The following is a 125706-nucleotide window of genomic DNA, read 5'->3' as shown; positions in this document are numbered from 1 at the left end:
ACTCTGGCAATAACCTCCATCATATCTAGGAGAAATGTATGCACTATGATTCATATGCACATTCCTAATCTCAAAACTACACATAGAAGAAACTGTAATATAGGAAAGCACTTAAGCACATGCTTTGCTTTAAGATCACACTTAAATCCCATTGATTTAAGCCTGTGCTTTTCTGAATAGAGAGATGTTTTCCCAAATCAGAGCTTAGATGCTAAAGTCCATGTTATCTCATCAGTTTTTGGTCTGTGAACCTGATTTGAACTTTCAGAAACTGATTTTGTGCACAGCTAATTTGCTCTTGGGATTGTTGTGGCTGTATATGGCAACTAAGTAACTGCAAATGGGGCTAGTTACTGTACCTATTTTTGCCTACAGTTACCTGCTTTGTGTGTGAAATCACAGTAAATTCATGCATAAGATAGCTGGGCATTTTGTGTGCATAAGTGCAGACCTAACTAGTTTGAAAATCTCACCTTAACGCTATCTTATTCTCAGAAGCCAGCACCTTATTTTCAGTTAGCATTACGTGCAGTTCCACCCACTGATGGGGAGCAGTCAGTCTTTCTGCCTTGTCCTCCCATTGGAGAGCAATGGGACTCTTGAGGAAACTGACAAGAAACTGCAATATTTACATTAGTCAGCCATGCATACTCTCACCTTTGGCTTTCTGACCATGCTAGCTTCAGCAAAGTTACCAGGTATGGCGATTTCCAGGAAACAAACTGGCTTTTAAAAACTAAATTCTCATGCCCTGCAATGTAAGTTACCTGGGAAAAGCCTGCAGAAGGGTGTAAGTAGAACTGGTTGAAGGGTAACTTCCCCTCCATGTACTTGAAGTATGAATATGCTTTGCTGCCCTCTGCTGGTATGAACAGTACCTGGATAACAGTTCTTTAGCTTTCTGGGTAGAATTCTGTGCTTCTGGCACCTCAGCTGGAATCTTCAGTGTACAGAGCTGCCCAGGATGTCTGTATTGATGTGGACAGAGGATTGGATCTCCAGGTATGCCAGAGCAGTGCTCAGTAGATCTGAAGGGGGAGGCCAGGCCAGGTGACTTTCTACCACTGTGGCCCATTGCAAGTTAGAGCTTGAAGGCTGCTCTAACTTGCACCAATGGATAATAGGCCCCCTAGACACAGATCCATCAACCGGAATCCCCATAGTGTATTGCACTCTGAACCTACGGGGTGAATTCCTGACCCCATTGTAATCAACAGCTTTGCCACTGACTTCAATGGAGCCCCCACCCACCTTCTCCTGGTCCTGAATCAGCCTAGCCTATGCCAGTATTTTTTTCTATTACAGACACTGTAACTAAGAGCTCTGAATTTCATGTCTACTGCTTGAGTATACACACAGCATTGAGTAAGCTTCCACAATACTGTCCCAGAATGCACTGGGCTCAATGCAAAATTTGGAAAGACTTCATTGGGGACTGTCTCTTTTGTTGTTCTAAAGTTCTGGATGGGATAGGCCCAGGGCATTACATTGCTGCCATGTAAATGGACATAATATTTACCTACTAGATCATGTGTGCAAAGCTCTACGCTATCCTGTGATGGATGGTGCTAGAGAAGGATAGCCTGTTATGTTGTTAAAGGTAGTCTTTAGACTTAAAATTAAAAGCTGCTAAAAATAGTACACTGAAATATTCTGCCTGGATCAGGCCCCAGGATCTGTTGTTAAGCATTTTTCAAGCCTTTGCAGTCCTTTTTGCAGCTTGGGGTTCGGTCTCTCACCACCCCAGTAACTGGCCTCTCTTCTGCGTCACTTGTTAATAATACACGTTTGTCCACACAGTGGTTTTAACTAAAAGAAACAAAGTGAACTGCAGGAGAAGTGCAAAGAAAAATAAATGTGTATTTCATCTCACAAAGGTTAAGTCTCTGGCATATTTACTGGATGCAAGTTGTCCATTCTGATACTTTGAGACCATTTTTTTTAAACTTTCCTACATTTCCCTTAAGATTGCAACGATTTTTTTTTTAATTTCACACATATACATTTTCTTAGCTGTCACTCATTCATTTGAATTCTTAATTATTTTTCCCAATTTAAGCCAGTATTTACCAGCACTCTTTGTAAACTAGTTTTTCCCCCAGGAAACTGCCAACCCTGCATCTCATCCTGTAAGGTAGTCAGTCAGGCCCAGATACACATTGTTTCATGCTCAATGTTTCCATGTAAAAGTCTGTGCTACTTAGCTTGTCAGTGGTAATCGTGTAAAACCATCTGTGATTGTATAATTTAATATCGTAGCTATTCTAATAGAAAACTGTAGGTCATTCCCTTGGAATCTATCCCTATAAAATGTACAGTGCACAAAATCCATGATTGAAATGTACAGAGAAAATTACACATTCACACAAAAAGTCAATTTGCTATATTACAAGAGAAGTGTTTACCATTCAATACATACAAAATGTTTAAAATTGTACATATGTACGAAAGGCATTATGAAATATTCTTTGGAGCTGGAACAAAAGTGCAAAAAAGCCAAGGCAACAGAGCAAATTAAAGGAAGCAAAGTAGCTGTCTTTGCTTTCTAAAGGACAACCAAACTTTAATGCTTAGTTGAGTGTCTGTGGAATTTTATAAACATGCTTGAGAGGGAATACACTGACTATCACCCAGTCAAAACTCTGGGGTAAGGTGAAATTCATCTCATTGCAGAGAACCAGCACAAAGTATATGTGCTATCTATCTTCCAATTAAACCCTACTCGGACAGATCCTCTGCTGGTGTAAACTGTCATAGCTTTACAATGGAACTATGGCAATCTACATGAGCAAAGTCATCTGCCCCTAGGTTGAGGACGTATGTGGGACTTCAGTAGTACCTAAGTCTGCTGCAAACCCTCTGCTGAGACAGATTTCATGCCAAAGAAGAAATCCAATCACAATTCATTCGGATATGTCTTATGTTGGAAATCTTAATTATTCTTCTTCAGGTATTTTATTTTTTACTTTAAGTCTTTGAAAGAAAGACAAATACTACATGGGCCAAGAGTGTTGGCAACACTTTAAAAGATTAATAAAACCACAGGGGCTGATTATCATATGTACTGAGACATGACAGCTTCTATGGATTCAGACTGGAGGCCAGGGTGCCGAGCCACCTGGAAAATCAGGTCCTTAATTGCTCAATATTCATTGTTGTATTCATCTCAGCCTTCAGAGACTGAGTGGTGTTTGTGCAGTTACTAGACCAAGGTTTTAAAAAATGGGTGCTTAAATCTAGGCACTGAAGTTCATATGTAGAAACCAAAATTAAGGTCAAGATTCATGGCCCATTGAAGTCAATGGGAGTCAAGATTCATGGCCCATTGAAGTCAATGGGAGTCAACTGCTGAGATCCATGGGGACATACGACATTTTTCTCATGAATCTGAGAAACTGACACTTTGTTTTAGTAAAGATTGAGCCCATATCAAGTTTTGCCCATGTAGACAGATACGTCTGAAATTGGCACTCTCTAAGGGATGTTCTAGTCCCACTGGAGTCAATGGAAGGTTGGCTATTGACCTTGGTTGTGGCAAGTTTTGGATGCAGAATTGGTACTGGCCCATCTAATAGATTTGCTTTTAAAAAAAGAAAACCAAATCAATTAAAAGATCATGTTTTTTAAATTTCTAAATGGACTGTAATTCCTTTCGAATTGGACTTCCTAGCTGGGATATGAATCTGTGTCAGTCCTGTTACAAATCAGAATGGTTTTCCATTTTGATATAAATGTTATCAAAATAGTCTTTCCATTTGGTTTGACTTATTTACTCAGATGAGAAAATAACGTACTTTCTTTTCATCTTATATGCATTTTTCTGCTTCAAAGCATGCAGTGTGTATGTCTATGCACACACATAAATATATGTACATGTGTGTCCAAACACACACACACCACCTTTTGCAGCCAAAGCTATGTTGTCCTTTTATCTTGCAGTTCATGACTGAGATACTTTATACATCATTCTATCTGTACAGTATTTACAGCTCAGATGAATAACAATGAAGAATATATAGAAATACAGTATTTTAAGTATTTCAAAAAATTAACACTCCAGAAACAGTTTCACTTATTTTTGCTTTCTGGTAAAATATGTTTAGAAGCATTCAAATGCAGGGTATCCCTTAACAAATGAGGATTCCCCCCACCCCCTCGCCCCGGTACTTTGAGTGACATCACAAAATAAGCAGGTAACACTTTATATCTGGTGTCTATGGAACGCATACAGGCTAAATTACATGTAACAATATCTATCAGCAATTGGCATGTAATGTGCAGTTCTTGTGTGCTTCAGGAAGTTACTCTGCCAAAGTGACACTAACAAGAGATCTCATAAATACAATGCCTTTACTGATGACACAGGAGTATAGTTTTCGTATATGGGGCATTCCTGTTAAAGTACAGTGAAGTCTGCATATTTGAATTACTGGTAAAAGAATGAAACATTTATAAGAATAATTTATTTCATCTCCCAAACAATTTTGTACATGCCTTAGTCATGGCAACTATTTAAAAACCTGCTGTTAGATCAAAACAAGGAACATAATAACCCCCCCTGTAAATGATCAGTTTTACTTTTTTTTCTGAAAACTTCAGATTCTCCACCCAGTGCTTGACTTTGGAAGCTGTGTAACCAGCACAAAATGTTCTGCTTAAATCTCGGGAAGAGGGTAAGGTAGTCGTTAGCGTAACCACCATGGAATATTCCACATTCTGGTCCTAGAACAGAGGATCTCAATCTCCAGAACAGATGCTAAGCCAGCGAAAGGGACAGTGCTTGCTCATTGGCTGGCACAGAAGAGCCCAAACACCAGGAGGAGTTGTAATGACCATCATCACCAGGGACTGAACTGGAGCATCCAGAGCTACAGCTTGAAATAAAGGACAAAGCCTTCCAGCTGGCAGCTATAGCAGATTGGTATTCTGCATGGATCAGGCATAGACGGAGATAGGTTACGCACACCAAATGGTGGGTTAGTCAGTGTATTTGTCAATTTTAAAATACTACAGTAAAACAACTACTTACACTGAAATAGAAAGTGTACACTGCATGCTAGAGTGGGAAGAAATTAGCCAGGCTGGGTTCAGACGGTGTGCCCACCTCTCCTTGTTCGGTGGGCGGAAGGAGAGATTGTCCCCCAAGTTTCAACTTAATTTCAAATGTACCTGAATTTCCAAGTGAAACTCAGCTGCTACCACCATGTTTTCACCTGGTTTCAGATCAGAACCATCCAAACTGTAGAGATCAGCTTGGTTTCTACCCGAAACCATCAGCCCTGCCCCAGCACCTGAAAAACAGGCCCAGTTTGGCATGAAACTCTGCCTGAGCTTTGCATTGAATCATATCGCAGCTAGCTCTGGTTTCACTGGGAATGAGGGGAGACGTCACAACTGCAAGGAGACCAGTTCTCACATTGTTTTATCATGATCTGCTATTGACGTGATACCAGCAGCATGTTGGGTGCGGAAGAGATGGGCAAAATGGCTCAATCTAAACAAACGAGGGACATTTTGGACCCACAGATGGCTCCATGAGGTGAAAAAGCAATAGCGGATGAAAAGCAAACACCGATCCATGAACTGATATATACGAGATTGTAGGGGTGACTGTGGGGTGTAGTCATGTGAAAAAACTCAAGAATAGGGTTGCAGCCCTGCCAAGGCAGTAGCTTCCCCTGTATATGGTCTGAACTAGAAACACGGACGACAAGGGACCTGGTGGGCACAAACAGGTACTAGATTATTAGAATCTAGCAAAAAAATAATGCAGCAGGGACTGAGAATTAAGGAGCATGGTAAAATTTTAAGGACAGTCTCTGGAAGGGGTACTGTGATGCTCTGTGGGAAATAGCATCAAGACGTTTAGTGGGCGTTGAGGGTGTTCAGCACCTCACAAGACCAGGTAGAAAAATGATCAACTACACGGTAGAAACAGTTGGGTAACTTTTCAAAGGGTGGCCTCTCTTCCCATGGGTCCAATTTTCATTCAAAAAGTTTGTACTCTCATTTTTGCACCCACAATTGAACTGCAGGCACAAGGGTATAAATACCTGTGGTCCCCGTTACCCAGTTGGAGGTGTCAATGAGATCACGGTGAAATTAGAGTGCTCTCATCTCCTCCCGCAGTGAACTGGACAGGCAAGAAGTGTGCAGGTGCCAGTTCAGTGGTTTCAAGTTGCATCCACTAAAGTGGAGCCCTTCAACATATGTACCCCAGTATCCCTCCTCCTCAACGCTTTCCACAGCCCTCCAGATAGGGTATTCCCCTACTCCCCCTCTAGCATGCTCCTGTTATCACTGCCTGCACGAAATGCACAAGATTTCATGCACAGCCAACCACCATTCTTTCTACAAACCTCTTCACCAGTGGGTGCACATGACACATGTATGCACCCCTCAGAGTCACATGTAGTAAAACCAGAATTGATGCATGTCAGACCAGACATAAATAAATTAATCACAGTATCAAAGACACATGGTATATTAGTGTTACCTAAAAAACCCATTGGGTTGTTAATGAACTTTGACACCCTATACAATGTATAACTGACAGCATGTATGGTTTTTAAAAGAAATGTTTTGCAATTACTTTTTAAATTCTATTTCAGATACAGATATAAGGGTATCAATGTCTACTCATCTCAGATAGCATGCACTAGCAGGCAAAATCGAGAGCACAGTATGTGACCGTCTGGAAAGCTCATTCATATGTTGAAAATGAACTCTCTGCCCCTCCTTGGTTCATCTGATAGGAGGGGGGCCGCAAGTGACTCTGGCTGATATCTAAAATCTGAGCTTGGTTACTATTGTATCAAAATATTGTATACGGCCTTTCCCTCTAAACATAATGTAAGGCAAGCAGTATAGTGCCAGTGGAGAATCAAACACTAGATACACTAAAGATTCCTATGTATTTATATTAATTCTTTTTTTTAAAAAAACCAATCACTAGCCCACACCCTGACATTTTAAATAATGTGCAGGTTGTGATATGAAGTGGAGAAGTCAGGGACTGTAAAGGGAAAAGTTCTCCTTTCTCAAAATTGAGTAATAAAATTACCCCCACAAGAACAGGACCAAGAGGTAGAGGAGTTGGTTTCCATTTGAACGTCCATCACATTATCATTATGTCTCTGCCTCCCTTCCAACCCTGATATTCTATGATTCTAAGAGGTTTTGTATCTGATTTCCTTGTTTCATTTTTGTTAAATGAAGTGTATAAAATGAAAGCTATTGACCCGAGAGAGAACGCAAAGGGAGAGTAATATGGCTCCGGCTTTAACTGGCAGCCACTACAACCCAGGTACAGTGGAAAGTCAATTTGGGGACGATTGCTGAGGTTATGCTCAAAAGTGGGAGGTGCTGGATGGAGAAGGTGGTGTGGCCAGCACACTCTGAAGACATGTGCTCGCTCAGTGCATTCCTTGGGCAACTCTGCAGGCAAGGCTGATGGGAACACTATGCAGAAGTCCTATAGGGTTTAATAGAACAAGCTAGCCTAGCTATAGGGTTTTAGACCTTTGTCAGAACGTAGTGGAGAATTTACATCCTTGCTATGGAACTTTATAGGATGGTTAAAAAACAAAACAAAGAAACCTATAGGAAGGACAGAATTCTTTGTTACATTCTATAGGACTTTGTCCAAAGGAAAGTACCAGCTGAAAGCTAAAGCTGCCCTTCTTTGCAAAGAGCACCCGCTTTTTCCTAAGAATGAATGTCCCATTTGGGGTACAACAACTCCAACTGCCGCAAGGCCCACAGTTTACACGCCTTGCTCCAAGAGCACTGAATTGAGGTGTTCCGATATAACGCATGCTTCAGCCTGTAAGGGAAAGGGGAGAGGGAAAATCCAAATCTTTCAAAACTGCATGAGACTGCAGAAGCTTGAATAAATCAGCAGCTTGCAGAGCACAGAAGCCTGGCACTGTTTTTGCAAACCCTTAGGTAGTTTTTTTTTAAGAACATTTATTTTATAGCTGACAAATGAGAATTATATGTATGGATCTGGGGTTTTGCACTTACTGAGCATAATGTGCTGTAAGGGTCCATTCCAGGCCTTTGTTAAGAACAGAATTGAACAGTAGTTGTATTAGCATGTAGGCTCTGTATATGGTACCTGTCAAACCATGATCTCACTAGAATAAGATGATGCCAATGTACTAACTCTCGCTATAATTACATATATATATATATAAGGGCTTGATTTTACATTGTACAGTTAATTGCTATTATTTATTTTAAATATGCAGTAGGAGAATTCCTAGTCTGCCAGGCACCTTATACAGTCCCACACATGCCGTTTCCGTGCTCAATTGGAGCAGTCTCTGGGCTGCCTCATGCTTCATAAGTACAACCACCCCGATGGCCAGTGTTTGAATGGAGTGGTTGACAGAGAATGAGTTGGAACCTTTGTGGGGGGGAATGTGCACATTCTACCCCAATAACTTTTTTTGGATGTGCCTGATGTTTGGCAAATTCCAAAGAAAAACTATTCCTCCCCCCCGCCCCGGAAATACCTTGACGAACCCAGAACGAAAGTCACTGCTGGTAGGATTGGGTATAATGGTATCTAGAGAGGGACAAAACCAATGACAGCAGGATTCCAAGGGAGGAAACGGTCAGAAATGGACCACTCTCATTACCACTTCAAAAGTTATTTTTCCTCCCTTGGTATCCTGCTGTCAATTGAATTATCTCCTTAGACTGACCTCACACTTGATAAGGCAAATCACAACTTTTCATGTATTTATACCTGCTCCTGTATTTTCCACTCCATGCATCTGATGAAGTGAGTTCTAGCCCATGAAAGTTTATGCCCAAATAAATTTGTTAGTCTCTCAGGTGCCACAAGGACTCCGTGTTGTTTTTGCTGATACAGACTAACACGGCTACAACTCTGAAACCTGGCATCACAGAGAGGGACAAACTCTCTGAGATAGGGATCCCCACCTCACCACTTGCACTTTCATAGAATAGATCTCTGGAGCTCCAATTGACGACCTGCTTTGACTCCTAGATCTTGTCTGTGATCACCAGGAAGTAGTGGGGGCAAGAAGCCTAACTGGTTCTAAGCTGGAGCTTGATATGTTTATGAAAGCGATTATATTATGTGGTTGTCTGCAGTGATGGGGACTGGACTTCATTACCCTGGAGATCCCTTCCAGTCCTTTATGATGGTCTTATCTGGGACAGCAGAGATTGGGTAGTATCTCTGCAGGGTAGGGCACTCAACTTCTTTGTGGGGTGTTGGGAACAGCTGACATTCTGAACAGCACCATCTCTGCTTGGTTCAGGAAGATCACTAATGTTGGTTGGACAGCTGAAAATACAGGGATCAGGGAGTGTAAACACCACAAATAATTCAAAAATCTTCATTCAGGGATGTAAGAAAGATGTGGAGCAACTTTCTTCTCTCTTGGATAAATATTATACTTCTTACATTTCAATTAGCATATTTAAATAATTTAAGTATTATGACTCTTAAGAAATTTTGTTGATCTTTTCCCAACAAAATTCTAACTAAACAAAACAACATGCTGAAGTTAAAAGCTTTGTTTAAATGACATTAGGTTTCTGATCAAACTGAAAGCCAAGTCATTCAAAATCGTAGGGCCAAATTCTATCTTCGAAGCGTGTGTTTATTTGTCACTGCCTTTTCTTGGTATACATCTCAGGGCAGACTATGGCTCACCGGTCTTGACTGCATTGGGAATTTACCCTGATCCCAGCCACTGAACCTGAAGTGTAGACATGAAGAGCCATGACTTGCACTGGCACGGCTTCCCATTGTTTGAAGCATGGCTAAAATCAGGGCAAATTCTTGCTGTAGACAAGACCAAAGCTGCTACCGAGTCATTCCAGCAGGGTGTAAAACTGATGTTTCAGCCCTGACTTTAGATTTCCCCATTTGTTCCAATTATGCCTGATTACCCTGCAAATAGAAATGACTCTACTGAAGATACCTGAATCCCTGAAGCTGCTTTAAAAATATTTTTTTACATACCTGATTCATTACGTGGTTTGCCTAAGGACATGCAATGGCTCTCTGGGTCAAACAATATGTTTTTCATTAATTTCTTTTATATTTTTTGTTTGCTTAGAAATTAATGTTAAGAAAATGAGTCAGCAAGGAAATTCACATACAAAATCTACATTTAAATAACATTAAAGTTCTTTCCCAAACGTTGGGAAATTCAAGCTGGGGCTGGTGCTCTGCTCTTATGACTCAGGGCCATAGTCTCCAAAGGCCTTCTCTGGACCGAGCTTGTTTTGTCTGCAACCTCAGTTCTTTGTGAGATGTGCACAAACTGCGAAATTTGCATTCTAACTTGGACTTTGAACATCCCCAAATTCAGTACGGTTTCATACCCAGTTTTTGAGCTGGCACATTACAAAGATGGGGGGCCATTTGCAACATTCAAAGCAAGATCTGGGACCAGATTTTGAAACCTTTCAAAGTTTCCTGGGGTTTAGATCCTGGGTTTTGTTTTAAGGACACTTCTTCTTCTGCACACATGTGGACACAAACACAGCTTCTGTATGTCCAAACAGACACAGTTACAAATACCAAAGGTGCAGGTAAGAAGGCCCACTGAAAATTTGGCTCACAGCTTGTCTGGAACAGTGTCATTCACTTTGAATTTCCTAGCTTTTCTTGGGCTTGTGTCACAACTTAGCAGCTCCTAAAACTAGTTTATGTGTTTGAGTGTACAGATTATATAGCTAGAAACACAGAGGTGCAACAGATGCTACAGACAGGCTAAGCAGCAGTGAGGCAGAGGGGAGAAAGTTTCCTTTGCATTTCTCATTAACCATCCTTACTGGAGGAAATTTATGAGCCAAAAATCAAACCTTCTCTCCAGAAAATTAATGTTTCTCAACCATCAAACTGAGAAACTCAGAAAACGTTGCATTACTGGCTCTCCAGCAACTGCATATGCAATGGGAGTGGGGGAAGGAATGGAGACAGAAAGATCGCGTGAGGAGTCATGGGGAGGATTAGACTGGAATTTGCAATGAGAAAAACTATGTAGGTGGATGAGCAACAAAACCATCCATTAGGTCCAAATTCTGTTCTGAGTTACACCAGTGCAAATCTAGAGGAAACCCACTGAAACCCAGCCGTGAGTTTTTCTTTGCTGTGTAGACGTACCCTAGGTTTACTTGCATGTGCAAAAGCACACGTGTTCCTCGAATTGGGTAATTGTTTACAGCTGAGCAGTCAGCTATGCAAATGCAGATTTTTGCATAAGTAAATGGAATTACCTGCAAATATCATGGGTGCATTTTTAGTGGCCCATTAGAAGATGCATCTTTGTGGGCCCCATTGGAGTTTGCCAGCATTTTTGTGCCCACCTATATACCCTTTTTTTGTACATGCTTAAATACAGCTGCATGGGCAAAAGTCAGACTTACACATTCATGTGCAGCAATTTTCCATGTAAATGTAGCCTGTGGGCCACATCTTATGAAAGTCAGGCCAGGTGAGTTTAGAGAGAGTGTGGGAATAAGCTGCCCTTTATAAATATGGACTTTAATGTATGATAGTTCCAAATTCAAAGCAAACACTCTTATTGAGGTTAGGTGTATCATACACTAATTACTTTTAGTTAGATACATCACAGGAGCTACTCCAGATTAGGAATTCTAGAGCCAAAAGAAGGCTCCAGGCAGCTTGAGTGGGGAAGAAAGAATTGCAGAATATGGCAGGAATGGGGAGGAAGCTCTGGACGTGCAAAGGTCTCTCCTCTCTATCCTTGGAGACACAGATGCACAGGACCCCCCTAAAAAGAGTAGGTTATCTCCCTTTCACTCATATATTGAGGCTAACTGGATTTGAAGATTATATATCATTTCCCCCCACCACTCCCAGGCAAGTGCTGCATGTTGGCCCTGACTAGATGTATAAAAGAATTGTTTTATTTTCCCTCCAGAAACCAAAAAGACCCACCTGTTCAGCAGCGGATTTCCTGCCCTGGTGGGTGAATCTCACAGACTCATAGACTTTAAGGCCAGAAAAGACCATCGTGATCATCTTGTCTGACCTCCTTCTCCCTGCAGGCCATAAAACCTCCCCCACCCACTCCTGCAATAGGTAACCTCTCACTGAGTTACTGAAGTCCTCAAATCTCGTTTTGAAGACTTCATGTTCTAGAGAATCTCATGGAATCACATTGAGTTCCGGGACCAGAGCTGTACGTGTCCCTCTAGGTGGTGTTTTATGGCTGCCAGATTGTGTGCACCCCCCGATACCACTGAATTGCAGTGTGTTATGCCTAAATTTGTCTTTTTCCTCCTTAGCTTCCCAGGCTGCTTCTCCTAATGACCAGAAGGAACGAATACACCAGGTTTCTCCTCTCACCACCAGCAGGTCAACCTTTCAAAATGGAGGGATCACACCTGTATTAGGTGCAGCAAGGCCTAAGGGACATGGGGGCATGTCGTATATTTGAAATATCATGAAAACTGGCCACTGACATTGGCGAGGGGGCGGGGGAGGAGAGACGGACACAAATAGCTGACACAGTCCTGACACAACTGCAGTTTATCCCTTTCAGAAAACACACAAGGTGTGTAGGGCTCCAGTTAAATGGGTGGATTCAGTGGGCATGGCGATGGCTCCTGTGTAGCAGCCCTGACTGTTGATCCAGATTCCTATGACCCATCCCCTTGAGTGACCCCTGCCGCTCTGGGACAGTAAAGGATCACTTTGTGACTTTGTTTTGGTCCTGAAAGAAACCTCCTGCATCATCAGTTTTCCCCCAGCTTCATGCGCCAATAACAGTGACATGATCTTTACCTGGCTTTTCAAGAGGGAGCAAAAGAGAAAAAATAGAAAGACTTCCACTGCCAGCCCTTGTGGATAAATACAGGTCACAGGTGTATAAAAGAAATCAGGAGGAAACAAGGAAGCACCTCGTGACTCAGCATGAAGGATCTAAACAAAACAATGGAGAAGTCCGAAGGACAGCTTTGTGATCCAGGATCGGGTAGTGGAGGAAAGGAGGAAGGAACTTTGCCGCAAAAGCATCCAGGCATAATGCGAACGGTGTACGAAATGGGCAATATTTTGAGTTACAGGGCTCAGGCGCTGCTGGTGCTCTCGTTCCTTGCCTTGCAACATCAGAGGGGTCACAGTATCTTGAGGAACGTCCCTCTCCCCGTAGCTGTGTCTCTTGTGGCTGTAAGTTCACCACAGTGCTGCTAGCAATATCAAAAATTACGACAGCAACTTCAAGTTACTACAACCCCGCAGGTGGAATTATGGCTTCCCGTTCTGTAAATTTTGGCGGGTACGCTATTAAATATAATACATGGTTTAAATGTAAAATGCCTTGTCCCATGTCCTTTGTGGTGTTCCTCTTTGCCTTCAAAGACAGATTTTGTGTCTTTGAACTTCCTCCTCCACCTAAGCCACGTAGCAAATTTAATTTGAAAATCATTCTGGTTCCAAATGATGCCTGCTAACATTCTACCTCGACTCATCCTGACAGCATACGTCTTTCTTAGGGCAATACTGTAACGTGAAAGTAAACATCCCAATTTGTCAAGAGCCAACTGGGCTTCCATGAATTATACGGTAATCACACTACGTTCCCGAATGGTTAATGGAGGATCACGTTCCGTAAATTCAAAAGTAATCATCGTGTAACCTGGAATGTTTTACAAGACAGAAATAATCATGTAATCGCGTTGCACTTCTAAAGTATTTGACTGTGTAATCACCCAGTATCATGGTATGGTAATTACCATGTAAAAGATATGTTCAATCACCAGTTAACCCCCTTCCCCCCCAAAAAAAAAACCCTTGCAGGTGATATTTGTTCCCTTTACCCTAAAGGATTACCAATAAATGTGGTTGCCTACCCTGTACTGTGATATCGTTTCACCTAATTATCTTAGAAAGATAGTATGAAAGAAATCGAGACACTTCAAGGCTCCGAATTATTCACCACAGTGGCCTCTTTCTACTGAATGCTGGCTCAGCGTCTGTCCCCAGAGTAAGCTGTAAGAAAATATCCACAAGCTAAGTATGTTCTGGATTCATAAAACCTTAGCTGTAGATCTCCTCAAGAAGTTCTACATGGGGATGGCATGAATGGGTGGCTGGCCAGTGCTCTGACTTGGCTCAATAGATGTCAAGATGCTTCACTGTCTAGGGGCTGACCAGCCCATGTCACTGAAAGGTCCTTCACCTGTGGCTGACCTGGGAGGTGGGCCACAAGGTGTGCAGAGGTCAGAATCAGTGTCTGACTCTCCTTCTGCAATGTAGGGTCTGATTTTGGCACAGGGAGCCACTGCTGCATAGCAACCGTTGTTAAGGATGTCCAAATTGTCTTTGGACTGGGAAATGCTAAATCCACTAAAGGAGCGTTCCAGTTCCTCGTGATCGACTGACGGAATGGAAATGGACGTGTCACTGTCTCTCAAGGCGCTGTCATGGTGTTTAGCTGTAATGTCTTCGTTCCTCAGGCACTCAGCACTGGCCCTCTTCCCGCTACTGTAAGCGGACAAGGAGCGCTCATGTGAAGGTGGGGGCGGGATTCTTACCAAAGAGCCAGGATCTCCAACTGGGGAGGATCCATGGCTATGCCGCTGGTATGGCTGGTGCTGCCAGGACGTTGAAGGGGGACATGTGTTGGTTGGCATTGTTGGGGCTGGTGGTGCAGAGAAATTCTTTTGTCCCATTGAACTGGTAGACCTGACGATCTTGATGATGCAGCCATTTTTGTCCATGTGCTCCCGGCTGTCTTCTGGACTGTGGTAGGGTGGAGCCGGGTCTGGTTCTTTGGACCCAAAATAGGCTTCTGCTTCCGTTGATGGGATACCCATCCTCTGCATGTAAATGTTCACCAGAAAGTCCAGCTTCTTCTCCATGGACAGAACCTGCAAAATGCCACACAGTTCCCCGTGCTGGGTGATATCTATGGACCAATACCCTGTATCCAAAGAGCTCTACTCCAGTCCATGCTCAAATGGGGATCTGAATTTCATAGATAACCCCTTCCTACACTGGCACAAACTGGACTTCCTTGAACTTTTGAGAGAGAGCTGGGATCCAAATCCAGTCTGAACTTTGGCAAGGACCTCTCTCCTTTTATGGAAGATGGATTTTTAAAAATATTTTTAAGTTATTGTACCCAAAACCGCCATTTAGTGCATTCATTTGTTTCTGCAATGGCCTTTGTGTTTTCTTTAAGCAAGCATAAATGCTTGTGAAATGTGACAGATTTCAATAGGACTGGAAAACACTCAGCACCAGGCCAGAGGTGCTCAGCACTTCATTGGGTCAGGCCCTTACAGTGTGTGTATGGGGACTTTGAGTGGGCCTTGTGCTCTGGAGTGAATTTCACCTTGAACGAGGCATGGATCCTGTGGCAATAAAAATCACACCAACGGCTTTACTTGAAGTTGTTTAGGTTAGAAAGGGAACATTTCAAAGGCACCTAGGTCACTTTGGAACCAACGTTCTGTTTTCAAAAGGGACTCTGAGACTTAGGCTCCTAAGGACCTATGACTTTCAGTGTGTCTTAGGCACTTAAGGCTTAGATCCTCAAAGGTATTTTGGTGCCTAACTCCCATACCTTTGAGTCGCTGGGCTTTAAGTACCTAAGTCACTTTTATAAATAGGGTTTAAGCTGCCAAGTTATTTAGGCACATTTGAAAATTTTATCCAAATCTTTCCTCTATTCTTAATCTTAACTACTTTTAAAATCTCAACACACAACATGAACTTTTTCCTTATAAGAAACATCTGCCCCCATACCTGCTTTTCAACTTTTCCAAGCCTGCCCATCATGCTTGGGTCTTCTGGAAGCTCCCCCTCTGCTGGCCCTTTGGTTCGATCCTTGTCTGTCATTGATGTCCCTCGTCCAACAATCTGGTCAACTCTACCAGGAACAGAAACAACCCCCCAACCCAGAAAAGGCCGTTGAGTTAGTCAGATACATCAAGGAAACAGGACTCTGCTAGCTGCTGGTTCTTTGTGGACAAAGCAACAACCTCTCTCCCAACTACCCCTCAAAATTACTTACACAAACAGGGAGAGGCAGCTGAGTGTTATCTTCGATGTAAATAAGTCGCTATATTTTCACAGTAGTATTAGCAGAGTTTGAAATCTATCAATACTGTTTCTATAGATATAATCTGGCACGTTATGCTCAGTAAATTTGCCCACTGGGAGGAATTTCACTCTAAGCAAGGTTTCTACCACATTCATTAGCATTGTATTTGTTACCGGTGATAATTTTGCTGTGGATAAAGTTGTGTGCCTACTTGGTCTAGATGAAATTCATGTTTTTCCACATCTTTACAGCCGAATCTTCTGCCTCTCTCCTACATACTCATGTCCATCGAGATAAGAGTCTTTAGTTCAGCACTGGAATGGTTACATCCCTTATTTGTAATCCCTTTTCCCCTAAGAATTTAAGGCTCCACATGGAAGTCAGAGGAGTCCACACAGAACAGGGGTGGCCAACCTGGGGCTCCGGAGCCACATGTGGCTCTCAGATGTTAACATGCGGCTCCTTGTATAAGCACCGACTCCGGGGCTGAAGCTACAGGCGCCAACTTTCCCATGGGCCGGGGGGGTGCTCACTGCTCAACCCCTGGCTCTGCCATGGGCCCTGCCCCCACTCCACCCCTTCCCACCCCCACCCCTGAGCCTGCTGTGCCCTCGCTCCTCTCCCCCCCCACCCAGAGGCTGCTGCACACCACAAAACAGCTGATCGGGAGATGCGGGGAGGGAGGGGGAAGTGCTGATTGGCAGGGCTGCTGGTGGGCAGGAGGCGCTGGGAGGGAGGGGCGGGGGGAGTTGATGGGGGGCTGCTGACGTATTACTGTGGCTCTTTGGCAATGTACATTGGTAAATTCTGGCTCCTTCTCAGGCTCAGGTTGGCCACCTCTGATATAGGAAGTCACAAGCTAATTATGTTTAATGCATCAAACCTAAATTTGCTCTATAGGTAATTAAACACGGGCATCTTCTGATCTAATAAAAACCAATAAGACATCTCTGAGCTGGGACATATTCTTAATCTTAACCCGATTTATAGCTATCTCCCTAAGCATAATCCTCACAAACTTTACTCATGCATAATGTGCCAGAAGTGTAGGTGACAAAAACCAGATTAATTAATCTGGTTGAAACCAAGTTAGTTGTCTTGAGCGGAAATAAAAAATGCTTCTTATGCAATTCTGCAGTGTGGGTAATGGATCCATGCACCAGTATGAGACAAAGAATGGGCTGAACACAGACAGACAAAGGAAGATTAACAAACAAAACACAAGGAAAGGGATGAGACACAAGGCCATTTCCAACAACAGCGCCATCTAGCTGGCTTTGCTTTTGTGTGTGGAGGGGGGCCTAGTTTCTTATACTTTCTTTTTTTTAAACAGAGGGTGAGATCATCCGTTGATATGCCGTAGCACAGCTCCCTGGACTATATTAGAGCGACAGCAGTTTACACACGCTGAGGATCTGGCTCAGGGAGATAGGGCAGATGAGCACATCATAGCTAAGGTAGCAAATATATAATAAGCAAAAATTATTTAATCCAGGTGAACTGACTTAGGTAATACTTTATTTGGGCAGAAATTTTCGGTACTACTACTTCACCTACAAAGTAATGTCTGACCATTTACTTACATGGTGAGTACCATGTGCTATAATTACAAGGGTAAATAACATACATGCCTTATTTCTGCGTCGTATGCAAAGTGCACATTATTTACATTCATGAAGACTACCAAGTGGTCAGCAGAAGCATGTAATTATCTACATGGTAAAATCCTACAAAAATGTTGTAACCTTGTAAGCAAAGAGACGTTTAACAGGAAAACTGGGGCTATCTTGATTTGGAATCAGAGGCCATGGTGTAGTGAAGTCATACTCTGATCTCCTTTCCTGCATATATAAACATGTAGACCCAGTAAAACAATGGTCGGGGCATGTGTTTAACGAAGCCAAAAGTCTAATCAATCCTGATTATTTGAAGAGGCCAAGGAAAGAGGTTGCTTTCTTGTCCTAGTGTAACATCCTGCTGTAGTCATTGTACTGGAAGAGCTTTAGTATTCTATTTGAAACCAAAACCAAAATGTCCTTCAGTAATAATTGCCAACTAAGGAAACAAGAGAGAACAATTTGTAGCATGGAGGAAATTAAGGCAGCCCCACTGGGGTGCCTCAGAGCATGCGCCGACCCTAGAAATACTCTTTTGCTTTTATAACCTTGCTCCAGAATTCACAGATGACAATGTAAGACTCCTATTGACTTGGAGGCAAGTGACTTAGTGATGCAACTATTCAAAGGAGGGAGGGAGCGGAAAGCCTGAGCAATGGGTGCCTTCCTGCAACTTTCTCCAAAACCAGCATTTGCCTACACCAGCTTACAAAAACTGGCTTAACACACAAGCAAATGAATGCACCACTTCCCAGCTGGTGGGCACAACTATTTGTCCTCCCCAGTGGTATTTTTGTATGTGATTGTTTGTGCATACAAGTGAGCCTCAACTTTTTTTTTTTTTTTTTTAAAGTGGCCCTTACAGCTGAACATTGCTGACGAAAGGGAAAAGAGAGAATTATTTTATAGCCCTTGTGTTTCGTTTCCATTTTAGAAACATTGTTTGGCTGCATTTGGTGAATTTGGTTACTAATGGCCGTTAGGGACTTTCAGCGTTGGTTATCAACAGGTATTTTGCAGGCTGGCTGCTGTGCAAATTTCCCAAATACACCTTTGCCTACATGTACATCCTTGGCCTACAGCACCCTTTACTTGTCTAGTCTTAGGCTCTTGTAGGGCACAGATTGTTAACTCTCTCATTGCATGGTGTTTTCACTGGAATGTAACTGAGACTAACCATAGTAATTTCTGTGTAATGCTTTCTCACTCAGATTTCTAGCAATGAAAGTTAGTGTTAGGATAGGATTTCTAAAGGGGCATATAAGGAAATTAGGCAGCCAATTCCCACTGACTTTCAGTGGGAGTTAGTCCCCAGTGCTTAAGGCATTGTTGAAAATCCCTTCACTTGCAGGACCACTAAGCCCCTTTTTCATCATTTTGTACTGTTTTTTTTTTCCAGTTCAACCCCATAGTGTCCATAAAGTTTCAATGATAAACCAGCACACTTGGTCTTCTTTTAAGCATGTGGCCATAAAATGAAATCAAAGGCATCAATTCTTAAAGCCAGCGCTTCAAAGGCAGGTGCCAGAGTTGTGTCCCAAAGCCTTGTGTGCCAAGCTTTTGTGTGCCCCACTTCCAGCAAATGAGCATTTCAGCACCTAAGTCAGGTAAAGATGTACCTAGCAATCCAGCTGTCTGGGCAAATGCTGGGTTTGCAAGCAAAAGGCCTTGTGTGTGTGTGTGTGTGTGTGGGTGTGTGCGTGAACTTAAGGGGGCCCCTTTCCCCCTCTTACATCCCTATGCAGGAATCAGGCACAACTGCATCCCTGTGTTCATGTGAGTGAAGAAAAGGCTCCCTTGCCAGCATCCCTGGGGCACTAGCCACTCCACACAGGGCAAAAAGAGGAGCAAAGCAGGTCAAGAACATGTTACACTTTCCTAAAGGGTGGTGCAGGGTAAGCACTGTCACTGATGCTGGGGGAGAATTGAGGAGGCCTCAGGCCTTCCCTAAGTTGCACATTGTCTGCTGGGAGTCCCCCTGGAGCAGTGTGCCTTTACAATAGCCCCAGGAAAACAGCTTGTGCCATAAAGACACTATCTGGTCCCAAGTGGGTGCACTCACAAATTCCTGGGGATTCGTCTTAGGCATCAGCCTTTGAAAAATCTGTCCCTTGCTTTAGATTTGTGATGAAAGAGGATCAAAAGATAGCTGATGGTATGTGACCTACTATATCACCTACGACGTTTGCCTGGTTCTGCTGCACCTTTAGTTTGAAAAAGCTTTATTGATTATTATTGTATTATTTATTATTAAATTTTAAATAATATCTTTCCTTCTTTTGAATGATACAGAAAAATGTAAAATTCTTGCATCAGCCATGGTGCAGTTTTTCTCATGCTTCATGCTTACAGTTCATGCAAAGAGGTGTGTTGAATGCCACCCTCCGGCCAGAAGCAGACATCAAAGGTCAAACGGCTCAAATGAGGAAAAAATGAAAAGTCTGGAAATATTTATTCAGTTTTTTTTTTTTTTTTTTTTTTACGTAATCCAGGCACAGACACCAAACCCCCTTCATCCATGTCACATGACTGGCTACTTCTCTTCTGATTGGTTAATAGTATTTGTACGAGACATATTTAATCTGATAATACCAACTACTCATGTCTATGCTGCTCAAAAACATAGCTGGGGCTACCTGGATTTTAAAGTGATTGTATCTTGAATCAGCTGAGCATTCGAAATTCATGAGCATACAATATGTGCTATACACTCTAGGCTACATTCTGCCATCAGCTACACATTAGCAGTCCGTGGTCTTCACTGTAAGCTATGTACATGTATCTGAAGGCAGCATGTGACCTTACACACCCTTGGGCTGCCAAATACAATCCAATTGGTTGAGAGGGTTCATGTGACTTCCAGTTGTTTGGCACCAGTGTTCTTCTAGCTCACCAACAGGTGGTTTTTATTTTATTTCATGTTTTTTTTTAATTGTCTGGCCATCGATTGGCTGAAATGAGGACATGTGATGTAAAACAGAAGAAGCTCAATGCAGGGTCGCTCTGCTGTAGTAGCACATTTAGGGCAAAACCACCTCAGAGCTGGGATGATTATCTTATCACCCATTTAGGGCCAAATCTGGGAGCTCTTACTCAGCTATAATGTTGCTGTAGGTTTGCCTGAATAAGAATGTCTGGATTTGGGGCTTGAATCCTGCAGGGTGCTGAAAGCTCTGGCCCCGATCCATCAAAGCACTCAAGCCGGCGCTTAACTTTAAGCATCTGAGCAGTCTCCAGCCACATAAATGGGGCTATTCATGTCAAAGTTAAGCATGTGCTTAAGAGTTATGCTGGATTGGGGGCAGAGTGCTCAGTACCCTTCAGGATTGAACTCTTGGTCCTAGGGTCCATTTTGGGGCTCCTCTGCTGCCTGCACCCTAGTAAACAAAAACAATGGGGAAAATTAAATGAAAATGGGGCAATAAATACAAAATACCCCTAGGAGCCCCAGAGGTTAAAGCCCAATAATACTGCAGGTAAGAATGGGATTATTTTCTGGTGCTAAGGGTCAGGAATTGTTTATATAGCAGGGAAAAAAGTCACCCCAAACAGTGACTTAATTTTAGCTCTGCAGTCAACTGAGGGAGGGTCAAAGTTCCCTGAAAGCTAAAAATGGAAGCAAGTTATAAAAAAAAAATATTTCCCAAGGGGTTATAATAGTGTTATGCATACAAACATGCTGTTTTCGATTGTGGGAGTTATATGCTTCTGAAGGAGCAGTATTAGGCTAATACAAAATAGAATTTTTAACATATGGGAGATAATATTATGCCTTGGGTTGAATGAGTGACCTGGAAAGGATAATATAAATACCCTCAGTTTGGCATTTTGGGCATCCTCTCCCATTGCTGGTCATTTTTTCAATCCGCAAGGTAGTAATTTTAGTGTATAAATCTCCACTCTAGCCAAGATGTTTTGTACATTGTACATAATATGTAGCTACAACAATCTGCCCATTTTTTAAAGTGCATTTCAAACTATTGTTATGGCTGAGGAAACAATTTCATGTTTAAAACCTGTTTTCAGGTCCTGAACTTTCAGAAACAACTGTTACCTTTTGGGTTGAAATTTCTCAAGCTAGACCTAAGTTCAAAGTGGGAGGTTTCTACAAGGTGCAATCCAACTGGGTTTTTTTCCATCTTCGAGTTAACAGGGTGTGAATAAATAGGTTTGAAAAAAATTCACACATGTTTCTCAGGCACAGATAACTCAAAACAGCTTATATAGAAAACTACAGATCTGTCATGAATCCATGTACTTAGTTCTAAGTGAGGGCAAGCATATTTGGAAAAATATTTTGAAGGAATAACATAGTTATGTTTGAAATCAATTTCTACCTGTGCACCTAATATGACTTTCTACCAAATATATACATATTCATTCAGGCGTGATGCTCTAGATAAATGGGGAATATTTTGGTCAAAATGCTTGTCCCCATTTTTGAACCCACTGTTCATCTGTGAGTGTAAAACTGAGTAGTTACTTTGAACGATCTCGTTGGGTTAACTACTCGTGTTTGCACCTGAAACACAGTTGGGCAGTGAAAGCTCACAGACACATAGGCGAGACCTCCCTCCAGCTGATGTGCATATAACTGAGAACACACTGTTGTTTATTTCACTGATAAGACATGCAGGAGTAAAATTTTCAGAATAACTTGGTGCTTCTGAATATTTTACCCAGAGTGAATCCACAGCAATGTCAATGGTAAAATTCCCATTGATTTAAATGAGGCAAGGATTTGACAGAGAATTTATTTCTGCACACAAAATTAAGGATTCTTTTGAACACTCGGCCCAGCGTATGTGACATTTTTAGTGATGCTATACATTTACTCTGGTCAATAGAGTTGGACCATCGGTGAAAATGGTTCTGTGCATTTATTCATTTCCTTCCCTATAAATATGAAACACATTTGATTCGAATGTTGCCCACTGGAAAAAAAACAAGGAATATGTTCATTTCAATGAATATAGGTGGGTAGATGCAAGCATATATTTGCACCTGCTTGTCTACACACACAGAGTGAGAAGTGTAGTTCCATTCTTTAGTTAATCTTACCTCTTCTTCTAGATGAAAATAACAAATCTTGTTGCTCTTGAAGATATTTTTGTAGTCTTTTATATTGGCTGCAATATCATAACAAATGATGATTTTGCCATCCCAAACAACTAGTTGAGGATGACTGAAATATGCTCACAGGAGAAATCAATGCTTGTATAATTTTTTTGCCTTAGACTTGCCTTAGTGTGAAAAGCCATCGCCAAAAGTAAATCCAAGCGATTTTGAGGTATATGTGTTAGCGAGCTGCCTTATTAAGTGATGCATGCCGTCATATACCTGGCATGAAAGGGGTTTGACATTAAGCAAATGAAAAATCCAGAGAAAGCGGCATTTTGGTGAATCCTAACCTAGGAGAGTATTGGGGTGACTCTTTGGAAGAGAGCATGGGTCCTTTGGTTGAATACTTCTTATGCCGGGGAGTTGAAGGGGGCGGGGGACCCACAATCATATCTATCCTGGCAAAGTAAATAAGAAAAAAGACACCAGCAAAATGCATAATGAAGCAACACGTAGAAAGAACTTGATCGGAAAGTTGCAGAAACATAAAGAACAACTAAAAAAATTAAAATTAAAAGACAGAGAGAGAGAGAGAAAATTGGAAAATATATTCCGCTCGAAACAGAATGCAGCATTATATTGCCTGATCGTTCATGGTTAATGCCAAATCTTATCTGGCCAAACATAAGATTCACGGAACTGGGCATCAAAAGAACGTCACTGCTGCTTAAAATGGGAGTCACTCTGCATATAATAGGCAACATACTGTACACACTGGAATATATTTGCATATATGTGGCAATGTCCCATTGGAAATGTCAGATATAAGACAATATATATTCTCATTTCTATTACAATGATAGATAAAACATCCTCAGCAAGGTGTAAATGAGGTACACTGTGGAATTGTACACTCAGTGAATGAAATGCATCCATGGTTGCAAAGATGTTGGAAAGGGATGTGAGCCAGGGACAGAATACCAAAAAGAACCAATTACAGACATGTCACAAGAGCAGTGACAGAGAGTTATGAATGATTAAAGAGAAAAGTGCATGTAAACACCCCCACAAGTTTGCCTGAATAAAGCTTTAACCCAACAAAACACTGGCCACAGAGAGCTAACATTAAAGATTATCACAAATGCTGATCATCACAAACTCTCTCTCTCTCTCTCAGAGAAAGAACGTATTGCCTTGGTCCTTCATTGCTGCAGGGGGTATTACTCTATCATTGCTCTACACCAGCAGCAAATTGCATTGCCCCACTTCCCTCCCCTCTGTACCAGCTCCACTGTGCTGATCAGCATGTTGTGGGGTGCACCCAAGTCTTGTCCTCTTCCCCACCATACCCTGCTCATTCTCCACCAACCTGTTCTGGGGACGGGGGAGTAAGTGAGAGAACAATGTCCTGCGTGCATGAGATGAAGGTCTAGGTAGCCTACCTGGGGCTCTAGGAGATAGTTTTACTCCTTCCTTCCTTCCCAGGATAGAAGGAAGTATAGTCTACGTCACAACCTACCCCAATGATTACTGCATCCCACTGCATTCCACTGCACGGATGGATCCGAGAGGAGCATTTGGCCTTCTCTTTCAGAACAGCCACTCCCGGTTCCACCCAAAAATCAACTAGCCAAATAACTTTCTCTTTGGAACACATAATCTCAGAACAAGAAAAATGCAGGCAGGACTGGAGAACCTTACCGGGGACAAGGTTCAGCTGAAGACCCCAAAAAGTACGGGTACCCATCTAGATCTTCCCTAACCTAGACAGACTACTTTACTGTGCACAGCTCAGCTGGAAATCTCTAAAGGAGAGATTTTACTCAAGTGATTTCATAATCTTACAGCTAAACCTGGGCTTAAGTGCTTTGCTTGACACAGTGGGTTTGTGATAGAAAGCTCAGTCCTGCTCTTTGAACGACTCTCACAATGACATGACAAATCCAGAATTAACTGGGAATATAGGTAACACACAGTATTCTGGAAACACAAGTACTTTTATGGGGAATATGAGGTAACAGACATTGATTTATCTCCAATCGTGGCTCCATCATTTAGATTTTGAAATTAAAGAGCCAAAGACAATGTTCACTGTTTCCTGTCATATGCCTTATCCGTGCAAAGGACCCAATCTAACTCCTTGTGAAGTCAATGGAAAAATTTCCATTGGCTTCAATGGGGCTTGGAGAAAGACCCTTTTAGGCTGGAGAGTCGTGTCCACTTGAGCACCCATTTTGCATCTACAAGTTTGCAGAGGCAAATATTTATATGACATTACTTGGTTGCCTCTGCCTGACACACAGGCACAAGCAGTGAGTTAGGCATATAAGTGACATTCACTTTGACTGAAAGTAATTTAAGGTGCAAAGACATGCCTTGAGTTACATGTATCTACATGTTGTAGGCCGCAAAGGGCAGATTTTCTTAATTGACACGATTGAGGGTTATTTGTCAGGAGAGAGGGTACTGTTCTTACCATCAATGGCTTTTCTCTCATCCACGGCTCATAGGTTTGAATTCAAACTTTTTCTGATGTAAAATAATTTGGGCATTGGAAAGGAGGGGTGGAGTTTAAAGTATCTCTCTCTCTCTCTCTCCCTCCTTTTATACTCTTCCTAATGCTTCCTGTTCCATACTGTTTAAACACAAGGAGCTCGATCCTGTCCTGTGTTAAATCCTCTTTATGCACTCCCTCGCCTATAAAACCAACTCACTACCCACGGACAGTTATACAGCCGATGTAGTTTAGTTCCTGTTCCACTGAGGCTACCCAGCCGGGCTGATAGGTGAAACTCCCATATTTTTAAGATATTCTTCCCCCATTCCCACCCAATCCAAACAGAGGTCAGACTCCTCCCACTTCCTAGGGCAAAAGATGTCAAATATTTACAAAAGTCTCTCATACTGGGGCCATTTTTCTAATAGCTCCTTTATTCTTAACAAGAGGGCCAAAAATGGTACTTTCAAAGTAGCTCCTTTATTTTATTTCGCTGCTGGTAAGGACACCTGATATGCCACCCAGCCCCCGAATGGCGATATCAAATCGTAAGTATCCAACAGCAAAGCACTGAGACATATGTCCCAAAATGTTTCTGAAAGATTTACATACACCCTGCTCTGCTCTTTGATCACATGCTGTGCACCAGGGAGGGAGGCTCTTAACATACTCTCTGTGGGAGGGTGAAATGTGAACAACCAACCTGTGTGTGTGGAGTGGGATGGGGTGGAGGGAAGAGAAGGATCCTTCAGTAAGGATTCTCTGGTGGTGCCATGGCATGGGAGGTAACACGGCTTTATGGGCACAAAGAGATGGAACCGGCTTTGCTTCTGTTTCATAACAGAGCCTGAGGCTGTTTCCGGAGCCTGTCTAGCACCCTTACCCAGAATGCCCAGCTCCCTCCCCTAGACTGGACACTTACTTGCCATTATTCCCAATGGAAATAATGGGCACTGTAAAACGAATCTGCCCTCCAGCCACTCTGTGCCAAAAATTCACCCCTTGTGGCCAACTCACAACCAGGAGTTATTCAGAGATCCATTGTTTTCCATTAGGCTTTTTCTTAGAAAGAAAAATAAGATGTGGGTGTTTAAAAAAAAAGGGACTTTATCTTGACCCTCTCACTCCTACCACCCACCCCTGGGGTGCAATCACAACCAACAGTGGAGTCTCTTGCCTGGACTGGAGATTTTTAATCCGGGAGAGCATATCCAAGTGACCGGCTGAATACTGCTCGATGACATCCATCACATCGTAAGGCCGAAGGCTCTCCTTGAACTTCCGTTTGGAAACAAGAAATTTCATGATGCTAGGGGAGAGAGAAAGGAAAAAATGCGATTCCTCATGCTGGAGCCATGTACTGTAGAGTGATAGGCATGCCCATGCTGCAGAGAGCGACCTGGGAACCAGAGTGGAACAAGACATTTGAAAAGCTAACACCATCTGAGGCTACTTTAGATAAAGCAGAGAGAACCAAGGCTCAAAATGTAGGGCTCCATAAGCTTTCGGGGCTGCTGGTCTCACTAGCCAGCTTGGTGGAAAGTCTTCCAGGTAGGGGAGGAGCCTCAGTAATGCACAGCATCCACAACCCCCAGCTTGCCCCACTGGAGATCTTGGGGGTAGACTGGACCAACCCAGCTGACCAGGGGGTAGGGTTTGAAGGTGCTGATTCAGTGCCTCTCCTAGGTGGCCTTCTGTGGAGTCCCACAGCAATTCAAAGCTGCTCCCCTTGGCAGAAGCCCTGGGGAGGGTAGTGGCAGTCAACAACCCCCCATCCCCCGGCCCAGAGGTGTGCAAACGGCAATCCCCAATGCCTCAAAGCTGTAATTGCTACCTGTGCGTTAAGGCATCTAGGATGGGGAAAGGGCAGCATTTTCTTAGGCCCTTTAACATCCTCCTTGTGCATTTCACACTGATGCCAGCAGGAAGCATAGATCCAGCCAAAAAAAAAGTTAATCATTGGAAAATATTCTCTGGTGGGTGAGTATTTTTTCCTGCTTTGATCCGCATGCTGGGCAGCAACGCATTTACTGAGGGGGCGGAAACGGCATCTATAAATCCCTGCCTCCCCGAGGATTGAAGCACAACTCCCCAACAAAGCAATGGGACCACCCATAATCCAAGCAGTATAGAAGGGCAAAGCCCTTGGTATTTGGATGGTGCATGTTAGGTGGGGGTTCCCATTATCTGAATACTGTCTGGATCTCAGCTAGGAGCCGAATAAAAATAACAGGCCACCCCTTAGCCACAGGACATTCCTCTCCTAACAACGAGCCCTGTGCTTCTCTTTCTCTGCTTCCGTTTAGCCATTTTCTGAGGAAAGACTGATTTTTCAGACCCTCCCAGAAAATTCTTAGGGAAAATGGCTCCTCCTTTAAGACAATGGAGAGGAGTGGGACAGACAGCTACTAGGTTTCTATCAATAAATGGCTGAAAATAATGGAGCAACCTGGGCCTGGGTGGGGTGGGAGTGGCAGGGGCCTCTGGGAAAGGAAGGGAATGGCTATCCCCTGCTGACCAGGATTGCTTTCCTCAGCCTCTGATGGAAGCCTCCCATAATGACATGATACAGTGACATGATACAGTGACAAAGGGTGCCAGGACATGAGCTCCAGTGGTTCCCCGTGGCTCAGAAAAAACTTCCTGAGCTGGAGGGCATGTATTATACTGGGTGATCTTGTCTGAGTGTGCATGCACACCCCACTGATCTCTAGGTGCCAGAAGACTAGAGGCTATACATCTTAATATTGTTAATACTACAGCTAATAGAGATGATCATTTAGGGCGAGTCAGAGGAGTCCATGGTTTTGACGCCCAGGGGCCTGCATCCCCTCCCCAGATCGGCATGTGTGTGTTGTAGATGATGACGTATGTCTATATCTGTGCACCTATGGATTTGTTACAGTGGCCCATTTGCAATATGGTGGGTGAATTCCAATGTTTTCACTTCTTTAGCCTTGCCACTCTTGAGATGCCCCCAAGGCGCTTGTCTAAAGCTACTCCCACAGGCCTTCCAACAGGAGGAGGCTGGGTCTAAGAATAAGACCTGGATCCTCTAGGTGGCAATTCTATTTGCTAGGGCTTAGGTCACTGGACAGGCATCTTGACTGAACAACACAGGAGAGGAGTGGAGATGAACACCGGTTCTAGCACCCATGCCCCAAACACTAAGTTTGGCTCTGGATCCAGAGCTGCATCTGAATCCTCCAGCTCTGAACAGAGCAGGAATACCAGTGCTAGACACTGCCAGATTTTTGGGGCGTTCAGTCTTGGATCCAAATCCAAAGTGTGTGGCTTGTAGAGAAGGGCAGGCCAGCTGGACCCACCAATGTGAGTGGGGAAGAAGTGGGGATTTAGGTAGGGATTTTGTGTCAATACTTCTGGCAGCAAAAAAAAGGACATCCTAGCCCCAGTATCCTTCGGGTCCGTCAACCTTGTGTGTCTTCTCTCCATCTGGTTTTGTAAATGTCAGCATTTAACCACGAAGTGAGTGATATGGTTTGGATGTATGCATCCGATGAAGTGAGCTGTAGCTCACGAAAGCTTATGCTCAAATAAATTGGTTAGTCTCTAAGGTGCCACAAGTACTCCTTTACTTTTAGAGCGTTTTCCCATTTCTCCCTTTACTCCTCCTCCAAGCAAAAACTGTTTTTCCCCGCTTAGCTTTATACAAAGAAAAACAGAGCACCTGGGGGGGATCCAGCCAGCAGCGATGGGATATGTGCGTTATTCAATGCTGCTTAGTTTACAAATACCCTTATTATTTATTTTCCTTTAACGTTTCACCATGTAAGGAGGTCTCTCCATCTTCCTTCATCCCCCTCCTCCTTTTCCTTTCTTACCACACTGCCCTGATGCTGACTTTAAGTCCTGGCGTTAAATCTTCCGTCACAAACTCGCAGTTGCAGCTTTTGTTATCATCCGGAATGTCTTCTCCAGGGAGACTTGCTTCTGGGTTTAAAAAAAAGAAAGAAAAAGAGAATTCACAGCTAATTAGAGAGTCATTGCAGCAGGAGGAATGGGAGCGTCAGACTCCCAGAAGAGAGCACATGGAAGACATAAATGGCATGTTACCTTTGCATCTTAACAAAAGCTTTCTCTCCCTCTGAGCTAGGCTAAGATGACATCTGATACCACTAGTTTTAGTCCCTATCTGTCTTTAAGGGCATCATATAACTGAATGAAGCTCTCATCTTTCTGCTCCCACCCCAGCATCCTCATGTAAATAAAACCACACCTGATGTGCTAATAAGGGAGAGAATGAAACAGTTCAATAAGTTAGACGGTTCAAATCCCCTTCACCTCCTCCAAACCAGCTGGGCCAGGAAGGATCCTGTTTAAATGAACTGCCTATTATTAAAATCTTTAAGGCATAGAATGAGTAAGAATCACTGGGTATAGATTCTCCAACTTCCCCTGCTACTGGGTAATCGATATCTGATCCCCTTTGTGGTGGCACATAGATGGTTGGAGACAAAGAGATATGCACAGAATATCCAAAGACAATTCTTGATCAAATTAGTCTGAGAAGCCTAAATATGTAAATCAGAAGGTAAATAATTTAAGGATCAAACCCCCAATATTTCCTATGTGAAGCTGATTGCCTTATACTGTACCAAGCAATGGAGATGTCCTTACTGACTATCTGCAGGATTCACTCCTGCAAGCAAAATTCCTGTTGTGATAGCACCATGCAGCTCTTCCATCCAAGCGCTGACCTGGCCTGACCCCACTTAGCTTGGGAGGAAACCAACAGGATGGCAGTCCATGGTGACAAGGCAAAATGGCTGCCCTCAGAAGCTCTCACCTTCAGAGTTCTGTCGAGACGCAGCTCCCTTGATCCGGAATGCCTGCCGGGCTCGGCTCCGGTCTCCAAAGCTCCAGCTTTTGGGCACCTTGCTCGGGCTATCTTCAATGCTCTGATCAGCGCTGGGGGATCTCCGGAGGCTCTGAGCCTGTGGAGAGCTTTTCCCTTTAGTTCCAGAACCTCGGGGACTGGAGAAGACACGGTCTTTCAAGCTGACCTTCTGACTATTCATGGAAACAAATTGAAACAAAGACAAAAAGGAGACAGCAGGGGGAGTCACTCTGGAAACCGAACGTCCCTTCCCCTTCAGTCCTTAGAAAGCCACGGCATTACAAAGCAGCAGTGAGATGTGTCCAGTTTTCATTTTTTTAGAGCATTTCAGAATGGTTTCCATCATCATGAATGAAATGTGAGGGGTCGTTAATTGGGAAAAAATAATGGAAGTTTAAACAGAAACCCCTCCTATTATTAGAGGGCTTGCTGAACAGAATGGCATGAAACAATGATGCTGATGATTCCTTAAATAATTTATTGGTTCCTATCAAGAGTTATGATGCTTTTTTTCCACAGTTTCCCTCAAAAATCCTTTTTCAATAAGAAAATATTAACAAAAGTTTACCAAAAATATTTCAAAGTAAAATTAAAAAGCTATTTACGTCTTTTCAGGCCAGTCACTTGTCCCTTTTCCCCTACCGCTCCCACCATCTTTCTACCGACTGAAAAAGTTCTCAACCCATTTTCTATCTTCAGGTTAAAATAAAAATCTTTTTTCTATATGTGTAATGAATGTTAACTACACAGTTGTGAATTAAAATCCTAATAAGGATTTGAGGTTAAAAAGCGCTTGCATATTTACTAGAGCTGCTCAAATATTTGCAGCAAAATTGGAACACTTCAAAATCTGAGACGTTTGCATTTAATTGCAATTTCTTTTAAATGATCCAATTTTATTGCAAAATATTCTGTTTTTTGCTTGAAAACCATCCTGTTTTTGAAGTAAAGATGATTCCCATTGATAAACAGTCTTATTGTGGAGCCAAACCTCTCTACTTTCAAATTTCTGAATTCTGAAATTTCAAATGAAGATGATGAATTTTCACATGAAACTTGCAAAAAATGATTTTGTGAAACTTTATGAAAGGGGCAAAAATTGATAATTGCAACATTCCCAAGAACAAAATTGAAAATATTTTTAGTTTTGCATAGACCTAATATTTACCAAATATGAACTGATTATTAACAGAAGATATTTATTGAGAATAGATAACTACTACAAGCACTTCCTCGTTTATCCAATATTTTATATGAATGTAAATAAGTAAAGCTCAGATGTAATTTTGAAGTGGTTTCTACCACAATAACAGTTAACATTCTGCATTGGAACAGCTTACAAATTCAGCAACATGCACATGAACTGACTGAATCAAGTAGCTGATTATGCTTAGGAAAGTGAATCAGAGAGAAGGGTATTGTGGGAACCTATCCTATCTGAATGACTTCTAGGTCAAACTTGCTTAGTTAAAGTAGCAAAGATTTATTTTTTTTAGCTGTCAGTGCCGCCACCTCAGATCTAAAAATTAAGCTGCCTCTTATTTCATCATTCATAATAAAGATTCTGCAGTTACAATATAGCTATGGATATGCGAGACAGCTTTATCGGCTGCGCTGCGCTACGCTGCCAGGAGTGAGCATTTGGTTTTGTCATTAAAGGAACCAGACACGCGGGGGGCTGATCCCTTGTGCTATTTTTATACAGTCGCTTTATATTGTGAAACCTCATTGTACAGACGGATCCAAATGCTTAACTACAACTCTAATTCTAAGAGCAAAACACAAGTGCCATAAATTAGAAGCACAGATAAGGCTACTTTTTAAAGCTGGTCCTAAATGAAGGGTGTTCTTGGAGCCTATTCATTTGGAAGGCTCATTTGTGTTGCATGTACAGTTCGAATTTCTTTATTCTACAAGGTCTGTTGAAATGTTTTATCTGACGAAGTCTGCCGAAAGCTAAAATCCAGACTTCAACCCTATCTCTTAGCGCTTCATCCTGAGAGGTGCTGCTGCATGCCCGAATTAGTTTGCTTGAGAATTGTGCATGCTCAGCATGTAAAGATTGTTTATCCATAAGAACAGCAATACTGGGTCAGATCAAAGGCCCATCCAGCCCAGTATCCTGTCTTCCAACAGTGGCCAATGCCAGGTGCCCCAAAGGGAATGAACAGAACAGGGAATCATCAAGTGATCCGTCCTCTGTCGCCCGTTCCCAGCTTCTGGCAAACAGAGGCTAGGGACCCCATCCCTGACCATCCTGGCTAATAGCCATTGATGGACCTATCCTCCATGAACTTATCCAGTTCTTTTTTGAACCCTGTTATAGCCTTGGCCAGGGGTCGGCAACCTTTGGCACCTGGCCCATCAGGGTAAAGCTGCTGGCAGGCCGGGCCAGTTTGTTTATCTGGAGCGTCCGCAGGCACGGAGCCCCGCAGCTCCCACTGGCCGCGGATCGCCGTTCCCGGCCAATGGGAGCTGCAGGAAGCAATGTGGGCCAAGGGACGTGCTAGCCACTGCTTCCCACAGCTCCCATTGGCCGGGAACGGCGAACCACAGCCAGTGTGAGCTGCGGGGCTCCGTGCCTGCGGACGCTCCAGATAAACAAACTGGCCTGGCCTGCCAGAGGCTTTACCCTGATGGGCCGAGTGCCAAAGGTTGCCGACCCCTGGTCTTGGCCTTCACAACATCCTCTGGTAAGGAGTTCCACAGGTTGACTGCACTTTGTGTGAAAAAATACTTCCTTTTGTTTGTTTTAAACCTGCTGCCTATTAATTTCATTTGGTGACCCCTAGTTCTGGTGTTATGAGAAGGAGTAAATAACACTTCCTTATTTACTTTCTCCACACCATGGAAAATCACCAGTCATGATTTGATAGACCTCAATCATATCGCCCCTTAGTTGCCTCTTTTCCAAGCTGAAAAGTCCCAGTCTTATTAATCTCTCCTCATATGGAAGCTCTTCCATACCCCTATAATTTTTGTTGCCCTTTTCTGAACCTTTTCCAATTCCAAGATATCTTTTTTGAGATGGGGCAACCACATCTGCATACAGTATTCAAGATGTGGGCATACCATAGATTTATAGAGAGGCAACAGAATATTTTCTGTCTTATTATCTATCCCTTTCTTAATGATTCCCAACATTCTGTTTGATTTTTTGATTGCCACTGCAAATTGAGTGGATGTTTTCAGAGAACTATCCACAATGACTCCAAGATCTCTTTTTTGAATGGTAACAGCTAATTTAGACCCCATCATTTGACATGTTTCCCAATGTGCATTACTTTGCATTTATCAACACTGAATTTCATCTGCCATTTTATTGCCCAGTTGCCCTGTTTTGAGAGAGTCTTTTGTAGCTCTTCGCAGCCTGCCTGGGACTTAATTATCCATCACTGAATAAAACTGGGCCCTTATTCTGGTGGCTCCAATCCCATTTCCCAAGTAAATATGTTGCAAAAGTTTCCATGAACTAAGGATGGCAAATCAAAAAGCACTGAATTTCCTACAGATCATGAGAGAGAGGAATTTCATATTAGGACATCACAAGGTGAAATATTTTACTCATTAAAAATATCACTCATGAATCTGAGGAACATTTAAAATCCATTCAGGTCTGATCCCTGAGTACTCAAACTCTCGACATTTGGAATGCCTCCAACATTCCTTTGTATTAAACAAACAAACATTAACAATAAAGACAACATTGGTAATCCATTAGGGTTTTCCTTCTGCCATGCAATTTTTTCAGTGTAAAAGCTGACTACAATCCGCATGCAGACACAGGCCCTGCAGTGGAAAATGCAGGTGAGAGGCGGCCGGAGCTGGGGAGGGAAGAATGCAAAAGAAAAGCAAATGCTTTCAGCAAATCTAAGATCATGTCCTCATCCAACCAGAACATCATGCAAGGAGAAGTGCAGTGTGTCAGAGAAGTGATACTTAGATGCCAACCACACAGACGGTAGATGGACATTATTTGGTTGTACAGTATGTGCGCTGAGTGGAAGGGGGAAGGGAATGGTTATCCTGACACACACAACTGCAAGAAAGGAGGCTTGTAACTGTGACTCTTGCATGAACTGAGGGAGAATGGGACATTCATTCTGCCTGTTCTAAGGGCAAGGGAGGAGAAAGCGAATCACAAGGTTTTGTAACCTGTACCAAAATCTATGGGAAATAATAATAGAATCAGATGGTCTGGCTGGTTCCTGTATCAAAATGAGGTAGCTACTCTTGGTTAATATTTGTTTCAAACCCATTTTTTTATTATTATTAAAAAAAGAACCCTACGGCATTACTGCACAGACTTAAATGAGAATTTGCTCAGCGTTTAACCTGAACCCAGTGAAGGGTGGAAACGTATAATTTACCTTTTCTCTGTTACTGAAATGTGCTTTTACTTTCTAACGCAGGTCCCTAGCAAATATCTACGCCGATAAATGAAAGTCCATACTTGACTAGCGCACTTAGGGGCCCAATCCAAATTCCAGTGAAGTTAATGGAAAGACTCCCACCGACTTCGTTGGGCTTTGGATCGGGACCATCTGGCATGTGATGATTACAGCAGTCACCAGAAAAGTGGTTAAGAACTAACCCTCTGTGTACATACACAACACAGACACACAATGTGTTTACGGATATTGATGGTTTAACTTCTTGTTGGAAATCTCCTGGGTTTTGTGGGTTCGTTTCATAGCCTGAGCAATTTCCTGATGTTCTGTTTTTGCATTCCCTTACTCTTTGAGGATTTCCTGCATTCACAGTAATTCTGGATTAATAAAAATGACTACCTACAGTTTTTGTCATGTATTTGAAATTACACTCTTCCAGCTGCTTCACTTTCTCCTTTTGCCTGCATATAGCAAAATACTAGCCAGACTGATCAATACCATCCAGTATGCAGTGTTGTTGTAGCCATGTTGGTCCCAGGATATTAGGGAGACAGGATGGGTGAGGTGGTATCTTTGACCAACTTCTGTTTGGTGAGAGAGACACAGAAGTTGGTCCAATAAAAAATCGCTCGCCCGTCTTCTCTCTCCAGTACCATCCTGGACTAAATAGTCATTTATACGTGAACTCAGCTGGCAATAATATATGTTTTACTGAACAGTATATCCAGGAGAGGGAGAGAGAGAGAGAGAGGAAGATTATGTTCTGTTGGAAATGGGGCCGTTGTTCAAACCACAGTGTGTGCCGAGTTCATGGCCTGTCAGAACACTTCGTTAAAGACAGGCAGAACTGCTGAGACTGAAATAATAGCCATTGTTGACCACTAGGTTTCTGGTGTGAATAACGGGTAGAAGCCAACTGCTGACAAGATCAAGGAAAGAAAATGTGGGTACACAATGCTTGCCGTGGCTGACTTAGAATTCAAAAGAGGACAAAAATTCATGCCTGGTGTATCTCCACTGGCTTCCACAGAGTTAGAGCAGGGGTGAATATAGCCCATGGAACAGAGGAGAAAGCAGGGCTCACCGGGTAAAAATTCCAAGTAGAATGTGGTGGGAAACCATCATTTCCCCTGCTATAACCTGAGTGCGCCGGAGTGCTCGTACTGGGGTGACTATCTTCCTACCTTCTGCGCTGAGTTTGAAATAATGGAAAATGCTCAAGCTGCATTGGTGCCCGAGGCCCAAATATTGGAAGGTATTTGGGCATTGCTGCGCTCAGTGCCAGAAGGCCTCACTGATTTAGGAGCCTAGATCTAATTTCCAAAAGGGATTTAGGCACTTAGGAGCTAAAATCCCACTGAGAGTTACTACAATGCTACCTAAGCCCTTGAGACCGGACTGAGCAGGGAAGCCAGGAAAGAAACACCTCAGAAATGCATCTGGCTCCTGTAGTGAAGCAGGAAACCTATTTCACCCTGTGCTTAGGTATTTTTAAATTACTGCTGACTTTTTGCGCTGTTCTCCACCTCGGCTGTTTCTAGCACAAAGCTTTTGTCCCCTGTGTTTTTTCAGCGGATAGAACTAGTATTATGGGAGAACATTCTAGAACGCACTATGGCATGACTGAGAATCTTCTAGAAAGTCCTGACACCATCTGCTCTTTGCCAATTAAGCCAGCTTTGTGCCTGTTTTGCATTGCTGGAACAGTGCTAAGCCTGCAGAGCACATCAGCAAATCTCACCTATTCTTTACTCAACCAGAATCACCTAAACTACTGTATAGAAACATCCTACATTCCACTTCAGGCATCCCACCATCCCCATTCCTGACCCCATGCTACCCCACTGTTCTGCAAACACCCCTTGTCCACACATCATTTCCTCCTATGATTGGTAAGAACATCTTTCTTGCTCCTCTCTGTCTGGGTAGACTCCAAATACGTCTTCTCCTTCTACAAAACAAAATATGGCATCAATGATTGATGCAAATAATAAAAGAGATCTAGCTATACCAAAGACCAAGATTCCTTTATGGCTCTAAGTCCCCAGTGCTTAGAGACTCCCTCTTGAGATCTTGTATAGATTTGGAAGGATCCTTAGTTAATGAATTGGTTTCTTTCCTCCTCCAGCAGAAGTCAAGAAGGGGGAAATAAAAGAAAAAGCCGAGTGGGAAGGAAGGAGTTAGATTTCTTCTAAAGAAAGCAAGGGTGAACAGTGATTTATACTGCCTTTGCATATAAGAAAGTATCCATCCCTAGGAAGTAATACAAATTCACTTGGCCACTGACACCAATGTCAGAAGACAAACAAGTGAAGATCAGAGCTTCCAGTTTTCCAGGAGGTCTACTGTGTAATGACAAGCAAGAAATAAGTGTTATTAATGTCATCCATAAGTGCCAAAAAGAGCCGTAAAATTAAAGAGCTGGCACCATCAATGTGCAGGAGGGAGGAGCCTTCACCAGCTAGAAGCATACATCTCCAAGGATAGAAAAGTCTGCACTGGTAGATGGGAACATGGAAGGCAAGATAAGATAAAATTTAAATGTTCTGAATGAAAAAATATAGTAATGACAGCTCTAATTTGAAGCAGACTTTTTGTGAGCTATGTAAGTAATCTCTATGTAACTAACCATGCGCCAATGATATTGAAGTCAGATGTTCCTAATATAAACTCCAAGGGGGCCATAGCACAGTCAGAACATACAACGGGAGACCATATGAAGATTCTGGCTATTAGTTAAGCTACAGAAGAATCTCACTATGGAGAATTGGTTACTGTGAACCTTCCTCTTTGTCACCCATTAAGACATGGGATTTACCTCTGATTCTGAACTTCTGGTATATAAAAATATTCCAAGATAAACTAGAAGCTATCCATTCATGGCAGGTATATATATTTATATATATTAAAAAAAAACAATAGCAATCAAGGAAAAAAATACACAGGGTGGAATAATTCATTGAGAAAACCAGAGAGATTTCTTTAAAACTCTACTTTAGCTGCTTTCTAACAAAGAGACAAAGACTCGTGATCTTGAGGATTAAAATGGATTCCAAAAAGAGCATGCATAAATCCCATGTCACAATCATGCTGCATCACTCAGCTCCCTGCTGCCCCTGTGCTTGTGATCCTGCACTCAATGCAAGAAATAAATGGGAATTCACTGTCACCATTCCAAGCATGCAAATGCTGGGGATTAATTATTCAACCACAAGGCGCTTGTTGGCTGCCTGTAAATTCAGTGCTGGGGAGGGGAGCAGTTGAATCTAATGTGAGCAGGAGAATAACGGACATATTTATATGTCAAGAAAAGAAAAAGGACACTGGAGATTCCTTATGATCCTCAGACAAGTGTGTCAAGGAACACAAGTTTGGGAGAAGTCTTTGAAGATGGTTAGCGGTCATGTTGTCAACTTGATAAAAGACACTGTATCAGACTCTAAAGTCTATCTATTTATTCCCCACTCGACCTATATGCAGGATCACTTTTAATGCAAATAGGAGATATGCCCACAATAGGAGAGACAATATATCCCCTATGTCGATTACAGTAGGTTGAAGATTAGTCCTTGTCTAGCTGCGTAGTAGAGGTGCTAGATAGGCAAGCCATTCTTCCAAATGCCACAAGATTAGGAAAGGCCCATTCATAGGTATTCAGAGAGCCAAAGGAACAATGTTTAGCGGAGGTGGAGAGCTGGTGATTTTTCTGTTACTAAATTTGTATTGCTTTATAATATACAATTAACTGTGCAAGGGTTCCCTGTAGCGTAGGGTGGGGTAGAGAGATGATGAATGGTTTTTTTTTCAATGTTCTATTTTCCATCATTGTTTAAGCTCAGTTCTTGGCCTCCTTCATTGCTACCAGTCTCTGGCTTGCTAGCCCATATCCAGTGTCAGCATTACACATTTCCCCAGCTTCTTTTGATTCTTGTGTGCTGCATTATTGGAAAACGAGAGAGCCTCTGATTTCAGAGAAGGACATGGGGAGGCTCTTAAATTTGTTTTACTCATCTAGTACCTCTATTAAGCAGGGAAGTGATCAGAACGGGTGGTAGCAGGGTAGAGAGAGAATGAGCCGTGCAGCTTTAGATTAGTTCCGTGCGACGCATTTCCCGTGGTACCTAGAGTTTCCTGAGCAGCATCCACATAGTGACTCTCTGCATGGTTTGCTTTTACTGGAAATGAGGGGAGAGTAAAGATTAGACCCGGAAGCAAATGCCAAACAGGAAACTTTGATGATCGTTTCTAGGTTTAAAAGACAGGCTTTTTTGATGGCTGCGTTTGTGATGGGATATTAACATTTGACCATTTAAGAAAAAAACAGGGTTTTATTTGTTGCAGTGAGATTCATGAACGGAATTGCTCTGTAGTAACTTAGGAATGACCCGCTATTAGGAATGACCCCTTCTGCACTCAGTTGGTTGCATTACTTCACCAACTGTTGACTTTACTAACAAAATGAGTCCACCAGGTAGATCCTACCACCTGCTTGGAAAAAAAGTAGTCCCTCCTTAATTTCTTGTAAATAAATTTAATCGCTGATTTTTCAGTTCCCCGAGCATGTGGAGCCCACGTTAATGTCCTAGGATAAAAACAGTTTCCTCCAAAGCCATTCAAAGGGTTTATTTCTCTTCTTTCGAGTATTTTGTTATTAATGATTTGTTCCTTCTCTGCTTGCCACAGTGCTATGTGAAATTAGGTGTTAAAAACCCAAATCAATGGAACGTGGCAAATCCCCCCGTGCTAAGAACTTGGCATTTCAAAATTCACAAAATCCATTTTTTGTAACGCTTGCAAATCAGGATCTAAAAAAGTGTGCATGGGGGGGAGGCAGTTATGGACTTGTTAATGAATCTATAAAGTTCCCATGAATCTGACCCGAGTCACCCTCTTTTCTGTGCTCAGGGACTCGCATACTATTAGCCATTCACCAAGACAGGGTTCCCCTGACACAAAGCTGCCTTCTCTTCGCAAAAAGGTTATGGGATAGCCCACTGACATAACCTGAAAATGCTTCAGACAGCTGTGCTCAAGTATTACTAGACGACTTTGCAATTATATTTAAATTTCAGAAGCGGGGGAACCCTATTTGGCTTTCCCCACGTTTTCTTAAATTTGAACTTGGCAACCTGAAGGGCTCGTGTTTAGTAACAGAAGGAATATGTAAAATTCTTTCTGCTCTGTAGCAGCCAGTGCAAGTTCAAATGGAATCCACCCTCTCTTTCTTTAGGACTCCGAAGGCCTCTGCAACAAGTTTAGTGCAGACAGAGCCTGCACCCACATAGAGCCCAAGTGACAGGTTAGCGGCCTGGATAGCAATACTGCTGGGCTCTATAGATAACATCGTAGACAGAGAATATTCAGCATGCACAGATTTGGAGAGACACATTGGTTACTTGGTTTCTTAATCTCCTTTTCAGTCTCTAAAGAAAGTAGCAGTCCCTTCTTTTCAAATAATCAGTCCCCATTATGGCAACTGATTATTCCCAGATTACACACAGTCACAGCATGAATATCTGACACCATTTTAATAACAGTATCATTTTAATAATAATATAATATAGAGAGATATATACACACATATATTTTTTAAAATAAATATATTCCAGTGGGACCCAATCCTGCACCCATTTAAGTTAATGGTAAAACTCCCTCTGATTTCAATGGAAGTGGGATGGGGAACCACAATCTACAACTTGAAGATGACCTTTTAAACTGGTTGCTAGGCTTATTTACACAATCTCAGGTGACCCTAACTCATGCTGGAGCATGTAATCTGCTTCTTCTAACTCTACAGTTCCCTAGAATTCTCCTGTTTCTTTGCACTCTGATTTTTTTTTTCATTTTGCCTGATCCTGTCCTGAAAAATACAAAAGGAAGGGCACAAATCTCATCACAGATGCCTACAGATGTTCAACAAACCATTTTTAAAGAACATCGGACATATATTTCACATAGAAATCTCCGCAGACCTAGCTAAGCCATACATGTGCCCCTTAATACTTTGGTCAGAAGACAAAATAAGCAGAGACAACCTGCCACACTGAATTTTCAGTCTGATTAGTACGTGAATAATCACATCCCATTACCCTATCTGAATAGTAAGCCTTGCTTAGTAGGAGTAGTGAGAAAAGTCACACCCCCTCCCTTCTGCTTCCCCTGAGGCTAACAGACAGGGCAGCCAGCCGGCCATACTTTCATCTCCACCTTGAGAGAGACACAAGAGAAGTGTGTTCTTTTATTAGAGGGAGTGATCATAGCTAGCTGCACTGTATAGGTCAGCCATCAGGACGTGAAGAGTTCTGCTCCCCCACCCCTGTCATAAGCCGATTGCGATGCAGATGGACAGACAGCACCCAAAGCACTTTGCAACAGAGCAGACTTTATGAGGAGTTAAAAAAAATGTAGCCAAATACCAACATGGTTTGTGTCCATCACAACCTGCACTGCGGGTCACAGAGAAATGAGCTTATGGTTCTTAACAGCTGATCAGCGTACAACTTCACAGTGCTTGGTAACGGGATGAATGCAGACAAGTTTGAGCGTAAAACATAACAGAAAAATGGCAAAGACGAAACCCATCTCCAAGCTGCGATGCCTAATTCAAATCCAAGGCAAAATAAACTACCTCCCTTGGTAATTAAAAAAAAATACTAAAGTGTTATACGGTAATAGGGTAACCCCAAATTGGGTAACTGCATTATGTGTAAAGGGGCATTGACTGTCAGTTCTGTACAGCCCCGAGCATACTGGGCTCTGATGCATGATTGGAGCCCCTATACCAAAATACAAATAATAAATAAATTAATAGTTGAATCCCTGTGGGTTTAAGGGCACTGCATGTGAAATTAGGGACATGGTCTTCCAGAGTATACTCTGGCTTCTATGAGACCTTCCAGTGCTACTCAATGTAAGCGTATTGGGGTCTGTTCCTAAAGGGTCCAGACATCTATTTGAGTAGAAAGAATTTCTTTATGGGCACTGAGAATGTTGGCAATCTCAACCCTCACACGGGAAGATGTGCTGATCTTTGTAAAATGCCTTCATCAGTTCTGCAGCAGTGTCAGAATAATGGGGTGGAAGGAAGGATTATTGCGCTAGCAAAATATTGGGGGAAAATTGGTTTGGCTGCGCTAAGGAGGCTATTGAGAACAATATGGAAAATATTTTAATGCCATTATAAAAGTAAACAGCACACCCTCAGCTTTGAGTACTCCTGTGTAACCACTTTCCTAGAAGAGCAACAAAAATGATTTGAAGCATGAGGGGAATATTATAAGGACTAAGAAAACTTAGTTTGAAAAGGAGACAAGTGAGGAAGTTATAGAAAATAATGAATAGGAAAGAAAAGGCCAATCATGCCACTTCCATTTACCCTCTCCCCCAACGTAAGAACAAAAGGGCGCTGGATACAATTAAAAGGGAAAAAATTAAAACCACTAAAAAAATATTATTTTAACATGTGTATTAACCTGTGGCGCTTACTCCTGCAGGATGTTAGTGAGATGAAAAGAAAAATGCTTCTACGATTGAGGACAGCATCCGCAGTTACAGTTACACAGGCTAATATAAAGTCACAAAGGGCTATCAATCCTCAGACTTCGGGGTCTAAACAGAACCTTGGCCGAGACCAAGCAGAGATTCTTCCGCATGGCACAAGTAGGTGCAGTCTGGGGAGTTTAATTTTTCCTCTGAAGCGTAAAACATACGCCACTGGCAGAGACAGGATACCAGATCAGCCAGATTCTTGGGATGACATCCCGGCTCCACTGGCCTCAATGGTACTGGGGCCAATATTTCACGCTTGGTCTCTTCCAGGAAGGCCACTCGCTGTGTTGTTTTCCTTGCTGATGATATCTGAAGTGGAATGGAGGACGGGAGGCTACATTCCTTCTCACTGCACAAGGTTAGGCCTCAGAGCAGGAGGAAATACGGTCTGACTTGTGAAAACGTGATGTTGGTGATTAGATTTATTTGGCAGCTTGTGGATGGAGCACTCTGGAGATCCTACATGCACAGAAAAGCTCAGATGAGTGACAAGAAGGAGATAAAGTGGAAATAACAGTAAAGCTGGGCACTTAATCCTCTTAGCCGGAACCTTATCTACTTAAATATCCTTTACTGGATTTTGTGCCAGGGAAAAGTTAACTTGTTTCTAGCCCCTGAGATTGAAAGGTGCAGCAGCCCTTTACATCCAATACAGGAACGCCATCCTTAGACTAACAACTGTCTTGTTATATTTACAATGTTAGTGAACCGCAAGAAGCGTTTAGATCCAACAGTATTTCCTTCTTAACATATTTAGGTCATAAACTAAGTTGGGTGGGGTGGAGGGTTAAAAACATCCAGTTCGAAATTCAACCTGAAATTACTGCCAAGAACAACTAACTGATGGGATATTGACATGCAATTAACTAGGTTCAGCTGGATGGAAAATGAGGAACATTTGCCTCAAAAATTGTCATCAGCATTTCCCTCTCTCCCGTTTTGCACTGGAAAATCTGTTTAAGCTAAAACTTTCCAGCAGCTCTAGTTGACCGTTGGCATGCAAAAACATTGGTCGCATACATTATTCAGCAAGTTCTAAGGCAGGGAGATCTGTGATCGCATGAGGTGTACCCTACTTTAGGTGATTCCTCAGTTCCAGTACCTGCTGCCAATCATGCTAGTGTTATCCTCTGTATCTTGGAGTGATGGTTTGAAACAGGCATAAAATATTATGCCCGTGCTCTTTAATTATATTGGGCCAAATCTTGAAGCTTTCCTTATTCATGCAAAACTCCACCTGAAGTTAGTGAGTAAAGACTATGTGATTGAGTCCAAAGAGTATAGTCAGTTATTGCACAACTGGTTTGGCAAGAAGGGGTAGCAGGGGAGTGCTGGGAGGTGTTTGGAGCTGTTGACGTACAAAGCGATTGCATGGCATGGAGGGCCAGTGGACGTAGGCAGTGCTCCATTTCTCCTAAACCCATGGCCTGGGAGAGTTCTGAGAGTGTCTGGCTGAACTCGCTTTGGTTTTTTGGTACAGGGACTGAAAGAAAGGCAGAGCCAGGGTTGGGCTCAGTCATGGGACGTGCGGTGGCAGGGGAACAGAACATGAAGTGTTAAAATTGTGTCTACATTGTTATTTCAGCTCCCAGATTCTGGAAACAGGCAGAGGAAAGAGAGGCATAAAACAGTCCCCTTTTCCCATGTACTCTGGACACTCATCTGCCAAAAACTCAGAAGACATCAGCCTGTGACAAAACATTTCTGAGGGCAAATTTGACACACCTCAAACTTCATCTGCTGCCAGCACAACCCCCATAGACACTATCCACATAGCTACAAAATATAGCCAAGGTATACTGCAAAGAAGGAAAATCTGATTTAAGGCCCAGCATTACATATATGTATGACACACAGTGACATGTCCCACAGCTCAGAACAAGCGCGACAACCTGCTATGCTGGTTTTAATGGCACTCAGCTCCTTGTTGGTACAGGCATACGTGGCGCGCGCACTCTCACATACATGTAAAGCATGGGAATGGCATGTTGGCAGTGATACAGACCTGGGTGATGGCTCAGGCTGCTGCTCTTTCCTTTAAACAGAAGCAATAGTACATTATCAGTGGTGTCAGGAGGGAAGGATGCAGCTGCATTCACTGTTCAAACATAACGAAAGGACAGTACCAAACAGTACAACTAAGCGAGGTGGATGCAAGGGAGGGCATGGAGCACTTACTCCTGGGGCTTCCGGACTGGAGAGAAGATAGCCGCAGACTCACACAACCTTGGGAGGAGACACACGAGACGTACAGGGTCAAAAAGTCACAAAACCCACCTCTTTGTGCACACAGATTACTATGGAGCCCCGTGGTTACACCACTCGCATGAGCAAACGAGGGACAGCGAATGGTCATGCTGCTTTGAAAATTTGAGTTTGTTTCTGAGCAACTCCCCAGGACTTTCACAGACCTTTCATAAACTTTCCTTTCAGCTCTTAGGCATAGAACTGACTGTGATGAGGTGTACCAGGCATTTGCTGCCCCCTACCAGAGGCCCCGCCCAACCTTTGCACACCCCTCTCTACAAAGTGGTCCTTTTGGAAATGATTAAAAGTGAGTCTGGACCACCAGGAATGATCTACAGAGATCTGCCAGGATCAGCTACCGGTGGAACCAATGAGACTTGGTCCTCCTGCAGCTAGAAGGGCTGGGAGCAGGCAGAGGCCAATCAGGGTTCAGCAAGCAAGATAAAAAGAATTGGCTGCTTCTTTCAAGGGCCAGTTCTGGGTGAAGCTGTGACAGTAGGCTCTCCCTCTCCTAAACTTAAGAAACCTGGCCTATCAGGGACCTAGCTCTAACACCATTTTGCTTGGCTCAGCAAAGGGCTGGTTGTTTTATGTTATGATCTTTAATATCCAGGTGGCCATTTTGAGTTGTGTTAATTTATTTTTCTGTAAAATTAAGGCAAGTCTGCTCTGCGGGATGCCCTGGCTCAGGCGGGCCTGTTACGCTAACTCTAGGAGATGTTGTTTCATCGATGCATCTGCCCCATGCAGTGGCTCAGTAGTGCAGAAGTTTTGTTGTTGTTGTTGGGTTTTGTGTGTGTGTGGGGGGGGGGTTGGCTGGAAGGTGCACACCACTCTTTTTCCAGCTCCTGCAGGAGCCTCAGCTGCGGCTAAAGGCTCCACATGAAAAATTATCTTTGGCAACTGCTCATTGAGAGAGAGAGACACGAGCCATGTTTTCAAACTCTGGCAATTTGGGTATGCAGTTGCTGCATGTCCTTTAGATGTCTAAATACCTGATTGCCCCAGTAAATCAAGGGCATAGAAGACAAAGTGAACTAAATGGCACCTCTACAATTTCCAGCACAAAACCAGAGGCCAAGTTAAGGCCAGGCTGAAAATCTCACCCAGAGTTCATATACGATTCAAGAACTTCTCTCTCCCAACAAAAAAAATGATGAAAAATGGCCTGGTGGCCTAGTGGCAGTTCTTTGCATTTCCACCTAGGAGAGCTGCATTTGATTGCTGGCCACCATCTCCCATTCTCCAAGCTGGCAGGGATTGAGAATGCTGCAGAGGCAGCTCACTTGGTCCTTGGGAGAGAGGGAGTGACACATGTCCCCCAGTGAGTAGGGATTTGTCTGAGCCAGAACACCAGATCACTCTGGGGAAGTTCAGATGCAAATCCAGGGACCAACTTCCCAAAACTCTAGTGGACATACAAATGCAGATCTCCTGGGCCTGGCTCTACTCAGCAGTGACCATTTTAGGTAGTTAAAAGAAGTGGTATTGATGAGCTCTGAAGAGATTCCCATCCAAATTCCCTTGAGCAGAAGGAGAGTAGCCATGCTACAGGGCCTGGGGGAACATAACACAGATGCCATTTACAAACAAGCCAGGAGCCATGCCCAATCCTGGGATTAAATATACAAATTGTAAAGTCCTTTAGTCAGGCATGTTAAGCTCCTGATGCTTTAACAATTTTTCTGAAACATGAGATAACTCCAGAGGTCTTAAAAAGCCCCAACCCCCTTCAGCACTTTGCTCAGACTGGCCAGGTAGCCTCGTGACATATTACTTTCTGTTGTCAGCTGAACACCCAGGGAATGTTTAATAGAAGATGATGTAGGAAAGGGTCTAGCAAAGGAATTTACAAGCATCACCTGGGGAGAGGGATGGGAGCCAACGCACCATATATAACCCATTATATGGCAGCATCCAGGTACACAGAATTATCCAGGGCTGTGCACATACCAGGGAAGCAAGGAAGGAAGGAAGGAAGGAAATTGGTTTGCCAGCTGGGTGTTTGAGCTCTCCCAGCTCTGTTGCTAACCTGAAAGTCAGTCCCGATTTGCTCTTCAGGTTCCTGAGGAGTTCCAGCTGGTTCAGAGGCGGAATGAGTCTAAAGTGAGAAAATGAGAGACAATTACATTCAGGCAGAGACAATATCACAACTTCCTGTCGCGGGAACTACCCCACCCACCTACTTTCAACCAATCTGAGCTTCGTGTCGTGGTTTGCAAATACTGGGTAGCTTGGGGAGAATGAACAGGGATCGGACTGCTAAGGCCACTTTTCAAAGTGCCCGAAGGTAGGTGCAGGAGAGACAGACAGCAAGGCAGTGAGAGAAAGAGAGAGAGAGAAATTTCATCTGCATTCTTGTATCTCTAAACTCTCCGAAGTTGAGCAGTGGCCCGTGTTCCTGTACAGTACTGTTACATTTGGCAAGGCAGGTGTTTACAGCATGTTGTTTAGCAGTTGGCCTTACTTTGTTAGAGGTGTCATGCAGGCCCCAGAGACTAGGGCTGGCAGAAGAACTCAAAAGTACACTGTAGTGTGATCCTGTTGCCAGGGGCAGAACTCCAGAAATTGGGGGTATCCTGGAGGAAGAGGCAGAATCTTACAGTGTGAGGAGGGACAGACTTCCAGAGGCTGCGACTATCCAAGGAAACTGGCAGCAGTGTTTAAAACTTATAACAAATGCTCGGTCCAGCTTTGAATTTAGTTGAATGTTTGATTCATACTTCATGTGAAGACAAAATAAATGGATGATATGCCTTGTATCTTAGGGTAGAACTGATTTTTCCTCCTCATCTGTGATCTGAAACTTACAGAAAAAGAGACTGACCCTACCACTCTGATCATCCATTGGTTCATGAAAAATTCTGCCTATCTGGCTTTATCTTTCTAACAACATAAAACCTACTGAGTTGCAATGCACGACAGGTATTAACTATGCTGCCCACCTGTATGTCAGCTGGCAGAAGTGAAGGAGAGACGTTTATGTAAAGGGCAGAAAGAGTGCTACTGTGAGTCCACGAAACCTTTATGGATCTGAGGATGGCTCTATAAATATTTTACATTGATATTCACGGTCGAGTTCTCGACTGCGAGAGAAGCAGACTGGAAATGTCGGGAGACGGGATTCGTCTCCGTAAAAGACACATTTCGCTGGAAAAAGCAGCATCCACTCAAGTGTCTGCTCAGGGACTCTGTGCGCAGGGTCAGGGGCTGATGGGACAAATCCAGATGCTTGTTGAGACTTTCTTGGCACAACCCTGGTATGTCTTTGCCAATATCTGAAACTCCTCCTTCCAGCACGTCTTCCCAGAGGGCATGAAATCAGCACAAATAACCCTCCGGCCTGCCTGTGACAAGTCTCAAAATATTTACTCTCTTGCCTGAAATACATGGGCCTAGATACTAGCTAGCTTAGCCTGGAATGGGTGTAAGAGTTTGTCTTCACTATCACGCTACATTGGTGCAGCTGCACTGACGTAGCACGTCTGGTGAAGACGCCCTATGTCGCTGGGAGAGAGCTCTCCTGTTGGCCTAATTACTCCACCTCAACGAGAGGCGGAAGCTATGTTGGCAGGCGTTCACACCCCTGAACAACGTAAGTTGCATTGGCTTACGTGGTCGTGTAGACATGCCCTAGCTAGCCAGACCCCTATGCAGCTCTTGGCATCCCAAGGCAGCACATCAAGGAATTTATGCTCGTTCAAAGGAGAGTCACCCATCCTGGACTGCTGCCTCCTCCTTCTCAACATACACAGCACCTCCTACATGGCAGCTGTCTGGGTTCCTTACAAATGTGCCACTCACAGCATGCAGGGAGGGCAGTCCTTAACGTCGGAATCTCAGTGCACGGTTAGCAACTAAGGAGGGCAGAGCATCGAAGCAAGCTGCTCTTTCCCCCACCATGTTCTGTCAGATGACCACTTCTGTGACGCATCCAGAAAAGAGCGAGAACCCTGAGGTGTCTCCTGTATGGGCAGGATCTCTTTGCTCAGCTATGACCCAGCCGTTCAGATCTAACACTGGGCTCTACACTTCAAGTAAAGGAGATTCTGCATTAGCTGTCAGCAGTCGCAGGACTGATATCTAGTCATTACAGGGCAAGAAGCATTCCTGAACTTAGAGGTTCCCTATGGATTGGACACACCTGTCCGTCCCAGATAAGCTATCACACTGGTCATAGACACTGGTCCACGCTTCTTATGCACCTGCTCAGTCAGTCTCGGAACAAAGCAGGGCATAATTATGGACAGTGTTCTTCAGCAGCTTTAAATTATAAGGGAAACATTTTCCGTGGTCTTGCTTAACTGACCACACGATTACAAGAGCACGTGTGCTGCATGTACAAAACTCACATTTAAAAGCACAATTATCCATTCAGTGAATGTAATGGTTGGGTTTTTGTGTGCCCAAAATGGAGGTGATCAAAAAGTTCCTAAAGAGGTTGACAAAAATAGGGCCTCAAAATTTGGCCTGGCTTCTTTCCAGAGCAGTACAGCCACATTCCTCTTACATCTCTCAGCCAGAGTTTTGTTTCCACCTAAAGGATAACACATATTGAAGCCAGCCATCCTGATGAATTAATGATCCTACCAGGGAGACCCTGATCTCACTGCAGTGGAGTGATGCATGAAGCACTTCATCATTATGTTCATTAAGGGCCACTGGCTGTTTTTTGTAGATTCCTTGCAGGGCATTATCTGAGCAGATGTGTGCACAAAATCAAGCACAAAATGCCATTGATTTTTACTAGAAGTTGTGCACCTAATTCCTTTTTGTGGATTACTTTCTTCATCTCCAGTAAAACATCTGGTGACGGTCCAGCTTTTCTGCACTAGGGTGAGCAAACTAGGAGTCCAAATGGCCTGTCCAGAGTGACCCAGCAAGTCAGTAACTCAATCAGAGCTAGGTCCCAAGATCTTTCTGTTGGCTCCCAGTCACTTGCTCCGACCACGGGAACAAACGCATTAGGCTCACATGATGTTGAAAATGGCTGCCTCTCCGTAGAACAGGTTTAGCCATGTGGCTTCCAAACGCCAGCAGCTGAATGCAGCACTGAAGCCAAAGGAACGAAAGGGAATTCGCAAATGCAGATGCTACATTTTAATGGTGGAGTCTGTGTGTTTCGGGAGCAAAAGAAGGAAGGTTGACTAGTCTTCTGGCGATCATCACTGGAGACAGGAGCAAACCTGAACATGCTGAACCCAAAACCTAGATGCGAGCACTGCCGCTCGGCCTCCTCTCTAGCTATCATACCAGTTCAGGAACCAGTTACTGAGCTGCTCTGCCAGTGAGGTACACTGTGGCTTTTATGTCTTCATACGCCTCATATGAAGGGAAATGGAGGGCTCAGGTTTTGCTGAGTTTCGTTCCAAACTGTTGGATCTTGACATCTTTGTGCCTCTAAGGGTACGTCTACACAGCAGGTGGGAGTATGCCTCCCAGCTCAGCTAGACAGTCACGCACTAGCTCTGCTCAAGCTAGCATGCTAAAAATAGCTGAGTGGCCGTTGTGGCCTGGGCGATGGCCCAAGCTAGCCACCCAAGTATGGTCCCGGGGGGTCAGGCGGGCTTGTACTCTGGCTGCTAGGCCGTGCTGCCGGCAGGGCCGCAAAGTCCACATTGCTATTTTTAGTGCAAGCTGAGCGAGAGTGGGTCTGTCCCCCCAGGCTGGGACGCACCCTCACAGCTGCGGTATAGAAGTACCCTGAATGTGCACGGGTGGAAGAGAACTGTGTGCGAAGTAGGGTGTTGTCGTGTTTGGCGCTAGGATGTGGAAAAGATCCTGAGATTTTCTCTCTCTCGTCCCAGCATTCGTTTCACGTGCTTGAAGGGTGCATGTTTCAAGACCAGCAAGGCAAGAGGATGCACGCACCAAGGCACAGTATTACACACAGCTCACGCTACCCAACACAGCAACGGGTTAGAATTTCCTGCTCGCTGCACAGGCTCTATTGGTTTGTACTGTGGCTCCAGAAGTGAATCATCTCCTCTCTCTCTCGTTAAATTGACCGCCCTGCTCTTGTTGATACATCACAAGAAACACAACACTAACATCAGGCATTCCCTGCCCACGGCAAAAGGAGCACAAAATTACTGTGGCTGGGAGCACAAATATTCAAGCATAACAGAGCCGGGGCCGTGGGGTTCTCATGCCTCAAAGCCCTCCGCAAAAAAAATACGATACCATCACAAACCACAACAGGGGGAAAACAGCTGGACGGGGCAGTGTGCACGCACACGCACATGCACACACACAGAACCGATAGTCATTACTCCATAATGCAGCCCCAGAGAGTGAGGGAGGAAGACGGAACAACAAAGCGATGAGAAGGAGTGGATGTCAGAGCTGGGTGGACAGCATGATACTGTGAGAGGCCCAAGATGCAGCAAGTCCTGTCTCTGAGAAGAACCAAGTGCCCACACTCGCAATGAACCCTCCTTTGCATTGTGGTTTTGTCTTTATGGACCGAGACACCACAAAACTGATAATGAGGAACCCCGTCTTACAGCTTTTACTCACACAAGCAGTCCCATTGACTTCAATAGAATTACTCATGTGTGTAAGGCTTGCAGAATTGGGCCTTATGGGCCAGATCTTTGTTGCCGTCAATGGAGCTATGCTGATTTACACCAGCTGAGGATCTGGCATTGTATGCATATGAATTTTGAATGCATATGAATTTTCAGCTGCAGTCCCTGATTTTTGCATGCCCATGTTTGCATATACAACTGATTCTGCTTGCAAAAATGCATAGACTCATTCTGCACTTAAATATGGTACTGGGGGCACTGTTATCAGGGTAGGCAAATGTGCACACACAAAAATTGAAGGCCAATTTGAGGCTGGGGGAAGTTTGGGCCCAGTAACTTGCATAAGGTTTTCTTACCTAAATCCCATTTTAGCTGCCGTACATAACAATTTTGCAGAGAATATCTGGGACCTGATCCTTATTCCAATGAAGTCAATAGCCTATATGGCATTCAGGACAGAAATAACCATGCAGTTGCTTTGTAATTGTAGAATAGTAAGTCTGTACACAAATGGCTAAAATATAAAAATTGAGGTGAAGTATGTGTCCTGTAAAATTAATTATTTTCTGAAGTATGACTTTGTGGCTCTGACCTGAACAACTCTTCATAAATTTTCCAACTTCTGGAATTTTGTAAATACCTTTATTTTATGGACTGCAAACAAGAGGCCAGTTTTTTATCTCAGTTATACCAGAGTAAAGGCCTGCTTTTCAAACCGAGCTTCCATTCTATGCCACAATGAAGTATATCCGCAACTCTGTCCCTGCAGTGCATTGTTGCTTTTTTCCTGTAAATTAACTGCAGGGACAAAAATGTGACTGCAACTCACTGTGGCTGTAAAACATGCAACTGCAAAATCTGAGACTGGGTTTGGAAAAACAGGCCTGAAATCAGATTGACATCAATGGAGTGTATGTGGATTTACACTGGTTTAACGGAGAACAGGATCAGGCCTGCAATTTTGAAATGCAAAGCAGCAAATAAGTGATCACTGTTCTCCTTCTGAAAATAAGTATTTACTTTCCTTTGGGATTTCCTTCATGTCTAACATATCCCTGTGATTTGAAAATCCATTTTTAGTAGCCACTGAGATAATATTTATTCATAATAAATCTTTTACATGTGTTATACATATAGATCCTTTCAACCTGAAAGACCCCAAAAGGTTAGACTCACTGAATGAATTATTCATTGCGAACAGTTGGCTCAGCTCTAGCTCTGACCCAGAGGGAAAGTGCCACCTACTGAATTGCCAATAACTCTCATAAACCTTATTGAGGTTAAACTGCCCCTTCGAAAGCTAGCACAGGCTTTCAGGTGAGGTCAAAACCAGCCATTTCGGTTTAACGTATCTTCACTGGTAGCTAGTGGCCACAGCTGCTACAACCAAGAGTGGACTGGGATAAGAGAGGGCTGGAGAGGAGAAAAAAAGGGTGAAGGAGAGGAAAAATTGAGAGATGGAAATACGAAAAAAAGGATGAGAAAAGGGCAGAAGAGAACGGGGAGTTTTCTTAACTGTCCTATGAATCTGAAGATGTTCATAACTTCCGCTTAGAAAACCAAGCTCACTGAGAAATCTCCTGTTCTCCTTCCTGACATTGCCACTTAGATGAACAATTTCCCAACGCTTGTACAAACCACCAGCTAGACTACTGATGAAGATGCATGGAATTAGACTACAGACAGTTGAGCGGGGAGGCTGATTTTGGAGCTTTTTCTAAAAAAAACAGGGTTTTGGTTGTATTACAGGCTTAGCATGTTACGGTCCCAGACAAAGAAGGAGTGACATAACACATGGTTTCAGATTCACATGCACTTCATACCTGGAGGCACCATACGTTTGCGTTTGCGAGCTTTTCAAGTATTTTCACCAAAGAAAACAAAAGGGGCCAGAGAAAGAAAAACAGCAAAAGGGGTGGAAGGAGGGAGAAAAGAAACAGAAGAAGAAAATTAGCATGTGAGCTACCTGTATTTCAATGAGCAGATGTACTGTGAACCGGGCTTACAGGTGGCTGGCAAATCTGAATTGGCTCCAGCTTTTCCAACCTCAGTAGGACTACAAATTGCTGCAGATCCGTATCGCACTTCAATAATGGCTAGTCTAGGGTTTGCTCAAAAAACAAAGGTGGGCAAAAGAGACTGAGGGGAAAATGTAGAAACCTCCAAGCAACCTTTTGCAGACATTCCCTGGGGGAATCATTACACTCGGAGGTTCTGTCAGCTGGGGCCTCCTCCTAGAATCACATGAGCTCCTCACTCTGAAATGCTAACTAATGAGGTACCTCTCCAGAAGCATAGCTCCTGGGTTCAACGTGTCCAAGAATGAGGTTCGGAAGATCTACACTAATTCCATACCATAAGCATATCTCTAGTGGCCATTGATTTATACCCTATGACTGCCAATACACAGGGAGAGCATTCACATCAGGGATAATAATGTAGTCGAGAGCTGGGTATTGTTATAACTGGTGGTGATGAAGGACAGAGTCCTTTTAAGCAGATCTGGTTACAAATGTACACAAAAGTTTCTGATGTCTTGGTGTATAAGTATGTACATGCATAAATGCCCATTACAATGTGCTTTTCTATGCAGATTCAATCCATATGTTTCACGTTTTATTTATTTGAACTTTGGTACTGACATACTTTGAGTGTAAGGGTTCAATTTTAGATTTTCTTTGGGAATAAAATATCCTCCCAAAAGAAGTGGGTCTAACTCTACTGCAGTAGGTCATTGCAATGAGGTTCTGGAGAAATCTGATGTTCCTGCAAGGCGTATGTAATAATTTTCCAGTGTGAAACAATCCATTCTTTGTGGGAGCAACATTGAGAAAACATGTAAGCCCGTGTCACAGGGCTCCTGCTGACAGCTCCTTAATGAGGAATAAGCAGTACAACGTGAGCAAAAGATGCATCAATGCCAACCTACGAGCTTTGGGCCAAGATACCAGTCACCACATCTTACTTATCACGCGGAGGAAATACCCACTTCCCCATACCCCCTTCCAAAACAGACTTATTCATCTGCTAGATTACAGCAGAGGTAACCCACGGCAGGGCTGTCCTGTGTCATTTCAGGCCATGTGGCATTCCATCCGTGACTTATATTGCTTATTTCAGTCAACAATTTGAAATAACATGAATTCCTTAGGGAAGTGGGTAGAAGAACGCAGAATGGACACTGTGCCTCTGTGTGCGATGAAAGCTACAGCCGGAATATAAAGTTAACCCCCCCCTTCCTTTTTTTTTAATGGGGGGGGGGGAACTATTTGTACTGAGCTTAGCCTGACAGATTTCAAGGGCTATTGATGTGGGAGGTGATACATTATAGAGTGAACCCCATACATTAAATCATTCACTGGGAGAGGCTACTGATGTTTCTGTGCAGCATCCAGGGGAATTTCAGAGGATGCCACTGGCACTCAGTGCTCAATTAGTAATGAAAGAGGTGCCAGGGCACAAGCCATTTTTTTAACTTTAATAACTGACATGGCAAGAGGGGCTGGGGCTAGGAACTGCCCAGCCTAGAGGTGCCGGGGCTCAGCCCTGGCTCAAATGAAGCACTGCCGACACCATGTTTTAGCCAGTGTGTCGGGCACCTTATGCAGCAGCACGCGGGTGGTTCATTTATATCACGGTAATTTTGGTTCAATGGCACACCTTGGCACGTCAATTTAGCAACTGCAATAAGAGGATCTCCGATGGTTTACAAACATTTATTAATATTCCCGACACCCATCTGAGGCCAGGTTTATTATCCCCATTTACAGTCAGGGAGATTTTGTTATAAAGAAGTTACAGTAAGTGACTTTTCCAAGATCACACCACAAGTCAGTGACAGCGCTGAGAACAGAACTCTGCCGTCCTGGCTCCCAGTCCCATGTCTATAACCTCCCGCTCATACATACTCCCCTGGATATGGTGTTATATGGGACTTCATAGAAATGACAATATTGCTACATTTAGAAACTGTACTACAAGGGTTCTCAAACTGGGGGTCTGGACCCCTCAGGGGGTCATGAGGTTATTACATTGGGGGTCGCGAGCTGTCAGCCTCCACCCCAAACCCCGCTTTGCATCCAGCATTTATAATGGGGTTAAATATATAATATAAAAAAGTGTTTTTAATTTATAAGGGGGATCACACTCAGAGGCTTGCTGTGTGAAAGGGGTCACCAGTGCAACAGTTTTAGAACCACTGCTGCAGTACAATCGAAACCTTTAAGCATTAATGAGGTGCAAACCAAATCCCTAGACATGCAGACCTGCCATTTGGGGAAGTTTATCAGATCTTGTTTCACATTCAGATCTGTCTCCAAACTATGTGGCTTACGCCATATTTAACATATTGGTGTGACATGGTTTTCTTTTGACCTTGTGGGTGATATTCACTGTACCTGCATACTGCATAATAATCAGGGTTTATGCAGGTGAAATTCGGTGGGAAAGGAATGTGAATTGGAGACAAAATCTATCCTCCCCAACCCAGGGAAAGTGCATTGGGCTTCAGCCCCGGGGGATAGAATAATGGCCATCATTTGTGAGGGGTGTTATGGCCAGTGAACCCACATATTCAAATGTCCCCAACCCTTAGTCACCTCCAGCTCCACCCTCTGGGCCAGTCTGTGCAAGACTAGTGGTAATACCTCCTCCAAGGACCACAGGTCATGCAGTTGTTCCTCAAACAGAGCTTAATTGCCTTGCATCAGCCCCTCCCCCCCTCCCACCATGAGTAACTCATCCTTGAGGGGTTTTTATTTAAGATGGCTCTACTCTTTCATAGGCTAAATTTCAATTCAACGCATCCAAAAGGTCTTCATTTACCTGACCAGATTAGCTTTCCACCTGAATTTTAGCTTTTGGTCCACGTGATGCAACAATTTTAACGGGCTAATTGCTTTAGCAAATAGTCATTGAAAAGGGTTTCACTGTATGTCCGGCTCTGTCCAGAGGCTTATTCTTTCAAACACCCTCCAGGCCTGATCCATGGCCCACTGAAATCAATGGCTGGGCTGCACGGACCACAACGGACTTTGGAGCAGATCCAGTGCTCTCACCCTCGCGGAGAGCTGACTTCAGTAGGAATTATTTAACCTCAATTAAAGGCAAGGAGAAGGGAGGGAGAGACTCACTGAATGAGTGCAATGTTATTGGGAAACAGGCTTTTTAAATAAAACACTGAAGGTGGTTCATAAATGTCTTCAGCTAAAAGAAATAAACATAGGGAATGGATCCCGTGCAAAACGCGCTGATCATAATAGTAATGTGAGTTCCAGTGGACTTTGAAAATGGATTAAGAGACTGGCCGCAGGGTTTCTGCAAGGCCCACCCACTCAAGGAAACATATTCTGATTGTCTGCTAGGATTCCAACACGCACCAATAATCAGGGAGAACAGAAACAGATTTTGATTTCTAATAGACAGCTCTTCTGTCTGACAGTTCCTCCCAGGGGTAACAGACCTATCGTTCCAATACTGTACCATGCTATTCTCTAGTGGGGTAAATAAGAAATCCGTGGGCTGTCTCAATGACCAGACAATGAGAATGACCAGACAACGGCCGGCACCATCAGTCAATTCCTACTGTGGAACTAACCCAGTTGATTCATTCAGCATCACAGACCGTCCTGTGTAGCTCCATGTATGCACATTAAAACGACAGGGATGCACAATGCTGCCTGGCGATGCACTGCACGTTAAGCCTTGGGTGTGTAAAATGACACTCATTGCTATTTTTAGCATCAAGGGAAATCCATAAAACCCCCACATCTTGGCATTGCCATGTTGTCGAGCCTGCCTGTGGGGGCCGGGGAGCACAGTCTGTTTCGCCACATGCAGAGGACAGAGAGGGGCTGCTGAAAAGGATCCGTACTTTTGCGAACGTCTCTTCAGGGCATCATGCCTCATCCTGGGGATTTCCTAGGGAATTTCAGATTCCTAGGGAATACTAGGGCATCTGCAAGTCCCACCCTGAAGGGAATGCCAGTCTCCAGCTATCCCTACTCTAACTGGGGTCATTTAAGCTTCAAGTGCTGCCTCAGTATTAGCAAGAGGTCATTCCATTTAAACCATGCCAAATTGACACGGATGCCACTCAAATGTGGCAGCTGCCCTGTGGCCAAGCAAATCAGATTTATTTCTTGCAGCTCTTCAGTCTTTCCCATTTGCGTGGAGCTGCTCCTCATGGGAGGGAGGGGCAGCGCACCTGGAATCTGAATTTTCCCCCTTTGGGAGAAATTGCAAGTGACATGAGTTGCAGGGAGAGGGATCTGGCCCACGTGCTGCCTGGCCATGGGACGGGGGTGCTGCTGGCTTTCTGGGGATTGAGGATCAGTGGATCAGCTGGGGGCCGCATAGAGGATGGCTGGTGGGTAGGTGCTGAGAGCTGTATGGGAAGTGACAGCGTCTGGGGATTGTGAGGGGAAGGATGGGGGCTGAGGGCTGTTTGGAGGGGGGCAGGGAAGAGGGCGGCGTGGGGACTGGCGGGTGGCTCAGGAGTGGGCGGGGCGCTGTGTGGGGTTCAGGCCTGGATTAGAGGTGAGGGCTGACAGCTGTAGGAGGAGTGACTGGGGGGCTCACTGGGGACAGACGGAGGCTGGGAGTTGCCTGGAGAGTGTGGGGGGGTAGGTGGGGGCTAGCTGGGAGAGCATGGTGACACTGCTTGAGCCCCGCCCCTTCAGTCCCTGCTGATTGCCTCCTCCTTCTCCTCCTCCTGGATTCAGCAGGGGCAGCAGAGAGGCTGCCTGGATAGCAGGCACCACAGCAGCTCCCAACTGCCGGGAGAAGCATCTGCAGCCCTGCCCGATGTGGGTGGGCATCCCGATGGGCTGTGTGCCAGCACAACGGCACTGCCAGGTGTATGTGTGAGTCACACAAGATGATGGGCTCTTGGCAGCCCTGGGTTGCCCCCCTACCCAGGGTGAGCCGCAGAGGCAGTTGAGGCTGCAGGCAGAGCTGTTACATACACAAGCAGTTGCTCCTATAGGTCTGATAATGGCAAAGCTGGGAAGTCAAACTTATCCACAGTCATCTGATAGGATGGGTCAAGCCTCAGGTCTTAAATAAGCTGAATACCCCCTGGCGTAAGAGCTATGGAAGATGCCTGGGCATCCAAACCAGTTGTTTGGAAACAAACTTTTCTGCTGCTCTCCTCTTGAAGATGCAGGAGAACTCACTGGCGCTGTGGCAGTCCTGCCTACTGACATGTCTTTGCTATCAGCCTGAGAAACGCTGTTATCCGATGTCACAAAGGCAAGCATGGATTTCAGGCTGGGAGCAGTGTGTCCCTGGTGCCATGACTGCCAGAAAGTGTCCACTTGCAGGGACGGCAGCTGTGACTATTCTTTTCATCTACATCTACCTTGGGTTGCCATTTAGGATTTCTCTCCTATTGCAAGCAATTGCCCGGTCTCGATATTTGAAGAGATATAGAAGAGGAGGCTTTGCCTCATTCAAACCCCCAGAGAGAGACATGTGCTCTGTTTAATTTCTGACTCTGAGAACCATTACAATACAAATCAACGTCACTGCCCCAGGACCTCATCCTCTCTGTATCCCACCAGCCTAGGTGGAATCAGAGGAGGCTGCAGACCCTGTAAATGCCAATTACAACTCAAGGAAGCAGTGAACAAAGTGCTGTACTCTGGGAGAATGTCAGGACCAGTCAAGGGATGGGAGCAGAAGTTTGCTGAAAGGCAGAAGAACCATTAGAATCTGGCTACAATGACATGACCACGCAACTCAGAACTAAGATCTGCATGGCAAGGCAAAGGACGCATTTACCTACTTTCCAAGGCTGCTCTGGAGGAAGTCTTCACACTGCCGTAGCAACTGTCACAACACAATGCAACTACCAATGGATACAGAGAAATAAAGGTGAAAACAACAACACGCACACAAAAGTAAATTAATATCATGGACATTAAAATAAAGCAAAAAAAATAAAAAGAAACTTAAAATTACACCAGCTCTTGCAAGCTTTTCAAATCAAATTTTAAAAATGTATTTAATTAATATAAAAAATGAATGGGCTGGATGGAGTCATTCGCATCATGAAACAGGAACCTGTAAGAAGGGGTTTAAAGTCGGTACCTGTACATGGGAACGGTGACTGTGCGTTCATAGTACTCCCAGGTAGAGTGCAGGTCAGTTCGAGAGAGGTTGGTGGCATAGAACCTCCAAGCAGCCTGTGGAGGAGAAGGGAGCTGTACATGTGAGTGAAAAACAGCTATAATCGTCCTTCCCACCCCAACCCTCCAATCCACAGCAAGAGAAATATGATCAGCAGATTCATCAGAGGACCAGAGTGCTAGCCAGCTGCGAATGGAAAGGTTCTTCTGTTGATTCAGACCAGAATTTCTAAGAGATGACCAGACCTCTATGCAGTAGATGAGCCTATGAAAATACACAGTAACGATTTGCACTGCTGCTCAGTAAACAGTTTAAAATTGAAGATCTATCCCTGCCTCATGGCACTCGCCTCCGAAAATGCTGCCCTCGCTTTGTGGCTGGTTACGTTAAAAACAACATAAGCAAGGCCCACAAACAAGGATTAGAACCTGACTGTTAGAAGTACTGATGCTTATAACCCCAGCTGAGTCAAGGGGAGCTGTGGGTGCTCAGCATCTCTGAAAATCTGACCCTTCAATCTGACCCTTCTCAGAGAACACATCCTGATAGTCAATATCCATTCGGTTGGGACACACATCAAAGTTTTCAAGTCAAAGGATTACATGGCTCACAAGTAGCTCAGTCTAGTAGCTGAAGAGCCTTTCTGCTTCCTTAACCCAATGATTCAGTCTGTCACAGATCCACTCTTTGGGTCTGATTCTGATCTTAAATTAGTGCATCTCCACCGACTCCAACAGCTGCTACACCTGATCTATGTGAGTCTAACTGAGATCTGAATCACACCCTCTGCCTTGAGCCAGCAACTCCCATTGAGTTCCTGCTCTGCTGGGTTTTATTGATAAAGAACAGGGTCTTTCTGTAGACTGGAAGACCTGACAGTCTATGCCTTTCCTGCTGCAATAACGGACTATTACTTAGATTACAATAGTGCCTTATGCACAGACATCTGTTTCCATCAAAAAATGCTCCCAATCGCAGCATCACATTCATATAAATTTTCTCTTTGCATAAAACCAATTTGGGGAAAACAAGCTGAATTACTGAATTGTCTGCATCATGTATTAACTAAATCTGCTTGGATTTTGTCTTTTCTCCTCTCAGACTGGCTGACAGCATCTGCTGTCATCCTGTGGATGATTTCCTTGCATTTATTTTCAGGGCTGCTATCTAGCACCATTTGAGCTGCCTCAAAATGCCACCTTCCCTCCTCCTCCAGAGCGTCTCAAAGAATAATGAATCGGAAACAATTCGTCTGAGACAGTTTAATATAAAGGTTCCTTGCTTGAGTCCCAGATGTTGCTCCCTTAGGTTCATTTCCCACCTGTAACATTCTTAAAACCTCTCACTTGTACTGTTTCATGGCTTAACGGTATTCTTCAGTGCAAGAATAGAGGGTACGTCTACACTGCAACACCCGCACCCCTCCCCCGCACCAGCGAGATGGAGAGCCTGGATCAATGATTTGAGCTCACACGGTTTGCACAACAGGGCTAAAAATTGCAGTGTAGACACTTGAGCTCAGGGTTGCTGGGTTTCAGAACCCAGGCTCCAGCCCAAGCCAGAACGTCTACATGGCTATTTTGAGACCAGCAGCCCAAGCCCTGAGAGCCCTTCAGTTGACCCGAGCTCGGAGACTCACTGCCGCGGGTCTATTTTCGCAATGTAAATGTACTCTGTGTGTCCATTCCTAGGAGGCTGGTTAGAATGAGGGTTAGGGTCTGTTCCACAGCTCACGGAAGTCCATGGGAAGCCTCCCATCGATTTTGATGGGAACTAGGCAAGGCTCACAATGAAGAAGACCTTATAAGGAGAGGGAAGTGCACCTGAAGCTCTTTACTTTGCACTAGGATGACTTTCAAATACTCCACCTAGAAACAGCATCTGTACCTGCAGGGGGCAAAGTGGGCTTTTTTTTTTTTACACTGGTCTTTCTACACTGAAGACATGGGGCTAGACCATCAGCTGAGTTGAGGGGGGTGAAGAAGAGGTGGCTTTAAGCCATTTTTCTGTTCCCCAATTCTGGACTGGCTGGGGGGGGGGCAAAATGGCCCCATAGGGACCACTGCACCAGCTGAAGGCCAGGCAGAGCTCTGGTCACTTCACCCCAGCCATGGCACGGCCCCTCCCTGCCCCCTATGTGTAGGTCATGTGGAGCCTCTTTGCCAGCAGGAATCTTCAGCTGTCCCATTAGGGGAGGTTGCTGCCTGAGGCTGTGGAAAGCAGCCAGAGCAGGGACCGAAGACCTGGCCAGTCGAGTCAACTCTGGGTTAGGCCAGGAGTGGAATGAGTGTGCCAGCCTCAGCAGACCCATATTCACTTCCCCCAGGGTGTGATTTCCAGGCTCCAGGAGGGCAGGTGGAGATGCAGTGACAGAGCTAGGTGGAGAGAACATGCACAGCACTTGCCTGCACTATGCCTTGTCTGGCAGTTCAGGAATCCTCCCAATTCTATGAGTATAAAAAGATCTCCCTTCATTAAAAACAATTAATCAGAAGCAATTCTGCTGCAACTGTCCAGATAGATGTGGCTCCTTTGTGTCAGTTCATTCCTAGCCAGCTATTGTTACCAATACAGAAATGTAACACACAAAAATCCCAGCCACCCCTGGACAGTCATCTCTGGGCCAGAATGTCTGCTGAGACAGAGCAGCTGCTGGCATCAGGGGAGTTCATGCAGCGCATCTCTGTCGTCAGGATCGGGGCACTGCTTGCTAACCTGAATCAGGCCAGCTGCAGGGTTTCGCCTCTTCTCAAAGTGCTTTTGCCGATGCTGTTCTTGAACCTTCAGGGCAAAGCCAGAACCTAAAATGCCCTGGTAGAAAGAAAGAGACAATTTGCTCTAAAAGGTTGTGTTTGTAATAGCCCTACTGACAGCTCGCTCTCTCCTCTGATTTGTTCTCTTCTCATTTTCTGTCCCATTGAGATCATCTTGTACTTCCCCTCTCCCTAAGCTAATAATTTCCACCCGCTGTCAAATGCTATGACTGCGCGATATGGAGTCTGGCGGTAAATGTTTTACTTCTCTCAGGTGTTGCAATAAAGTGTAAACTGTTCACCCAGTGCTGCAGTTCCATCAAGAAAAAAGGAGTTTTCCGCAATGAACTCCCAACCTTTGCAAAAATGATTGTGGTAGCTTAATAAAATCTCCCCAGTGGCCCAGGAGCAAGAAATGGCACTATCACTGGCTTGTGGGGATTGTGACTATTTGGGGACAAAAACAAGGCCAACGGTTTCCGTTGCCCAAATATTTTTATTTATTTTGCAGCACGCAATCCATAAAATTTATCCTGTCCTATAATTCCCACCATGCACTTTATTCAGTCATATCTAAGGAAGCCAGTGATTGCATGAAGTACGAATATACAAGTGTGTCTCTCTCGTGTTGTCTCTCTATGCTGATTCAAAGGAGTATGTGTAGCCAGAAGACAGAGATGCATGGAAGTAGAATGGAACATATTATGCTATTGTTACTTAGTTGTTTTTCTGTGATCAGTTCCAGTCTACACAGATGTAAGCCCAAATAGTCTTCAGTATTATGTGGTTGTTTTCTTGCTCCTTGAAATGCCATGTTTGGTGGCAGGAAACAAGAAACCAAACACAGGACCAAACTTTCATAAATGTGCAGCCCCCACAATTGGGACCAGGCTTTCAAGAGAGCTCGGCACATTTAAAAAAAAAACTTGCAGTTTGTGGGAGCTGAGAGCTTTTGGAAAGTCTGGTTCTAGCTGAGGAGTCGAAATGGGAGCTGAGGTTGTTGGAAAATCTGGCTCCAGTTATGGGTGCTGGGCACTTGAAAGCTAATTTGAAGGCCTTTGGTGCATGAAAGTGCTCACCAAGGGGAAAGGGTTGCTCAATCAAATCCTTTGTGTTTCTCTCTCATAAATAAAGATTAATTACAAAAACTCCTTTCATGCATAAGCCTTGGAACAGATCCTTTGCTGCTGTAAACCAACATGGCTACACTGATTTACACCAGCTCAGAATCTGGCCCTAGGTATCTTATTTATGCAAAAGATGGAGCTGTTCTAATCTTTTAATTAAGAGGACTAAATCCTGAGAGGCACCAAGCAGCCACAATGCTCACTACAGTCCCTGGGCATCTCAGGTGTCCTGCCCCTCTTAGTCAGTGTTGCCAACTGTCATGATTTTATCACAAGTCTCACGATATTTGATATTTTTCCTTAAAACCCCAGCTCCTGGACTCATGTGATTATGTGTGAGTCTCAGACTTTATTTAAAACAAAAATAAGTTTGTCAGCTTCATGATTGCAGAGAAAAGCTCAAAAATGTACATCCTAAAAGTTAAAAAACCAGAAAGCAAATCAAAATGAATCCCAAAATGTGTCCCTTTATTTATTTTTTTTTTCAATCTCATGACTCCATAGGGCAGCCTCAGGACCTTCTGGGGCCTGACTCATTAATTTTGAACACTGGGTTCTGGCAGTACTGGGATTTGTCCATTGAGCTGAAATCCTTTTGCTGTAATAAGTAATTAAATGTCTGCAAAGTTAACAACATCATCAAAAAAATCTGGAGAGAGCCCATATAGGCAAGACGGCAGCCTCAGTGAATGTAAGCGGGACTGTGTAGAGAAAAATTCATGTCCTGTTTTCACGGTAATGTTTGGGTGCTTACTTACAGCAGGGAGGGCGAAAAAGGAGACCCCAATGAGGGTGAAAGTTGCAGCCAGGAGACGCCCATTCCATGTCTGTGGATACTTGTCCCCATAGCCGATGGTGGTGAGTGTAATCTAAGGAAAGAGAGAGGCAAAGCCTGTTCACTCCAGTGCCTTTTGGCTGGCCCCATATTGAAAACTGAAACAACAGCTGAATGCAATTCTCTCTTCAGCATAATCTCCCCCTTCCCTGGTTATTCTTATGCCAGATCCCAGGATTTTATCCTGTAGGGTACTTCACTGGCATATTCATCACAGTGGCTATTTCAATAGAAATACATATGCACAGAGGGGTGTTGGAGCCCCATAGAGAAGGTTACAGGATCTTTTATGTTCTCTAGAGCAACGGAGCCACGTTACTGAGTACTTAGTGTGTTGCTGTTACAGAGGCAGTGCAAAGTTCCTCGGCTTGCTATATCTTTTCACAATGGAAACTGGTTTACAAGAATTGGAAAACTGATCTGTTTAGTCTAGAGAACAGAAGGCTCAGTGGGGACATAACAGTCTTCAAATATGTAAAAAAGGACAGTGACCAATTGTTCTCCAGGTCCGTCCAGGGCAGGACAAGAAGTAATTGGCTTTGCAGCCAGGGAGACTTAGGTTAGATATTAGGAAAAACTTTCTAATTATAAGCTCTGGGTTAGGTTACCTAGCTGGTTGCGGAATCCCCACCCCTGGAGGTGTTGAAGAACAGGTTAGACAAATTTCTGTCAGAGATTATCTAGGTATACTTAATCCTGCCTCAGTGTGTGCTGGACCCCATGGCACCTCGAGGTTCCCTTCCAGCCCGGCATTTCTACAATTCACTCACAGCACTGTCACAAATTCTTTCTTTCTTGTGCCTACGTATCTGCCCTTAGCACAATGGCTGCCACCAGCAGCAGCCACAGAAACAGCCAGCTACAATCAACAACGTACTGCCACAGACACTCTGCCTACGGGGGGAAATGGCGTCTTGCCAAGGCAACTTCAGAGGTGTTCTAGCCATCTGCCTCGGCACGTACAGCATCCCCATCACCCGAGTATCTCAGCCCCTCCCAAAGATTTGTGGATGTATCCTCAGGCACCCCATATATTGCTATCCCCATTTCACAGTGGGGGAAGCTGAGGCTCGGAAGACCAGATTTAACCCTTCCTTGGTCCCAGGAGGCAGCTTGTATCTCTGCTACTATGGGGCTTCCCTAGTGCCATGGGCAGGGCACACCTCTCCCAGGCACATGATCACCCCAGCCATGCCTCCTCCCGTCCCGCTCTCTCCCTTCATTCTCCGGACCACCCCAGCTGGTCCCAGACCACCTCTGCAGTAGGAGGAAGGGGTTCCAAAGAGGTGCTGTGGAGTTTACACCAGTCCTAGGCCCCTTTCTGCAGCTTATCTTTCCTACATTCATCCAGGGAATCTGTGGCAGAGCTAGGCACTGCACCCAGAGCCTCTGATTGCCAGTCCAGTGTGATAACCACCAGGCCATCCTTCCTGCACGCTGTGCAGAGGGGTACGAGCTTTTACATCCGTCCCTCAGAATGGGCAGCTTTTTTCATTAAACAGGCGTATACACATCACTGCCTTCTGGGGAGAAGGCTTATGCGTTTTAGTCCAAAGCGTCCATGCAGGAGATGGAATGGCTCCTTCAGGACTGAGAAAAATAACCGGGATTCCCCAAACTCACATCAAGCATTTCAGCTGTGGCTCTTTCAAATGAGGCAGAGTTATTTCCACGCATAAAGGTCTGAAACTGTTTATTCCTAATCTTTCCAAAAGTGCCTGTTAACGGGCTTCCCTTCCAATTTCAAAACGGCACAGTACCCTGAAGGTACGAATTACTGCTGCTTAATACAGCCTGATTCACAACTGTGAATATATTACTGATTATATTGCTATAATATTCCAAGCAGGGGTTGGGATGCTGGCATGTATGTGTGTTGTGGGAGATTTGCAAAGATACCCTTGACCTCTAGAATGCAGGAGAAGAGACAGGTATAGCTTTACTGCCATGATTCTGCTGGCAAAGGATGGAGAAACTTAGGCTTGTAGCCTCCAGCAATGGAAAGTCCGCCCAGAGCAAGGTCACAGCGGGCTACAACTCTGCTTCCCCAGGTGGTCCAGCACAGCCCACAAAGTGGGTGGAGCAAGCCAGGATGGGGGTGAAGCAGGCAGGGATGCGGTGATTCAGAACATCTTCCAGGCAGCCTCTACAAGCAGCACTCCTATGTATCCCTCTCCAGAACTGAAACTGCCCCTCCTCTACAACTGCTTTGGGCACAGCTGCCTCTGAGGGTTCAAACTGCACCCCAGCCCTGCACCTAAAACCTACTGCACAATAACTTAAAACAAACTCATTTTTATATGAAGAAAAATATAATCAGTGGCTTTCCCGAAAGCATTTTATAGACGTAAGCACTACAAAATCTTTCCATTAGATGCCATTTAGACAAAATATGTAGCAAAAAGCATCTTAATTATTATTCTATACTGAAACATATCTTGGAAACAGCTTTATTTTATATTCACTGAGAGGTTACTACACAGATTTCAGCAGGGAGTTATCTAGGCCAGAGCCACTAAGTGCAGATCCAGAAAAGGATCCAAACATTCCCAAAAATATGGGGGGGCGCTTGCATTTGGAGTTTGAATTCAGACCTACCTCTTTGTTGCTATTGATTTTTGTACTGAAGTAGTGCGTCCAGGCCAGACCCCCTTGTGCTAGGCACTGTACAAATATATAACAAAGAGCCAGCCCCCGGCCCTGAAGAGCTCGCAGTCTAAGCAATGTGTGATCAATCTCTCCTCCATTAAAGAAAGTGTTGCTACAGACATAAAAACAAATCCAATCCTGTAAGGAAGGATTGAACTTAGATACAAACTCGTCTTAGGTAGTTCTTCTGCTCTATATCATTCACCTTCAGTTCCAGGGCCACTCATCAGTATTTCAGGACCACGGTCAGTGGACAGAACAGTCGAAGTTAAGATTTGTTCTTACCCTAAGAAAAATCTAATTTGCAAAATTTGGAACTTTGGTGATATCCTGACCCCACTGATGTCAATGACAAAACTCCCATTGATTTCAATGAGGCTAGCAGGTCACCCCTGGATTTCAAACCCCCTGTGGCTGTCTGTTCCCTGACTTCCAGCAACCAGGGAGTTAAATTTCTATTTAGACCTCACACAAAGTGAAATATGGAAGCAGGGTTGGGAGTGACGGCTCGATAAGGCTCTGAAGAGGAATACCAGAAGCTGTACGAGTGGTTATTTGATAGTTCAACTTTTCCAAATTTTCAATGGAAATTTTCAGAGCAATTTTGAATATCAATGAACAAAAACCTACAGGAAAAATATTTAAGGAAGTGTTTGCAATATTTTCCCCATTTTGAGCAGCTCCATTTGACAGATAAAAAAGATAGGTCCAAGTCTAGTTGTCTTGGAGGGGAGGGTAGGGGAGGGGAGATTAGTTAACTTGGCTTTGAATTTTTCTCATTGTTTGTTTTCTAGTTACTTCAAACCACGCTTTGTTTTCCTAACTGTAACCAATGTGCTTGAAAACCTTGATGAGCAATTTACTAACAACAGTCTTCCTATTGTTGGATTAGATGATTCCTCCCAAAGCTTGGAGCTGTTAAGATCTCGGATTTTGTTGGGGGCCCATCTGTAGGTTTTAACAAGCTTTGTACTGAAGCCGAGACTGGCTTCCAGAAGTGTTGGAGCAGGAGAACAATAGACAAAGTAGATTAGAACCTCGTTAATTCTCCCTTTGTTAATCTGCTAATCCAATAATTCACACATACACACAGAAAAACTAAACAGCAGTGTCCTCTCTGCACTTGTCGGCAAAGATTTAATAGCAGAGTGACTTCACGACTGAAAGCATTCTATTACTAAGACCTCATTCTTTTACAAAATATGCTCCAGTGCATTTAACAGCACATTATGATGTATTATTATGAATAATTAAAAGGAAACAGCACTTGTCAAAATACATGATCAAAACGCATTTAGTAATTCAGTATCTCTGTTAGATATGGCTCAACTGTTCTGGTGCAACTAAGTCCATGGTAGGAGGTGATATTGAGTTGTAATATCTCAGTGGGAGGTCCTGGAAGCATTGTGCCTCTGGTATTCCCAGTGACCCCACAGAGCACAAGCATTGTACCAAGCTTGAAAACCATGGTCCTGACCGCTTTGAAAAGATTGGTATGTGGAGCATTTCCTCCAGGAAGCCTAGGAGATGTTCGCCAACTAACACCGACTTGGCTGAAGCACATTTAAGGATTGAGGCTATTTAGTGCTTGCTAAGTAAATATTTCGGTTGATTATGTGCTTTATCCCTTTCTACCAGCCCTTTGGAAGAAGCCTACTGTCTTAGCCGGTCAACTGTTCAGGGATGGAACTTGGGTGGGATTCTCCAAAATGCTAAAGCCCAATGGGACTTGTGTTGCTAAGTTACTTAGATCTTGTCTACACTTGTAGGGCACATGTGGCTACATGCTGCAGCACGGGTGCTGGAACAATTTGCACAGTGGGGGTGCTGAGAGCCATTGACCCACACTGTAAACCCTGGATATGATGGAAACCACTTCAAGCCAGGGGGTGAGGCAGCACCCTCAGCACCCCTAGTTCCAGCGCCTAGGCGCTGCAGTGAAAAGCAGGATGCATCCCCACTGTCTGCGGTGTCTTGCAACACGCAGCAGTGAAAGGCTCTGGCAGAGTAGAGCCTTTCCCCGCTTCCAGAGTCTTTCACTGAGATGGGGAAAGGAGCCAGGAGGCGGCGGGACAGTACAATGCTAAAAATAGCAGTTTAGATGGGGCAGGCACTGCCTTGGCCTGCAGAGAGCCATGTAGGGTGTATACCTGAGGGTTCAGGCACGTAGGGCCCTCGACTTGCCTAAGAAGTGCCTCACCATCTACACTGCTATTTATACCCGTGCTAGTTGGGCATGCCGTGTCTGTACGCTACACGCCACCGTAAGCGTCAACCTGCCCTTAGGCACCTTTGAAAATCCCATTCTTCGTCTATGGTCAGTATCTAGCACTTTTTGGACGCCAGTGGACTAACAACAGCAGAACTTGCCTCAGACAGCTCTTGAACTCCCAGCGTTTAAAGACTACGATTGTGTCCAGCTTGTACGAAGCTTAAGTAGGAAGGCCAGTGAACTCCTCCTCCATCTTATGTGCCTGCTTAAGCGCAGAGGTCACTCTGGTCCACACTGTTTGTTGCTTATTCACTAGGAGTCTACTCCAAAGCCCATTGAAGCCAATGGGAATCTTTCCACTGGCCAAATTCAATCACCACGCCAAGTCCCCCAGTCATTAGCATGAATTAATTAGGTTCTGCTGAACTGCTCTCTTTGCAGAAGACCAAAGCTTGAAGGCAGATCACATCCCAACAAGGCTGCCTAAAGAATAAGGCCAGTTTCATGGGAATTGCCTGAGGCATAAGGGACCCTTATAAATGAGGAAAATTAATTGAGGGAAGATCCAGAGAAAGGTTGACAAGCCCCCTTGTGGCCACAATCCCAGAAGAAACATGGGTAGTAATACTTAGCACCTCTAGGTAGCCTGAAGTATTCAAAGCACTTTACAAAAAATGAGTTAAATTCTCCTCTCTGTTGCCCTCAGGTAAGAGGAGAATTAGTTCACTAATCCTGGTCGTCCCTCTGTGAAGTAGGAGAGCATCATTATTCCTATTTTACAGGTGGGAAAGCTGAGGTACAGAGAAGTTAAGAGACATGCCCAAGGCCACTTGATATCCTGTAGCAGAGCTTAGATCAGCAGGCAGGAGTTCCTGGCTCTTTGATCAGCTCAAGCCACTAGACAATACTGGTAGTTTCATATCCCAATGGTACAAGGCTGGCATAGGGCAAGTCTGAATTGATTGCCATTCCACTCCATGATTTTCAAGTACAGTCGAACATTGTTTAGTGTTTGATTCTTCTTCTCCTTTCCTGATTTTGCTCACATTTCCTCCCTTTCTTTCCACTCCCCCGTCCCCCTCATGGTGCTAAGCTTCCTTGAACTCTACAGAACTGATGTCCAAGATCAACCCACCCCTCTCCAGACACACACCTACACGGTGATATCTCCAAGGTGCTCACGTGGGGGGAGCCGCTGAGCGGCACCTCCTATAGCCCAAGCTTCATTTTACCCTGGTTAACCTCCCGCCTGCAGAGCTGAACACAGCTCCCTTCAGAACCTCATTAAAACAGTCACTTTTTGGTCAGCTGGTGCCAAGTTGCAATGGCCAGACTGTCCTTCCCTAGTCCTGGGAGCAGCGGGTGCCTCTCCTGTAGCTGTCTATGATCTGGCTAACTCAAGGAATGAGATAGTGTAGCATTCCCTAAGGGATGAAAAGTACTAAACTGAATAGCTGGAAACCATTTAATAATAATGCTAACTAAACTCGCATCAGTCAACTTCTCACATAAGTGATAAAGGATGGGAGGGTTAATGGTCATTTCATTTTAATAACCGGCAGCTGCTGTTTTGTGGAAATTACTCACCAGGCCCCACCAGAGCGCATCTGCGTATGTATCAAAGTGCTCATTTTCTCCTTTCTCGGCCAAGTACACCAGGAAAGAGGCCAGAATGAGGCACAGAAAGCCAATATACCAGGCAGTAATCAGCTCCTGCAAGATAGTTAAGGAACAGAATAGAATAATGTGTTTCCATACTATGCATTTCATACTCGGGGTATCCCCAAATGCAGAGCCGGGGTTCAAAGCTCAACTTTCCCAAAGTTTGTGGGTGTTCAGCTCTGGGGTTTGGTTTCAAGACTATTAGTAGAAGTAGTATTACAGTAGTGTTCAGAGACTCCACATGGGCAGGGCCCCATTGCGCTAGGAGCAGTATATACACATAAAGTAGAGACAGCCCCTGCCCTGAAGCACTGACCACCTGAATAGATAAGACAAGGTGGGAGACAGGAGGTATTATTATCCCCATTTGAAAGATGAGGAACTGAGACAGAGAGTCATTAAGGCCCAGATCCCAAAAGTATTTAGGTGCCTAACTCCAATTGATTTCTAAGTACCTTTGAGGATGCAGGCCAGAGAGACTTGCCCGAGGTCACATGCAGAGTCTGTGTTAGAGTTGAGAACTGATCTCCCAGTCCAGTGGTCTAAGCACATCGGTCTCATGATGGAGACCACCTACAAAGTTTGAATATGCATCTGGATCTTATCCCCACATTTCAGGGGTGTTTGGATCCCAGGATTTCAGTGTGGGCTTACCCCTGCTAGAAAACTTTATAACAGTGAATTATATACTGAACTGGCAAGCTCATGGCTGTTAGGCAGCTGGAGTAGAGATTTTAAGCTGAGCAGCAGAAGCCACATAACCTTATTGGAACTTTCATGATTTCCTACTTCTTTAGGAAAAACACCACTACTTGGATAACCATCAGTGTTTGACACAAGAGAGCGTGGTCTAACGAAAGCTGTATGGTCTTGGCTTTAGTTCACATAGCTTCATGTGAACGTTTTCTTTGGTTTGGATTTGGGTGGGGTTTGTAACCCTGGAGTTTTGTGTAAAGGTTCACACCCAAGTGAAGCAAATGCACTGGGAAACACCAAGTTTCATTCACCAAAACAAAAAGCCCTGATTGGCTTTAAATCTTCTAATGGAACCTGGATGAAGTTTGTAACACATCAGGAAACTGCTAGGTATCGTATTGTCTCTGGGTTCCTTGGGAACACTTTGCACAGCTCTAGGTTTAATATTTCACCTGAATGGCAAAGCATCTAATGGTGCAGAATCAGAGGATACCACCCAATCTTTCTCTCTCATTTTTCCACTGAAGTCATACAATGTCAGAATGATCACATACTTGATCCACACCTAAGGAAAAGGTTTCAATAACCAAAGTTGCTAAATCAAATACTGAGGTAACTCTTCATCACATTAAACTGCAGATGCAATAGGATGGTTCATGCTTTCCCATTTCCCCAGCCTCAGAACCACAAAATGATTCTTTAAGAGACCTTATTAGTTTGTTGAGACGCACTATATCCACATTTCAGCAAATTGTAGAAGAAAGGTCGCATTCACTACATAGGAAAGTATGTCAGAGGTAAATTATGCATCTTCAAACTGTCACATTCTTGGACAAAGCTAATACAAGAGCAGATGAAGGAAACCTGGTAGACTGTAGTTTTCTGATATTTTTTACTAAGCTTTTGATAAATTTGCTAAGGCTCTTAAGGAAAACAAATAAACCTCAAGATAAGGGACAAAATATTGTCATAGATTAAGTGACAGGAAACAAAATGTTGTTGTGAATGAATGCTCCTCAAACTGCTGGAAGGTGAATAATGGAATACGCTAGGGATCAGTTCTGGGCCTGGGACTAGTTAATACATTTATTAATGATTAGGAGGAGGACATGGTCAAGATGGCGCTATCTGCAAATGGATGACCCCAAGGGGTAAATTTTCAGACATGCAGCCTCTTTGAAATACATGCTTTATATAAAGCATTTGCAACATCATCAGCATTTAATCCCATATATATTGGCTGCTGCCAGATGCAGTTTAACCAGCCTCCCAGCTCCTTCATGGCTGTGGGTTTGTGCAGGCTAATTACTAACCCACATTGCTTCTGAAAATAGCCACTGCAGCCACCTTCAAGGTACTTCCCACAAATGATAATCACCCAGGCATCAAAATATTAGGGGGGGGGGAACCAAAGTAGTGTTCATTGTGAGGAAAAATGTGTAAGGAGCTGATCAGTCCAGTTATCCAGGTCTCACTCACCTTGCTATGGGCATAGACCACAGACCCCAGAAGCTTCCAGGTACCACCTCTACGGTCCATTCGTATCATGCGCAATATCTGCAGGAACCGCAAACTCCTGAGAGCCGAGGTGGCAAAGACATTCCCTTGGGATCCTGCTGCCAGCACGGCAATGGACGCAATCAGCACCATGATGTCTGCAAGGAAGCAGAGCGTAAGAGGAACGATTTCATGGACCTCGCACACCAACCATCACCTCCCCTGGATGGGTTTTTACAAACGGACTCCTCCGTCTTTCCTATCTCTGTGGGTGATGAGACATCAGGCTGGCACTACTCTAGGGTGAGCCCCTTGCCTTTGGTCTGGAAAGGACCCCTCACTCATCACCTCTGTTCTCACCTTCCCTTATTAGCTGGAGTCAGTTTGGTGGAAAGAAATAAAACAGTTTTGGTACCATCAGCCAGGGTTGGTGGTGACTCTGCTATTGACTGATCATGCCAGTTTAGGGATGGATGCTTCTTCCTCAGGCTAAACCCTAGAAGAGCGTCTTTTATCCACACAGGCCCCCGCATCTCAGATACCCCACTTCACTGCTCAGTGTTGGGCAGCCACATCCCCCAGCTGACCTCCTGAGCACCTCTCCCTCTTCCTCGTCTTTCCTATCCAGGTATTCAGGGTATTACACTGCACCCATCTCCACGGTATCTGAGCTCCTAACTCTGCAGAGCTGGAGAAAAGATAACATACCACCTCAAAGATTCCGACACGTATAAACCGCTACTAAGCCCATTGGGAACAGGGGTAGGTGCGCGCGTGTGTGTCTGTTATAAAAATGAGTGATGTGTCTGTCACATCCTATGGAGGAAGCACATGGCCACGTACAACTAATATTAACCCACGCTGTGTGATTCACTGCACGGTTTAATGAAATTCACATTCCTCTTCTCCTCACACCTCCTCCACCGGGAGAAAGGTTGCCAAGACTCTAAAGATTGAATTCTGGCTTGATGCACAATGCAACATTTCTAGCCTGGAATAAGCCTCTGCAAAGTGCATCAGCAGAGGTGCATAATCTTCTTTAGCCAGTGTACTGCTGTTTCTAAGGTCCACCTTGACATGGGAGCCTCACTGCCCAACGCATTCAGGAAAACCTAAAGGGCTGTGTTTTAGGAAGGCCTGTTTCTGCCACTGATGGAGGAAAGGTGGGTGCATGGGAGTACTAAAAGCACCCACCTTTGCCCAAAGCAAAAGCCTAGGTCTCAATACCCCAGGGCTTTCAGGGATCTGAAAACCATCATTCAGATCACTATGTGAATTTTGTAGATGCCTCTGGTTTTATAATGGGCTAAACCAAAACCCTGCATAAAGCATCCCCAGCTCTGTGATGGTCAAATCAGGGTCCAGATCCAAATGTGGTGGCTTAAGCCCATCTCTAGAAAGCACTGAGAACAAATACATCCCTTCTCTTCCTCTCCCTGCCCACCTCTGACCCCACCTCACCCTGTTAAAAGTAACTGCTTTGCACAGAGACAGCCCCTTCCACCACAGAATCTCAAAGAACTTTACAGCCAATAATTAATTAAGGTTTATAACTCCCTTGTGAGGCAGATAATTACTGTAATATCAGTCTTATGGAAAGGCAAATGGAGATACAGAGTGACTTGTCAGACACAGAACCCCAGACCCTAGCTCCCATCCCCATGTTCTAATGGTTAGATCACTTCTCCTCTCAAAGGAGACACAAAGGGCCTGATTCTGAACTACACTTATATTATTGCATCCTTCTCACACCCATGTTGGCACAGAGGGAAGAAAACAACCTCTTCCATCCCGCTCTGTCATTAGCTGCTGCTTCCATCTGCTCCAGGGTATTGAGATCAGCTGTTCTGCCCTCCCTGCTAAGATTTCTCTCAGGCTCCCTGTTTCCTCACACCAGTTGGTTTTCACTTGACAGCTTCGTGGAGGAGTCTGTGCATCCGGAGTACGTGCCCCAGATATGGCCAGTGCTTCCTTCTAAGTCTAGTGGAGACCAGCTGCAGGTTGGTGAGTTCTCGGATCTCTTTGTGGGTGGTGAACTCTCTCCACCCTATGCCCTGACTCCTTCCTAAGCGCTTGTTTTCAAAGGGATCTAGGTTTCTCGCTAACACTTTAATAAATCTTCAGCTCTCACAGCCATATGTTGGCTCTGAGGTTACATTTGAGTGGAAAATCCTCCCTTTTGTTTTGGTGCCGTTTAGCTTTGATTTCCATACATTGCTGAGTTACTTGAATGCTTGAATGCGGATGCCTTTCCTATCCTTGATGTCACTTCTTTCTTGACATTTCCATTGGCTAGTACGGTGCTGACCAGCTAACTGAGCTGTTCTACTTCCTGGATCTTTTTGTCCTCTGATACAATGTTACTGCTTGACATCTGGGTTTCAAAAATATTTGTTTTGGTGTAACTGATTTTGAGCCCTGCTTGGCCTGCTGTTTTTGCTAAAGATTCTATCTCTGTCGCTTTTGAGGGGTATTGCTCAAGCGCATGACATCGACAGCAAAGCCGAGATCTTCTAGGTGTTTGCCATCTACCCAGCTATGTCAGTGTTTGTGCTGCTAATAATCCTTCCTTATCTAGTCTATGGCAATGCCAAACAACAGCAGAGATCGAACGCAGCCCTGCTTCACGCCAGCATCCACACTGAACCACTCTGCTATCTGGTTATTCACCCTTCCAGTGCTCTTTACGTTGATGATGTTGATGACGTCAGCTGGAATTCTGTAAGACTGAAGAATATTGCACAACGTATGTCTATGCAGGCTGTCCATGCCTTTTGAAAGTCAATGGCATTGATAATACGTTCTATGCATTGTTCTATCATAGGCCTTAGTGTGAATATCTGATCTACCCAGGATCATTTGGGCCTGTATCCAGCCTCCTCTTCCCTAAGCTTTGCATCCACCACCTCTTTCATCCTGTATAGCATCTTACTACAAAGGGTATGAGGGGTCAGCAGCATTCTCTGCTGAGCAGCCACAGTTACTGGAATGGCAGCCTGGTTTTGTTTCTATAACCATGGAGTTTGGGCTTGGTTGGTTGTTTTTTATGAGGCTAGGTGGCTGGCCTTGCACTCAACTCTCCCCGCTTTACCTGGGCATAGGAGCGGCAGCCACATCAAAGGTCACTTTATGCCATTCTGAGGCTGCTCTAACTTTATCTGGGACTGGGCAGGGCCCTGCACAGGTCCAGAACATGAAGAACACAAAGGTGGGTTGCAACCACCTTTGCCCCGTCTTCCATCCCTGCTCCAACCATGAGAATGCAGTAACTCAGAATCTGGCCCAGGCCTACAATAAGCCCGAATACTCCATGGCGGGCTCACTGTCCTCTAGCTCCCTGTAGGACTTCTACACTAATACTATGCATTCCTCCCAGGGAGGCCTTGGGCCCACTAAGCAAACCAGACAGCTCCCCTTGACCCAAAGTACAGCAAATTCAGCGGTCATCCTGAGCACAGCCCACGAGGCCCTTATCCCATTCGTTGTGCACTCTCAGCAGTAGCTGCTGCCATCCATCAAACCCACTGCTGGGCAGCAGTTCTTACCAATGACACAGAAGGGTTTGCGGGCAAATTTTAACCTTCCCCTCCAGCCCCGGTATCGACAGCAGCAACCGGCAGCCCAGATTCTCACGAAGTATTCCACACCAAACACCACGATGGTGACTATTTCCTGCATGGGAGACAATGCAATTAGTCCAAGAAGAAGGCACAGGGAAGAAAGTGTTGCAGATTCAATGCAGAGGGCTGAAACAGCATCTACTAATAAAGCTCATTTTGTTCCTCACTGTTACAGTCCTTTCTGAGGAGAATTGTGACTCTGACCAAAAAATGGAATCAAGCCACAAAACTAGGATCTGGATCTTGAGTTCTAACAGTTCCAAAGAGATGAGACTGTGATGCAAGATAAAGATAGAGACTAATTGCTAGAGTCAGGTTAAGATCCAGATTCAGCTTTCAAATTCCTCCAAAATTTGGGGGAGGGGTTGTTATTTAGCATGGGATGCTGTGTTCAAGTCCATCCCTATTTTGAAACCTTCTCCCTCATTACAAAGTTGACCTTTCCCTTGGCAAGACAGTTTTAGCTCTGTAGGGAGACAAAAGTTTAGCTCTAGCCCAGAACTGACCGTTTCCTATTTTTGTCACCTGAGGGAGGTGATGGGGGAAAGAGAATTATGAGCCAGATTTTTAAAAGAGCTCAATCCATTGGGCAGTGATCAATTCTGAAAAATCTGAAGACAAGGGTCACAACAGGAGCAGCTGGAGGGTAAGCACCTTATATCCTTATTTCGGTGTCTAAGTGGGACCTGAGATCTTCTGAAAATCTGGCCCAATTATCAGTGCTGAGAAATTGAAAGTCTGGTCCCAAGCTCCTTGGAAAGTCTGGGCCTGTGTTCTTCTGTGTCTAAGTATATATACTGTATATATATATATTGGTTTCTGAACTCTAATGGGTTAACCCAAACTACCTGAAAATCCACACCAGTCTCGACTGAGTTCCTACCCTGTTCCAACAGTCTTCTGCCTCGCCAGTTGAGACACTTCACTATTGACCTGCCGTTTGTGCCAACACACAGTTGCTTTTCTCTCCACAAACAAAGATACAGAGGGAATGAGCCCACCGTGCTACAAAGCTCCGCTCGCTGTCAGTATGTTACGTTCTCTGATTTCTTCACTCATGGTGTTTACCTCACGTGGGCTGACGCTGAGTCGTACAGGACTCTCATTAAGCTTTCACTAGCTTCTGGTATCTGGTTGATGTGCGGAGTGGGAGTGGAGGACGGGAAAGGCAAAGACAGGGAGATGCGATGAATTCTGGGAGCCCTATGAAGTAAGCATCTGTGCCAACAGGAATTCTGCTACCTATCACTCAGCATGTTACAGGAAGCCAAATTGTCAGTGGAAGGCATGCCAAGCTGTTTAAGTAGTAAAACCATTCGGCTTTATGTCAGCTCAGATAAATGCAGAAATGTATAGCATGGGGAACGGAGGCAACTCACCTAGGCTGATTCTGCTGTGGTACAACGTCAGCTTAGCCATTTAAGGCCACACTTTTAAACGGGCATCAAACCAGCTTCTAAATGCAGGCCCACAATACTGCAGGATTTTGCAATTGCAGAGAAACACACACACACACACACACACACACACATATTGAACATGCACCAGTTCAGGTTTTTAAAGTCATCCTTGACACTGTGAGTCACATTCTTTCCTCGTTTACATTGGGGCAAATCCAGATGACTTCAGATTTACACTCAGTGTAAATAATAATTGATTTTGGCCCTGTGAGTGCAGGCTAAATGCAGTGTTATTATTACCCAGACCTGAAACAGAGACAAGAAAAATTAAAGATGATTCAAAATGAACCAGGTGGCACCAGGAGCTAATACACCAGCTCAGATTTGGAGTCATATTTGTCTTTCACCTTAAGAGAAGGTGGGTATTGTTGGATCTTCAGGATTTTTACAGGTTAATACAAACGCTCCCCATTCCTTCCAAGGGGTCTTACTCTTCAGTGCTTGCTTTTAAAGATTTACATGGCTTGGGGTTGGAAAGCATGTCAAATCCAGACAAATGTTTGCATAGAGAGAAAATGCTTATCCCTCACTTAGAAGGCTGAATCTCTTCATGCCCCGGTGATGTCTCAGCCAGTTCTCAGACATAGCCTCTGCCCCATCCATCCTGAACACCACAGCTCAAATGCATGCCATGTTTGAAAAGCCCAGCATTGTTTGTTTCTTGCTCGTGCTCTGTCTTATGTTTGCAACTCCCAACTTACCAGGATGTAGAGGGCCCCTTCTGAGCTGTTCTGATACTCATCGATGGTTGAAAAGACGGATAGTACCAGGCAGGAGAAAACTAGGAGAAAACTGGATGACACAAAGAAAAAGAGAGAAAAAATAATGCCAGTCTTTAGAGTGTACATTTTGAGTAGTTCACCGAGTTATTTAACCTATATCACACTTTCAAATATTCCAGACAATGCTATTTTAGCAGCACTGTCCCTCTTTATAAAAGTGGTCTCTAACAGATCGTCAGTGGAATATTTGACCTGTGCTCCCCAGACATTCTTAAATGGGTAAGTCATTGATGAAATCCCGCAGTTTGTTGCAAGCATGCAACCTGAGCCGAATGTGGCTCCACAAAATATGATCCAAGTTCTCATTTAACGGCTATTAGAAAAGTGTGTGCACTGGGTAATTCCCCAGTTACTTCACTTTACTTGACCAAATGAAATTGTTGCAAGTTTTGATAGCAATTGCATGGGAAGTAACTGTGAAATAAGTGCATATCACCACTGTATATGCCAGGCAAATACATTTCCATATATATTCCCATGGCAATTATGTACTCCTGCACAATTTCTCAGTTATTATATTACTCATAAATTAATTCAAAATGTCTGCCACGTCACACATTGTTTTTAGCTCTCCAAAGAGAACTTTGGTTTAGGAAACAAAACAAAAAGACCTCTGATTAACCTCTGATTAATTTTTTAAGGCCAAATAGGCCTGTGCAAAAGGGCAAATTTGGCTATTAAAATTCAATTCTGTTCTCAGGTATGCCAGTATAGACCAAGTTTCATCCCACTGAAGTGAACAGAATAACTCCAGATTCACACCAGCTTCAATGAGAGCAGACTGTGGTCCTCAACCTATCCCTAAGGAGCTCAGTATTTACAGCCTGGGGTAAACTGGTTTGGGTGGGACTGGAGAATGAACAGTCAAAATTTTCACTTATCCCTTGAACTGAATTCAAATCTTTTCCCCCATGTTTGAACAGCAGCCAAAAGCAAACAAATGTTGGAATGCACAAAATACTACTGAAAATATTATGATGCCATTACATAATTGAATTGTACACCCTCATTGAGATTACTGTGTTCAGGTCTGGGACACCCCATTCCAAATGAGGTACAGCAGAAACGGCATGAAAAGATTTCCAGTGACTGAAAAAGATTAGGGCTGCTTAGAGAGGAGGCTAATAGGGAGGGCTGACATGATAAAGGTATACAATATAAACACTCTAGAGAAGGTAAATCAGGTGTTCCTATTTACCCTTTTTCAGGTCACCAATAGACGTGGATATGCAATTAAACTGAATTGCAACAAATGTAATATGATGCAAATTTAACCTGTGGAATTCACTGCCACAGGATATTAGGATAAAAAATGGAAGGGATATCAATCCTCACGGATCAGGGCATAAGCAAATCAGTAATTGTGAGAGTCACAAAGAAATTTCCCTAGGACAGGTTATCTTACACTTGTCCATTACTCTGGATTCTGAAACATCTGGTCTTGGCCACCATCAGAGACAGACTATTCTATCTATAATGAGGAGTCCTTGTGGCACCTTAGAGACTAACAAATTTATTTGGGCATAAGCTCCATCAGACGCATGAAGTGAAAATACAGGCGCTGAAACCTATTCTATATTAGGGTTCTCTACTGCTAATAGTATCTGAGCACCTACTGCTCTGATATGGGATGGCAGTTCCTTTGTTCCTACGGTGGAAAAAGATCCAGCTTTCCTCTCTTCCAAAATAGATGCCTCTCCTCCTTCACAGCCTTCCAGTAACATTAAAGGGAACCATGTGGCTAAATCCTTGCATCTCGCACTGCATATTTAACACTGAATCTTACTTTCGCACACTTCTCTGTCCTGTTTGCTTTTCACTGGGGAGTGAACTTTCTCTCTGTGAGAATGAAGAATTAATCCAGCTGGCTGGCAGCAGGCTTGGTGCCATGCCGGGGCGAGGAGGGAGAGGAGAAAAGCAGTAGGCTAATGATGGAGAAACCTTTCCCTAGAGGTGTCACAATTCATTAACCCCACTGATACAACCCCACAAACCCCAGGGAAACTAAAGGGATGGGAGAGTTAAAAGGCCAAAGGCACTGGGAGACTATGGGGGCAAGACACACAATCCACTTTCAGGCTAAAACATTAGCAAGCCACTAATAATTCAAAGGCGTTTAATGGCAACCTCATGCTTTGTACGGCCCATACATGTTGGCAAGTCAGCACTAATGGAGGTTACAAATACCCGCCAGTTTTTTGAAGAGATAATGTGGCCTGCAGGCGCACTGTATTATAGCTGGATAATGTATAATATATATTAGCTATCTACAGAAACTATTGATATTATTATGATTTATTTGTATTGCAACAGTGCCTAGGAACGTCAATCTCTGTGTATATAAATCTCCCCACTGTATTTTCCACTGAATGCATCTGATGAAGTGAGCTGTAGCTCACGAAAGCTTATGCTCCAATAAATTTGTTAGTCTCTAAGGAGCCACAAGTCCTCCTTTTCTTTTTGCAAATACAGACTAACACGGCTGCTACTCTGAAACTAATCACAGAGCAATTGTGCTAGGTGTTGTTACATGTCTGTACAAGGAAGACAGACCTTACCCTGGCCAGCTGGCAATCTGAATGACAGACTGGATTCAACAGGTGGATGAAAAAGACAAGCTGAGTGGGGGAAGATAAGGTGACAATAAAAATAACTGATCAGAAAAGATACCCCATGGTGCCTTTTTATATAGAGACTAGAAGTAAATAATGAAAAATAATGAAATGAAATGAAATGAAAAATAATGTCAAGAGGATTTTTAAAAATGGTGAGGAATAGTTAATAAGAATATGACTCCGTAGAGTACAGCATCTTTCTCTGAAAGAGCTTAATTCATTTTACAAACATTGATGAATTAATCCTCCACGTGAGAGAAGGGTAGTGTTATTGCCAGTGTTCATGGGGTAAACTGAGGCACAAAGGAGTTATATCAGCGGTTCTCAAACTGGGGGTCAGGACCCCTCAGGGGGTCATGAGGTTATTACATTGGGGGTCGCAAGCTGTCAGCCTCCACCCCAAACCCCACATTGCATCCAGCATTTATAATGGGGTTAAATACATTTAAACGTGCTTTTAATTTATACGGGGGGGTCACACTCAGAGGCTTGCTATGTGAAAGGGGTCACCAGTACAAAAGTTTGAGAACTACTGAGTTACATGTTTGTCACATATCAACATCACTAGTGATACTACCCAGGAGTCCTGCATCACAGTCGAAGTCTGTAACTACTAGAGACCATTTTCCCCTATAACATTAATTGAATATCTAGGTTTATCTGCAAAAACTGAAGACGATTACTCTGTATTTGTACAGTACCTAACACAATCTGGTGCCATTCTTGGTTGGCCCTTAGCCACTACCATAAGAAACATGATTAATTAATTAATTTAACAAGTGTAAAAATAGCACTTTGGGCAAAGCCTACAAACGCTAAAACCCAGGGCAAAACTCCCATTTACTTCAATGAGACCTGGATTTGGTCTTTTGATACTCCATTAGCCTCGCCAGTGAGATCTGGTGGGACTGTGGAATGTTCAAGGGATGAGGTTAAGAAGCTGCAGATATGGTGCTGTCAATAAAGCAGTTTCATGATTCCTCCTCCCCATCTCACACACACTGCAAATGAATGGAGGATCTTCATCATCCCTCCTGGAGAATGCAAAGATTAATAGGCCCAATGGAAGATCACAGCTGATGATGTCCTAGCTGGAGAAGACGGCTGCTATGTTTTCATTTGCACTGTGAAAGTGCGGGGCTGACTGTACTGGCTTTAGCAAGGCATATTACCAGCAGGCATTGTACTAGCTTCCTCCATAGTACTGTCCAAAACTATGTCCTGACCTAGACCACAACCTGTTTAACCCAGTCCTACACCTCCCCTGAGTGAAGAAGGCTGGCCGCGCATAACTGAATAGTGGACCGCCAACCACTAGAGGCTAGGATAAGAACACTAGTAAACTCATCCCTGGGGTAACCTCATTGACTTCACTGGCCTACTTGCTTTTTAAAGGTGTTCAGAATGTGGGTGCAGATCTCTCAGTTAAGAGGCTCAGTGGACCAGCCCTGTGTACCACTTCATCCAGCATCTCTGTTGCTTTCCATGAAAATTATGGGTGAGGTTTTCAAAAACACCTAAATGATGTAAGAGAACATGGATGGCCCAGTGGTTGAGGCCCTGGCCTAAGTCTTGAGAGACCTGGGTTTTAGTCCCTGCTCTGCCACAGATTTCCTATGTGACCTTGACTAAGTCCCTTAGCCTTTCTGTGCCTCAGTTCCCCTCCTGGAAAATGGGGGCAATCGCATCACTCTACATCCCAAGGGCATCATGTGGATCAATACATTAAAGACTGTGAGGGGCTCTGGTGAGGGGGGGCATGTGACTATCTGAAATCGACAGACGTCCCATTGGCTTCCACTGGGACTCGTGTTCTTAATGCAGTTAAGCACTTCTGAAAATCCTGCCCCATCTGGATTCTCTGAGATGGGTAGTGAGGTGAGGAGCATTTTACCACTCAGCCTCCAGTTTAGATCCAGCCCACAGGAGCGAGAAGTATTATCAAGTGAGCAGTATTACCATCCAGTGGCTCTTTGGTGGCCTAGGGGAAACAAGGTGGTCTCCGTCTAATTCCTAGTGGTCAAACACCTACAAATCCAAAATCTACTCTTCGGACTGGCATCCTCACAAGCACTCTCAGCAGAGAAATGCCAGGGAGGAACAGGGCCCTGATTCCAGCAATCTTGTCACCCAGGGATCTGTGAATCAAGGCAGGACTTCTGTCTCCGAGGCTGTCTGTTTTGTACTTTTTTCAAGTACTAGGTGCACTAAAACCAATTAAAAGACAGAAAGAGAATGACCCTGACTCTATTGCCTGAGCACATAATGAAATCTCAGGCTATTCGGACGCCTTGTTAAGAAGGTATGTGGCATCAAATCACGAACCAAACGGGTATCAGTCAGTCAGCAGCAACAAGAACTGGCTCAAACAAGATGAGTGAAATTAATTTACTAACAATATATTTAAAATACACTAAAGGACGCCGGCTCGGAGAGAAACGAAAAGCCTTCACTTTGTAAAAACATTCAATAATTCATCCCGCTGGCTCCGCTTGATGCCGCTGCAAATTGAATTTTGACTATTTCTAAGACTATGTTCGTTTGGGGGTTAGCGTTAGCTTATGCTACAAAGAAAATGTGTTTTGTTCCACAGAACTCAGCCGATGCCACAGATCTCTAGCCTCGCATTGGCCATAAACATGACAGCAACAAGTCCAGATGGGACAGAATTACAGTATTTATTTGAACCCTGGTATACGACGAAAACTTGCGGCCTCCTGTAGGGTGACAGCCATCCAGAGAAACCTCAATAATGCTGCATTTTCGTGAACACAGGCCCTATCCCGGCAGATGTCGTGCAGTGACTGTGAAGACATGGACAGGATCCAATATATGCTTGTTCACTATGGAATCCTTTCTATGACATCATGTTCAGCGCACAAAGCCTGAGACAATGAGAGTGAGTAACTGACTAGCCGTTCTCTCCTTATAGGCTAGAGCTTTTATACATCTCCCATATGGCCCGCAGGGGCCTGTCTAAACAGTGGCTCTTGGCAACCACAGCTAACACACCTGTGACTTCCATGTCACTCAGCAGGAGCTTCGGGTGTGCAGCACCTCTCAGGGTCTGATCCCAAGTATTTTCTCCTAGTTTATGTATCTTTGGGAGTGCTCAGCATTGGAGCCCTGAGTTCAAATTCTGAGCTCAGTCACAAGTGAAAGTAATAACGGTTCCATCTTAGCGCCTGTCCCCATCGAAAAAGCATCATGTCACTAAGCACAGCTGGGAGACGGTGCTGCAGATCAGGAAGGACGCCCCAGCCTCTGCCCCTAGTGCTCTGAGCAGCAAGGGCGTGCTTAACCACAACCTCGCCTTGGGTGGAGAGTGAGGTTTAAGGTAAGAACCTTTAGTGCCAAAAGCATGAGCCTCCATCACTTGAGCTAAAGAACTAAAACTATTCGCTGGAAACATCAAATAATTCTGTCAACACAGGGACCAGCCTCTGGAGAGGGGGAAGAACCAGACTCACACCTTATGTTTCTAGGAACTCCGCTTATCTTTGCTCTGGCAGATGGGCACAGCCAAGCGTGGCTCCCTGCGATGGAGGCAGATGCAGATAACCAATCAAACAAATCAGAAAGGACGATGAGAGCTTCTTATAGACGTGCATGTTCACCAGATTATCCAAAATCCTGGGCTGCAGAACTCAGGGTGTCTGTATGAGGAAGAGCCAGCCCCAGTGCCTCTCTTCCCGGGTAGTCTCTTTAAACCTAACTAACCATTGTGACTCATCCCTTGGGCTACCCACGGCTACAGCACAGAGGGGAGTCCTCCGGGCACCACGCACCAAGAAAGCAGTGTCCTTGGCCAGTAACATACGAGGCTCATGGGAAGTTGATGGGGTCCAGTCACAGGATTCATCTCCACAGTGAATCAATCCAGGCGGGTAGGCAGCTGTGCTCTGAGGCCATCCCTCTCTTTCTACAGTGGAGAGAGGGTGGGAGGATCTGACTGGGTGTCTGGGGGATCCGTCTGAGAGCTGCTCCCCCCGACCGTCTCCTGCCCAATTCCCATCTCTCTCTCCTCTTCCAGCTCAGCATATTTTGGGCAGGCGTTGGGGTGGAGATGAGGCTTAGGACCCTCACCCCACTGAGCAAGCTGCATTGCTCTAAGGGAGCCAGCTAGCTCTTGTTCCTAAATGGAGCTAGAGAGCAGGCTTGCACAGCCACACTGGGAAGGTCGATGAAGTGAGCTGTAGCTCACGAAAGCTCATGCTCAAATAAACTGGTTAGTCTCTAAGGTGCCACAAGTCCTCCTTTTCTTTTTACTGGGAAGGTCGGCTACAGTTCTGCCCAGCAGGCCCAGTGGGATCGACAATCAAACCCGTCACCCCCACTGACCGCACTCCACATGGCCAGGACAGCACATGAGCTGTTTAGCCACTGCCGTTACAAACACAAATGGTGTAAGAATCAGTACGGAAGATACCCACAGCGGAATGGGGGACAAGGGAAGGAGCTCTCGGCACTACGCTTTCCCCGTCCAGTAGGAGTGTGCGGATGCTCTTTCGCCACACATGAAATGTTCCAGCCACTGGTGAGCCCAGGGTAGAACATCACTGTGGAGTGAGACCTGCTCCCCGGAGGGACTTGCTGCTGACCTTTGCTACGGCTGCTAAACCCAATCCAGGACCCTTTGCCCCTCTGTATTTTACAGTGAATCCTCCACAGAAGAGGCCACTGATTTGCAGCAGAGGTAGCCACAGTTTTACTGGGGGACCATATATGAGTTAGCCATCTCGCCAGCGTGCTGAATGGCACCTGGTAGAGCACTCAGGTCCACAGCCCAGTCTCTCCGTAGCCAGTCTAGCAGGCAAGCAGGCAGCCACCTGAGTCCACTTGCTCTTGATTTCCCCCCTTGACAAAGCAGAAATAACGGAGCAATTCAGCCTATGAGGGAGTGTGGGAAGGGAACCACAGTGGGCTGACACACAAAGAGCAAGTGGCCTGTGGCTGCATGATGCATCAGCAGGAGGGAAGCTGAAAGAAGCAGCAATCTGGAGTAGCCGCAGCTCTGAGTTTCAATCAATAGATGTGGTGCTACCCATGTGTCAAAGAGCTTTGACCCTTTGGATCTCAGAGTCTCAGCATTTGGAAACAAGGCTCCAGCCCCCAGGCCTTCAGCTTGCCAAACTCAAGCAGCTTCTGGTTATTAGGCTCGATTCTCTCGTGCCTTGCCAGGTGTGCCATCAGTTACAGCTGTGCAAAGTGGGTGTAAAATGCTACCATTCTGATTTAGCAGGATTGGGCCCAGAGTGTCCCTAAGATGTTTTCTCTTCCGCAGTGGATATTGATTCCTGGATCAGCTCACCGTTGTTGAGATGAACTGCTCTGGCCTCAAGTGACTCAACCTGCTGCACAAATGCTCCTGGAGTAAAACTGTTTCCTGTCTGCACAAAGCCAGGTTATTCCCGGTTCGTGCAAGGAACTCCACAGGAGTAGGGATACTCGACTGGCACATCTCCAACCCACAGGAAAGGAATCAGAGTACAGCACAGCCCCTCCGTGGCTACTGCCTCTCCATAAACCCCTGCGTAATGTACTGGGGCCACTGGAATATCCCCTGACCTGCCCAGGGTCCACCCCAACTGACCTGTACATCCCTGTCTATTCAAGGATACTCAAAGCCCTGCTTCATGCCTTAAGTGGGGCCTAAAGGGTATGAAAGGCTTTGTATGGAGGCTCCATATTTGGTGAATTTCTCCCTTTGAGACTAGCTGCTAGAGAGAAAGAAGAGCTCAGGTCCCATAGTGGAGGAGAAATGAAGGTGCAAACATACAAACAGGCCAGGACTTCAGTGCTAAGGACAACGCTCAGAGGAAAGGCTGTATTACCATTCAGAGTCAGGAGCTAGGGGCCAGTAGTTGCTCATGGTGGATTTCATCTTCACCCAAAGCTTAAAGCAGGAAAACAAAAGTAATGTTGCAAAGCTAGGAAGCATCACTGGGTAACATATGAGGTTCAGCACAACGGGACAGTTTCTGAGTTAAAGGGACATTGGCAAGACAGGCCTGAATTGGACACCCCAGCTGCACTTTGGTTTTCAGGAACACAATTCACATAACCCCAGTGCTTTCCCTGTGCACAAAGATGGGGCAAACCAGCAGAGTAAAGGGGTGACGTCTAAGAAGCACACACTGAACTGGAGAGGAACTTAGTATCCTGGGCTTGTCATTGGCGAGTCAGTTGGATTTTAACTTCTGCAGCAACTTAATTACAGTCACTGCACCAGTTCCATTAAGGGCACTGGAAACAAGCAGCCCCATGGAACTCTGGGTAAAAGGGACACCAGCAGGCTCATTTGTCTCAAAAAATCCTACAGAAATGCACTATTCATTGTAAGTCCTTGTAAAGTTTCCAACAGATGGTGCTCGTTGGCACTGACTACGGCTTCCGTTATGAACCACTCTGATATTCCTTCCTTCGCTATTAACCACTGGTGTTGGCCCCTGGCCCTGCTCCAAATAAGGGTAGGAAATCAATCAGATTTCCCCACCCCTCTGTAAGCCTCCTGAGCTAATGGCACTTCACTGGACAAGCAAACAAAGCTCCAAGTGTATGCAGGAATGCATTGCCCAAGTGAGGAGGGAGTGTCCAGAGGACCACAACCAAACCCATGGCTTTAAAAAAAGCAGGTGAGATGAACACACTCTAAGTGACATTCCATATCCTGATGCAAATCACATCTGACCTTGGCTATGAAGCTTGGGGGCTTGCAACAAGTGAAACTCCTCAGGCCCCAAGAGGTTCTTTCATCCCTAAGGGAGCCCTCTCAGCGCTGGCAGAAGCATTGTCAGAGAGAGTTGCCCAGCACTGATTCCTTAGAGGCTGATTAAGGAGTAGAAGCATGGGCAGACTATGAGGAAGAGCTGTACGATCCTCCCTAGCCAGAAAAACTCCACACTAGTTTTTTTCCCCCCAAAACTTGCCATGGAGCCGACCCAAGAGCAGAGCCAGAGTAATTCCTCAGCAGGTAATAGCTTCCCGCAGTACTCAAGCTATTTCCAAAGATTTGGAGTCTGCCAGGAGATTTATAGCTATTCATCTCATGTACATGGAACAACCCCCTTGAAGTGACAGATTGTAACAGAGAAGCCAATCAAGCATTACAGAGTGAAAGAAACCAGTCTGGCTCAGCCAACCCTATTTGTGGCCTGGCCTAGATTTTGCTGCAAAGACCTACTTTGGAGAAAGAAAGAAAGAAAGAAAGAAAGAAAGAAAGAAAGAAAGAAAGAAAGAAAGAACTTACAGGGCCTGGTTAGTGAACAAGGAGGTGGGTTACATTTTTGATAGCTTTATTGAGGACATTGATAACATGATACGAACACACACACACAAACCATTTCGCCCACCTAAGGCCACCACCTCTGCTGGACCTAGGAAGATGGCAGCTGTTTTAACGACAAGCCCCAGGGAGAAAAGAATGCTGTGGCCTGTTGCAATAGCATTTTTGTCAGTTATATTTGTCATCTGCAATTGTTCCCTGCTAGGCATGGAAAAAAAAGGAAGACCTGTATCTGTACAAGTACCAAGGGGCTGAGTTGTAAATATAATTCAGTGTGCGCCATTACTGGACAGGAGGCACAAAGAAGACACAGCCCATGTGTACAGAAACGACAAGCGATCTTTCCTTTGCGCCTGCAAAGCGGAGGTGCAAATGAGGTGCCTTACTGTAGGGGTGTTGCTGAGTGCTGGTGACGGTGCAGCCGTGTGGACGAGGGCAGCTGCCATGGGACACTGGTACTGAAGGGCGCTGGGGCTGGTTGAGGCTGGTGCAGGAGGCGAGGCTGGGTAGAGAGGGCTCCTTTTCCTCCACCCTCTCCTCCACCACTCAGCCTCTTGAAGAGGTGCGGAGTGTGGCATCAGCGGGGGAGGGAAGGGAGCGTGAGGAGCTGCAACCGAGCATGATTAGGGTAGAAGTGAGGCAGGGAGTGAGAGGAGCTGGGGCAGCAGCAGGAAGAGGGAGGGAGCGAGTAGTTTCTTTCATCCCCTTCACTGACGCCTCCTGCGACCGCCCCTCCATGGGAGTTTGCTGCTTTTCTTTTTTTTCTTTTCTCCACCCATGGGGTGCTGCAAACCAGCCCAGCCCCTGTGCATCCGGCCCCAGAGTGGAGATGTCTCAGGCCCATCTTTCCCCTTTGGATGCATGGGTACAGAATGCAGCATGCATTCCTTTACACGACAAAAGGAAATATGCAGAACCGCTGCCTTTCCCATCAGTCCCCAGCTGCGTCTCTGACATCCGAAGACGAAAGTGAGATGGGAGCAGTGACATGTGATTACTCTGCTCGCTGACAGTGAACAGTCTCCTTAGTGTTATAATTGATGTGAGCTATAGACACAGGTGCTTGCTGGTAAGCGTTCCCCTGGGCTCCGGTTGCCATGGAGCCCAATTAAGAATTGATGCTGATGACACTGCCAGGTCCAACATTAATTACAGGATTGCCACGTCTCTGCACTATGTGGAAGGCTGCAGGAAAGACACTGGCAGTCTGATAGCCAGGCTACTTCCTGTTCTCAGCTCCATCGGTTCAATTCATCGCTGAAGTTCCACAAGCAAAATTCCCTCGCACGGACCAGAAACCATAAACCCCAGAAATACAGGGTCCACCAGGAACCAGAGCAAGACACGGTACCTCGTGATTGGTACAATTGTTAGCAGCAGAGCTGAATAGTTGTGCCATCAAGGAAATGGCTTTCTTTCTTTCTTTCTTTCTTTCTTTCTTTCTTTCTTTCTTTCTTTCAGAGGCTGTAACAGAAGAGCTGGCCCTTTAAAGGCAAAGTGCCACCATCTCCTCCATTAAAGGGTCTTTTAAGGGATTCTGAGAACATGCTGACTGAGAGACAGGCCTGCTGGGATACAAAAGAGGCAGCCTTTCCCTCAGGGAGAGAGATTGTCTCTCCAATGGGACCATAAAGAGCTGGCAGAAGGGGCGGAAGAGGGGCTATAACCAGAAACTGGTGAGCAGCACAAGGGCAGCCTGAAAAGGGCAATGCAGACCCTTGCAGGCAAGGGACGATGGAACTCTCTGCAAACCATAGGGCTGTGGGAAGAAGGGTTATTTGCAGTCCCTAGGGAGAGAGCGGTGAGTGGAACGACTACTAAGACCTGTAGTGGTAGGAAATGCTAGAACGCCTGTGCAGCCTTAATTCGGCCCTCTTGTGTGTAGGCTTTACTATCCATCCTTTAATTCCACAATCTTCCTTTTCTCCCCCACAGGACCCCTGCCTCATTCAGTGTGCACAGGCTGGCCCTGCTCTGGAGATGCATCAGGGTTGTGTAGTGAAGGAGAGTGTTGTCTGTAGGACCCCTTCCTTATTCGCTATAGAAGTTGGAAGGTTTGTAGTGGGAAGGCAGGAAGAGAAAGGACAGCCGCATGGTTAAGGCAAACTGCCACACTGGAGGATTGGATTCTATCCCTATCTCTGCTACCGAGTTCCTACAGGATATGCTGAGCAAGCCACTTAAGTCAAACTTTTCACGGGTTCCTCATTTCCTGGGGGCCCAACTTGAGGCCCTTGGGATCTGATTTGTAGAGGCTCTGGCCACTCACAGCTGCATCTACATTCAATACATTATTAATAAGCACCAAAACACAGCACTGTCTGCATAAGAGAATGTCAATGAGCGGGTGTCCTGACTTTCCAAAAGCAATGCCCTAATATAAAGAAAAGGACGACTTGTGGCACCTTAGAGACTAGTCTCTAAGGTGCCACAAGTCCTCCTTTTCTTTTTGCGAATACAGACTAACACGGCTGTTACTCTGAGCCCTAATATAAAATAGTCCTCAAAATACCATCCTGGACTAGGGCTTCTAAGCATTAGCACTGCACAATTAAGAATAATATAATCCTTACTGGATTTAACAGGCAACCACCTAGTATAACTTAACTGCCATGGAATGATGCTGATCTCACCAGATGGAGAATAACAAGTGCCTCCCCAATATGGTAGAGGGGAGAAACAGCTCTTAGGAGGACTCCGTTTCTAAGCATTAAGATGGTGTCTGTTCCCACTCCACTCACACAGATAGAAAATCTGGAGAACCATAATTTTTGAGCCTGGTTTAATTTTGCCTAACCCACCATGACAATACAGGAAAGGGCAAAGGACAGAAATGGATAGCTAGGGAAAGGGAACTGAACGAGCAAAGGGTGTGGAGATTGGAAAGAAATCTAATTTTTGAAGCAATACATCAAATCAGAGCCAATTATCTCTGCAGCCCTGACTCTGGGTAACGTTAACATGCAACAAGGAACATTAATTTGAAATTTATTGGAGGGGGCCTCATTAAAGGTGCCAGTTCTGGTTAGAATTATGGAGAAGACAGAATCCTTCTCCAGAACAGGGGGTCGCAAGGCCCTGCAGGATGTTATCAATGGAGGGAGCAGTATTGGCTTGCTCTCATATGCAGAGATGAATATTTATCAGCTGGGCTATATAAGAGAGAGGTATTAATTATTTATTATTATTATTATTGCTACTTGTAGAACTAAAGCTGCTTGTAGGATGCAAAGCTCAGATCTGGTGAAACTCTCTGCAGCGCAGGGGTACTCCGATATGGGGTCATGGTTTTGAACCTATTTTTAAGGCAAGTGTGGACCGGCGGGTTAGAACGCTGGCCTGGAAGTAAGGAGATCTGGGTTCCATTGCTGGCTCTGCTGTGTAACACTGGGCAAACGGTTTCACCTCTCTGTGCCTTGCTCTACCCATTGTCTGTCTTCTCTGCTCAGACTGTAACTTCTTCAAGGCAAGGTACATCTCCTGCTGCAGTTGTACAGTGCCAGGCACCATGAAGCCCCAACTTAGATAGGTCCTCTAGGTGTTCCTGTTACAGAAATAACTAATAATAATAATGGCAACTCCAAAGTCCGCTGAAATCAATGCATGTCTGTCCAAGAGAGATCCACATGCTATGTCAAAACAACCTTGCAAACTGACAATTGACCAGCCCTGGCACAAAATCTGCTTGCCACTCTGATTCATGATGATTAATGATAATGAAACATACGTTGTATTTAATGTACCCTCTCTGGAAAAAATAAATAAAATAAAGCCACTTGCCCCCGAGATGAGTGAAAAGATTTTTCCAAGGCTATATTAATGAATCACTGAAAAGCGAAAAAACAGACCTGCTTCTAAAGAGGTATGTACTTGTGACTCCTCTGAATCTAAACACCTCTTTTTCACAACAATAAAAAGTCCATCAATTTTGTTGCTGAACTAATTTTTTCATAAATAACCACTGTTAACATAGGTCCTACAGAAATGCGGTACCATGCACCTGTGCTCCCTGTGGTGATGCAGCCACCATATCATTTTTACCATATAGTTATAAAATAAATCAGTTGGAATATAAATATTGTATTTACATTTCTGTGTATAGTATATAGAGCAGTATAAACAAATCATTGTATGACATTTTAGTTTGTACTGACTTCGCTAGTGCTTTTTATGTAGCCTGTTGTAAAACTAGACGAATATCTAGCTGACTTGATGTACCCCCTAGAAGACCTCTGCGTCCTCCCAAGGATATGTGTACCCCTGCTTGAGAACCACTGACTTTAAACAACAGGAGAAGAGAAAATTGGAAGGGAAAAAGCATTTTGTTTTATGGCATTTTAGAGCCATACAATAGAGAATAAAAATAAATTTCAAAATATTTTTAAAGGACTTGACAATGGTCTTTGGGGAAATAAACTAAACACTAACTGTTGTACTACAATAAAACTAAAATGATTACTGGCAATGTGATCTCTGGAAACTGCTGACTTCAAAGGAATTCAAGATGTAGAGTAAACTGAAGGCTATGCAAATGCACCCCTGACAATAAACCAAGGTGAAATGGCATTTACATTTAAGGTGACCAGAGCTTGTAAAACCCCATTTAATACCCGGAAAGCCTCATTACAAGTACCAAGTACCAGAGGCATTTACAGCTACATTTTAATCATCTGGAGCTCTGATGAGAACCCTGAAGATGGTATGATTTTACGCAAAGAGGTCGAGTTTTTCACCCATTTCTGCAATTCTTTAGCCGCAGGAGTAGTCCAAATTCACATGAGTAATCTCAGCATCCCTTAAAATCTGGCCACTTAATTTAGATGCACAAACATGAATTTAAGTGCCAGATTTTAGGCTCCCATGTTTGAAAATTCAGGAAGCACCTGAATTTCTGGGAGCTTTGGAGGTCTTTCTAAAAGCTTCTCTCTAGCTCAACCACGGGTCACTGGACCTGATGAAGAAATCACTGGGGAATGTTCTAACGCCTGTGTTAGGCAAGAGGTTGAGCTAGATGATCTCAGTCATCCCTTCTATGACCCCAAACCCAAACCCAACTCCAAACCCTATGAGATCCATGTATCACCAGTAATGGATGGAAGGAAAGCAAGAGGATTATGGATGAAACTAATAAAAAATAGCTTAGACCTCTATCTATCCCCCAAACAAAGCCTACTTCTCCAGCTTTGCACAAGGCCAAAGAAGGATCCATTCCCTTTTCCCAACACCCACCATGACTGTGGCCTCCTTCTCTCTCCATCCATTATGACTCAGATCTTTCTTGCCTTCCCTTTCGCCCTCCAGAAGGACCCCGATCTTCCTCCTTTCCAACCTGCGGTCTTCTAAGCAGTAATAAGAGCCACCTGTGTCAATGACCTAGGAAGTGGCAGGGAACAGACTTGCTTGTTTGGACAGGTCCAGTTACCATATTGAACTTAGAGTGAGTTGAGTCCTACTGAAAGTTACCGAAGCGCCATACAAATACAGCTTCTGTGGCAAGAAGAGCTGGCAAGACCCAAGAATGATTTTCATGGTTTATAAACTTTTAAATAGCTAAATCTGTAAGCAGAAGCCTGCTTGGATTAATGTTCACATTTTCTGTTCCATCCGAGCATATTTAATATCCTGTCAGCTGAGAGCCTCAGATAAAAGGTGGACTGTAAATGCAAAGCCCTGAGTATTATGAATGACAGCGCATAAAGTGGGAAGTGTAATATCTACAGAGTCCCATAAAAGGGACAACTTCTGGTCACAGCCTGAACATCTGGGCTGTGCTCTGGGCAAGTCCATAAGGGGGAGGTTGGGCTGGAAATCTCCAAGTTGCAGAGGGGAATCCCTGCAGAGTGCAAGCAATATGGCTGCCCTATGGATGGTCCTCTGGATACTGCTGGGCGGGGCAGCAACCATTCCCCTTGGACACAATGGAATCATGTTGCAACAGTGGAACCAGGCTGCAGTCAGTGCTGTCCGCAGATCCAGAGAGAACATGGGTAGGATTTGCTCCATAGAGCATGTCCTAATTTTCAAAGACAAGTCGAGATGAATGACGACACCCTGAAATTAACCTTTCATCTATTTCCGTCATACTACAGGAGGCTACTACGGGAGCCTCACCAGGGCACTGGGGTTTGAAAACGGACAATGTTATCATTAGGTCTCCCTATAACAAGTCAACAAGCAGGAAGATAACTTAATCGGGCCCTTTGCTGAAGACACAGAAAGAGGTGCTGGAAAGGTTAGATGGAGCCGCTCGGCATTTCTTTTGAGCTGCGGGGGAGGGGAAGAACGGGCCATTCTGAGTAGACTGAGGCTTGTTAGGAAGGAATTTTAAAGAATATTTGGTTCTCTGGGGCTTTCTGTGAACACAAGGATACTGGTGGAAAAGTGACTCTTTAAACACAGCACTGTTTTCACACACCGCTGTGTCTCCTCTTGTCTATCTAGATACGTCTCCATATTTACTTCCCACGACCATTTGTGTGAATGAGGTTTTGACTGCACCAATTTTAAGGGTGAGGCTCGTTTTCATGTTTGTGCAGGTGCAGGTATCCGCAGCTCAGTGGCCCGCGTGGTTGTCTTAGACTGGCACTGAGGAAACAGATCAAATGGGGCATAAAAACAAGTGGCCACAACCTTCAGAAAGACAGTCTGTAGTTGTACACACTCACACACACCCATACACAGTAGCCTTGGTATGGATGAAAGAAGAATAAACTGAATGTAAATTCTGCTGGAAAAGATCACTACTACCAAGAGCTCATATCCCTCTCTCCTTCTCAGACAGGAAAGAACTGGATATTTTAAAATCTGAGTCCCATGTATTTAACCAGTAATGCTTGTTTTAAGGAAAATTCCCTGCCCCTTAGAGAATCAATTTCCCCTCCTCAATCCCAAGACCTACAGCAAGCATGTCTACACTACAGTCACACTGCTGCAGTGCCACAGAGTAGACACTTTCTGCATTGACAGAAGGGAAATTTCCATAGATTTAGGTAATCCACCTCGCCAAGCAGCAGTAGTTAGGTGATGGAAGAATTCTTCCATCAACCTAGCTGTGTGTGCACTGGGGGTTAGGTCAGCTTACTTATGACCAGGGTTTACTAGGCCTTTTCCTCCTGTTTATAAATTATAGCCACCCAACCAAAGTATAGGAACCATGCCACATGGCTTTGTTTCCCAGTCATACAGTTCAAAAACTGAACAGCAGCTACTGAGAAGTTGTATATTAGTGGCTCAGTCCATGAGCAACTCCTTGGCTGAAATATTTTTTTGCACAGCGGATCTGGACCCCAGCCCAGCAAAGCATTAAGCATAGGCATACCTGGAATGCATGTGGTTAGGTGTTTTGCTAGATTGGAGCCTTGTAAAATAAATACAAAGAAAGAAAAGAAAAATGAAAACCAAGCTCTATTTGTGGAAAATCCACAAGTGCGGGGTGGAGGAAAGAGTTCAATTTGAGAACTGAAGTGTTAAGAAAAGTTTACCTGGCGCTAATCATTTGACTTACTTGGGGCATCTGATCATGGAATAAAAACCTTATTAATAAAAATCCATGCAGGCAAAGTTCCAGCCTCATTTGTTTCTCTTTGTCCTAATCTAACATGAATTATTTGGTAACGCTCATCCGCATATTCACTTTGCACTGTGCAGACAGCCACAGAAGAGCCAGATGTCTGGAGAAAAACCCTCAGTATTAATCAAGACAGTGCAGCTGTCAAGAGGGTCTGTGCTGTGCTACAATGCAGCTCCGGAGTGCACTGCTGGGCTGAGAGATCTTTTTATAAACTGTATTCAATTGACCAACTGGTATGTATGAGAGAACTGGACAATTCCAGCACCTTATGAAGGGAAGTACACGTAAGTCCATTTATGTTTAGCACACGTTGTTTGGCATTTAACCCATTTCAAAGCAGGCTGTGTAGATGTTTATTCTGAGCCCATCCTTTGAATTTAATATGAGTTACAAGGCTCAAACCCCATGCAATACTCTACAAATGTCATTCACCCTGAAATATGAGTGCAACCTTTGATTCTACAGCGCAGTCCGAAAAGGGTGTCTCCTCTTCCCCAACCCCTTCTGAGAAACGATCAGTCCCCGCACCAGAGTTCTCTTCTTGCATAAACAAACCAAACCTCTTTGCTCCTCAGATGTCAGTCCCTGTTCTGCCTTGGTCTCTGGTTTCTCATTAGAAATACACAGTAACACAGAAGAAAGTTAAGAAAAATGCCGTGTGATCTAATGGCTCAAGCATGTGAAGCATAAGGGATCCTCCTGCATTCTTCTCCTCCTGCTGAGGTCATGCTTCTCTGAGTGACTTCAGGCAAGTCATTTGACCTGAGCTAACTCAGCTGTAAAACTGGGTGAAAAGCAAAATTTTGGTGAAGAGCCAGATGTTGCATCTGGTCTAAACTTTCCTTGGGGGGAAATGAAATATACAAAAATAGGACTCTCTAAATCATAGAATATCAGGGTTGGAAGGGACCTCAGAAGGTCATCTAGTCCAACCCCCCGCTCAAAGCAGGACCGATCCCCAATCTTTGCCCCAGATCCCTAAATGGCCCCCTCAAGGATTGAATTCACAACCCTGGGTTTAGCAGGCCAATGCTCAAACCACTGAGCTATCCCTCCCCCCTAACTGCAGGCAGGAGGACTGTCTCAAAATGCACACTTACTGGACCTTACTGCACACAGGAATTGTAGTGGTCCTGCCCCAGTACGTGAGATTCAGCTTGCATAATTTACGCCATATGAAGGACAAGATCTCTGCCTCTCAGCACATCTAGGCTTGATTGTGTTCTGCTTGGCTGTGCATGTGAGAGGAACACAGATTAAAATGTCTTGGAAACAAGCACCAGACTCTGAAAGCTTATGCAGGGGATATTTAGGGCTGCCAACCTTCCAGGATTGGCCTGGAGTCTCCTGGAATCGGGCATCAATCTCCCGGTGAGTATTGGAAGCAATCGGGAGATTTTAATAGGATATTTTAAGTAAATGACATTATGTCATGTTGGGGGAAAAAATCTCCCGGAATAGCTTCAGTCAGAGTTGGCAACCTTAGGGATATTGCAACACAACTTGCATTCACTTCAGAAGGAATGGAATGGCTAAGATGGCTCTGCAAATTTCAGCCTATAGCCTCGTCCTTGCCTGCCCCTAGTTAATGCTTTATTCAAGGAAAATCATCAAGTCAGCATCCACAGAACTGTGGTCCCAGGTGCACTCCATGAGAGGATCAAGCTAAATGAGGAGGCAGTGTGGCCTAATAGATAGAGCAATAGACTGGGACTCAGGAAACCAGGGTCTATTCCCAGCTTTGCCTCTGGCCTCCTGCATGACCTTGGGCAACTTCTGTCCTGGCTCAGTGCCTCAATTTCCCCACCTGTAAGATGGAGATAATGACACTGACCTCCTTTTCCAAGTGCTTTGAGATCTCCTGATAAAAAGAGATGTATAAGAGCTAGATATTATTATTAAATGAACAATTAACACCAAGTAAGAATTATTTACGGTGCCTGCGTGATCATTTTGATGGTTCATAGGAGAGTTTGTCAGTTCAAAGAAGCCTGTGCTCCATTGTAACGTAAAGGCATTCCCTTCTTAAGGAACAAGTGGGATTCAGGCCCCAGCACTGAATTATAGCAGTTGTTTGCAATATTGGGAGTCAGAAGACCTGGATTCTGTTCCTGACTTGGGCAAGTCACTTCATTTCCCTGTGATTCTCTCTCCCTGCTTTCATTTTGCCTGACTTGTCTAGTTAGATTGTAAGCTCTCCAGGGCAGGGATTGTCTGTTACAATGGGTGTGTACATCACCCAGCACAATGGAGTCTCGAGCTCCATTGGGGCTTTTAGGCACTGCCATACACACAAGAACAACCATTTTTATGTGGAATATCTGCCCCTGCTTGTTCAAGTCATTTGCCAGCTGTCTTGTTCCTGGCACTGCCTGGATAATGCAAGAAAATAAGAAATTGGTGTCTCAGAGCCAGAGGCTAATGAGCAGCGCAGATCTGGGAGGAGGGACACTTCATAACCACAATTAATTTCATTTGCTCTTCAGCTAATTTATTTAATTAACTGAATTCGGGGTGGGGGTGGGATATTTTCAGGCATCTAATGTGCCTTATACTTGGTAATTCCGTTGTCTAATTGTATTTTCTTCTGTCTCACTTAGGGATGAAAAGAAACTGAGTGCCAAGAGCCAGTTGATTTCTGGCATTTTTCTCATTTGCTCTCCAGAGGCTGGAGAACCCGGAAACGGGCATGAGGAGGAATGTACACAATATAAAGAATAATGGGTGGGGGCTGCGGAGCGGGGAGTCACATTCCCTCTAGGGGTTCGGCAACATGAAAATCCACAAGACCAGAGCGAATGAGTCTGATTCTCCTCTCATTCATCCCAGCATTAATCAGGAGTAGCTTCACTGAAGTCAACGGAGATGCACTGATACAAGAGGAGAACCGGACCGACTGTTCCCAGAACGCAGTGACATGGTATTTATTCCCTACGCCTTGCTGCAAGGCCAGTTCAAACAATTAAAATGCTAATGCTCGCAGCTTGTAGAAATGATTGGAACTATTAAAAAGGGCCCTGGATTAGAGGGTGCTTAGTTGAAGTTTGTGAATGAATTGAGGCCAATGGGAATTTTGCAGGGATGAGTCTGATAAGAATAAAAGGGGAAGTACTGAAGTCGCTTTCAGACTCGGTGTTCTAGCTGCCTATTTATTCCGGACCAGATTCTGCAGCCTTTACTCACATTGGCAGACGCGCTACTTCTCGTGAATGTGGGTGGTGGCATCTAGCCCTTAGTGCATTATATGAGCAAAACTAGGTTTCTGTCAGGACCAGAACATTTCCCATCAATTCCCCACAGGGATGAGTGCATTAGAAACACAGACAGGCTGAGCAGCTAGGGGCACCAATAAAGAAGGGCCGCAGAGTGAGCTGAGATCCCTAAAGAGCTCTGAACAACAGGGCAGGACCTCTGGCCCCAGAAAAATACCTGCAGCAGTGAGTAATGCTCCTGGAAGTTGCGGGGGGGGCAGAAAGCTGAGGAGTACAGTACAAACGTAAGTGGCTGTGAAATTGTGTTCAACTCCTCCTGCATTACGATTGTTTTAGTTCTTCAAGGAATGCAGATGTTCTTTACAGCTCTCCTCCCTTGTATTTTGGATGGATGATATTTGGGCAGGCGATAAAACTGCTTCTTCGTCCTCCCTTGAAGGAGGCAGCGAAGTCTCCACAGGGTTTTTTGGTTTTGGTTTTGGTTTTTTTTTGACTGGACTAATATTGCAGTTATACAGGACTGCTACTCTTCCAGGCACTTTACAGATGCAAATTACACCTTGCGGCAGTCCTCTGAGAGAGACAAGTGAGCGGTGTTTATTATTATTATGCCCTGCGTACACGCAGCACATGTGAGGAAGAAAGATTCCGCTCACACACTCAAAAATGGCCTCTGAGTTTGGATGTCTCCATGTTCATAGGGCTCTTCTTTGAGGGGCTGTGTAGTTACAGCTCCCACGGCTTTCCCTTCGAGTTGTGGGCGCTCAGCACCTCTGCCAATCAGGCGCTAGATGTTTTAAATGTAAGATTAGGGCATCTAAAACTAGAAGCCACTTTGAAAATCTGGCCCTAAAGTGAGGTGCGTGAGGCCAGAGGAGTCAGAATCAGAGCTGGGAGTAGAAGCGAGCAGTTCCTGGCTCCCAGACCTGAACATTTGCACAAAGCACAAACCCCTCCCACATCTTGCTTGCAGCGCCCAGCCGCCTTGCTCACCACAGACCTTCTGACCGAAGCTCCAATAAATCTGCACCGGTGCAGAGAGAACAAAGTCAGACCTACCATCGCGAGGCAGCGCCCTTTCTTTGCAAAGCAGCGTGAATTAATCCCCAGTGTCAGCCGGGGATTAATCACTTCTATTATCTCAGACTTCTTCCCTGGCATAACTCAAACACAGCAAGCAGGTGAGAGGAGGGGTTGGGCTGGGTGCTAATTGGAGAATCAGCCTGCATCATGCATCACCTGACCGTCTGGAGAGTGAGGGAGAGAGGAGACTATGCCTGGCTGAGAGGTTTAAGGCAGTCAGTAGCTTGATCTATGACTTACACTGAATTAGGAGTTCGAGAGCAGGCCGGAGGGTTCCTCTGTTCTTGCAAACCTGGGATCTTCATGTGAAGCAAAGAGATTCTTTTCCCCAAGAATTAGGCAGGCACAGACAATCTTAACTCTTGCCTAACGCTCAGAATGCAGGGATCTCCTGTATTTAGTAACTAGGACGTGCGCATTTTTAAAGCCTTCTGAGTTATAGTCAGTTGTTTTTTTTTTAAATTACTCCAAGGCTCAGTTGTACCATGCCATTTAGTGACAACCCATTGTGAATGGCACTGCAGAGCTGCTCAATTCTAGGGCATGCATGGGGGGCATTCTTGCGGGATGCTTTCAGAAGCTCCCTGGCAGATACAGGACACAGCTTACTACCATTGGCCTATCTCCTCTCCGACATCAGTGGATTAGGGAGGGAACAATCCCTGTATTCCCCAGGGTAAAATTTATTAAAGTGTGGAGAGCTAGAATGAGGCCTACATGCCACTTAGACCCATATTTAGTAGATTTTAACGGATGCCCAGGTCTTGTGCTAGCTCTCGAACAGCTCAATGTCACATGTGCACCCAGCCCGGAGCTCGAGGGCTGGAAATCTTGTGCGAGCAAATTACATGCACAGTTGTTCAGGAAAGCTGAGACTTGGTTAATGGTGTGAACTAGGCTCTTCCGCTATTTTTAGCATTCTGTTTTTATTACAGTGTGACAGTTAACGCCATATTAAATGTAAACTTGCAGCAGAAAGAAGAGGGTGTTGAAAAGAAGGCACAAGCTCAGAAAATTATTAAAATAAGGAGATGAGAAAACAAACAAGCCTGATTATTTATCATCCTCCTCTTATAATGGTTTCAGCTGACGAAATGGGATGGGGACCTGGAGACGTTTCCTAGACCATGTGGCAGATGTATCTGCTGCTTCTCGGCTCTATTTAACCCTGTATAACTCACCACATCATCCAGAGCATTAAAACACTGTGCTCATTCCTGAGCTAGGTGTTCGTCCTTCCTATGCACTGCCTGACCTATTCCATCTTTATGAGAGAGCCTCTGTGAGGAAAAACCTCTCCACTATCCAACCTAACGGCCAATACCTGCACACTGTGTTCACAGGTAGCTGCTGTTGACCTCAATGGGAACCCTGTGAACACATCCAAGGGTGGAATTTCACCCTAAAAGTACCCTCCTTCAGTGCTAATGAGACATATCTGTCCTGATAATGGGTCTGATCCAGCAAATCCTGGCACGTGTCATCCTTACACAAACAGTCCCACATGACGAGGCTCTTCAAAATAAGTCAATGGGCCTGCTTATGAGAAGGAAGACTACTCTCAGGAGTCAGTCTTGGCAGGATCAGATCCAAGGTCTTGTTATGATCCTCAGGCCCAAGAAGAGAGCAATAAAACTAAAGAGAAATGATCTAATTTCCACTTGTTAAAGTCATACAAATGAAGATACAGAGGAGCTGCATGAGCCTCTGGAAAGCTATCCTTTTTGTTACTTAGGAAACATTCTTTCCATTTAAAATGGCAGGACAAGGCTTGGCAAAAAGGGTAACTTTAGCTCCATTGTACTTTTGCAACTAAGGAGGGGTTGTGGAAAAAGGAGAATATATTTGCGCATGTTGTGTCCGTGAATTAGAAAATTAGACAATCTGAAGGAAGTTATTAAAGAGATTCATCTTATGACAAAATGCCAGCTTCTTCGAGGTCTGCTGAACTGCTGACTTAATGCTCCAGTAAAAGATTGACATTTTAAACAGAACGACAAACAAATTTATTTTCTGTTGTTAGCAGCTAGATGCTGTCTTGCACATTATTGGAAAAGTGTGCCCCCTCCTCCTACAGAATTGTGGTACAGTCAAATATGGACTGTGCTGGAAATGGAAAAGCTGTCATACCAAGTACACACACAAAAGAAGCACCAAAAAGAGGACAGGTATATTATTAAATGTCTAGAAAACATGATCTATGAGGGAAGATTGAAAAAATTGGGTTTGTTTAGTCAGGAGAAGAGAAAACTGAACAGGGACATGATAATTTTCAAGTACCTAAAAGGTTGTTACAAGGAGGAAGGATAAAAATTGTTCTCCTTAAGCTCTGAGGATAGACAAGAAGCAATGGGCTTAAATTGCAGCAAGGTCGGTTTAAATTGGATATGAGGGGAAAAAATTCTAGCTGTCAGAGTATTTAAACACTGGAATAAATTGCCTAGGGAGGTTGTGGAATCTCCATCATTGGAGATTTTTAAGAGGAGGTTAGACAAATACCTGTCAGAGATGGCCTAGATATTACTTAGTCCTGCCATAAGTGCAGGGAACCGGACTAGATGACCTCTTGAGGTCCCTTCCAGCCCTATGATTCTATGAAATTTGGTCACCCTTTCTAGCATACCCAGAGGGGAAGAGCTCCCCAGCCAGCTAGCCAGAATCTTTAGCCAGGTTCTTTGAATATTAACCTGATCCTGAATAAGTAATACACAATGTAGAATGTTAGAGTTTTATTGTAGTTTTGCCTTAATGAAAAGGAATTTTTTTAAAGGGTAACATTATCATTGCTTAAAGCTGACGTTTCCTACTTAACTCAGGTGTTGAGTGGATTTTACCTATAGCTGGTCAAACTGTTGGCTACCAAAGTTTGTTACAAATGTGTAATCCCCTTCTGGTTAGTGAACAGTTCTCACGCCCAATTCCTCTGAATGTGAGAAATCTGTGAGAAATTGCTGGAATATTTGCATAGATAACTTTCAGATTATGGGTTGTTTACAAGCTGTTCATAGTTTGAGTGTTGGCTATTCGTTAATTGCATTAATTTGCCTAGGACATGTGTTGTTGTCTCTGCTTCCAGATTGGCTGAGTTAAATTTATTAAACAGGAGAACAGTGAATAATGCAACTCTTGTCTGGATTATTCCTGCTAAAATCCGTGCACTTCTGCAACTACACAGCTGCACTCTGATTTCTCACAAATAATAAAAATATGACCCCATGAACTATAGCAAGCTGAACTTGGCATTTTTATTTGTGAAAACGTCTGTACATCAAATCTTTTACTAAATCACCTCTAGTCTTCACCTGCATACAAGACCCCTTTCATTTGTACTTTCTAACTCTAAACAACCATTTTAGACTGGAAGTCCATATTTTGCTTATGTAAGGGGACTGTTGCCCCCTTACTAACATTCAGTGGGGGTGTTTTAGTTGCTAGCTCCCAGTACTAAAAGGCGAAGGGTCGATGAGGAATCAGGACCCTGAGACTGATAGTCCACAGGAACAATGGGGAGAGGCCAATGCTCCAGGTCAGCCTGAATGACAGGGCGGGCAGGCTAATGAGGGAGTCAGGAGGCCAGGGAGGTCCCGTTCTCCGTGTGAGCTGGCATTGCCTGTGTCAGACAGAGTGGGGCCGAGCTAAGGAGGAAGCAGGGGCTCAAGCTGAACTGGGGAGCAGAATTGGGCCAGATCCAGAGAGAGCAGCCCCTGTCCTGAGAGCAGAGCTGCAGCCCCAAAGCCAGAGGCACAGCCCAGAGAGAGCAGACTTGCCCTGGGAGCACAGCTGCAGCAACCAGAGCCAGAGGGGCCAGAAAAGCAGCCCACAAAGCAGGTCAGTGCTGGGAGCAGAGTCACAGAAGCAGCCTGCAGAGCAGACCTGTCCTGGGAGCAGAGCTGCAGCAACCAGAGGCAGAGAGGCCAAAGAAGCAGCCCAGGGAGCTGAAGGCAGAGCAGCAGCGGGCAGAGTGGTGGAGCTGGGGCTGGAGCAGTCCGGAGCTGGGTGCGGTGAGCAGCTCGGGAGGCCGAGGGGGACCCTGGGCAGCGGGCCCAGCACAGGGAGACACCTCAGCCAAGAGGCTCTGCAGGCCAGGCTTGGATCGTAACCCCAACAGGGCGGGGGCAACACTGGGAAGAAGGATCCTACCACTTAGAGCCTGAGAGCGATTGGCCACCACCAGAGCAAGTGTCCAACCCACAGCATCCCTGCAGCACAGCCAGGGCCTGCGAAGGGGCCTGGGACTTAGAAGGAACAGACTGTGAACTGCCCTGACACTCCAGAGACAGTTTGTGATGTTCCCTGCCACAGAGCAGGGTGATGTGTTTCCTTTAACCTTTCCCATTTTCCCTTATTCTTTTTAAAATTAATTGTTGATTAAATGATTTGCATTTGCTTTAAATTGTATGTAATGGTCAGTGGGTCAGAGAAGTGCCCAGTGCAGAGAGAGTACCCCGGAGTGGGGACACCCTAGCCCCTGTCCTAGGTGACCACAGCAGGGTTGGGGGTCGAGCCCCCAGGAATCCTGGGCCCAGCCTTGTTGGGTAAAGGAAGTGGGAGCGAGGACTCAGATCCTTTCGCTAGCCCACTTCACCGGGGTAGTGCAGAAGCCAGAAAAGTTCCCCACAATAGCGGGACTATTCCCCCGCTTACACTTATTGTGTAGGAGAAAACAAAAGTACAGAAACACAAACCAAACCACCCTTGTCCCCCCTTGGACAATATTCTAGTCTGGATTTGTCACTGGTCCTGTCTGGAGAACACAGACAACACCCCCCAGTTACTAACAGGAAATGTTGGGCACCTAGAATTCCCAGAGCACAATGGTGGGAATTTATCTCTGTAAATCTGGCATCTTAGAACTTAGAACATCAAACACTCTGCAGCCTAATTACCATCACAAATTCCAATTCAGAATGTTTCACCATAGCAATTGTTGCCAAGGAGATCTGCTTCTTGAGCTACAGGTCCAGGCACCTTCAGACACAGAAACAGCTGAGACGGCCTGCATAGACACTGTTAAACGCCATGCTGTTCACCCCCAGTGATATGCTGCCTTGCTCTGAGTCCATCCTGGGTCCATCATTTATTTTCCATGAGATATTCAAGGCATTATCACTCAGGGGCAGTGAAGTAAAAAGGAGTCGTGCTAGCAGGAGGGAATGCAAAGATACAATAGAGATGGTTTCTCCATAAATCAAGCAGACACTGTTGACAGATAAACCCAATAATTTTATCTGTTATTTTTTTAAGTTAAAGGAAACAGGCAAGAAACTTTTCCCCACAGATTCCGCATACACTGAAAGCCTAACCACTCTCTTTGCACAGTCCCCTCACATTATCTCTTTACTTTAAATATCCATCATTACAGATCAGATTAATTTTTTTTTAATTGCATTCATTGTACATCCCAGAGGCAGATGAAGCTGTATGTTTGCTGTGGTCACGGGTTGTTTAGTTAGGAAAAGGGGAGATCTTCCATGCTGAGAACTAGCTGTTTCATAACAGCTTTAATAATGGAGCTCAAAGTACTTATTTAATAATTAGAGGTCTGGGAAGGCCTTGGACAAGAGATATGTTTTGGCCAGTGTTCTAATCTCAGTGGAGATTAGTATTGTCATCAGAGGATGGATGATCTTGTGGTTAGGGCACAGGACTCAGGACAGGGTCAGTTCCTGGCTCTGCCACAGATTTCCTGAGTGACCTTGGGCAAGGCACTTAGTCGCTCTGTGCCTCAGATAATGGGGATAATAATGTTTCCCTCCCACATGGAGTTGCGGGTTGAGGCTAAATCCATAAACACCTGGGAAGCGCTGACCTCCTACAGTGAGGAGGGCCCTCTGGGTATGTTTACCCTGCCGCTGGGAGCGACCCCCCTGCCCGGGTCGAGAGGCTCCCACCAGCTCCTGAACCTAGTGCTAGTGGAGCCTGAGCTAGAGCTTGGAAAATGTCAGTGTGGATGTTGCAGCTCTGCAGCCTTTGGGGTCAGGTGGGCTGGAGAGTCCGAGCTTCCGCCTGGGCGGGAACGTCCACATTGCCAGTTATAGTGAGCTCACTACCGCCCTGCCAGCATGAGTCTGTCTCCCTGGCCTGGGAGATTCGCTCCCAGCTGCAGAGTAACAGACCCAGACAGGTCACACTGAAATAGCTACCTAAAGCATAGCATGTGTAGACACTGAAGTGCACCAACACTTGCGACTGACGCAGACCGCTGCCAGGGTCTGGCCATAGTGCACAAATGTCTGTGAGCCAGGCGCACCGACTGCCACACGCTGTTGTGTGACAGGAGCACACGCCCACATCCGACACTGGCAGCTGGATCAAGATGCACCCGCAACAGACATGTGGCCTTCTCTTTGCTATTGATTTGCTGGCAATGGCTCATACTTTGCACATCTCATTTACCCAAAATATAAGAAACCCATTCGAAAATAAAATGTTTCAGTATTTGTAACACAGTCCTCTGCTGAGGCATCCTGATTCTTTGCTCCCAACTAAGCCGGTGAGTCACCTTCACTTTGTAGCATCTTAGAGAGGTCTCCTTGGCGGCTCAGCCACAGACTCCTAGATATGCTCAGCCTGTCTGGGAATTCTGTCCCCTAGCATGACATATATCACACAGATATTTTATAATCGCGCTCTCTCTCTCTCTCTCTCTCTCTCATTCCTTTTCCTTCTCCTAGCAGGGAGCTGTTTTGACCTCACTGGGAATCTGTATGTGCTATAAATTAAGGATGACAATAGTGCTAAAAAGCAATGAACAAAGAACAGCTATGCATTGTTCTGATGGATGGAATCATCAGCCTGCCTCTCCCCAGATTGTAAGGCTACTCTCAATAGCTGCTTATCAAGTGTTGCCCATGGTATATTTCCCATAAATAAGGGGTTGCTACCCTGCACTCCCATGAGGAGCAAATTCTGTTTCCATTGCACTAATGAGAGGCGCTGTGCAGTTTCGTTTCCTTTGTATCCCATTAAGTTAATCCCTTTCCCTCCCCGCTCCACACCAGCTAGAAATAGCAGAGTGGGGAAAATTTAGCTTCCATTAAACTTCATTTAATTTCTGCAAGGCTTTCAGCAAATGAGAAATCACTGAACCACCCAGCCAGGTTCAAGCTGGCTTGGCTTCTCCCTGGGCCAGCTTTCTGCTGACTCACTGTCTTTCGCCTTCCCAAGATCCAGCTCCACATGGAGGCTTGCAGAGCGGCCCACAGCTCATGAGATGCTGGTTAACGCATTGCAGGGGCAGGCTGCTCTCCAGCTGCTGGTGTATGCTTACGCCACACTGGGATTTGGGTCCTGCCAATAGGCCACTTCGGATTTGGAGGGGAAATGACATTCCATTCGCGTAATGAATTTCTCCACGGTAGTTTAAAGAACTGCCTGTTCTCCCTGCAAGAGGTGGGCCCGAATCAAAGCTCCAGCTATGGAAAGCAGATCAGGAGGCACCTAGGTATTGGCCAGATTGAATGGAACTATGAGTAAATCTGAGAAGACTGCATTCTCTCTGCAGAGAGTTTGCAAAGTGGCAAAATTCACTGAATAAATTACTCCTTTGGAATTGTCTCCTCTGCACCAGCTATAACACACTGGGGCAGCCTGGTAAAGAGCTACTGTCATGTCTCTTAACCGTGTCACTTCACACAGGTCACATGCAGGCCACTGAGAGATTTCTGGGAACCTGGGGGGCGGGGAAGGCTTGGTGAGCAGGGCAGGACCAGCTGTTCATATTCAAGACATTATCTCGCCAAGGTGCACTTGGAAATTGGCCAATGAATTCAGAGGCAGGCAGCCAGCACGGGGCTCTGAAGTTGGAGATAGTGGCAATGTCCCACACTGATCCAAGAGTGAGTGAGCACCACCACAGCTCCCCAGGCTGGAAAACGGGGTGGAAAATCATATTTCAGGCATCTACATGTTAAACTCTCTCTGGCTCAGGCTTGGGACACAGGAATTCACAGGCTAAGGTTCATTAGTTCATTCTGGATCACTCATCGTAACTTGTGAAACATCAGCCTTCTGCAAATGTGACTCTTCGCTCATTAGGGGAATGCAGCCCGGGTGTCCTAGAGGAGCAGGCAAGAGGAGACGTCAAATCATATCTCTTTTCCATTGTACAAAGAATGCTGTTTTCTAGAACTCTCCTTCCCTTCCCTCCATTAGCAAACTGCAATATGCTAAGAGTCAAGCTAACAAATGGTGGAGTACCATGAAAACACCCAGCTGTTAGCACTGGGCCGGATCCTAGCCACACTTAATGGAAACATGAGCACATGATTTCAGGACTGGGCCCTTTGATTTTTGTGGTCTCTTGTGAACTACTCAGAATGAATAAACAAACAAAGGGTTAATTTTTCCATGCAGCAAGCACAGGGTCCCATCTGCACCTCTGCCTCCTGGTGCAACAAACTCCCCATGTTGCACACTGAAAAGTTTCTGACACCCACCACATCCATGTATACACCATAACATGGTGCCTGTACTCCAACCCTCCCAGTCTCTGCACCAGCCTCTCCAAAGACCCTGACTAAGGAAGGCAGCTTCCAACACCTGGGAAAGGCAGCAGACACCCCTCCCCCTGTGCGCCTCAGGAACGGCTCCCTGTGGTGTCTCTGTCTGTATCACATGGACTGGTCCCTTCAAAAGCATCTCTGTTCCTGTTTCCATGACACTGCTGGAGGGAGGCTGAGATGGCTTCCCTTCAAAGCAGTCACAAGCTACAACACTCAGCAGAAAGATAAGGAGAGCTATTTTTCCTCATCAAGTTGCATTTTCATGACTTAGCACCTCACAGCTAAAAAAAAACCTCGGTGTCAATGATTTTCTGGATGGTGCTAATTTGCTACCTCGCTGTCAGCCCCTCCACAGCAATGTGAACTCAATCTCCCGAGAAAAGAACCCAGGGGAAGAGGTCCCAGTATCATATCCAGAAGGTGCTGCACACCATGGAGTGAAACTCTGTTTTTAAAGGGTGATGGGCAAGACTGTGAGTTCAGAGACTGGTCTCTATCCAGACCACTCCACTCCAGTCCTTGGGGTGGCTCTGGATTAATTCCAGTAAGCCTGAGATCAGAATCTAGGGCTAGATCATGCCCATACACCGGGAAACTCTTTGGGTACTGATTCCCCCAAATAGTGCAAAAGGGAGAGGTGCCCAGGTGTCTCCAAAGTACTATCCTTCCCCCCTTTTTAGGACCAGTGAAGCCCTCTTGGTGGGGGGAGATGCAGCCCCACACTGAGTGGGATTGGGGTCAGGGAAACATTGTTCCCCAGCCAGAAAAGGTAAGACAGCCTAAGGTGTCTGTGATAGTACAGCTTAACTGAATCACGGGGGAAGGCCAGCTGGGGCATAAAGTCAATGTGGGAGGTCAGGTAGCCCTGACTTTCTACAGAAGCTCCCTGGTGATCCTCCAAGGGATGGACCCTGTAGCTCCTTGCCTGGGGACAAACTCAGTCCCCCGGCAATGGAATAACCAAGGATCCACAAAAGGCTCTTCATGAGGTTTTTACCCTTAACCTCCTCCCATGGATTTTACTGCAAGAGGGTGTGTTCCAGCTCCCAACCCTAGCTCTCTATTTGTGTTCCAGTCAGATCAGTTAACTGTCAGACTTTGCCATGACCCGAGGCCAGTAAAACTGTTCACTTAAAAGGGTATTTATCTGGATATGTGATCATCTGAATCTCACACCACCTATTGACTCTGATAACTGATGTGAGATGTCAGTGTGCCATTGCTTACAGTTCTTTTTATTTATTATAAAAGGGAAAACCAAGGAAATCCAACGCAAAGACCTTTGGGAATGCAATTTCTGATGGAGAATTTACATGCAAAGAGGTCAGAAAATAGTATGTCTTTATCTAGGTTTTTATATTGTGCTCCTCCCCAAAGTAACTGAACATCTCTTCAGAGACAGAACAACAATGATATTGGTATCTGTCCGACTGTCATAGTAACCATAGCCTGACTGCATTGCATATACAGAGACACACGTTCTACACAATGGTCCCTAATATAAGATAATGGACATGTGTAAAAGAGAGTGAGATCCCAGCCGCTGGGGGAAGCACAATGTGTGTCTGACTCCTCAACCATAAGGTCACATTAACAAAGTTTGTTTTGCACGGAATATTAAATTCCTCAGTCCCCCAGGCTTCCGCTGTGCAGCCCACATGAAGACTAGCAATTTAGTTTTAAGACATAATAACACGAGGACTCTCCCAGCTGGCTCAGAAGGAAATGCCTAATTGGGTATGAATGCAGCTTTAGGATGAACACTCACTGCCATTAGATAAAAAAGGGCCTCACTTCCTGATGGAAGCTGGATACGTTGCAGGTATTTGGGGATCCAGGACATGGATGTAGGGTGACCAGATGTCCCGATTTTATAGGGACAGTCCCGATATTTGGGGCTGTGTCTTATATAGGTGCCTATTACCTCCCCACCCCCGTCCCGATTTTTCACACTTCCTGTCTGGTCACTCTACATGGACGAGACCATTTCTTGCTCTTCCAAACTCTGAATGGCAGTTCCAGCGGGGTCAGACACATCGAAACAAGAAGGATTTATGAAAGGAAAGCAAAACAATGACCTACCAGCTCAACAGCTACATCAGCCTGATACTCCCACCTGCTCCAACTGCCCGAGCTTTTATACTGTGACACTTTGGTCCTCATTACTTAGCACAGGTTCTGTAACTGCAACATGCGTACGGTTTGGCTGGATCAGGGTGTTAGACGTCAATTGCACTACTAATTTCACTGTGTACTTTGGTTGGGCAAATTCAAAAGCACACCTAGCTGCAGAATCCATCGTAAAACAGCAGCACAAAACAGAACGGGTGGTTTTGTTTCACTTCTCTTACCCTTCCCTTTATTAAACGCTGAGCCATCAATATCATGCTCGCATTTCTAAACGGGCAAGAGCAATAAATAAAATGAATCCGTGATCAAAAAAACCTTTCTTCTTCTGAGCCTACCTTCAGGTATTTTCATTAATTATTATTATTACTATTTATTATTTGTATGGAAATAGCTCCTAGGAGCCCATTGTCATAGGCTCTGTACAAACCCACAAAAAGTGTCTGTGCACACATTGCATTTATTCGAATTGCAGAGACCGGACCAACCTCACCACATGCACAGGTTCACTGCTAAAGCCAGATAAGATCAGTGGATGTTTTGTTACTGGAGTATTGTTATTCTGCATTGCACCAGCCCAACATAAATGGGAGTTTCTGCTGGGACACATCACTACAAAAACTAATTTCCCCCTGCTGATACTCACACCTTCTTGTCAATTGTTTGAAATGGGCCACCTTATTTACATTGGCCTCATTAGCACTACAAAAGTGATTTCCACCCCTTCTTGTCAACTGTTGAGAATAGCCCACTTTCACCTTAATTGAATTGGCTCGTTAGCACTGACCCCCCCATACACACACACACACTTGGTAAGGCACCTCCCATCTTTTCGAATGCTGTGTATTTATACCTCCCTACTGTATTTTTCACTCCATGCATCTGATGAAGTGGGTTTTAGCCCATGAAACTTATGCCCAAATAAATTTGTTAGTCTCTAAGGTGCCACAAAGACTCCCCATTATTTATGACTATGATATTCTTGAGCAGGATGTTCAGGATCATCATCAGCAATCATCACCAATTTCCTATTGGGTTGTCTTTACCATTCCACATTCGTATTAGCTTCTTCTTTACCATTCCACATTCCTATTAGCTCCCCCGCTCCTGCCTTCTCCTCACCCGACCTCAGCTGCAAGAACTCAGAAATTCTTTTGCAAACCCCACAAACCAAAACAGAAAAAAACCAAAACAGAAATAACATCAAAAGGTAGAGTGGAACTAAGATGATGTTTGGGCAGACACCATCCGGATAGCTGTCTGCTGCAGCCCTTTCTCCTGTCTTTCTTCTGTCTTGTCTTTTTGATACTGTAAGCTCTTTGGGTGCTGGACGGTCGCTACGATGTGTATGAGCAGCACCACAACGGAGCTCTTGTTTCAGTTGGGGACACTGTTAGCATAATAAATATGGATTATCATTACTTTTTACTACAGATTAAGTTAATTAATCTTTTATTTGACTTTTATGTTGTCCTGTTGCATTGGGTATTGAAATTACCCTTCAGCTGCACTGAACGGATATCACAATAAAGAGATGGGCTGGGTGTCTACTAGGAAACAAGCTCCCATGTTTACTTGTTCTTGAAATATGAGACGGGGTAGTTTCTGTACATGTGAGTCACCTTATATGTCAGTATTTTATGGTAATGTTTTTCCCCTGTGTGTGGTAATAACTTCATAGGGATTGACAGCCCATCAGCAGAAACTATGTTCTTATCTACTGCCCTACTGCTGTAAGCTATTGCAGGACACAGCAATAACTTCAGCTATCTCAGCTGTATTTCGCTATGATTTTGTCACCTCCCTAGGTGGCAAAGTTATAAGAAGAGAGCAGCATAAAACAAAGCTTTCAGGAAAGCAGGAGTCCGTTTACAAATGAGGCATCCGGAAATCCACTGGCCTGAAAGTTCATAACTAAGAGGGTCTCCTCCTTTCAAACTACTGGCCAGTCCACACACACTCAGAAGGGAAAATAAACCTCAAGTTCTCCAAGAGACGAAGTGCCAAATGTCTCATGATTCACTTGATCCTGCAACCAATTCCTCTTAGTACAATGGTTAGTGAGCAGGCAGGCTGTGACTGCTGCTTACTTAATCACTGTAACCTTGTCCTTCCCCTCATTTCTCTATCCATCTCCAACTGTTGTCTCTCATCACGTGTTTAGAGAGTAAGGTCTTTGAGACTGTCTCTTTGCTACATATTTGTACCGCACCCAGAACAATGGGGCCTTGATTGAGGGTTATTAAGCACTATAGTGATTAATCAATTAATAACAAAATAATAATAATAACTCATAATAAATAGTAGTTCCATAGGAATTGATTCCTTATCACACGTTCCCACATTTCTATACTCCTGCATTCTCTCCCACATTTTTATTGGGGTCTGTTGTAAAGTTCCCTTTGTCCACAACACCTCATGCACTGAGCTGAGCAGCACCAGTGGCTGGTTTGGTTTCTCAAAACCTCATCAGCTGGGTTTAGGCTTTGCAAAATCAAACCCTGGGGAGGCCCAGCTCTAGATCTCATGTTGCCTGAACGTCAGGGAGTTTGGAACAATGGCTCTGTATCGAACCCACGTCTAGTTTCTATAGAGATGGACCAAACCTGGGCTGGGGCTAGGTTTGGCAAAGTCTTGTCAGTCTGGTTTTTAGTTTGCATATCAAAGTCAGATTCTGTTTTCGATTCCTGTTCCATTTCAGTTCTTCTACCGTCCTCACCCCCGGAGTATCTGAGCACCACGGGCCCTCTGACTGCATCCTTTTTAAGATGCACGATCCACACAGGACATACTGGTACTTTGCTTTGGGGCACCTGTTGACACAGTGTCTGAGTTGAAACAACTGAGTATATCACTGACACTATTAATCTGTTTTTAGCTCATCAAAACAGCAGCTTCTCTGAGTGACCTGTCTTCTGTAATCCAGCTCGAACTCTAACAGCAAAGGAAAGGGCATCAGTCTCAGCAGGTTTTGACTGAGCACATGCCACGCAAGTGCGTAGCTGCAGCACATCAAGGTTGCTAACCAGTTCCACTCCACGAGAGCCTGTAGAACCATCTGTCATGAGTCTAACAGAACACTCAAGACAGGGCTCTTTAAGGTTCAGACTACATCCAAGGCTGTATGTCAACTAAGCTTCATACACATCATTCTTGGTGTATCTTTCAAACACTCTCAGAGAAGCACAGCAACGAGACAGAAAAAAAGAACTATGAGACCATCTAATTCATTCCCCACCCCAGGAGTAAGACTATCCCTTACAAGACATTATCCTTCTATAGAGGGCATGAGTTAGATTGGTCCCTACAAGACATCACCTCCCGTGGAATCCAAGGAAATTTTAAATGTCTCAAGTAATAGGGATCCCACCCATTCACATGGGGAGTGATTCTGTAGTCAGTTAATTTTAGGGTGACCAGATAGCAAGCGTGAAAAACTGGGACAGGGGATGGGGGGTAACAGGTGCCTATATAAGAGAGAGCCCCAAATATCGGGACTGTCCTATAAAATCGGGACATCTGGTCATCCTAGTTAATTTCATGGTATTCAGCCCTTTCTTAAATTCATTTGATTGCTTCTTACCCCCATGTGACATCCTAAGGGTCCATTTCTCTTCCACACACCAGAGAGCACCTACCCCTAGGAGTAGTCCCATTGTAAATGCTTAAAAACACGGGGGTTACACAGCCAACCCTGAAATAATGGATTTCATCCTGACTGCCCTTTCTCTTCCTTTAAATCTCAAAGGGATACTATATCCTTAACATTCCCCATCCCTGCCCTCAACCTCTTCCCCCTGCAAACCCTGTTTCCCCACCAGGTGTCTGTTACAGCACAAAACGACATGGGTCTACGGGGCTTGCTGCTTTTTGCATTATTTCTTTGCGCATGTGCCACAGCCATCAAGAATGTCAGCAAATTTCTGGGACTTCGATTAGTTAGTGAGCTTGGGCTCCCTCTGAAAGAACTTCTGGGGCTTCCACTGTGCAGAGCAGGAGTGGCCAACCTGAGCCTCAGAAGGAGCCAGAATTTACTAATGTACATTGCCAAAGAGTCACAGTAATACGTCACCAGCAGCTTCCCCTCCAACCCCCCTCCCAGTGCCTCCTGCCCACCGGCAGCCCCGCTGATCAGCACCTTCCCATCCCTTCCCGCACCTCCCGACCAGCTGTTTCATGGTGTGCAGGAGGCCCTGGGGGGTGGGGGAGCGAGGGCACGGCAAACTCAGGGGAGGGGGTGGGAAGGGGTGGAGTGGGGGCAGGGCCCATGGCAGAGCCAGGGGTTGAGCAGTGAGCACCCCCCGGCACATTGGAAAGTTGGCGCCTGTAGCTCCAGCCCCAGAGTCGGTGCCTAGACAAGGAGCCGCAGGTTAACTTCTGAAGAGCCACATGTGGCTCCGGAGCCCCAGGTTGGCCACCCCCGGTGCAGAGTGTACACAATACTCCACATGAATTGCTGATTATAACATTTGTTAGAAGAGTCTTTTTTTTTTTTGTGGTTTAGGGTTTTTGGAGGGGGGGAAGTCAGAAAAATAACTTTAAAAAGTTGGTCAGCAAGCGAACCTAGTTATAACCAAAGAGTTGGCTTTAGGGGAGAAAGGTTCTAAGATGCCAACAGCGCCTTAGAAACACTGAAGCCAGACAGAGCTGGTGGACAGAATCACAGAATCATAGAATATCAGGGTTGGAAGGGACCTCTGGAGGTCATCTACTCCAACCCCCTGCTCAAAGCAGGACCAATCCCCAGCTAAATCATCCCAGCCAGGGCTTTGTCAAGCCTGACCTTAAAAACTTCTAAGGAAGGAGATTCCACCACGTCCCTAGGTAACGCATTCCAGTGCTTCACCACCCTCCTAGTGAAAAAGTTTTTCCTAATATCCAATCTAAACCTCCCCCACTGCAACTTGAGACCATTACTCCTTGTTCTGTCATCTGCTACCACTGAGAACAGTCAAGATCCACCCTCTTTGGAACCCCCTTTCAGGTAGTTGAAAGCAGCTATCAAATCCCCCCTCATTCTTCTCTTCCGCAGACTAAACAATCCCAGTTCCCTCAGCCTCTCCTCATAACTCATGTGTTCCAGTCCCCTAATCATTTTTGTTGCCCTCCGCTGGACGCTTTCCAATTTTTACACATCCTTCTTGTAGCGTGGGGCCCAAAACTGGACACAGTACTCCAGATGAGGCCTCACCAATGTCGAATAGAGGGGAACAATCACGGCCCCTGATCTGCTGGCAATGCCCCTACTTATACATCCCCAAATGCCATTGGCCTTCTTGGCAAGAAGGGCACACTTAGCTGGAAGAACTGCTTAGTTTAGCTCTCTATTGGCTGTTATGCAGTTTAAAAAGCCCAAAGGCTATGATAAAGCAATCTCCTCTCTACACCAGCTCATGACTTCTGCTTGAGATATTTCCCACCAAGCCATCCACAATTTTCTATTTTGGTGCTTTATAATAAATGGATATGATCCCCCAGCTTCTTCAAGTTATATATTATAGGGTGTCGTACTCCGGTTGGCCACGATAGAGCTGATGAAATTGTGTGGGGAGCTGAAGTCACTTGGCATGTTCAGTGAGGCGAGGACATGGCATCATTCATTTCTATTGTGGAAGAATGACTCCTGCCCTGCACTCTGGATGGAAAGGAAAGACAATTGAGGGTCCGCATTTAAAGAAAAAGTACTTCTCTGCAATCTCAAGGGTCCGTTCTTCCCCATGGGGTAACTGTCAGTGCAGCTCAATTATTTTTACTTTGAATCTAGTTAGTGTCCCTTTAAATAACTGAAGTTGCGGAAACGGAAGATTTAACAGCACTGGGTTGAGCCAGATAGAGGGCTGGCAAGACCCCCAATATGCAATACGCCTCTGTGCCAATCTGTGATACCTTTATTTAGCAGCAGTGAGGTCGCCAATCATCCCCCTAGTAAAGTGGGTCTGTTATAACTAGGTAACAATGTCTATTGTAACTATGTTAGGGAGACCACGTTAAGGTTACCAGAATAATTTGCTTATTTTCATTTGAGACTTGGGCCATTTTTTACCCTTGAGTACCAGAAGCCATAAGTGAGGTCACTAACTTGTAACTGAGCAAAATACTATGTGATGAAGGGCCTGATCCTGCCAGGCACTGAGTGCCATCAGCTCACATTGATTTGATGGGAATTAAGAGAATTCAACACCAACAGAAATGGGTCCACGTTTTTGTAGGAAAGACACTCCAAAACCAAAGTCACATTATTTGATATGGCTTCACTGCATCAACCTAACCCTGTTCTCTCACAAACACTGTAGTGGAGCAAAACATGGACGTATTAAACATGGGTGTAATTTTTTTTAACATGGGTAAAACAATGTATTTTCCCCAACCTTGTTCTGAGAAATGGATGAACGATTTGGGCTGAAATAAAAAAAAAAATAAAAAATCCACCTGAGGCACATAGTGATGTGATAAATTTACTAGTAATAAGTCGCCAGGACCAGATGGGATTCACCCAAGAGTTCTGAAGGAACTCAAATATGAAATTGCAGAACTACTAACTGTGGTATGTAACCTATCATTTAAATGAACCTCTGTACCAGAGGACTGGAGAATAGCTAATGTAATGCCAATTTTTAAAAAAGACTCCAGAGGTGATCCTGGCAATTACAGACCGATAAGCCTAACTTCAACATCTGGCAAACTGTTTGAAACTATAGTGAAGAACAGAATCATCAGACCAGAAAGAAAGCAATATGTTGGGGAAGAGTCAATGCGGCCTTTGTAAAGGAAAATCATGCCTCAGTATTCTATTAGAATTTTTTGAGGGTGTCAACAAGCATGTGTACAAGAGTGTACTTGGACTTTCAGAAAGCCTATGACAAAGCCCCTCACCATAGGCTCTTAAGCAAAGTAAGTAGTCCATGGATTAAGGGGGAAGGTCCTCTCATGGATCGGTAACTGGTTAAAAGACAGGAAACAAGGGGTAGGAATAAATGGTCGATTTTTACAGTGGAGAGAGGTAAATAGCGGGGATCTGTACTGGGACCAGTGTTGTTCAACATATTCACAAATGATCTGGAAAAGGGGGTAAACAATGAGGTGGCAAAGCTTGCAGACGATACAAAATTACTCAGGGTAGTTAAGTCCAAAGCTAACTGCGAAGAGTTACAAAGGGATCTCACAAAACTGGATGACTGGTCAACAATATGGCAGGTGAAATTCAATCTTGATAAATGCAAAGTAATGCACATTGGAAAACAGAATCCCAACTATACCTATAAAATGATAAGGTCTAAATTAGCTGTTACTACTCAAGAATGAGATCTTTCTCTGAAAACATCTGTTCAATGTACAATGGCAGTCAAAGAAACAAAGAGAATGTTACAAACCATTAGGAAAGGGATAGATAATGAGACACAAAATATCATAATGCCACTATATAAATTCATGGCACGCCCACTTATTCAGCTTGGAAAAGAGATGATTAAGGTGGGGTATGATAGAAATCTATAAAATCATGAATAGTGTGAAAAAGTGAATATGGAAGTGTTATTTACCCCTCCACATAACCCAGGAACTAGGGCTCCCAATGAAATTAATAAGCACAGGTTTAAAACAAACAAAAGGAAGCACCTCTTCACACAATGCAAGTCAACATGTGGAACTCGTTGCCAGGGGATGTTGTGAAGGCCAAAAGTATAACTGGATTGAGAAGAGAATTAGATAAGTTCATGGAGGACAGGTCCATCCATGGCTATTACCCAAGACGTTCAGAGACACAACCCCATGCTCTGAGTGTCCCTAAATTTCTGACTGCCAGAAGCTGGGAATGAACGACAGGGGATGGATCACTCGATAACTGCCCTGTTCTGTTCATTCCCTCTGAAGCATTTGGCACCAGCCACTGTCAGAAGACAGGATACTAGATATTGCATCCTGTGAACAGATTACAGTGAGCAAGATAGAGGAATTTGAAGAAATATGTGAAATAGGCAAAAGTGAAAGACAACCTCAAGCCAGAGTACCAGCCACCCACACACCTCTGTGCAGAGAGCCAATTCAAGGCCTATGCACCAGCTATCTCCCAGGAAAAGCCTATGTTGGTACTTAAGTGGGGCTTCACATAAGCATTATCAGGCCACATTCTGCTTAGGTCAGACTCTGACAGGAGAAGCAGAAGGGGCAGGAGAGAAATAATCCAATGAAAATCAGAGATACAATGGGACTGATTTTCAGTCGGGGCAGAACCCAACCTTTACTCCAGCAGACACCGTTTTGCATGTGAAAATTCTGTCCCCTGCATGCTCAGCTGTTAGTGCATGAAAGAGCTTGTGCAAAATTGTGTGTTTACAAGTGAAGGCCAAGGTCAGAAAATTAGGCCCATTATATATCCCATGAACAGGCCACCACTTGTGTTAGCCTGGGGAAGGCGTCAAAATATCAATCACAATATAGAGACACAAAATTGTGTGTGTTTTTGCCCCCAAACTGGCACAAAGGGGCAACAGCACATGTCCAGAGGGAAGCAGACCCGTTGGCATCTCACCTGGATTCCTGTGGTGAGCTAACCATCAGCTGTGAAAACTGATCACCCGCACCGGGAAGCCTATCTGCTCACCACTCCAAGCGGAAATTCAGGGGATCTGACCTTTTAAAGCCGAAGTACCAGCCACCCACACAAAGTCAAGAGAACGCCAGCACGCTGCTGCGGTTGCCAAATCCCATAATTCATCCCTGAAAGAAGACCAGGCCCAACAAGAGCTTGCAGAGCTAGCACTGGCTGACAAAGCACCTCTATGCCCCAGGACGCCATTACAGCTCGGGGAGTGGAACAGAAAATAATGGCACAAAGGACAAAGCAGATTAGACCCAATTGTTATATGGCTGCTGTGCCATAACTATTAGGCTTTCATATAGTTAACCACAATATTGTTTTAACTACATTTTTGGACTGAATTTCCTTTGGTTTTTTTTTTTAAACAATCATCATAGTGTGAGATGTGAGGGTCAAAACCGAGGAAAAACAAGAAAAATCCTGGTTGAGACCTGCCTATGTAAATGGACATACCATGCACATAGATGTACAATAGTTGACTTCACTGTGTGATGTCAGACTCTAAAGCGTGGTGCTCCAGATGGACTTGTTACAGAGTTGCCTATGCAAATGCATCTATCTGCATTTAAAATAGAATCCATGTGCATTTTTTCAATGTAGGAAACAAACGTGTTATGACGTTTCGCTGTAAGGAGACAATATTTGAGAGTCTAATCGCTGACACAAACACACTTGCCTTCATTTCAGTGGGTGAAGCGCTCACTACCTGCACTATGGCGCATGAAAACTCCCCAGAGCTCCGCCCCAGTGGAAACTGAGTCAAATACTGCACATGTGCATCACAGATGAAAATCACTCCTGTGCAGAAGGCCTATGCACCACTTATGCTCCCAAAACAGGGTTCAACTGACGGGGGAGGTAGCAAGGCCTAGTGGCTAGGGCACCGCACTGGGAGTCAGGAGACCTGGATTCTGAGCCCAGCTCTGCCACTGACCTGCTGTGTGATCTTGAGCAAGTCATTTCACCTGCCTGTGCCTCTACTCTCTCACCCTTTGTCTGCTTTGCCTACTTAGACAGTAGCCTCTTTGTAGCAAGGACTGTCTCTCACTACATGTAGGTACGGCACCTAGCCCTATGGGACTAGTGTTCTTTGGGCTCTCTAGGCACTAATGTAATACAAATAAATAATTATAAAAACAAATGGGGCGTAACTGGTGCATAGGCTTTCATTCATCTATATGTGAATTATGTTCTTTACATCTGTAAATGAGCAACGTACCCGGGCTCACTCTGGTACACGTATGGGCCAAAAGACTAGAATGATAGCCAGCTTCCCAGTACTGTGTAACACGCATCTGAAGCATCATAACATGTAGGCCCATGAAATGATCACTGGTCCAGCAGCTGAATGCTGTATACGCTTAGACCGCATTTTCCTGATTGATGCTTGAGGGAAAACAGTTTTGGGGCAGAGCTTTAAAAAACAAAGTGCCTGGAGGTTTGCAATGCTCTGAAGTGTTCCTGAGAGAGAGGGATAGGTGGGAAAAGTTCAGGAGAGGTGGTCAATGGTACGTCACATGGTTGTGGAAATAAAGACATTCATTCCCTGGACATGGGGCCCACTTCTGGAGCATACAGGGTGAAATTCAGACACTTACCACAAGGTCTAACCACCGCTTAAGCCCTGTTTTGAGGATTTCAGTAGTACAGGTCTTGTGATGGTCCCCTGCACGGGGCTGGATTTCACCTCTGGGGAAGGTCCATGAGGGATGATGTAAAGTTTGTAGCTGCATGAATCTGAGATGTTTCCATTACTCCCTCATGAATAGCAAGTGACATTACAAAGCTTTGTTTCTGAAAAGGGCCCTGAGGAGATAAATTCAGGACTGTGTGTCTGTCTGGATTAATCACACAGGTCAGGAGTCAGACAGGTTAGCTACACTATCCTCTTTGTACTATAAAAGCTTCTTTGTATGGGGTTAACCTGCCATGTGCCATTTTGCTTTCATCTCATTCCACTTTTGTCATCTTTATCCTGACCCCTGCAATCACACTGGCCATTGCAACTACAGAGTCAGCCCCTAAGGATTGATTTTGCCTTTATGTGTAGTTAACAATCAAGTACCCTGTGCACACATACATTTTGTTCACAAAATACAAGCCTGATTTTCGGAAGTGCTGAGCACTTGGAAGCTCATGAGAGCCGAAGGTGCTTGGCAGCTCTGAACATTGGGTAACGTATTCTAATTGTAGACCAAATGGAGAAATCGAGATATATTGGCATGATTTGCTTCTCACTCAGTTATGATCTCTCTGGGAGAAACCTGGGCCCCACTGAAGTGAACAGCCATGCTCCCATGTATGAAAGGGGAGCCAGAATTTCATCGTCTAAGTTTACTCAGCAACAAGATCTCTCTGAGATGCTTCCACCTACAAAATGGCTGAGCACCTGAATGCACTTCCCAATGCCTTTTGGTACCATCGCCATCACGTAAAGGGAAAAACTTTGAAAACCAGGGTCAGGAGGAGGCGAACCCTCAATTCAAAACAAACCCAAAAGCTACCACAACAAAAGGACAAGCCAGACATATGCTTCCGCCTTACAGCAGGTGTGGAGAAGAGCCTGGTGAGGACCATGGAAACTCCCAGAGGGAAGGGAGAGGCAGTAACAGAGCAGGACGTCATGCAGCTTGGCATCCCCTTTATATTCCCACAAACAACAGGAGCTCAACTGCGCTTACGTCCAACTGATCGGTGGGATACAAACATTCCTTGCTAATAAAGGGCATCTGAGTGCAAACGTCTGCCTTGGGACTGCTCCTTTGTCTACCACTCCCTCTCTCTGCTGTCAGGAATCAGACACTGATCAGCCTTTCTTCCCTGGTGCAGCTCTACTTTAGCAGCTGCCCGTTAATATCTTCCAGTCCACAGGCCAAAACGGTGCCAGACACAGATCAATCAAAGCTGGGGACAGAGGAAGGGGAGAACTGTGGGGTAGAGAAGGGAGACCCAGCACAGACAGCAGCGCCTGGGTCAGATTTTTTGCTCCTTGCTGCTAACAGCATTTCTCGGCTGATTCCCAGCTGGACCAAAAAAACCAGCCACTGCTCCATCTAAACCAGAGCCTAGTGATTAATGAGCACAGCCTGTCCCACAGCACATTGTGATCAGAGAGAGGAGGCAAGCCCCCAGATACACGAGCGAAGGAGCCAGGCGATTGTATTCACCTAAGAACCAGACGGGTTTGAATTGTACCTGGTTCAGGGCTGGGAAATGTGCATCATCGCAATCACACTTCCTGGGGTCAGCAACCCTCCAATTTTGCAGGGCTGCTTGTTTGATTTTTTTTTTTAGGTGGTCCCCCCCCCCCCTTCCTTCTTAATAATTGCACCGTGCATGGGGGCAGCCAGGGCTCAGGAAGGGAAGGCACAAAACCGGCTGGCTCCGCGGGTGTTTCCGAGCTGCAAGATGCAGACAGGCCAGCGTGGGGGAAAAATAAAGGCAGCTTAAACCCTGCCACCCTGCAGCTCGCCCCTCCTCCTCTGCTCACATCGCCTCTCCCCCTGCAGCTCGGCTTTAGCCACCCGGGGGATGAGCTGCCAGGCACCGGCTCCTGCCCCGTGCATGGCCCCTGTCCGCCCATCTCCAGCCTCCGGCCCCGGGGCGGGCTGCGCAGAGGCGCCCGCACTGGCTACTCACACGTAGGCGTGGTAAATGAAGGCCCAGCCGCGGGGTCTCTCCAGCACGTTGTAGAGGAAATTCTGCAGCTTGCGGTAAAAGGCATTCCTCTTGGGGGGCTTCCCCGTCCCGGAGATCCCGGAGCGGGGCTTGCTCAGGATGCTGCCCCGCTTGGTGCTCTCCGAGCCGGCGATCAGCAGCGCCCCATCCCGGTTGGAATCCGGGGCGCCGGGATCCAGCCCCACGAACCCCACTTTCAGCTTCTTCTCTCCGGTCGCACCCGGGTACACGCCTCCGTTGCGGGATTTCTGCACCATCCTCTCCCCGGGGCTCGGTCGTTAGCCCGGGCTGGGGTGGGGGAGGGGACCGATCCTGGCTGGCTTTCAGAGGGGGCGCAGGGTGAGGGGCGGCGGGCAGGGCAGCAGCCCGGGGCCGGAGAGCGGCATGGCAGGGCCGGGGGAGGCAGCCGGGCAGGGAGCGCGGAGATTCGAGCAGGAAAAGCCGCAAGGGCGCTCTGCAGCCTGGCCAGCCCCCTTCGCCGCCTGCCTGCTGCAGCTCCGCCCGCCCTGCGCGCGTCCCCTGCCTCTCCAGGGTGGGGCTGGAGGGGGGAGCCGGGCGGGGGGGGCACCTCCGCCCCGTTGCACATGCCCCCGGCTTTGCAAAAGAGCCCCCCCTCCCCGGCCTTCCATTCATGCTCCTTTGGGGAAGCCCGCGGATGAAAAGGGCCTGGGGATAGATTTATTGGTGTTCAGTGTTATCCTCCTCCTCCTTTCCCCGTTACGCTTTGCAAATAAAGAAAGAAACTCCAGGCAGCTATACACAGGGCTTAATTTGTGCCAGGGCTGAGCCCCAGCACCTCTGGGCTTGGCAGTTCCTAGCCCCCCCCCCCCCCCCCAGCATCTCTGGGCTTGGCAGTTCCTAGCCCCCCCACCCCCCCAGCATCTCTGGGCTTGGCAGTTCCTAGCCCCGTCATCTCTGGGCTTGGCAGTTCCTAGCCCCAGCACCTCTGGGCCTGGCAATTCCTAGCCCCCCAGCACCTCTGGGCTTGGCAGTTCCTAGCCCCCCGCAGCATTTCTTGGCTTGGCAGTTCCTAGCCCCCCGCAGCATCTCTGGGCTTGGCAGTTCCTAGCCCCGGCACCTCTAGGCTTGGCAGTTCATAGCCCTGCCACCTTTGGGCTTGCCCCGTCAGTTATGAAAGTAAAAAAATGGCACGAGCCCATCACCTCGTTCATTACAAATTAAGCAGTGGCTGTACACCGTCCAAAGGTACTCACCTGTGGGGAGTGCATGCCCTCCCCCCCTCATTAGCCATCAGCCCCCCCTCCCCAACATGCACAACTGTATCCCCTCCCAAGCCAGGAAGCCAGCCCCCTACTCCCCCACTGTCTCTCACTTTGCTCTTCTCTGCAGGAAAAGGGAGAAGGTTATCCTGGGTGGGAGGGCTGGGCTGCTGGCTGTCTCTGTCATTCTTGTGCCTTGCTCCTTTACCCTCTAAACAGGTGATGTGGGAGGAGTGGCACCCAGTGCAGGGCGCTCCTCTGCCAGAGTCCTGGCAGAACTTCAGGACTTCAATGCAGCAATCCTGCTAAGGGCATCAGGGCAGAGCCAGGTCTGCCTAATAAGTCACGTGTCACCTTGATGTTTAAGCCAAGTTTCAGGGAGACACCACACAAAACCTTGCAGAGCAAGTATCCCCAGGCCTGGCTCTGACTTTAGGGTCCTCTATCTTCCTACCATTGGGTTTTGTACAATCTCACATCACCGTAATATTTCGACACCTCCCAGGAGAAGCTGACTTAGCAAAGTGAAGTCCCTAGCGGACTAGAGGAGCTCTGGAACTGGAACCCTCATTGTCTGCTCTTCAGATTCTGCCATGTGTCGTTCAGAAATGAGTTAGTTTGGGACAGCCATACAGTAATGTGCACAAAGGGGAACCCCTCTAATGTCCCCCCAACACAGGTCAGAAAGAGAAATCATCCTGTGCAGGTCGTTCAGAAAGCAAGAGCAAGAGCTAGTTGAATGATGGAAAGACTGAAGTGCAAGTATATCCATGAAGAAATTACTCAAACTCAGTGTAGGGTCATGCTGTTCCTTGTTTGTGAATTTTTGTGAATAGTTACAAAATTACTCGTGTTCTTTAAAGATTTGTGCCCAGAGTGCACGCCAGCAGCGTGCAGAAACCATACCATGCGAGCAATCCCATGACATGAAAAGCGAATGACCTAGCTGAAGTGAGCAGTTTGAAAAATTATTTGTCCAAACTATTGGGCAAGCGTTTACAAACTCTACATACACAAGAGTTTGCGAACGTTTTGTGAGCCCAGAAGTAGCACTTACATTCATTGCATCCTACTTGCCCAGCTCACCTGCTCATTATTTTGTGTCATAGTCCAGTGGTACTCAGAATGCCACCTATGCCTGAACGACAGGGGTAGAGCCCATGGTCAGAGGAGGCCGGGGCAGAGCCACAGGTGAGAGAGAAGGAGGCCCACACCTGCATGCTGGCAGCTGGCCGTTCTTGTTGCCTTACATGGGAGGAAGCTCCGGAGTGAGTGGAAAACAGGAGCCGACTGGAACTGAGAACAAGAGTTGGTGAGGGAGATGACATTTTGGATGAAGCCCTAATATAACAGAGCTGCCCCTCCCCAACCCAGCTAACTCTGCCTTGGAATCTAAGTGCATCCCCACCTCCTCCTTCCAGGATTTCCTACAGATTGTATTTTGTGGCACTGTGTCGACCGTCACGGTTCTGCGTCTTGAGAGGTAGCATGATTTAGTGGGTTAGGACGTCAAGAGAGCTGAGTTCTATTCTTGGCTCTGCCACCAACTGCTGTGTGACCTTGAGCAAGTCACTTCCC

At 45.1% G+C, this 125706-nt stretch overlaps 1 protein-coding gene across 7 annotated transcripts; it reads right to left on the bottom strand.

Annotated features, from left to right (window-relative positions):
- Positions 1-8791: 8791 nt before the first annotated feature.
- On the bottom strand, positions 8792-123419 carry KCNQ2 (potassium voltage-gated channel subfamily Q member 2). 7 transcript variants are annotated; one of them, XM_043527180.1, is made up of 17 exons: positions 122870-123419; positions 78158-78248; positions 75922-76048; positions 72359-72534; positions 70109-70234; positions 63584-63694; positions 61661-61756; positions 58907-59001; positions 52639-52668; positions 46318-46386; positions 44217-44264; positions 44044-44073; positions 30049-30272; positions 29084-29192; positions 26419-26550; positions 15770-15893; positions 8792-14889 (listed from the first exon to the last, which is right to left on the bottom strand). In XM_043527180.1, the coding sequence occupies exons 1-17, from the start codon at positions 123163-123165 to the stop codon at positions 14152-14154; spliced, it is 2622 nt and encodes an 873-aa protein (XP_043383115.1). In that variant the 5' UTR covers positions 123166-123419; the 3' UTR covers positions 8792-14151. The 7 variants fall into 7 exon arrangements, with proteins under 7 accessions (XP_043383115.1, XP_043383114.1, XP_043383117.1 ...); XM_043527179.1 differs by lacking the exon at positions 44217-44264 and adding an exon at positions 38612-38665; XM_043527182.1 differs by lacking the exon at positions 44217-44264 and adding an exon at positions 23095-23202.
- Between the last annotated feature and the right edge of the window lie 2287 nt (positions 123420-125706).

This window comes from Chelonia mydas, chromosome 13 (assembly GCF_015237465.2).
Source record: "Chelonia mydas isolate rCheMyd1 chromosome 13, rCheMyd1.pri.v2, whole genome shotgun sequence".
Classification (NCBI taxonomy): domain Eukaryota; kingdom Metazoa; phylum Chordata; order Testudines; family Cheloniidae; genus Chelonia; species Chelonia mydas.
The sequence above is the reverse complement of the archived record's forward strand: the minus strand, read 5'-3'. Positions and strand labels throughout refer to the sequence as shown.

Coding starts and splice junctions, on each gene's coding strand:
- KCNQ2 (XM_043527182.1), bottom strand. CDS start 123,165: ATGGTGCAGAAATCCCGCAACGGAGGCGTGTACCCGGGTGCGACCGGA. Junction 29,193..30,048: donor GTCTCGACAGAACTCTGAAG/GTGAGAGCTTCT, acceptor TTTTAAACCCAG/AAGCAAGTCTCCCTGGAGAA. Junction 23,203..26,418: donor ATTAAAAATCTCCAGTCCAG/GCAAGAGACTCC, acceptor TTACTTTGCCAG/GATAGATATGATTGTGGGTC.